The sequence below is a fragment of the Camelus dromedarius genome, chromosome 13 (genome assembly GCF_036321535.1).
Source record: "Camelus dromedarius isolate mCamDro1 chromosome 13, mCamDro1.pat, whole genome shotgun sequence".
Taxonomy (NCBI): domain Eukaryota; kingdom Metazoa; phylum Chordata; class Mammalia; order Artiodactyla; family Camelidae; genus Camelus; species Camelus dromedarius.
Genome location: NC_087448.1, coordinates 53366617 through 53510795, shown reverse-complemented (window position 1 = coordinate 53510795; position 144179 = coordinate 53366617). Strand labels below are relative to the sequence as shown.

The 144179-nt window shown below is 45.1% G+C and overlaps 1 protein-coding gene across 1 annotated transcript; it reads left to right on the top strand.

Annotated features, from left to right (window-relative positions):
- The first annotated feature begins 38701 nt into the window (after positions 1 to 38701).
- Positions 38702 to 100855, top strand: SIAH3 (siah E3 ubiquitin protein ligase family member 3). The gene is made up of 2 exons (XM_031466011.2): positions 38702 to 39044; positions 96203 to 100855. The coding sequence occupies exons 1-2, from the start codon at positions 38910 to 38912 to the stop codon at positions 96872 to 96874; spliced, it is 807 nt and encodes a 268-aa protein (XP_031321871.2). The 5' UTR covers positions 38702 to 38909; the 3' UTR covers positions 96875 to 100855.
- The last annotated feature ends 43324 nt before the right edge of the window (positions 100856 to 144179 follow it).

Genomic DNA, 144179 nt, shown 5'->3' with positions numbered 1-144179 from the left:
CCTAAGTGCTTTGAATAGACTATTCCGATCAGTCTCCGATGAATACAGAGGTAGAAGTTATTACTCATTTACAGGTGAGGAAACAGACAGGGAGAGTTTACTCAAAGGCACCCGGGAAGCGCCCACCACTAACTCCAAATTCCCTATAATCATGGTCTGTATATCATTATACTCTACCCCCTCCCCCAGTTAAACACCGTAGTGATTGCAAAGCTTAAGGCACTAGGAAGTTACTCCTTTGCATAGAAGTTTAGGGCTCCTACCAGATAACTTTATGCCATCCATACATCTTTAAATGTCTATTTCTTATCTTTACATCAGGGTGAGAGGTCCCCGGAGACCGCAACTATGGCTTATTCATCTTTGTACAACCTACAGTTCTCAGCAAGTTGTAGGTATTTTGTAAATACTGACTTGATAATCATATTATTCTTTGATTTATTAAGTGAAGTTATGATGGCGAATTTTCTGGAGTCGGGGCGGGAAGTATTTCTGAGCAGATGGCCCATTCCGGCACCCATCAAATTATACTAGATTGGTCATTTTCTAAGCACAGGGCCAGCCCTGGGGCTGTGGATAGAACAAATTTAAATTCATGATGAATTCATTAAAAAAAATTCCAGGGCAAGAAATCTTTCAGGAGCACTAATGACATCCCCATTTAAAACTAAATTAATTCTGTATGGTTTAAATGTTATTACAGTGAAATGCAAACGAACAGTCACGACGAGGCACTGCTGCTGAAAAAGAATCCGTTAAGTGAGTCAATCATCATAGCTTAGCTGTTCATTAATACTGCTTGACATCTTCTAGTGCACGTCTCTTCCCTCAGTGCATTTATTCCATACTTATTAATAGAGCGCCTGTTTAAACAATGCAGGGGACTGGGAGCTTGGGAAGTGGCAGCAGAAATGGAAGGCACGGTCCTTGCTCTGTAGGTCTGTGCTGCTCCAGGTGGGGTCTGAGGTCTGACATCCAGCATGTGGACAGTTCTGCTAAACTACTCCATGACATTGCTGCTTCAGATCCATCGTGTGGGGCCAAGTGACCCGCAGGGGCCTTACATTGACATTAGCCCCTCATACAAGTGCATGCCCCAGGTAACAGCCCATAGCATCACAAGGAAATGTAAGTTCCATATGACTTCCATCACCCTGTGATAAAAGTGTCTCTGCCTCCCACGGCCTTCCCCTTGTGCGCCCCTTAAATACGGCCCCCAAGAAGCTTTCCAAACTCCTGCTCTTTGGTTTGAACTCACCAATCTGGCCTTAGCCCTGGAACCCCAAAACACCCCACCCATCAACCCTAAAGAGGCCTATGCCCCACATCCTGCCCCTCTCTCTGTCTGCATCCTGCCTTGAATGCTCTGCTTGGCCCTGCAAGGCAGGCCGTGTACCTCCTCCAGGACCTCTGGGAAATAAATCTCTCCATTTCAACAGCCTTTGTGGTCTTTTGTTGAACCTCACCATCCCACACCCTGGGGCGCTCCTGAACACACGTTAATCCAATAAAGACACAACACAGCAGCAGCGTCTGTATCACCTGGGAGCTTGTTAGAAAGGCAGGATCTCAGACCCCACTCCAGACCCACTGGATCAGAATCTCCAGTTTAACAAGATCCCAGGTGATCAGATGGCCATTAAAGTTTGAGACGCACCAGAGAAATCACCAGCATCCTGTTGGCCATATAAGACTGTCAAATGAGATCGTTTCTTAATGACATAAAACCTTTCCATCAGGTCTACCCTATACATAGATCAAATCATTTTGTTGTGCACCTTAAACTTACACATTGTGATACGTCAATTATATCTCAGAAAAGCTGGAATGGGGGAAAGGCCTACCCTGCCTGCCTTATTTACTCCTATAATCTCAATTCCCACACCCCATCACCCTCATAATCTCCTTACCAGCTCTGGTTTTTCTTTTTTTCTCCATATTTATCACCTTCTAACATCTAATACAAATCTACTGTATATATAGTTTGCCCTCTGTCTCTTCCTGCTAGAATTTAAGTCCACAGGAGGAGGGATCCCTGTCTGCTTTGCCCCCCAGTACACCTCAAGCATTATGGATTTGAGCTCCCCAAGGGCAGGGACGCTTCCCATGTTCCTCCAGCGCCTGGCTCAGCCTGAGGCTTTCTAAGGTGCAAAACAAATGTTCCTTAATAATCAGATGAAGAACAGCTGGCTGCTTCCAGGGCCCAAAGGCCCTTCCCTAGTACAGGACTTCTAGCCTGTCTCCTTGTTCTGAATCAGGAAAGAGCAGCCCGGATTCCGCGTGCCTTGTGGGTAGCATGGCCATGTCATTTAAACTGGGATGCTTTTGAGATGGGGGGGAGGAGGGACTATTAATAATTCTGCAGATACAACAGGTATACATACAACTGTGACCTCACTTACGGGGCCCTCTCCGTCACAGCTACAGTCCAGTTCCAGGGAAGGGATCGTGTCACACATTTTTCTTTTAGTCTGGAATCACTGAGTCACAAGAAACAGAATCCAGTTCAAACGAGGTCAGGTTAAAAAGTCCCTTACTGAATGGTTGTAGGAACAGCTCATGGAACCAAGTACAGGAGTTCCAGCCAGGCCTCAGTGCAACGGGAAAGGGGCAAGGCCTGGCCACCCCGCCACCCCACTGAGGCCAGGTTCCCCTCATCATCGTTCCTGTCGCCTTTCTCTGCTGCAGCTTTCTCTCCATGTCTGTGCCCCCAACAATGGGGACACCCTGGAAGCCTGGGTAGGACGATTCTTTACTGAGCTGACTGTCCTCTGTGTAGCTGGACATTTAGCATCTCCGGCCCATAAAATGCCATAATATCTCCTTACCTACTCATTGTTACAACCTAAACTACCCCCATGAATTTCCAAATGACCCCAACTATGTGATAATATAGGCGCAGCATCCACTTCCAACAGAGTTAGTATCTTAGTTCAAACTCCCAGGATAGAAACTGATCAACCACTCTGCAGCCATCAAACCGGACCCTGGTTCATTCAGCCATGACTGACAGTGTGAATGGTCAATCACAATCACAGGATACACTCGAGGCGGCCAAACTTGCCCCTTCCATGGAAGCTAAGGACAAGGATAATTCTCAGAGGGGAACGTGACAAATCAGTAAAGACTGACTAAGGATGGGGCCAATGGAAGGCGTTCTCAGGGGTAATTACATCTGCTCATGAGGCCCCAATTACAGCGTTCAGTATCTTGCCACGTTTTTGGAATCAGCGACCCAAGGTCATCTATTTTCTCTTTTCTCCTTTGAATGCAAGCCCCGCCCACCCTTTTCTCTTTCCACTCTCTCTCATCTTGTAGCTGTCTATGCCTCCTCCAACCTTTTATGTCCATAAACATGTGAACTTAGCGGGTCTGCCTCCTCTTGCATACCAGATAACGTAACATTAATTTACTGAAACTTGAACGATTTCATAGCCGTAAGAACACAGGAAAATGCTCTAGTTTACCCCCAATTAATATTCTTTTTGCTTGTGTGCTTGCCTGGCACAGCTGTTCACTATTTGAAGAGACCATCACAGGCTCAGAAGATAATCAAAGACGCTACTTAAGAATAACACGCTGCCTTTTAAAAAAAACCAATGCCCAAGCTGAACCCAGAATAGTAACGAGCTGAGGCAGGAACCCAACTGAGACCTCCGCGGCCAGCCCACCCAGCTGGGACATTTGCATTTTATACAAACCATTTTATGATGCTATAAATTTCACATTTTTACAGTTACAGGTCTTAATCATCATGAATACCAATTCTGCACGTATCTTTGGTAAACGGAATTCAAATTTCCACATGATCTCGAAACGCTAAACCGTTAATAGCTTCTCTAGGGCCCTGTGGCTTGTTCTGACCTCTTTGATGATTTCGCCATTGTTTATGCATGTAAAAATCACAATTCAGGCTCATGAGCCTAACTTAAGTTTCCCAGGCATTTTTCAGTCCATTTTTGCTTTTTGATATTCTTCAAGATTGAGGACCAGGGGTTTGAAAAGCAGTGAGTACACTGGTTAAGGCTTATAAATCTCTTTCTTATACCAAGTTATTTTATAAACAATACAAAAATAGTACAAAATAATAATACCAATTTGTAAACCCAACATATATTACGAACACCACTGTATCCACTGTCACTCTAAAGCATTCATTTGTAACAGGCAATCACAAGGTCTGACCCATAATTTTTAGTTGTTTCATTCCATACTTGGCTCTTAAATCTGCTTTTCTATTTAGAATCTTTTTCTTACAGATTGCTTTAACCTCATTCATTTGAAATTTTGAAACTTCTCTTTCTGTATTGGCTTACTTTTAGGTCACAAAGCTTTCTGGAGCAGGCTCAAACAAATTTCTTGGATCTAAGCAAGCATTTGATTTAAAAGTTATCTTTGAGCCATTTCGTAACGACTTAGGAGCGTTGTATGCTACTCTACGGGAATGCGAACTTCTGAGTATTTCAGTACTTGTATTTTCTTTCTCAGTTCAGGAATATTTGGGGAAAAGAACACAGTAGGGGACGTGGTCACAGGACAGTAAACAAGCTGTTTTTGATTTAACCATGAAGCAAAAGCTTTTGCTTCCTCGAAAACCTCCTTTGCATGAAATAAAGGCATTGATTCTATCGTTATTACCTGCCAGAGTTGATCAACAAACGCGTGGCAAATACTGAGCAGACTGGCTCAGCGTCTGCGCCTCCATGCGTGCAGCCATCTTGAGGACCGCGGGCTTGAAAAGCAGTGATTGGCTGAGGTTTTTAAACCCCTTTCTGACACCAGGTGTGTGTAGTTGATGGCCCAATGGGGCTATAGAAAAAAAAAAGCACTAAGTTTCCATGGGAACACATGGAAACAGATGAACTTGGATACATCTGTAAAGGGTCTGAAGCGTCCTGCCTGGGTGTCTGATAAAGCCGTCTTATCCTCACAGTCTTGGGTCATAAGAAATGCTGGGTCTATCTTTTAAATTCATTTAAGAACTCCCTAGCTGAACTTGCCCGCTTCAGCCTCACAACGAGGCCCCTGGTTTATCCTTCTCAAATGTAAACGTGATTCTATTATATCTTCTTTGAAACTCTTTTCCTAGTTTTCCTATGGCTTGCAGGGAAAACACAGAAATGAATTGGCAAGACCTCTAAAGCTAGCATCCTTTGGCCCCGGCTATCCCCCTGGCCCTGCCTCAAAGCACTTCCCATTAGTCCACTCCATCCCAGCCATGTGGAGCTGCACGGAGCCCCTGCAATGAGCCATTTTTCCTTTCACATGTACATATCAACCTAAAAGGACTCTCACACCCCATCCTGCCTTCGCCTAGCAAACTCCTATTTATCCTTCAAGACCCAGTTCAAGCATTACCTCTATGAAGTTTTCTCTAACCACCAATCCCCTTCCAACAACTGAATTAGTAGTTCCCTTCTTGCTGGCACAACTCCGTGTTCATGCATCACATAGTGTTGTAACTATTTTTCTCCAATGGCCCAGCGGTTGTCTCCTTGATTACATAACAAAGTCACATGGGAAGATTATTTTCATAATACCTATTCTTAGGCTGCACCTTTGAAGATCCTAGTTTAGTAGGTCTGGGCTGCGGCCCAGGCTTCTTTTTTTAAGTGCTCCAGGTGATTCTGATGCGCACGAAGAGAACACTCATTGTTGAGGCTGCTGAGAATCATGCTACTGAACTGTGAGCTCCGGGCAGGCTGGGACTGGGCTTTGTTCATTTTTTACCCCCTGTCCATAGCAGAATGGCACTTAGTAGGCTGTCAGTTGATATGGAAGGAGAGAAAGAGAGAAGGAAGGGAAGGGAGGGAGGGAGAAAGGAAGGAAGGAAGGAAGGAAGGATGGGCAGACGGGGGGAAGGCTGAAGAGGGGAAGAGAGGGACAGAAGAAAGAAAGAAGGAAAGAAAAAAGAGAGGAAGAATGGGGAGAGAAAGAAATAGAGAGGGGAGGGGGCAAGAGAATGGAAAAAGCAGAGGAATTCTATGCTTATGGGAAGCACCTTACCCTCTGGGGGAAAATACCGCAAATTAATACAGGTTGTTTTATAAAAAGAAACCTCCTGATTTAGCCATGAGGACCAGATCTATCTCTCAGGAAGGTATGAGCCAGAAGATATACACACATAGAAAGGCTACATGTGGGCACAGACAAACCCTGGGAGTTCTTGTAAGCACCTTATAAGCACCAATCTGAACCGTCCATAGAAAACACATCAATCAGCCTCTTGAATTTGGTCTGCAGTACATCACTCTGGTAGCCTGACATCCAGCTTAAAATGATCTTCCGCTTCTGTGACTCACAAATTATTCCCAAGACCAGCCAAGTGTTTCCATTCTCAAACCAATATTCTGACAATCAGGTGGTCCTCATACCATTCTGCTGAATGCAGGATCAGCCTCCTGGTTCCCTTGGTCAGCCCCGCCCCAGCCCAGAACCACGGCCAGCCTGCTCTGTTCTGATGGCAAGATCTGCACTCAGCTGGCATCTTGTACAAGAGGACTGGACAGACAAGAGAAGTGGGGTTGGAAAGAAATCTTTCCCAACTCCCGAGGAGTTTTCCAGCCACAAGATGAGTGCATCAGTTTCCTCCATACTGAGTTCCAGGATTGGGGCTGAGCACCATGCAAAATCAGCAACCCCACCAGGGTTGCCAGACTGGTACAAAAGCAGATCTTTCCCAACTTCTGAGATAGCTCTTTCACACTCCTGGTTTGTTATTTTTTTCCAATTATTGCAAAACAGGCCTCAGGATTTTACCATCCAGATGCCCAGTGCAATAAGCCTGGTCAAGCTGAAGACTCGCTAATGACTGCGGGGTTTTGTTTTTAAATATATGCCCCGGTTAGGGAAGGAAAACTCATTGTGCAGGGTGAGGCATTTCGAGCACAGACATGATATGGGAAAGAGTTATGATTGCAGCAACCACCGCACGACTTCTTGGGGTTCTGCCAGAGTTCCCATAAAACCCTCCTTTTTCTGGCATCTACACCATGTGCTCTTATGTAATCAATTTAAGAAGCCTTTATGAGATGCCAGAGGATGTTACTTAAAGCATTCCCATTTATTTTGCCTTACTTTATGTATTTATTACATAGAATTTAAATTAAATCCATTTGGCCGTGTTTTACAGTGGAGGGAGGCGAGGTCCGTCAGGAAGAGAAAAGGAATTTGTCATGAGGGGAAAGCTCTTGTGGTCGGGCTGCCCAGACTCTGGTGGAGAAAAGAGAAAAGGTGCCTCCCCACTACTTGGTGAGATACAGACAGTTCTTTCAGCTTCCGGCTTAAGGCTTCCCTCTCTCCTACAGTCGGTGGTGATTTTTCCAAAGGCTAGCTCTGCCCACCGTTGTCCTGTTCAAAACCTTCCAGTGACATCATATTACCTTCAGAATCAAGCCCATATTCCACAGTGTGATGTTTTTCATCATCTGTGATCTGCCGTCAACCTGCTTCTACCATTCGGTTTGCGTTCTTTCCTTTTCTTGCTTCTCACTCTCCTGCTAAACATGTACTACTTCCTGTAGGTGCCTCCCACTCACCAGCCTTCAAATCCCACCTGACAGTCAAGGCCCAGACAGAACACTATCTCAGCCTCAGCATTTCACCTAATCCTTCGGGGAGGAAGTAGTTAGTTCCCGTAATCAGGCCAAGCTCCTTGTGAACGCACCTGGAGTCTGGATCTGGGGACCTTCCTCCTGCTGTCCCACCTCCCTCCTGCTGTCCCACCTCAGTCAGACACGGCCCGACACCTCACGCCTGATTCTCTCTGCTCAGCCACTGGCAGGCCCTCCACCTGGGCAAGGTCTCCGCATGTCCGACTCCACCGCGTGACCTTTCAGCTGGAGCTCTTGCAACCAGCTGGTGATGCACTGTCTCCATCTTTTTTAGTTTGAATTTCTGAGTAAAGGCATTTGACTGGTCTAGCGCATCTCTGTGAGACAGATGACTATGGCCCTAAGGTCAGGTGCCGTCCTGGGGTCCAGTCAGCAGAGACCCGGGCCCAGGGGCCTGCGTGCACCCGTGGGTGTGTGCAGTGGATGCTGTAAGGCAGGCACGCACCACAACACACCTGTGCAGGATCGATGCCCGCCCTCCACCATGACTTTGAGGCTAAGGGAACGCGAGGAAGGAAGGCCTCTGCTCCCTGTCTGAGCAGCAAGAGAAACACAGCGATCAGAAGATGTGACAGCTAATTTACCCAGATGTCCTGGCTTTGATGCACTGAAATGAGAGTTGGGAGTGGTGGTGTGGGAAGAATGAAATCACAAGTGATCCCAGACTTGCTGGGAAATAAAAACCCAAAGTACACACAGGGGAGAAAGAAAAAATTAAGTCAACACTATAATTGGCATCTGAAGCCACAGGACAATCTTCAGAACTGAGTGATAAACTCAACGCCTTATTTAGAACCTTAAATAGAGCTCATTTGGTCCTCCTGTATTTTAGATTCATATTCTATCCCAGGTCCTCGTTTTTAAGACATTTGAGTATGGCTGTTGGATATTTAAAAAGAAAAAAAAAATCATAAAAAACCCATTGCTTGATTAATTCCTAAGACACAGCTGTTTCTGATGCTCATTGCAAGTTTTGCCTCTAGAAGTGGCTGATGCTTGTTCAGTTTTTACCCAACAAGCTCTCCGTTCTCAGGTCTCTGTACTTCATAATCAGGGATGGAGAGCCATGATTAGCTGTTCAATCAGGTGACCACGAGCATGAGTTATTTCTTGTAGCAGATTCAGGCAATCGCCCTGATGTATCTCTCAGAAGAGTCTAAGATCTGATTACAGTTGGTCATGGGTGGCCTAATGGGACCTGTGTTTAATCAATGTGCTCCCCCACCTCCATATGGGTTTTTTGTTTTTTTTAAATCAAGCAGACCTGCCACCTCCTGCTCCCAATCCTGGCACATCCACAGGAGCTGGGAAGCCCCCACCTCCCTGCCCACGGGCATCCCTCCTGCATGGCTGGGCTCCATTTCTTACCCTCCATCATCACTCCTACATCACACCCAGGAACAAAACAGGGGACAGACAGACACCCTTTGTGTGGCTTGGAAGACAGATTTAGGAGTTAATCCAGCTTCAGCACCAAGACAACAGAAATACAGAATGATGATGGGGTACTTACTTGGTCAATTGACTTTTAACTTCATGTTACTTTTTACTTACTTTCTTGGGGACAGTTCTACATTCTCCTCTACCGCCCGGCACATGGATGCCTTGAGATCTCTCTCATATCCCTCTTATTATTTTCACGTCTATGTTTTTTTTCCCTTTTTTTAGATTGAAACATTGTATGCTTTTCTAAAAACCATTTTTCTCATTTTGTCACTCCCTGGGGGTGGCATTAAGTCCTACAGCCTCAAAGATCACCTCAGCAGCATTAAAATGGACACCTGAGTCCCACCCCTCACCTGACCTCTGCCGTGGGGTTTCCCATCTCCTTGCAGCCAGGGCTGGAAATGCCTCCTGGCTCTTCTCTTTCCCCAGCTCTGCTCACAGGAAGGCAAAAGCAGGGAGCCTGAGCCTCTCGAGTCTGGCTGCAGTCCGTGCACAGAGCGCAGCTTGGCTGGGATGAGTTCAACGATTGTGACTTTTAGACAGTTGAGCGCTCTTTAAACAAACACCTGAACAGTTATTTTCCCCACAAAAGAATTAAACTTTATCAAATTCACACTGTTTTTATTCTTCCAATAGAAAGATCCATAGGGGTTTAGCCCTGGGCATTTCAAGCTGAGGCTTGTTATGTTTTATACACAATCTCCTCAAAGATAGGAGACCCTCAGCCAATCAAATCTGGGGCTTCATCTGACCCCACCCCCTAGCACATTTACTATGTGAGCCATGACAGTGGGTGTGCTTTGCATTTTTTCTATAGTTAGGAAGGAAAAGCAGCAGCCTCCCACCCCAGAATCTTTGACTAATTCATTATACAACAGATAGTGAGTACCTACTCTGTGTCAGGCAGTGTGCTAGGCACCAGGCTAGAAAAGGGACCCTACGATGGTTCTGGGAAAGAAAGAAATCACACTCCCATTTCCATCCTCTGAGCTCATAACCAATGGAGAAATACATTCAAGAATCTGACAGGTGGTGTGTACACACACACACACACACACACACACACACACACACACAATGGAATACTACACAGCCATAAAAAGGAGTGAAATAAAAATAATATGAAAACTAATAATAGGTATATATATGTATGACTGAAACATTATGCTGTACACCAGAAATTGACACAATATTGTAAACTGACTATACTTCAGTTAAAAAGAATGCAAAAAATAAGAGTGAAATAATGCCATTTGCAGCAACATGGACAGACCTAGGGATTATACTAAGTGAAGTAAGTCAATGACGAACATCACGATATCACTTCTACATGGAATCTAAAAAATGATACAAATGAACTGATTTATGAAACAGAAACAGACTTACAGACATAGAAGACAAACTTACGGTTACCAAAGGGGAAAGGAGGTGGAGGGTTAAATTAGGAGTCTGGGATTTGCAGATACTGACTACTACATATGAAACAGATAACCAACAAGGACCTACTGTATAGCACAGGGAACTATATTCAATAGCTTGTAATAACCTATAATGGAAAAGAATATGAAAAAGAATATATATAGTAACTGAATCACTATGCTGTACACCAGAAACTAACACAACATCGTAAATCAACTATACTTCAATTAAAAAAAAAAGAACCTGACAGGCAAAGATTAAAATGTTAGCTCTATCACTGGAAAAAGCTGGATTGGAGGATGTGGCTTAGCTGTGCAACCTTTTCCTATTTCCCACACCTGCCCAACCCATTCCTGGAGAGCTGCCTCCCCAAAAGGGCAGAGCGTGCCCGGGACCTTGCCCCAGGCTAAGAGCAGACAAACTGGTTCCTCCACGGGGTCAGATCGAGAAGCGAAAGGAAGGTACCAGTACCAGGACCTTCTCTAGGTTCATGGGTTTTAAGCAGCAGTTACTCCTCTGAAAAGAAGGAATGGCGAGGGCAGGAGGAGGGCCAGGAATGTTCTGGCTGGAGCCCCTGCACCGGGAATTAGAGACACCCCCTAGCAAACCCGCTCCCTCCTCTCAGAGGAGAGGACAGCCCAGCAGGGGAAAAGGGACAGAATTATACAATGATGTGGTCATTGCTTTACAGAGTTGGGGGTGGGAGGGTTCTGGGCTAAGGCCAGAAGATTGGGCAGGGCCCTTGACAGCCGGGCAGGTTGCAGGACTTGGATGTGCCAAGCCTCAGAGCCTGATGGAAAGGGGGTAGGTGCAAGACAAGGGTGAATGTGCAGGAAGCAACTAAAGTGGATGTCCCCCTCCTGGCTCGCTGAGGACCAGTTTCCTCTGCCTCGATCTCTTTTGCACTCAAGAAATAAAGAATTGAGCACAGGACCCAGGAGGTAGCTGTTCCACAGGGCAAAGGCGGGCCTGCTCGTGTGCCTGCTTGGTGCCTGGTACATGCGGGTGTTCTGCAAATATTTGCTCTTTGAACTCACGTCACATCCCTCCGGCCCATCTTTGCCCTGTCTGGAACAGGCCACTTTTCCTTTAGCCTGCTTCTTTTTACTGCAGAGACCCCAGTCTGAGTCACCTTCTTACTTCCTAAGCCTCTCCTGTGAACATTCCAGAAGTGATGTTTGCACAAGCCTGATGCTCTCAGAAGCATGGCTTTCTGTAAATACAGTTTTATTATTAGAAGATGATGAATTTTTAAAACTCCAATTCTGGCCTTTTCATCGTGACAGAGTGTAACTCAAGTCTGCATAAGCTTTGTTCATCAGAAACCTTGCAGGTCTCAGCTCTGGGCTGAGGATGCAGCTTTGGGCAGCGGTCAAGGCCACAGATGCCCAGGGGAGCTAGGGAGGTCCTGTGAGTGATGGAGCCTGCCCAGCCAGAGCACGGTCGCCCATCCTGAGAATGTTCAGGAATACAGGTCTGGCAATTGCTTGTCAAAGAAAGCAAAAATCTGTGGCTTATGTGAAATCACCTAAACTTTAAATTGGACCTCAAATTCTAAAATTAAAAAAGAACACCGTGAGGGCTTAACGTGACACACCTCTTCTCACTTCCCCCGCCAGCTAGCTTCTGGTCTCTGCAGCTTCACGCCAATGCTGGGTTTAGTAGGGAGCCCGCGGTGTCACCAGTCTTGGTTCAAATCCTGATTCCACTGCTTATTGGCTATGTGATTTGGGCAACCTACAGGAGCTTGTTGCCAATGCGGGGATGCGATTTGGTCTTTAAAATTTACCAGGATGGGCAAGGGCTGGGGAGGGGAAGGCAAGGGACTGAAAACCAAACTTTGAGGAAGATGAAAAAATAGGTCCCAGGGACAAGGCTTTTTAAAGTTTAGATGATGCAATTATCAATTTGAAAATATTTGGGATGATCTATCACCGGGCAACACCTGAAGAAAGTGATTCTGGAGTAAAATATCTTCTTTACTTTTAATTTATTAGACAATGGTTACCGTCCAACATTCAAAAAGGAACTGATTTACAATAAAAATTCCTTATTCTCAATGGGAGAGAAAGCCCGTTAATCTGAGGTTGTAGCGGATGCTGTGGGCAGTGACCCTGGCCCTCAGGATTCCTGCAAGCAGACATCTCCACCTGCCACGGCTACAGCTTAGCTGGAGGGTGGGCTCAGCCTGCTGGAAAGGCTGGAAGGTATTGCCCCAGCCGCCCTGGGCCACTGACAGGAGAGAGTTGGAGGATACATACCCCAACTCAGGTGGGACATTCTATGTGGCTTCCAGAGCCCCAACAGCCCACAGGAGCATCGCGCTCATCAACGCCCTCCTGCACTGGCTTCCTTACTTCCCTTTCTCACTTCTCCACCTGTGCACCAGTGCTTCCTGGGATCACCTCCCAAATAAACTATTTGCATTCAAAACTCGATTCAGTCTGTTTCAGGAAGAACCCAGCTGTTGCAGGTTGAACTGTGTCTCCCCAGAAGACATGGTGAAGTTCTAACCTTCCCTCCCCCACCTGTGCACGTGACCTCATTTGGAAATAGAATCTTTGCAGATGAAATCAAGTTAGGATGAGGTCATCCTGGATGAGGGTGGGCTCTAATCCATTATGACTGAAGTCACTGTAAGAAGAGGAGAAGCGTTATAGACACAGGCAGGGAGAGCCATGCGAAGAAGGGGGCAGAGACTGAGGGTCTCCAGCAACCGCCAGAAGCCAAGAGAGATGCATGGAAAGGATTCTCTCTCTCAGAACCTCCAGAAGGGACCGATCCTGTGGACACCTGGATTTGGGACTTCTGACCTCAAGAACTGTGAGAGAATACACTCCTATCCCTTCAAGCCACCCAGTGTGGGGTCATTTTTTAGGGCTTCCCTAGGAAACGAATACACCAACCTATGACAAAAGTCAATGTTTCATTCTTCTGAATTTCCCAAGAGTCTAGGGCTCTTAGGCTGTGTGCTTCTGAGACCCTTACTGCAGGGGTCCACATCGTGCCTGCAGAGGGGTCAGACCGGGATGACGGGAGGGATCAGGCCGAAAGGATGAGAGGAGGCAAATGGACTCTCCTGGAGTCCTCCTGGGTGGTGAAAATAACAGTGTGGCCAGATTTAACAAACAGGAGGGAATGGAAATGCCTGACGCTTCGGTAACATTTACAGATCTTTTCTACACACACCCGCAAAACCCAGCACTTACGTGAAACTGAGCTTGCACAGCTTTTAAATGCTAAGGTGTGCTGTTCGCCATCTTTAGATGAATCATGGCACGAATTAAATAGTGACGGGGAGTTCATAGAACTTTAAAATCTGTTTATGTCAAACTATACATTCCAAATCTCTTGACTGTTTACATTTCTATTCTATTTCCAAGAAACAGAAGGAAGGAAGGAAGGGGAAAAGGAGAAAAATCATTGAGCTCTCTTGGAAATTATCTTAATCCCTTATCAAAACCCAATTCCAGTTTTCAAACCTTCAACTGTTTCTGTCTCCTTTTATCCACCTTTATTGAGCAGTTGCCTCTTCTCTAACTTGGGTTCAGTCTTTTTCTGTAAGAAATAAATCTGTTTTTAAGTGTTTGACCTTGAGCCCAGAAGACGGAGGAAGGACGGAGGGAAGTCAGCACAGCCTGATAAAGACGCTGCAAACTCACTCCTGTGGCCGGAGGGAGGCTTCATTCCTGTCTTGCCACCTCGGAGTTTCCCTCCTGGCTTTTCATCCCTTAGCCCAGAGTTGGCGGATAGGTACCCAAGACAAAAACCCATTGTGGGCCTGTGGCTGGAAGTGGCCACAGCAATTTGGAGTCTCTTTTAAGGATTCCCTCCCGCCATTCTGCAGACAAGCGTTGCCATGGTAACTCTCCAGGGGCATTTTCAACCCAACAGAGGCATTCCAACGCACCCACCAAGAAGGTTGGTTAAGAAAATCTATCTTGACAAATAGTTGGCGTTTTAATTTGAGGCAGAGTCAGAAACTCTGCCCACAGCACTGAGTGACCCTTTGAGCAGGAGAATGAAAGTGATCAAAGTAATCTGAAATGTCTGTAATCAGACTTCCAACTGGGGTGAGCAGGGCCCAGAAGCCCTTTTTTGGGAGGTCTCTCCATAAAAAAGAGGCCCAGTTAGCAAAAGACCCTGTGAGTGCGGTTAAGAGCAGAAGTCAATGGTGCTGATTCCTTCTGGAAAGGGAGACTAGCACTCTTTTCTTTTACTCTCTTACTCACGCATTGACCCTCCCCAAGTCCCTCCTAGAAGCTTCCTGCCTTTCCAGGTTCCATTTCCCTTAGGCCACACATCATATTGGATTTTGGATTCATTTGAACATGGAGTTCAATCCCTGCTGTGTGACCTTGTTCCTTAACCTCTCTGGGCCCCAGTTTCCTCATCTGTTAAATGGAGATAGTAGGGTGGAGGATAACTGGGAACAGTAAACGGGAGGATGTCCATCCCTGTCTCAGCACAAAAGGCGCACAGAGCTATCCAATAAACGTCGGTTCCTTCCCTTCTTATAACTTTCCTTTTTCTTTGTGGTCTTTGTGTGAAGAAGAATGACCACAAACTAGAAAGAGAGATGTCATCCCTCAGTTCTGTGGATGTTTGGCTGAAGTGAAAGCACTTGATGGGAGTTACTGTTTAAATGAGGGGAAGAGATCACAGGATAAAGGCATGATATCCCAAGAGAGTCAGAACAGGATGAACAGAAATCAACAAAATCTAGCTCAGCCACTTCTAGCGAGTCCAGACTGCTGAGGGTGGGGGCAGGAGGAAGTACAAAACTGTCCCCAGGAGCCCAATGTGAATGTACTTAATGCCACTAAATTGCACACTTAAAAAATATTTCATGTTATTGGATTTTACCATAATTAAAAAAAAAGTCATTAGTGATTTCCTGAGGATTTTATTCCAGATGGGAAAAAATTAATAATGCAATGAATGCATTAAACGAAGAAATAAATCCGTTTAGGTTTTTCGTTAATAATATGCATGGCACCCGTAACCAGGATGAACTCTGCAAAGAGAAAAGGCACTATACATTTTCAAGGGCCAGGGATAGAAAGAAGAGTTGTTACATCCGAAAGATCACAAACCACCTCTCAGATCCCCTTGAACTAGGATCTGAGGCACATACAACACTGGGAAGTCTTTAGGCTACCTTTAAAACACACATTTAGTTTTCTCTCCAAACAGCCCCATAGTCTACCCCTGAAGGTACACTGATCTGCGGAATTGCAGTCGTTAAACAGCTGTGTCTGTGATGTAGTTGGTTTTTGTCAGGGCTGGAAAACCTGAGGGCATCCGCTTCTTCTGCTACCCAGGCACCCAGTCCAGGGAACTCCCCCGCCACCCCCCCGCCCCAGAAGGCTGCTTCTTACCTACCGGATGGGCTCCAGTGAGGGGCTGGGAAAAGTTCTGCCGTAAAGGTGGCTTGAAGGATTGTATTAAATCACCACTTAGAAAGGCAAGTGCAGTCAATTATTTAATGAATCTTCCACGGCATGGTTTGGGCTTTAGTTTTCTTCAAATTAAAAATGAAAAAAAAAAAAAGCAATTTCAGGGAGACTCCGCTTGACAGTTTTTCAAGTCTGTGGAGTTTCATTTCCAGCTCTACCCCTAGAAAAAAGCCTGTCAATCATGGAACTCTGAGCTGAAAGGAAGAAAAGCTTTCCAGGGGAGCTCTGATCCGAGGTACCGTGACAGGCACCGCAATCACTGCCATCACGAAGGGGCTTCTGCTGTTCTGGGAGTGACCGTGGCTAGAGATGTGAGACCACTCATACCATAGAAAGGGACAGTGAACACTGGCCTTGCGGGGCAAGGACGAGCCTGCTCCGGCCTCAGACTCAAGGGCTCCTTTGAAGGGGGAAGGAAATGGTATCTCTCAAAGTCCTTATACATGACAAGTGCTTTATATACCTTATCTGAGTTCCTCACATCAAACCTGCAAGGTAGGTACAACCCTGGGCATCTCACACAAGTGGAAAAAGGCTCAGATGGAGTAAATAACTCACCAAAGTTAACCCAGATGGTAAATGGGGCTCCAGAAGGACTCCAGGGCCCTCCCTGCCTCCACCAAACCATGAGCTCCTCTCAGCACCCTCGGAGGAGAGACCACAGCTGCCCGGGAGGGAGGAGGTTTTCAGTTTGAGTGGAGTAAAGAGGGGCTGGAAAGAAGCTACAAAATGCTGTGCTGCTAAACAAACAAAAACAAAAACAAAAACAAAACACCAGCAAAAACCCAGTCATAGCCGAGTCCTAGGGGTGAGGCTCACTGCCTATGTTGAGTCTTTAAAAGGGAGCCATTGAGGATCTGTGAGGAAGGGCATGCCAACACCAGACCTTTAATAAGGTTCCTCCAGCTGCACTCGGGGGGACATGGGCAGTGATGCCGGCTTCAGGGTTAGACTTTCTCCCTTTCTGCGTACAACTCCACGTGGGAGGCGGCAGCAGAGCGAGCTGGTCAAGAGCTCTGCCAAGCTTTGCCTCTTTGTAGCTGTGTGTTTGGGGCAAAATACTTTCCCTCTCTGAGTTTCTATAAAATGGGTTAAGTATATGTACCTCAGAGGGTTATTGTGAAAGATACAGGAGAAAAAGGGTACTCACCACTCAGCAGAGTATTACATACCTGTAAGTGACAGCCATTATTACCAAGATTAGGAATTCATTCAAGTGCTGTACTTCCTCAGGACACATTGGCAAGCAGGTCTGACCAGAATCAAAGCTGTAAAGAAAGGGAAATTAATCTCTGGTCTCCTTTCACCTCTACCCACCATTCTTAGCTCCCAAACTCATGTGGCAGCAAAGCCTGCCTTGAAGTCAAGGGAGCCTAGTGATAGACTGTATCTTACTTAGTGTGAGACACACACGTTTTAGGGCTGCCGTGTCCGTGTGTTGGACGATGCGGGGCTTGGCCATGGTGCTCACTTGTTTGGGCAAACAGTAGTCTAGCACTTGCTGTGAGGGTATTTTTAAGATCTGCTATCAGCGGACTTTAAATAAAGAAGATTACCCTCAACTGTGGGTGGGTCTCCCTGTTAGTTTGTCCAGGATGCCATACAAAATACTGCAGACTGGGGGACTTAGACATTTATTTCTCATAGTTCTGGAGGCTGGAAGTCCAAGCTCAAGGGGCTATTAGGCTTGGGTTTTTTGGTGGTTGTTTTTTTTTTTTTTTTTTTTTGAGCTCTCTCTCCTTGGCTTGCAGACAGCTGCCTTCTCTCTGTGTCCTCACATGACTTCTCTGTGTGCCCCTCCCCGGTGTCACTTCCTCTTTTTATAAGGACCAGTCTTCTTGGATTAGGGCCCCACTCTGTGACCTCATTTAACCTTTGTGACCTCATTTGACCTCTTTAGAGACCCTATCTCCAAATATAATCTCATTGGAGATTAGGATTTTAACATATGCATTTGGGGAGGACATTATTCAGTCCATAACCATCTCATCCAATGAAATGAAGGCCTTAGGAGCCAAAACTGAGGTTTCCTGGGGGAGAAGAAATTTTGCCTCAAGACTGACACAGGAATCCTGCCTGAGTTCCCAGCCTTCTGTCCTGCCCTATTGATTTGGGGCTTGCCAGTCCTACAATCATGTAAAACAATCCCTTGAATCAAATCTCTTTTTTAAAAATGTTTTTAAATTTAATTAATTAATTATTTTTTGTGAGTGGGGGTTAATTAGTTTTTTTTTAAACAGAGAAAGTGCAGATTGAACCAGGACCAGGACCCTGTGCATGCCAAGCACCCACTCTACCACTAAGCTATACCCTCCCCCCAAATCAAATCTCTTTATACAGAGCATATATATGTGGTATGTAATATGTGGTCTGTAATAGGACACACAGATCATAGACGGTATATAAAGGATCAGCGCTGTGCTCTCCTGACTTCTGGCCTCTCCATCAGGGTTCTTCGGGCCATGCTGTGCAGCAGCAGAAGGTTCAGGACCTGAGGACTCAGGTCCTGAAGGTTCAGGACCTGAGGACTCAGGACACACTTCTGGAATGGAGTGGGATTGAAGAGAATATGGGGACAATGCCAGTTCTCCAGAGCAGTTCGCTGAATAGAAGGCCTTATTCAGTGGGGACTGGCCCTCTGAAAGTGAGTTCCATTTGATTAAGTGGAAACTCTTTTATTTTATTTCCCTAGATAACATGTTTTCTCAGTCTTTAGTGATGGCTCCCTCCTGCCACCTCATCTTGTCCATTTTCCTTATAAATGATCTCAGTTGTGACCCAGAGCTACTAATTAAGTCAGTTAAACACTGTGAGGTTTCTGCCTCCAGCAGTGCTATAGAAATCGAGGGTTTTGCTGGCAAGTGACTCATCCGTCTGAACATATTAATTACTGCATGAACTGTTAGAGCTTTGAGAACATCCTAAGAACATTCTAAGAATACCTTGATAATGAACCGTCTCCACCATGATTCACCTCTTCATGGTCAGGAGAACGTCTCATTCCAAAAGAAGCCTCCATTTGTGTTAAGTCACTCAACTAAGCTCTCAGAACAAGCACTCAAAAACAGACCACGTAAATGTGCTCACACATCCGTACCGGTGAGGACTGGCTAGGTTCCACTGCAGTGGAACAGCTCCCCAAACTCTGCAGCTTGAAACAACAAAAGTTTCTCTCTTGTTCACACTCTGTATCCCCAGGGGCTCTGTTCTGGGTCATCTGCAGATTGGGAGGAATTCACTGGACTGAATGGTGCTACCTCACAGTGGCATCAGGGTAGCTATAGGTCAAGGTCACATGCCAGTGAGGCAGAGGGGCCGGGACACCTGGAAGAGCAGCTAAGGTGGGGAAAGTGGTCGGGCTTTGGGGACAGACAGGCCTGGTTCAAGTTCCAGCTCCAGCACGTCCCTTGCATGTGACCTTGGATATATTCTTTATTTTCTCTGAACCTTAGCCCTTCTATCCAGTGTGATTAACCACATCTCCTAAAGCTGATGTGAAGATTTGGGACACGATACTTGGAAAGCGGAAAAGCATTGAGCTCTGGGCATGATAGGGAACAAGTGCTCAATAAATGTGAACAGTCTTTTATCCTCTCTGCTGCTCCAGTGTCCTCCAATCCCACACACACAGACACACACACACACAGGGCAATGAGAAAATCCTGAGTTTTATAAAAGTACCATTCTTTTCTTAGGAGTCTTTAGACTTGTGTTTCCAACTTTTTGGGTCACAACCCACAGTCAAGAAAAACATTTGAATAAAACCATGTGTGTGCTGGAGGGGACAATGGGTACAAGCACTGAACTGCACCTCACCAGGCAGAACGTGCAGGGATCACAAACCCAATATCCCTCTCCTGTGTGTCCAGAGAAACTCCTTTGCAGATGTGCCAAGGAGATGACCGAGAAGGTTTGTAGCAGCACTGTTTGCAAACACCCAGTCTGGAACCATCACCATGTCCGCCAGTCCTGGGGCAGAACATGTATCATGATGCAGTCATAGGAAGAAACATGTGCAGCAGTGAAAATGAATGAACTACGCCAACAGGAATAAATCTCACAAATATAACATTGAGTGGAAGAAGCAAATCCCAGAAGAACTGTCATGAGGACCTCAAAGACAGGTCACACTAAAATCTATTTTTTCCTGATGACAAATGGGTGGTGAAGTTATAGTGAATGCAAGGGAGTGAGTATCATAAATGTCAGGATAGTGGCTGCCCCGGGGCGGTGGGGGGTGGGGGAGGAAAAAAAGCGAGGGAGGTCATTCGGATGGTTTCTAAGAAGTACCAGCTCGGCCTTAGTTCTTAACCATGGTGATGGGGATTCAGGATTTTGCTTTATTAGTCTTTAAAATACATCAGTTATATACACTGCTGGGAGTTTAATATATTTCACAATAAAAATAAAGGTTAAAAAAAAAAACCAGAAATACATTTTAGGTCCTACCCCAGTGCACACATTTATAGATCCATGTGTGTGTATTTATACTGAAACAAAAATTTCACAAAGAAATCTGCCTTCATTATAAGAGGTGTATTCATATGTTTATTTTATTTTATTTGGTTCAGTTCTATTTTTTAATGCTAGTTGTAAACTACTCAACTGATTTCAGAACCCCCTAGTGGATCATGACCTATAGTTTAAGAACTCTGCCTTAGACTAAAGATAAATACCAACATCCCGCCTTGCTTAGATCAGAAAGGCTATTTGAAATACTTGAAAAAGCCCAATGTGGCAAAACCAGATCTTGTTCTTGCAAGGGATTTACTGCTTTTCATCAGCAATTTGCATTTCAACAGCAAGGCTTTTCCTCCGGGGAGCCAGTCCAGTAAGTGGTTGCTGCTTACTGTACTGCACAATCAGGCACCCTCATCATCTGATTCAAACAGCTGAGAAAAAAAGAAGGCTAGAAGCAACAGTTTGGGGGCTGTATTTCTAGGGTGGAACAACAATGTTTCCAAGAGACAAACCAAAGTGTATCATCAGGGAATAGGCAATGGAAGCAACTGACGGCTGCAGCAGGAGTGGGAATGGCAGCAGGTACATCTAAAGGATGAGGGGTGCTGAGATGAAAATGGCGCTCTGACACAGCCTCCCACGGAAGAGCGTTTTGTTCAGGCGCTGTCCTGTTGTGGTTGGCACATTATGTGGAGGGAGCGGCTTGGGGTGAAAGACTGCTGGCTGGCCAGGTAACAGAGCAACAGGAGGAAATCAATAGACAGCCAGCCAACACTCCTTTAGTGTCTAAATTACTCAGAACGTTCGTCTCCAGCGCTTCCAAGTTAGCACTGCTTTTACTGGTTGAACAGGACCCCAGGCAGAACAAGCCAATCCCACAACTCAGATCCATGTGAACTGCACATTCGCTCTAAGGCGCCCAGGTACCTGCTTGAGTGGTCTCCTGCCTTTCGGGATCCTGCCTTTCGGGATCCCTGTTGCCCTCTGGCTTTCCTGTAACTCCAAGTTCAGAAGTGGTGACTCCATCAAAAGCCAGAGGGGGAGCTTACGAAATGCTATCTCCAGGGACCCCAGCCCATCTAGCAAAACCCCATATGAACTATTTCAGATGGTCTCTCCCTCGAGCTGGTCCCTGGTCCTCCTCCAGAGAGTGACCAGAGGACAGCTGGCTATGGCTGCTTGTAAGTACTTCGGGACACGTTCTCTTCAAGCCATGAGAAGGTAAGTGGATGAAGCATCCAGGAGTCCCTGCCAGGAGAGGTCAGAGCTACCTGCTGCCCTGTTCCCACACGAAACCACAAGAAGATGGAGCACAGATTCTGATAGGTCAGGACCTTTGACATGAGGGGGCAAAAAACCATTCTGAGCTCCAGACAGTCCTGTAGTGATGCCAGGGCACCTGACCATAGAGGTGCCCCTCCTAATCGTTGGGGTGGGTTGGGCTAAGACAACAGCAGGAATGAGAGAAAATGAGAAAGAAGAAATGACAGAACTCTCACGTTCCCCTGTGTTCTTGATAATCACTGAAACTTCATAGCCAGCATAATAAAACTTGGGTTCCCAGATCCCTTTCATTCCAGCATTCCTCTTCCTAAGCAGGAAGGAGAAATGTTTGGCATTATTGGCACTCTACGAATCCGTTATCTTACGTGTAGAGGAGCAGACCCGCCACAGGTGCAGTCAGTCTATATTCTCAGGGTGTTCCTTTTGCACCAGAGTTTACAGCAAGGCAGAATACTAGGAACCTTCTGTCCTTGGAAAGAATCCACAAGGGAGGTCTGCTGCAATGACATGTTCCCTTCATCTCCAGGAACCTGTTAATGCTTCTTGTGTTGTGGACAGGAGGCTGCAATATTGCAGCGATGTGTGCGTGTGTCTGTGTGTGTGCTTGCGTGCATATGTGTTTGTCCACATACTGAAGACAGAGAACAAACTTCCAAGAAAGACCAGAAAGGTATGGAAACACAGTATGTGACGCAAATGTGCACATGGTCAGGAGCCGGGTACCACTTTCGGGGGCAGGTTTGAACTCACGAGGTCCTCTACCCTACAGCTGGGGCCCTTGGCTCTGAGTCCAGCCTCTTGCTCAGTAACGCCTACTTCTAACCTACTTTGTGTAAAAGATACATTGATACGTTTTAGGTAGCCCCTAAAAGGAAAATCAAAATTTGAGAAGATAAAGATGCCATAAAAGCTTTATGAAACAAAGACGATGTTTCACAGTGAATACACACTTCTTGGTAATAACAGAAATTAAGCTGCTGTGGGTTTTTCCTATCCTACTTGTAAATGTGCCCAGAGGGTAACAAGCCACGAGCACATCCAATCACTCTGATAATTGAATAATAAATAAGCATCGAGTCAAGACAGACTGTGCGAGGCAGCAATGCCAACAGGCTGGAGCAGCACCTCCCCAAGTGGCCCAAAGGCAGCCTGAGACAGATCAAAGAGGAAATACGAGGACAGCTCTCTATACATCTCCCGACCTTGGTGTTTGTCCAAGACATGTGGTGCAAACAAACTCCTGAATGCACACCTCCGCCCTCCCTGAAGCGCTAAGTGAGCTGCTGAAAACATGCTTGTCTCAGTGTGGGCTTCAGAGAGGCAGCAGCGGGCAACTGCCTGGATGGAGTACTCAGACCATCGGAAAATTGGATGGATTCTGACTTCAGCATCAATCAGCTGCTTCCCCAAGGGAAAAAAAAAAATGTGTGTGTGGTGGGGGGCAGGGAATTAGGTTACTGAGTTCGAAGAATTAACATAATGGAAGGAAATAAGGAGCTACAGAAAGTGTATGAATTCACTGCCATCTATAACTCACTCCTAGAAAATTTTTTTTTTGCTTTCTGATTCCTGGAGGATTTGGCCCAATGATTCAGGGCACTTGTGAGGCTCCATTTAAATCTGGGGTAAGGAGAGTGGAGCTCTTTCACTGAAGCCAGACCCAGAGTTGACATGTGAGTAAGGAAGCAACGGCTGGTACATGTTATCAAATTCATGGCTCTCACTTCTTGGGGGAGCTCAAGTAGGAGACGCTGCCTAATTACAGGGGCAGCCTCCCTCTCCCAAGGGCTCCTATCAGGGAGGCCACGACCACCTTTAACAGAAACACCCAGAGCTCACCTGTCATCATGCTCCTTTGGACCCTGGGAGACAGGCCGGGGCTTGGGGCCAGCAAACTGATGTACGTTCTACTAATGTTATTAGCATGTCCTTCAAAGCAGTGGCAAAGTGCTAGGATATCACTAGAAATAGAAGACATAGTCTCTGTTTCAGCCCACAATGTAAAACTACACCGTGAACAACAGTTCTGTGAATACGCACAGATTGATCCAATGGTTCTCGTACCCAATTTACGCATTTAGCACTGTACTCTGTACACGGAGCCTTCAGTAAAGGTTGTGGCTGATGAATGGAGGAGGAGAAGGAGGAGGAGGAGAAGATGATGATGATGACACTTTGGAATGACTTGGTGCAATCTTTTCTGTAAAAGGGATGGATTAAGTGATCAATACTACTCCTTGTAATCTATAAAAAACCACTTTACTTTCCTATTCAACCAAAAATTCTATAAATGTGACTATCGTACCTTTCAAGGTTGTGCATGTAATAGCTGAATAATAAATACCTATGGACTTGTAAATCGACTGTAAGTCAAAAAAAATAAAAATAAAATTTAAAAAAGCAAATACCTATGGACTGATTTTATGAATCCACTTCCTAGATTGTAGGCGGAAAGACTAAGCCTGTCCCACCATCAGACAGCTTGTCAACAGCGGAGGGCAAAGGGAAATTGGCCAGGCCTCGTCCCAGACAGAGGATAGGCCCTTAAATAATGAGCGCTTTGGGTTGCTTTGCTACATGCACCTTCCTGCTGGGAGGAGAAGCCTAAGGAAGCAGCAGAGCGGTGACGTCAGGGGTATCGGAGCCAGCTCCTTTCTTGAGAAGGGAGACTCACACATCCGTTGAACCATTAGGAGAGTGAAAAATCAGCTTTTGTTTTTCCTAAAGAGCTTCGACTTCCTGTTTCCTCTGTCAGTGAAAGTGAGTAAATTTCGAGGGCTACTGTTCATTCATTTATTCAGTTTCTTTTTTAACTGAACATCTGCTAGGTACAGCAGCACCACCAAGCCGATTTAGACACTGTCAGGGCCTCGGGGAGCTTGCAGTCTAGTAAGTCCAGGAAGTCTTCATATTTTACTACAACTCAAGGCAGGGTAAGGTAAATGCCCTCACAGAAATGCAAATAAAGGCTAGTAGGTGTTTGGAGGTGGCAGAGATAGAGAAAACTATCCTCTCCGTGGCTGCATGGGGACGGGGAGAGGCAAGAGGCCCGTCAGAACGCTGCTCGCCTGGGCTCCTGGCGCCCATGTGACACTGTGTATACGGGCAGTGTGTTGGCCTTCCTACTCGCAAACCCCTCTCCCTCCAGCGTGACTCACTATTTGCTGCCTCTTTAAGAAACAGAGTGACTTTTGGCCTTTCTGCTTGGTGTTTCAGGATCTAAAAGCCTGAAACCACTTCAAGTGGTCACAACGTACATGCAGTCAGGAGGCTAAATCTCTGATTACGGGTCAACGGTGCAAAAGGAGAACAGGGTGGCATGATTATATGCTGCATGTCTGCAGTGTCTAACCTGGAAAGTGCTGGTTCTTTTCTAGGTCATCTCCTTTGAACACTCATGGTGAAATGTCCCAGTGATATCAAGAAACAGCATCATTTCAAGCCCTGCCATTACACATGCTGAAAGTATCAGCTATCACGTTGGCCAAGAGCAAGAAAAACATCAGCCCTCCTCACAGAAACACACACGCATACAGACCTGGCGAGGTTTCTCAGTGTCACACCTTTGTGTACATTCCTGACTTCTGGTTTTTGCCATTAACCCCAGAACCTTCTTGATGAAATTTTGTTAACAAACCTCAAAGAACTGCCATCTTTACAGCAGTATGGGTGCCAGGGTCTCTTCCGGAATTAAACGGCTGCTTTACCTGACAATGGTTCATCACCTAGACTTGTTAGAAGGAGCTATCTGGTGTTGGATTTTCTTTTTTATAGGAGAGAGAAAATCAACCTGAAAGGTTACTATCACCATTGATGTTAAAATGCCAGTGGAGGGTGAAAAATAACAAACAATGCCAAGAACAATTTTCCTCCCCAGATGTCCTGATGAACCCCAAGAATACAGAGCACTCACCCTTCTAGTCAAGGATGGGCAGATCATATGGCGATAAATAATATCTAGGAGAGGCATTTTCTCCTTTATTTTCTTAATTATGTAAGTAATTAGATACTCAACGTAGAAAAATAGAAAATACAGATAGTGAAGAGTTAATCAACCAACCAAAAGTCAGACCCAGAGAAGATCACTGTAAATATTTTGGTGTATATCCATCTCTATGGACTGAATGTTTGTGTCCCCCCCAACCCCCACCAGTCATATGTTGAAACCCTAACCTCCAATGCGATGGTAATAAGACGTGGGGCCTTTGGGAAGTGATTAGGTTTTGAGGGCAGAGCCCTCAGATTAGTGCCCTTAGGAAAGAGAGAATCAGGAAGTGGGTTCTCACCAGACACCACACCTTGACCTTGGACTTTCCGGCCCCCAGAACAATGAGAAAGAAATTTCTATAATTATAAGTCACCATGTCTATGTTATTCTGTTACAGCAGCCCAAACGAACTGAGACATCATCAAAACTTTTTCACATATCTGTGTTTATTTTTAATGGAATTAAATCTATATTTAATATTGTGTGACCGCTCTTCCCCATAACATACCATGAATATCTTTATATATTTATATATGTGCATGCACACACATGCACATCATCATTTTGTTATTTTTAATGGTTAAATAATATTCCATTCTCAAGATGGATTGCACTTCATCTATTCAGCCCTGGATATCACTGGACATTTAGGCTGCTTACAGCTTTTCCCTATTGAAAAAAGACCCTAATGAGTATCCCTGTACATATAGTTGCATATTTGTCTGTTAATTTCTTAAAGATAAAGTCCTTAGAATGGAACTGCTAGGTACATGCACATTTTTGAGGCATTTGCTAAATATTTCCAAACTGTACTCCAGGATTTGTACTGATTTACACTTTTAGCAAGTGTCTAAGAGAGTCTTTTTCCCTAGATGCACAAGAGGCACCTTTTAAAATCCTGTGTATCATCTTTGCCCTTGAACTCCCAACCAGGACACACTCCTCTTCTGGCAGCAGCTTACAGAAAGAGCTCTGTACCACTCGTGGGCACCAAACAAAGAAAGATGGGCGGGCAGCCATAAGCTAGAGAACAGCTGAAATTGGCTGTCAGGACATAGTGAAATTTTGCTCAAGAGAAAGAGAGAAAAGAGGGAGCTGTCAGCCTCAGAGATATTTGGCTTGGTTCTTTTTCCTTCCTTTCTGCTTTAAAAGCAGCAATACTTCTGTTTATAAAGCAAGGTTTCAGCTTCCAACCTTTCTCCAGATTCAAAGATAATTGATATCTGTGCGTTTTCACATAGATGATCGGAGCAAGTCCTCCTCCCTACCTGATTTTGTGCAGATGTGATTATCCGCCTGGCTACGGATTAGGACACTTTCCTCAACAGCAAGGTAGAGTGTTGGACCTCTGATCCTCAGTCTCAAGCTCCCTTTAAATATTTCCCTCTTTCACTTAATATTTAAGAGATTGGAATAAATATGTATTAACCCCAGGACCTTTGGTAGAAATTGCCTTTTTGACATAATTCCTCCTATCAACTTTCGCTGTGCCTTGTTTGGTTTTCTCCTAAAGGAGGATGCAGCACAAATGAAAAAAAACTGAAATGTGGTCCCAGCTATTCTGCAGATGCCATGAAATTAGCTGCATTAACGGAACCATGTTTATTGTGTGAGTGACTCTGGGGTCACAGTTGCTGACTCGTGAGGAGGTACCGATGTTTGGATGGTACTCTACAGGGCTCTGTCATGGTCAATTTGATCTGTCAACTTGGCTAGGCCACGGTACTCAGATACTAGGTCAAACATAACTCTAGATATTTCTGTGAAAGTTTTTTTTTTAATAAGTTTACCATTTAAATCAGCAGACTTTGAGTAAAGCAAATTACCCTCTGTAATGCAGGCAGGACTCATCCAATTAGTTGAAGGCCTTAATAGAAAAACTGATCCCTGAAGAGGAAATTCTGCCTCCAGACTGCCTGCGGACTGCAGCATCGGCTCTTCCCTGAGTCTCCAGTCGGCTGGCCTGCTCTGCAGATTTTGAACTTGCCAACGTCCACAAATTGTGTGAGCCAATTCCTTAAAATAGCCCCCATCCAAAAATATACAGAGAGAAAGAGAGAATATAGAACACATAGAAGATTTTATACATATAAAACTTCCTGTTGGTTCTGTTTCTCTAGTGAACCCTCATGCAGGTCCATTGCCAGCTTGTGACAGACCTTTCTGGTCAGGGTTTCCACCTCTTCTGACATCACTCTCAGAGCCAAGAAGCAAGCACAGCTGAACACCATTCTCTCCCACTTGTCAAAGACATATTCAAAGACAAATGAGAATGCTAATAGCAGCAATGCCCCAGGTACTGTGCCAAGCTCACCGCCCAACACTAGGAGCTTGGCCTAAGGGCCCTCGTCGACAGAGAGGAGGCCGCGGCCCGGGGAGGCTGGGCCACCTGCCTCTCACCTGGTAAATGGGACTCCAACGAGCAGCTGTAAGTGGCAGGCCTGGGGGTGGGAGCCAGGCTCCCCTGACTTGCCTGATTCTCAAGTTCAGGAGGTCGTCTTGCCTTGTTGTAAAAGCAGTTTGGCATCTGAAAAAACATTGAGTCCCAACTGGGCATGAGCAGAGCTCTAAATTCTCTTTATTTCCGAGCAAGTGAAAACTACCCAGAGACCAAACACGCGGAATGAGATTCAGGTGGGAAAGAGAATCTCCCTGAGCCAGGGCATCAGAGCTGTGAGTTCCTCCAGTTCGAGGACAATTTTGATGCTCAACATCTCCCACAGATTGTCTCTGCAGCTGTCTTTATCTCCAGCTCCGATCCCTCTCTAAGGCCATTACTTGCCGAGCTGGGCTCCCGACCTGCTTAAATAGGCCCAGACTCAGCTCTTCCCAGGCTCCCAGTGTCCCTGTAGGGGTTGCACTGTGGCTGGGGAACCTGTTGTCTGTTCTGCCCCTTGGCTAAAGATATCTCTATTCTCCCCACTCCTGCTGCTCCCTTTCCCTCCTCACTGTCACAGTCTCCTGGCTTCATCCTCTCCTTTCCAGGTAAAAAGATGTGGAGACAGGAGCCAAGGTGAGGAGATTAGGAGGAGGAAGACCAAAGCTACTCCTTTCCTCTCTCCTTCCCTCGCAAGTCCAGACACAGTCAAAACATAACAGCATCTTTCAGCCACGTGAACAGATGCTGCAGTAACTGTCACAAGAAAGCATCAATGTGTTTTAACACTCATGGGGGAAGAGCTGTAATAAAGCCCTGTCCGCCGCTGTTCGGAGTCACAGAAGGGAAAATGACAATATGACAAGAGGCCCTGGGCTCCTACTGGATTTGAGGCAGATTATAATATGAAAAACACCATTGGCCTTTCACAGATGACACTCTAAGTGTTATGGAAGCATGTTCACCCAGAAAAATGGTCAATATTTTACAACATTCTTTCCTATTTTCCTAGGAGAGATGTACAGAATTATTCCGCCTCTTTTATTTCTACTGTTTCCCCCTCCCCCTACCTCCTGCGATGCCAGAAGCAGCTGCTGTTGCCTTGGCAACATTACAGAATAAACTTGTTGCTTTTGAACCATCTGTATCAACCTGGGCTATGGTGAGGCTGTTTGTTTCCTTTTCCTACTTGTCATTTACTGAAAGCCAGACTTTATCATTCAGACTCTGACCTTCCTGAACAGTTACATGAGGGCCAACTTTCATACTCATCTCAAAGTTAGGAGGGCTGACGCATTCTTTGGGAGTCAGGTCTTTCCCAAAGAACCCTTAATAAAATATACACCTGTTATTAGGGAGACGGGACCCACCAGCACACTACAATCCAACGGGATTAATCAGCGTTCTTGGAGAAAACAGAATCCCACGAAAAAACAAGTGTATTAAAGTAATATGCTTTTTCCCCTCACTATAGACATATTTTTATTATCTATTTGTCCTTATTCCAAAAGGGATACAATACAGTGATTATAAAAATAATATTTGCATCTTAAAACAGATTTGGCAAATACAAAGCAATATTTAAAAATTACCAATAACCCTGCTACCCACACACCGTTACTATTTTTGTACGTTTTTTTGTGTGTGTGCTATGTTATTTTAAAAAATAAGAAGGATTTGTTTTGTAAATACAATTCTACATTCTGATTTTCCTAATTTAATATACATTGGGCATTTTTGCATGTTACATAAATTATTTGAAATATGACCTCTCTCTCTCCCTCTTTCTCTCTCTCTCTTGCCTCTCCCCAGTCACTCTCTCTCTAAGCACTGTTTTATTTCTTTGTTAAAGAAACTGGTCATATTTCCTGTAGAGTTTCCTACAACCTGGATTTTGCTAATTGGTTCCTCAGGTTGTCATTTATCACATTCCTCTGGCCCCTATGTTTCCTAAGAATGGGTAGCTAAATCTCAAAGATTCTTGTTTGTTACTTTGATAAAGATGCTTTGTAAGCAGCGCTGTGACCTCCCAGGAGGCACCCAATACCTGGCTGTCTTTCTGTGATGTCAGCAGCCATTGATGATCACTGCCCAGATCCATTATTTCATTAGGAATTTCCAAGAGGTGATATTCTCATTTGACCATTATTTCTTCATTTGCTAATTGGAGTACTTCTCCAAAGAGAAACTTCTCCCCCTTGACTACTTAATTATACTGAGATATAGTTCATAGAAGAAAGGCAGGATAAATGCCTAATTTATTCCCTTTATTTGCCAGTTATCAAAATTATGAATTAAGTGCCAAACATCATCCAAAGGGAACTAATTAGTTTCTCTAGTATCATTATGAATGGACAGATTTAAACATATTTGATGTGTTTCAACCCACTGCAGTTATTATTCTTAATCACGCTCCAAGTGCCCCATCTTCAGCCAAAGGGCGCATCTTCACACTGCTTTCTGAATCCTTATGAAGATCCTAGCATTTGTTTCTAGCACTTTTTTTTAAAATGCATCCTTACTTTCTGTTGTGATGAGATGTTCCAGGTTCACGTTAAACATGTTCTGCTCCAGCTCTAGAACCAGTCATTTCTTCAAAGAGATCTAGTTTCTTTGCTTTTAAGTGGGGAAATTTATATAGAAACTACAATCTAGGTTTTAAGTTATTCAGTTTTCAGCGTCTTTTCTGTGGATAGAAATAAGAAACTGCTTTTGCTCTCCCCCTACCTTCCCATTCTGCTCCACCCACTCCTTAACATAATACCATTGCAATTGCTGCCATTTGAATTCAAGATTACAGTATTTTTATTTAACCTCATCAATCTTATACCTGTGGCTCCTTTCTCTTACACCAGTGACACCAATGTAGTTACTCATTTGCTTCATCAACAATATATACACATCGATGGCCAACAAGCACATGAAAAGATGCTGAACATCACTAATTGTCAGAGAAATGCAAATCAAAACTACAATGAGATATCACCTCACACCAGTCAGAATGGTCATCATTAAAAAGTCTTCAAACAATAAATGATGAAGACGGCATAGAAAAAATGGAACCCTGCTACATTGTTGGTGGGAATGTAAACTGGTGTAGCCACTATAGACGACAGTATAGAGGTTCCTTAAAAAACTAAAAATAGACTTACCATATGATCCAACAATTCCACTCCTGAGCATATATCCAGATTAAAATATAATTAAAAAAACACATGCACCCCAATGTTCACAGCGGCACTATTTACAATACCCAAGACATGGAAACAAACCAAATGTCCATTGACAGATGACTGGACAAAGAAGATGTGGTATATATACACAATGGAATACTACTCAGCCATAAAAAAGAATAAAATAATGCCATTTGCAGCAACATGGATGGACCTGGAGATTGTAATTCTAAGTGAAGTAAGCCAGAAAGAAAAAAAAATGCCGTATGATATCACTTATATGTGGAATCTAAAAAAAGGACACAAATGAACTTACCTACAGAACAGAAACAGACTCACAGACATAGAGATCAAACTTACAGTTACCAAGGGTTAAATGGGGTGGGAAGGGATAAATTGGGAATTTGAAAATTGCACCTTTTGGGAAGTGATAGAAATGTTAGCTATCTTGATTGTGGTAGTGGTTTCATTGGTATATACATCTATCAAAATTCATCACATTGTACAATTTGAAATATGTGTAGTTTACTGTATAGGGAACATATCACGATAAAGGTGTTTGAAAAAATACACACATCAAATTACCCCAAAATTTAACAGTTCAAAGCAACCATAAACACTAATTATTTCACAGTTTCTATGGATCAGCAAATCAGAAGCAGCTTAGCTGCACAATCTGGGTCTGAGTCTCTCATGAGTCTACAGACAGAACATTAGCCAGAGCTGCAGTCATCTGAAGGTATGAGTGGGGCTGGGAGATCTGCTTCTAAGGGGGCCTACTTACATGACTACCAAAGAGATGCTGGATTTGACAAGAGACTTCAGTGGCTCTCAGAGGGCTGCTGGAGGGTCCTGACAGCATGATTTCTGGCTTCCCCCAAAGTGAGTTATTCAAGAATGCAAGGTGTAAATGGCAATGCCTTTGGTAGTCTAGCCTCAAAAATCACACTTTGTTTTGTCTATCTCTGTTGTTGTAAGTGAATCACGGTTGTTATAAGTGAATCACTATGTCTGGTTCATATTCAAAGGGAGAAGACTTACTCTCTAGCCACTGAGAGGGGAATATCAAAGAATTTGCAGGCATATTTCTTTCCGCTCTCTGGTTGCAACTTACTTACATCATAAATGTAAAACATACTCACCCCTTCCAAAGACTCCTCAGATGTCTTATTCTTTTACAGCATCAGCTTGAAGTCCAGGATCCTGTTACTAAACCAAGTACAGGGGTGGGGGAGACATCTATGGTGTCCTAGAGTATAGCTCCTTGAGTACAGTTCTGCACAATCTGAAGATCTATGATCTAAAAAGAAACGTTAATTGCCATCTACACACACACACACACACACACACACACACACACATATACACAGAGACACAGCTCAGCTAGGCAGTTCTGTTGGGGAGTTTCTCATAAAGTTGCAGTAAAGAATTTGACCAGGTGGCAGTTATCTGAAGGCTAGACTAAGGCTGAGGGATCTGCTTCCAAGGTGTCTCATTGCATGGTTGGCAAGTTGCTACCAGCTGTTAGCAGGAGATGTTAGTTCCTTCCCATATGGGCCTTTCCAGAGGGCTAATGGAATGTCATCACGGCATGAAGTCTGGTCCCAGAGCAACTGATCCAAGAGAACAATGGGGGAACTGCAATTCCTTTGATGATCGAGCTTCAGAAATCCCATATCTTTATTTCCACGCTTTTCATCAGGAGAAAGTCATCAAATCTCGCTCACATTCAAGGGGAGAGAGTTTGGGTTTCACCTTCTGAAAGTAGTGATATATTTTTAAACCACAACAAACGCTACCACCAGCAATAAAATTGCTAAAAGGGCTTAAATATTTTGAACTTCTTTCTGCCTTTAGAGCATATTTAGTAATGATATATGGTCATTTTACTATGTTCCAAAGTCAGTTAAAATTGTCCTCTCTGTGTGCATATGCCACCAACTTGAAAAAGTTGATTTGTTTTTTGTTTTTTTACTTTGGGGGATTTTTTTTTTATTTCTGTTTTATAATTTTATAAAATAATTTCAAACTTTCAAAGTCCAACTACAGAACAAGGTATATTCAGAGAAGTCTAGCTTCTTTTCTGTCCCCACCACCCTCTTCCCTTCTGTCCCCTATAAGTAACTTATAGTTTTAAATTTATTCTTCCATTATTAAAACATAAACAAATAAATACATATCCCTCATTCTAAGATAAATATTTATATATTATACATGTGATTCTACATATTTCATTTTTTATCTACCAATATAACCTGAATTCATTTCTTAGCAGTTTTTGGAGATAACTGTCATTTCTTTTTATGGCTAATGGCCACCATTATATAAATATAGTTTATTCAATCAGTACCCTATGGAGAAATAATCTGGAAGTTTCTAGTCTTCTATTACTACAAATAGGCCTGCAATGAATAGCTTTATGCCTATGTCTTCCTATATTTTTTCCAGAAACATTTTTTTTACATTTTTCTCCAATTTTATTTATGAAACTAAAATTGGTGGTTTAAAATTTTAACTTTATTGAAGTGTGGTTTCTAAAACATGCTTTTTAAAATTGAAGTATAGTCAGTTTACAATGTTGTATCAATTTCTGATGTACAGCATAATGTTTCAGTCATACATATACATACATATATTCATTTTCTAGGAACGTATTTTTATACCTATAATTTATTCCATGTTGTGGATAGATGTACCTTAAATTATTTAAGGCTACTTCTACTGTGGACACATAGATTCTTTCTATTTTTCAGGTAGTGTATGTGATACAACAATGAACATCCTCACACTTAAATCTTTGATGACATTTCTGGTTATAAGATCTATATTCCTAGAAATTTAGTTAGTAGGTCAAAGTTTATGAATCTTTTTGGCAGTTGATGCGTATTGTCAAATTGTTTTCAAGAAAAGGGTACAACAATATAACTCTCAGAGGCAGGAAATCCCAGTATCTGGCACTGGAGAAATCTGGGTCAAATCCTACCTTTACTATTTACTAGTTGAGTGACCCTAGACAACTTAATTTTCCTGAGCCACAGCTTCTTTGTCTGGAAATGAGAACGAATATCTGATGAGGCTGCTGTATAGAGGAAAATAAGATCTTTGATTATAGATGAACTGGACTGCATAGGCCAAGTATTTAGCACAATGCCTGACATCCACCAAGCATTCACATGTGTGTTATTCTTCTTCTTATCACCAGCAGATGAGAATGTCAGTCTCAGTGAAGATTCAAGAGCCCTGGATAGTATTGTTCAAAAATAAAAATGTGCCAATTTGACATGTAAAAGATGCTGTCTTGTTTTAATGCCTGTCTTTGATTTCCAGTTCTGTTGAACATTTATCATTCATTTTTGAATTTTTAAATTCCTTCTTCTGTGTACTCTGTTTATATTCTTTGTCTATTTTTTCCTATATATCTTTAGTTTTTTAAAATGCATATCCAAAAGTTCTTTATTAGGAATACAAATCTTTTGTTGTCGTAATTCCTGCAAATATATCCATTAATATTTTGGGTTTTTCCAATGTCAGTTCTTAGACATTACTTTGACATAGAGTTTAACACTTTACGTAATCAAGTATTTTCCTTTTGAGATTACTTCAGTAGAGTTTTTAAATCTTTATGAATACTTCACTATTTCAAAATTCAATTGTGTGCTCATCCATGTCATTTTAGTATACTGGGGGCATATATCTTACAGATAGAAAAGTGCACTGATTGTAAGTTCACAGCTCGAAGAATTTCCACAAAATGGATATATGCACTGTATTGTTTGCTAGGGCTTCCATAACAAAGTACCACGAACTACACAGAAACCTATTGTCTGACTTCTAGAGATTTTTGAGAAGCCTAGTGTCAAAGCGTCAGCAGGGCTGGCTCCTGCTGGAGGCTGTGAGGGGGAATCCGTCTCCCTGGCTTCTGGTGGTTGCTGGTCATCTTTGGTCTTCCTGAGCCTGCAGATGTATTGCCTCATCTCTGCCTTCGTGTTCACATGGCATTCTCCCTGTGTGTATGTCTATATCAAAACTCTCCCTTTGTAAATGAACACTAGCCATGTTGGACTAGAGCTCACACTAATGACCTTGTTTTAACTTGATGACCTCTGTAATGACCCTATTTCCAAATAAGGTCACATTCAGAGGCACTGGCAGTTAGGGCTTCAACGTAACTGCTTCTAGGGAAACAATTCAACCAGCAACATTCATGAAACTAGAACACAGATCAGGAAACAATCCATCTACCTGACGTCCCCATTCGGCTATAACCCCTTGGCAAGGTTACCGCTCTTCTGATCTCACACACCATCGATAACCTTTTCTGTGTTCTTGAACTTCATGTAGATGGAATCACACAAGATGTATTCTCTTGTGTCTGGCTGCTCTACCTCAAAGCTGTATCAGTGAGATCCATCCACGGTCTTGCATTGTTGTACGTAGCATTAGTTCATTCTTTTTTATTTTCATGTAATATTTAACAAGAGGAAAAATCATGTAATTTTTCCACTTTATTGTTGATGGATACTCAGGTTGTTTCCAGTTTTTACCTATTGTGAGTACAGTTGCTATGAAACTATACTCTGAATATGTTGCAATGAACATCCTGGTGGGCACATGCACACCACCTCCTTTGAGCATATGGAGTGGACTTTCTGGGTCATAGGGTAGCCACATGTTTGGCTTTAGTAGATGCTTCCAAACAGTTTTCCAAAGCGGTTTCCAGCAGTGTATGAAAATTTTGGTTGTTCCATGTCCTCATCAGCACTTTGGGTTGACTTGGACAAAATTTTTGTTGATGAGATGATAATGATGATGATAACAGTTTCTCATTAAAGTCATTATGAAAAGCACTCATTGGGCTGGTTATTTTACTTATATTATCTCACTTAATCTTTAAACTACTTTTCTAGGGAGCTATTAGCTTCATTTGACAGACAAACACAATTAAGCATCAGTGAGAGTACATAATTTGCCCAGAGTAACTCTAAGTAGCAATGTAAGCTTTGAATCCAAATTGGTCTGATCACCCATGTTGGAGACTTTGTAGTCCAGATAAAACGTAAATCTGGTGGCTATGGAGGTGAAGGGAAGCCCTGGGCATCACATGCAGCAGGAGGGGATTGGCATGGCTACTGCAGAGGGGCACACTTAGCAGCAAGAGGCGAACACAGCCCTAAATCTCTACCTGAAGGTTAGTTGGTGCCACCCTATTTTGGGGACATTAAACTTGAGCATCTGTTACTAGGGTCAGCTTCAGACATTTCCCAATGGATGATTATTTTGAGGACTGATTCTGAGAAGAGATGGGTATGCTTAATATTTTTAAATAGAGTGATGTAAACCAGTTTTAGAATAGACAGTTAGAGCAAGAGATCAGGTCTGGGATTAAGGAAAAGCATCCCTAATAGCAGGTCTGTGGCACTGCTCTCACCACTGGTGACTCCTAAACCCTTCAGCCCTCATTCCCAGCCCAGTGTCCAGGTAATACCAGGGATACCTACCCTCAAGAACACAGTAGTCCACTATTATCTTGCTCTGCTTTGAGTCAAGCACTGTGCTGGTTTCTTCCAGATGTATCAGGTAGTCTTCACAGTTACCTTGAGAGAGAAATAAATTTCTATTATCCCCAAGTTACAGGTGTGGGAACTGAGCTCAGTGGGGTTTTAAGAAACCTGTCTGAGGTTACTCAAAGGGAGAAACAAACAGCACAGAAGTCCCATTCTAACAGAGGATGGAGAAAGGGGAAGTCTGGTCCCTCCTGAATTATGAATTGTGTCTTTAAGGAATCTATGGAAGTATATGCTCACTTGAAAAGAAAATGGCAATAAAAGAACACTGAATGTTTTCCTGCTGAACTGGTGAAAGCATGTTCTGGAAAATGAAAACTTTAGAAAGAAAACTCTGGTATTGTGGGCCAGCAATTCTTATCAATGAACCATACAATGAGTGGGTCCAGGGACTCATCTCCTATAAAAGTATCACATTTGTAAGGTTCTAATCAATTCCAATATTGCCATCTTCAAGTTTTGTGACTGTGCAATTATTTTAGAAAGTACAAAGTTTCCACTTTAATTGGCACTTGGCTTATCTGTTTCTTATTGGTTTGGTTTTAAACTCAAGTTAAAATAAACAGCTGGTTTAAATTCAAGGTAAAACTCTGTCCTGGTTTCAGGAAACCTGTGCATTTTTTCCCTCTATATTTTAATCGGTAGTTGGTTTAACTGACTGAGCAGGTACAGACACAGGTGTCCCAGGTGTGTGTATGCTTTGCCTACATTACAACCTAAGCACTGTAGCCAGAGCGGAGCGGGAGCCAATTAGGAAAGAGCAATGGGCTCACACTCTGGGCGTAATTCACACCCAAGGCTGATGCTCACCCAGATTCACTGGGTCTGGGCTGACTTCCCATCGGAGAAACAACCAAAGAGGACGGGAAACATAACACATGCAACTCCCTGCTTCCATTACAAGGACTCACTAAGCAATCAGAGCTCGTCCTCCAACACCCTAAGGCTCTTCAAGTACTACTACGCAGGGGCCAGTCTTCCAGAACCGGTGGGCGTGCTCAGCACCCACACCAGCCCATTCTGGAGAGAGAGGGAGTGCAGTCTGAGGACTGGAATGCCCTCTGCCTGCTCCAGCACAGAAATGTGCTGCTGGCATTCGCAGAGACAAGCAAATGATGTGGTATGTGTGTTCTTAATCTCTATTTTAATGTCTCCAACAATCTAGTGGTTAATTAGCAATTTGCTGCCCACCAATATGCAAATGAATGACAAGCATAAGCCCTCCGCATCTGTAATTATTTTGCTGATTTACAAGCCACTCTCCTCTCTGTGTAGGTTTTTCTGTGTGTGCATTCATGCATCAGGGATTTCATTATTTTTAGAAGCATACTCTGTACATTTTTATGCTTTAATATTTTCAGGCTTCAGTAATTACAGTATTATGGATATAGATACATGTTTTCCCCCCTCAGCTCCAAATGCATTTATTTGTCAGGAATTCTTTTTCTTTGATAAAGAGTGGAGAGTAAGATTTATCAAGGGGCTGAAATCCAAATTGCAAAGAGAGAGCACAAGATTGAAAGATGCATGTTTCTGCTGCTGCCAAATCCTTATCTGGAATCGGAGGAGTCTTGTAATATTTGATTTTCTCCCAAGCAGCTCTGATGAATCGAGCCACGATCTGCGTTATCCATCTGCCTACTTTGGAGCAGGGTATTTTACTATTTGGCAGTTTAAATGCTTTACGTTTTTGCCAGCGCATTAAGAAAGGCTCTCATGTTAAATTAAGTCAATTAATAAATGGAGACACATTAAGCAATCAATTTTGTCAGCCTATCTCCCCAGCATTATGTATGGTTGGCTGTAATCACAAGATAAATGCAATGTGCTGATCTATGGTAATGTTCAATAATACATTCTCCGCCAGGCTCAATTCATCAGGGAGTTTCGGTAGGGGAGGTATTTGTTATTGGCTGTCTCTGCACCTCAAGGATAACATTTCTGTCCTTTTGATTGGCCGCCTCACTGCTGCAAGATTCTAACCGTCTTATTTTGATGATGAATATGAAGGCACGCTAAGCCGGGCTGGAGCATAGTGTCTCAGATTCTGCGCTCCTTCCAGAGCCCAAGGACTTACAGCTTCCTCTGCTGCCTTCCTGTGCCAACAACCCCCCAAAAAGTTGTGATGCTTTTCTTCACCCAGTGCTTTGGGGCTGTGTTAGATCTCATTCACCTCCGCTTTCAGCACTACAAGGCTAAACGGGTGTTCTCCGCCGCTGGGCAACTGGTCTGCGTTGTAAACCCCACACACAACCTAAAGGTGAGTCGCTCTCTATCCTTTGATGTGCACGCGGCTGGGGATCAAGTCCTTCCTCCAGGGGCGTCAGTGACCCTGACCCTCCTGCAAGCGAGTGGAGCTCAGGGCAAAGGCTTGCTGGCAGGTGCCAGGACAGTAGGATACCCAGAGCCAGTGCCTTGCTCATTCTCTTGGTGGCTGGACGCTCTCGGTGACAGTGTGATGTTTCCCTGCCTGGCAACTAGAGTGAGGGTGTTGTTTCTTTTCCCTAAGCTGTCAGCCTAGCAGTGGGGTGGGGGTCAGAAGCGAGGGTGGTGGAGGGAGTAGGGATGTCCCCCTCTCTCTCCCAAATATTTGTGAGCAAGTGTTTAGGAGACAGGATTTGAAAAGTTACCCAAACTGCAGTCTGTCCATGTGCTGGAAAGGCAGGCAAGCACATGGATTTAGGACGCCCCTCTGGCTGCACTGAAGCAGCTGCGGTCGGTCGGGGTGGGGGGCCAGAAACCCCGAGGCAGGGATCTGGGAGGTGGGGAGGGGGCTTCTTCTGCAAAGTGTTTTTCCTTGTGCTCAGACTCCCAGTGAGTGTGGGGGTTGGGGATGGGTGAGGAGGAGTTTGTCTTCTTTCCTTCCTGCGAGCTAGATGCGCCCGGTGCTCTGAGGACAGGAGGAGGCAGAGCTGCTTCTATGGTATCATAATGAAACTGGCTCGGAGCGGCTGCTGCCTGAAACACTCACCGCGGGCGCTGCGGGTGCCTTGCTGCTGGGGCCACTGGGCTACGCGTCTGGCGCCACTGCCTCTGCGTTTGTGCCTTCAGGTCAATGCCCTTTCAGAGAACAGCCAAAACAGGGGATGGGGGACCACTGTACATCACAGCCAGGACTGAAGGGGAAGTGAATGAAGAGTCACTGGCTTGGGGTGGTGGAGAAGACGGGAAGGCAGGGTGGTAGAGGGAGGTGGGAAGGTGCAGCTGAAATCCCCCAATGTGAAAGTCTGAGCCGACTGGCTCTGTCCCAAAATAAAGGATGGACTCCTTGAGAGTTGCATTCCTGTCCTCATTATCCCCAAGGCTGAGTGACGGGGGAAGGGCACGTCTGCTGCTGAGCAACGGAACAGCCTCTGCAAGAATAGATTTTTCATTCTGACCACTGCTGTTGGGCAGGAAGTGTTGCTTGTTGGTCATCACTTTATAAACTCCTAGAGTCAGACTCTCTTCAGCTGGAGCCCTGCAGGCCAGTGCTGATGGGTGACTCCACCACCCCCTCAATTCCTGGAAGTCCCCAGGGGGGACAGCTGCCTGGAGCCCCTGGGGCCATTCACCAAGGCCAGTCCTGAGTGGAGGGCTGAGGGACGACCCGGGGATCACTATGGTGCTCCTGATCTAGGACCTGGCTTTCTGTGGTACCCAAGCTGTGATAACACCATCTCACTCAACCCCCCTCTCCCCCCCTCTCTTTCTCCCCTCATTCCCTCATTTCTTTTTCCTTTCATGGCTTAGTTTTATAAATGAGAATTCCCCTCCCCGCCCCAGTCATCCTTGGTAAAGCAAGTGTATGATGTACATATTAAAATACGATTCTGAATTCCATTTTATGGCCACTTTTGAAACCGCATTCAAACTCCCATTATTTTGTCACTTTACATTAGTTAGTTCCCTGTGGCAAGAAATTTTGTTTATTCCTGTTTTGCATTTTAAAACCTTTCCATGTTGTTTGTGAGGCTTAGCATTTTCAAAGTTTGAAAGTATATGGTTCATGGGCTGCAGCTGATGATGGCAGCGGAGACCGGGTGCTAAGATCTAGCTGTGGGGGGGAGTGAAAAGCATCTGTGTGCATGTTTCAGTGATGTCAGCCTGGATGCTGATAGGCAGTCCTGCCACCCAGACCCAGGAGTCCAAAGTCAGTGTTGGAGTCTTTGGGTCGGCACTGACCAGCTGCGTGACCTTGAATGACTCAGCCTCTCTGAGCCCTCCCTTCCTGACCTTCCAAATGGACGTATGAATCTCTATCCTGCCTCCTCCATGGCTCTGTGAGGCTGAAAAGAGATACTCGAGGTAGCTGTGCCTTTTAACAGCCTCCTTCAAAACAAATTATGTTATGCACAGAATTTGTAGGGTTCCAGTAGGAACTTCAAAAGTTATCACTTAAAGCCTTCAGCCAACTGAGAAACCATATAAGAAGTAACACAAAAATAAGTGACATATGTTCAAAGGGGCTATTTTCCATGGCTCACTTTTTCACACACATCCTCATTTGACTTTCCATTTCCCATAAAAAGCCACTTAGAGATTTTGCTCAGATGAGTGTCACTGCAGGTAAACAAATCAAATCGAGTGCTGCTATTATTACCAGCAGGACACTCAGGATTTACAGAGGCTGTGCCAGGCAGGGAGAGACCTCTGCAGCCCAGGTTGCCTCTGGAGGGCTCATCCAGTCTCCAAGTGGCCCATCAGGTGAGTCTGACCTGCTTCTCAAACCTGAGGGCCAACAGCCACTTGCAGAACTCTTAAAGGAACCATCCTATAGAGGCACTGCTGCCCCATTACTTACATGAAAAAGGGCATAAAACCTCAAAAGAAAAGCACTCCTTCTAAGCATTTCTTTCCATAGACAGATCACGGAAATATGCCTTGAATGTAATGAGCTGTGATCCACACAGGGAGAAAATGTCTTTTTTTAAAGGAAAAAAAAAAAAGAAAAGCCACGGCAATGTTAACCCAGAATAGCTATTGATCTGTGGTGCTTCCCCGCATCTTGTATGACAGGCTAGTACATGAAATGGTGACCGAGGACAGAGCGACTGCAACCTTACTTTCAATTTCCCAGGTTGCATGTAGCTACAAAGAAGGCTGGGAAGCCTGTATTTTCCTTTGTGGAAGCATTTTTGCACTTTGTCCTTTCCTGGGCTTTCCTGAGAATGCTAGCAGTACTTCAGGACCTGAGGCAAGTGCTGAGTTATAATCAAAATTCACTTACTGAGCAGAGAAAACCATGTATTTACCATGCTTCTGGAGGTCACCTTCATTCTCAATCTTATTATGGCGATTACCCAGTAACCTGGGATTCCTTCAAGCAAGCTGATGCCTGTCCTTCTAAATGGCAGGCAGGGGCTTTCCCGGGAATGCAGACACCCTGGGTAAAGCTGCCGCACTCCTTGAGCCCACCCTAATTAAACGGGGCATTTAGACTAGCTGGCCTGGAACAGGAGAGACTTCTGCTTCCCAGAGAGGAAGAATCTGTATCGGAGCCATCTCTGTGGATGTCAAGTGGCATGCTGTGTTGTCCTGTGTGTGTCTGTCTCTACCTGTAGGATGGCTCCTTGAAGGGATTAGGGTTCTACCCCCCTAATCTTCTGATGCCCCCCACTTCTTCTTCCCACCCTGCAAAAAGGGACCAGAAAGGAGCTGGTGATCTTGGCTGGCTGCCCTCTGCTTCCTCGTTCATGGAGGTCACTGAAGTGGGGCCCGTGGGTTTCAGGCTGGCACCAGGAGGGCTCCGGCTCCTGGTCCTGATTTAGCACTGCTTTCTCCCTCGTGTCTTTTGCTTGGTTCCAAACCAAGAAAGACTTTCTCTCCTGGCTTCTCTCCCATCGACACTAGCTACTTGTCCAATGCCCTGCCCCGGGCAGCCCTCTTTTTTTCTTCCCCATCTTTGAGGGTGGACTAGCCAGTCTCTGCACCCAGGCCTCTTGGGGAAAGGGTCTGCAGTGACAGCCAGAGCCCACATGGGGCCAGTCCTCAGCGCTTCCCAAGCAGACATCACTAAGATGAAATTGGCTGGGCCACTTCCTCCCTTAACCACAGCACTTGATAAACCAGTTTTTGAAAGAAGTCTAGCAAAACGCTTTCTGGCAAACTTCTGAAAGGCCCTTAGCAAGGCCAGCATCATTGCTGAGACTCCCAGTGCCCTCCCTCGCATCCAGACCTGAGAATGTAACCTCCCCACCTCTCCTGGGAGGCTATCCATGCCTCCATCCAGCCGGACCAATCCCCGGAGCTCTTTTCTATTGTAACCCATTAACCTTGAGTTGACAAACAGACAGACATGCGCATACACATCATGCACATACACACAGTGGGAGGGGCGTATGGGACAAACATGGCTTTAAGTGACTGACAGATCCTAAATCTAAAATTAGTGCATTTTAGTACCATTACTTGAAGCATCCACATGCCTGTCATTCTAAGACCAACCTGTGAGGATGAATGTGTTGAATGATGGTGGGGGTGGGGGTGGAACTGCATGGGGGAGGACGGAGATTATCAAAGGAGGGAACCCAGGAGAGACGGGTGGCAAAGGCAAACATCGCCTCTAGGTTCATGGGGTGATCTTTGGAAATCCTGTGCCCGCCAGGGCTTTCCTAACTCTGCTGGACACAGCGCAGCAGGCAGCTGAAGACCTGAAGGTTGTTCTTAGAGATTTAGAAGTGGCCTTGGAGTGTTCAGCCTGAATACCTATTTTAAGGCAGTTAAAGTCTTCAAGATTGTTGAATAGATCAGGTGTGGGTTACTCAGCTCTTCTCAGCACCGCCACCTCGGAGGGTCCCATCCCCAATCCTCTGGACATTTCACCATCTTCCTTCGCTGCACAGGCTGAAGGCTCCTCACAGCTAAATTAGCACCTCAGATGGAGCCAGGGAAAGAATGAGGGAGGGGCCGGAGCTGGTGGTGCTCCCTCTCCGAGTTCTAGTCTACAGGCTTCCCCTTGCCGCCTCCTTCAGCCCTTTGGTTTCCGTGAATACTGAATGATGCTTGACTCTGCAGGCACAGAGCAGTCATGCGGCTTTTCTGGTTAATGGTGATTGCAAATGAGGCTCCCGAGTCACATAACTCGGGGCAGAGTCCCAAGCAGTCATTTGGTGAGCGGTGTGCTGGTGATGGAATCACAGAGGAGGCTGAAGCTGGCGCGGAGACGAGGCGAGTCCATTACCTCCTGAATCCAGCGGCCCCAGAGCACATTTTGTGGAACTCCCTTCACCACTGTCCCTCCAGCTGAAGGGACTGATCCGAAGAAATGAGAAAACCGGGACTCAAAGCTTTCGTTGAAACCCACAGAGAGATCTGAGTTACTTGGACGGCTTCCCCAGGGGGAAGGCAGAATATTTTTCTAGCAATTAACAATAAGAAAAAAATTAACCGTCTGGGGTGGTATTTTACCCCTAGCAATTGATCTTGACTCACCCAGCTCTGTTCCCCAGAGGGGAACGCTAACCTGTTGAAACACTAAGAGTCACGTGGAAGGGGTCAGCCTGGAGAATGGAGCCCACCCTTCCTGGGGGTCGGCGACTCAGAGAGTGATGGGGAGAATGTCAGAGCTGGGGGGCTGAACCTTCTAAGTTCACAGTCGAGGAAACTGAGGCCAGAGATGGGGAGCAACTTGAACTCCTTTCCCGTGGCTGCTGTAACAGATTACCATAAAAGGGGTAGCTTAAAATCAGAGAACTCTATTCTGTCACAGTTCAAGAGGCTGGAAGTCCATACTCAAGGTGTTAGCAGGGCCAGGCTCCCTCCAAGGCTCCAGTCAAGAATCTGTTCCTTGCCTCATCTGGCTTCTGAGGGCTCCATGTGTTCTTTGGCTTGTGGCCCCATCCCTCCAATCTCTGCCTCTGTGGTCACGTTGCCACCTTCTCTTCTCTGTGTGTCTATCTTGTAAGGTGACTGCATTCAAGCCCTGCCTGGATAATCCAGGATAAGCTTCTCATTGCAAGATGCTTACTTTAATCACATCTTTAGTCATATAACATTCACTCCTTTGCTATTTAAGGTAATATTCACAGGTTCCAGGCATTACGATGTGAATGTATCTTTTCAACCCACTACTTGACTTTTGCAGAGTCAACCTACTTAGTGACAGAACTGGAACAAGAAGGTAGGTCTCCTAATGTCAGACCTACAGCCCCTGCACCGCCCCAGGCTGCCTGTCAATTTGCCCAAACTAAATATCCGTTGCTTGGGTGCAAGCTAGGAGTGTGAAAATTGCAGGGGCCCCCTTCCTGGGCCAGCAGCATGACCCCAAGGGCTGCACCACACACCCTACCATCTCCCCCTCACCAGACCCACAGTCCCTTAGATGGAGCCTCTTCATCCTCCTCCTCCCTTATTCTGCTATCCTCTCCATAAATCTTCTTTCCTCTTCCTTTTTGAATTCTTTTAAAATAACATAATTAACACAGAGGCATATGCATCATATTTAAAAAAATCAAACGATAGAGATACATCATCGAAGGCATTGAGCGTTATATTTTGCCCTTGATGCTGATTTTGTAAACCCACCAGATCGACATGGGGAGAGACCATGGGTGTAGGGAAAAATCACGGGCTTTGGCGGAGACGGGCCCGAATGCAAATCCCGGCGGTGCCATTTGCTGATGCGTGACTTTGAAGAAATGACTTAGCCTCTCAGAGGCTCCATTTTCTCCTCTATAAAAAGGGGAGAAAAACACCCACCTTCCATGGTGGCTGTGAGGAGTGAAGGAGCTCACAGAAGGAAACTGTCTGCCCTGGAGGAGACGGTCGGTAGTCGGTAAACAGCGGCAGTCATTGTCCACAAGGTCATTACGATAAAACCTAAAAGCAGCTCCTTCGAAGCTGGAGTCCACTCCCCACAAGCCCGCCTTCTGTCTTTCTCCACCGTCCCTCCCTCCCTGCAGGCCTTGCTGTTCCTTAGTATTCGGCAATTGCCCTTGGCCTTGAAGAGAATTTTGAATAGAACAAAATTCTTGCCTTCTGTAAAACTCAGATTTGTCCTGAATGCCTAACTTCAAAGAAAGCCTTGAACCCCGCTTGGGTTCTGAGCCCCAAAGTCCAGTGGGAGAGGGGCCAGGTCTCGGGAGGACATGGGCCCTTGGTGGGACAGGGGCTGAAGAGCTGGTGCCCCTCATTGGTGGAGCCGTGTGGATAAGGCCCCTTCCCCACCCACCCGAGGCTGCCCCTCATGACTTATGCGTGCCTTCTTTTCATGAGCAGCAGCTGAGTAAGCTATCTGTGAGGGACACCTGATGCAGAAGAGGGGGTGGGTCTGAGGTGAGTGACAGCACCGAGAGATGCAGCGGGGCAGGCAGAGGTAGGGGGCAGAGACTGCACGCTCCCTGGGAGATCGGACACTTTCTCTCTGCCCTTTGGTTCATCCTACCTTGAGGAAGCGGCTTCCCCCTGAGCGGGGCGTGGATGAAGCGGTCTGATGCTGAAGGGAGGCTGCAGCCCCTGGAATTAAGGGAGGGCCAGGGATGCTCTGATCTTTCTGAGCCAAGAAAGAATGTCTGGATCCCACTGTCATCAGACAATTTAAAAAAAAACACCAAGCTAGGCCATGGGGCTAAGCCCCCTTTACTCCAATCTACACACACACACACGCACACACACACACACAAAAGAGATGGCAATTCTGAGATGCCAACCTGTTTGGACTCTGAGTGGTCTCTGAATATCCACGCAAGATCACAGGATGCAAAGCCCGGTGGATGGGTGAAACCTGGTCCCCAGCACTGGTGGTGAAAGAATGGAGATGAACAAGATCTTTCTCCCCATCCAACCAGCCTCAGGAAAGAGGTAAAGGGAGAAAGTAGTGATGGGAAAGAAAAGAGTAACATTCCAGTTGAGGTTCTAGAGTATGGGCTTTGGAGTCAGATTAATCTGGGTATGAATCCAATGCTGTCACTTTCCTTGAGTAATCTCCCTGACCTCCCTGAGACTGCATTTCCTCAACTACAAAATGACTATAAAATATTATGATGTACACAGCACCCAGCACCTAACACACATTCCACAAATCACTGCTAATAAATGGAGTCCCTTAGAGATGTTACCTGATGAGCAGATTCTTTTGCTCAACTTGTAAGAGTGATCAAACTTCTCCTACTCAAACTGGATGCTGGCGGAAAGATGGGGAAGGGTCAACAGTAAAAGGACCTGTCTGCTGAGTGACCAAGATTTTGAAGCATGGTAGGTTCAAGCTAAGAGAACCAGAGCGGTGCTCCAGTTCCAGGTCCTGTTCTAAAAGATGAGGCCCAAATGGGTGATACCCAAGGTAACAGCCGATGAGGGGCACAGTCCACTGTTCTATCTGTGCCACCACACTACTGGGGGACCAGGGCGTTGGATAAGGACACTGCCTCTGTAATATGACTGGCCGCCAACACACACACACACACACACACACACACACACACTAGGCATCTTCCCAGGGAGCCCTTATCCTCAGGACCTTGCCAGGGTGTAAACCAGCCAGGCAACAGTGGGGCATTAAAAAGGCAATGATCCTCATATCGCTAGTGCTGGCACAAATACACAGCGAGGGACCCGAGTGAAATCACCTAAGCCAAGAAGCCATAAACCCAGACTTTCAAATAGCAGGGTGGATCAAGTTCTGCACAAAGGGCTACATTTTCATCTTGACCGTGGGCCCAGGATAAAAGCACCATCAGAAAACAGATCTGACACCAACGTAGTATTTTTAGCAGAAGAACAGGGTCCTTATGGATACTTTAGAATTGAGGTCTAACAGGAAATGTCAGTTTACTTGCAAGATGCTGTGTCTCTTAATAATTTCTTGGTCTTTTAATGTATTTTTAATCATGAACCGGTGATCACGAGGGAGCTGTGGTTGCATGGCTGTCTCCACGCAGCACCGGGAATTCCAGCCAGGAGAGAGGCCTGCAGAAGGGGCAGAGCCAGGCCCCCCACCCCCTCCAGGACAAAACTGGAGAGGGTCCTCTACGGAGGGGAAAGGCCATTACAGACCACGTTGGGAGTGGGAAGACAGGGTTAGCTTGGCACTAGGAAGGCTCCACAGAGATGGAACCAAATCCAGATCAATACCAGATTTGACAAAAGACTAGCCAGCAAGTCTAGCCATCTACTCAGCTTTGTAGCCAGACGCCATGGTCCCTCAGATCTAACTTCTACAACTTGGCCAAGGATGTGCCAGGAAGTCTGAGGCAAGTAGCCACTCAGAACCTCGGGTTCCTTTTCTATAAATTAGAGGTATATTGTGACTTAGGCTAAGCTGGCTACATATCCTGAAACCCTCAGATGGTAGTTTTTTTCCGTCTCAGTGATCCACAATAATAACAGTAATGATAAGAACAAGCACAAAATAGCTACCATTTACTGATAGCACACTCCGCCCAGGAACTGTGTTAAATTAAATGCCATGCATTTAATTCTCCCTAGGAAGTACTAGACTATTATCAGCCTCCATTATACAGAATATCAAAGCAGAGGAAAATGAAAGAGTTTGCTCAACATTACACGACTTTCTGTGGTGGAACCCTTTAAAATTAAAATCCTGTGCTTTTAAGCGCTTCTTGATATGTCATCCCTCAGTGTTCTCTTTTCACAACAAACAACTGGCCATAGGACTAATGTTGAGTATATTATGTTTCTTTTTTGTTTGTTTTTTGTTTTTTTAATAGAGGTACTGGGGATTGAACCCAGGACCTTGTGCTTGCTAAGCACACACTCTACCACTGAGCTATTACCCCCCCACCCAAGTATATTATATTTCATTTAAAAATACTGAGCTGGGATCCTGCCTCATTCACCCTGTGTGTGCATACATCAAACACACACAGATGCTCCAGCTCTTGGTGGATGATCCTGTGAAGTATGTTCTAGGCTTCTCTGTGCTGCCCAGAGTCACCTCATCCAGCAGCCCTGACATCTGGGGAAAGTCCCAGAGGCTGCAGAGGGCTCACAGGGGACACTGAAGTGAAGGAACTAAAGGAATTCTGTGAGCAAAGTGCCTTAGACTTGAGGAATGTGTCATCACCACCATTCCCAGCCCCCAGGACTCCTGATGCTCCCAGGGCCCCTCAGGGTGTTGGCGTGGAGGACCAGGGAAGGGGCGCTGACATTGCAGGTACCTCTACCACCCCCAGCCCTGCTTGGTCTCCCCGTAAGCAGGAGGGCTGACGAGTACGTTAAGAAGCTGCCTCATTGAAAAGACAGTCTCTTCAGCAAGTAGTGTTGGGAAAGCTGGACAGCTGCATATAAATTACTGCATGTAAATTACTCCCTCACATCATGCACAAAATACACAAAAATAAACTCAAAATGGCTTAAAGGATTAAATATAAGACAGGACACCATAAAACTCCTGGAAGAGAACATAGGCAAAACTTTCTTTGATATAAATCATGGCAATATTTTCTTAGATCAGTCTCCCAAGGCAAAAGAAATAAAAGCAAAAATAAACAAATGGGACCTAATCAAACTTAAAAGCTTTTGCACAGCAAAGGAAACCAGAAACAAAATGAAAAGACATGATGGACTAGGATAAAATATTTGCATACTATGTAACCAACAAGAGGTTAATTTCCAAAATATACAAATAGTGTATATAACTCAATAGCAAAAAACAACCCAATCAAAAAATGGACAGAAGACCTAAATAGACATTTCTCAAAGAAGACATACAGATGGCCAACAGGCACATGAAAAGATGCTCAGCACCACTAGTCATTAGAGAAATGCAAATCAAAACTAAAATGAGGTACCACCTCACACCAGTCAGAATGGCCATCATCAAAAAGTCAACAAATAATAAATGCTGGAGAGAATGTGGAGAAAAGGGAACCCCCTTACACTGTTGGTGGGAATGTGAATTGGTGCAGCCACTGTGGAAAACAGTATAGAGGTTCCTTAAAAAACTAAAAATAGAACTAACTACCTTATGATCCAGCAATCCCACTCCTGAGCATACATTCAGAAAAGATGAAAACTCGAATTTGAAAAGATACGTGCACCTCAATGTTCATAGCAGCATGATTTACAATAGCCAAGACATGAGAACAACCTAAGTGTCCATTAACTGATGAACAGATAAAGAAGATGTGGTATATACAGACAATGGACTATTACTCAGCCATAAAAAAGAGTGAGATACTATCATTGGCAGCAACATGGATGGACTTCACTTCATACTAAGTGAAGTAAGTCAGACAAAGACAAATATTATATGATATCACATATATGTGGAACCTAAAAAATAATACAAATGAACTTATTTATAAAACAAAAACAGACTCACAGACATAGAAAACAAACTATGGTTACCAAAGGGGAAAACAGGAAGAGGAGGGAAAAATTAGGAGTATGGGATTAACAGATACACACCTCTTTGTATAAAATAGAAAAACAACAAGGTCCTACTGTACAGCACAGGGAATTATAGTCAATATCTTGTAATAACCTATAATGGAAAAGAATCTAAAAAAGAATATATGTATATAACTGAATCACTTTGCTGTGCATCAGAAACTAACACAATATTGTAAATCAACTATAGTTCAATTAAATTAATATGTAAAAAACAAAAGACCAAAAAAACAAGAAAAAAAGTGGCCTCATTGAAGCCCAAGTAATATATCTGTTTGTCGTAATTAAATAAATGCCAGTTGGACCCTTCTCAGCGTGCTTACTGAAGCAAGTGCCAGACACATGAGGCTCTCCAAGAACCTGAGAGAAATTAGAGCGGAAAGGTGAGCTCCCAGGCACTTATCACCGCTCCAGGAAAACACCCAGCGGAGGTTTCCTTAGAACCAAGAGGCTGAGCTTCTATCTGCAGTCTGGCTCCGTTCCCGTGGGGCCTTGAGCAAGTCATTTAACCTTGGCTTCTCCATCTGTCAGGTGAGAGGTGACACTTGCTCTGTGCCTCCCTCCAAGGTGACCTTGGTGTGCACAGACGGCTCTTCATTGCTGACCTCATCCACATGCAGCCTCTTTTCAAAAGGGGTTTGAGACAATTCCCGCCAAATGGTGGAATGAACAGGTGAATAAAATGGAAGTAAATGCACATAGTTAATTGTACAAGCTTAACCCACTTATCCTGGGTGACAGAAACTTCGTAGAAAAGTGAAATTCTACAGATGTATTTTAAACACTTCTTGGTGTACTGGAAAGATCGTGGCCTTTGGACTCAGACGTGACTTCAAGTTTAGTTCCCATATTCATAGCTGTATGACCCTTGGCAAATGACTTAACCCCTCTGAGCTTCATTTTCCTTGTCTATAATGAGATAAACAGTGTGAAGCTGGTGGAGGAATAAATATGACAAATACATGCAAAAGCACCTAGATTGGTGCCCAGCAAAAAGCAGTGCCCTCATAAATGTTGATTTCTTTTTGCCTTCCTTCCTTCCTTCTTCTTTTCATTTTTTCCACGTTAAATGAGGAAGTCTCCAGGAAACACTTCTGACATTATTTGATTAGTGGGTTAGAGGGGGCTCTCTGGGAATGAGAAAGAGCTTGATATTTTGAGAGGAAGAGAGCCTCGTCAGGCAGGGAAGGGGCAAATTTTCAAGATGAGTGACTCAGTTAACTTATCCAAAGTTACCAGATGAGTCTTTTGCATTCTCTGTGTCCTGTTTTTGTTATCTGGGTGTGGAATCAATAAGAGGGGTTCTCTCTCTACCTCAGATCCCCCGAGGGCATCTGGGAGTAGAACAGAGAATGCTAGGAGGATGTTTTCTCCACGTGAAGCTGGGAAGAGCAGGGGCAGCGCCAGGGGCACAACTCCGGACAGCCACGACGCTTCGCAACACTAGGATCAGGGGACGCTAGGACCTGCCGTTCCCCTGTTCCCAGAGCAGGTGCTGGGACAGCAGATGTCTTAGAAAATAAAGATGACAAATGCAATTCCTTCTTACTCTCTGAGCTCATGTGAGTGTGTCCAGGCCAGCAAAGAGACAGCCAGCAAAATTCCAGGTAACTGGTTGGCACCAGCATCAGGGACATGCGGCAGCAGGAAGCAGCCCGTACCGCCTCCTCTGTGAAGCCTTTCCTGATAACCCCTCTCCCCAGGGCGAATCAATTCTGCCTTTCCGCCTCACTGATCTCTGAATTGATGCCATCACAGCTCTCAGACTTTTTCAGTCTACACAACCATTTGCACATCTGTTTCCCTGTCACACAGTGAGTCCCCCAAGGGCTCTGTATCCCCAGGTCTAGCATAAATGACCAGCACGCAGTAGGTGCTAGTGAATGTTGGTCTAATTAATAAACAAAAGGCTCGGAACTATAAGAACATGGCAAAGCAGAACTGAGCAGGTTAGCAAGACGGAGCCTCAAGAGCAGGGGAAGAGACAGAGTCTCTCTCCCGAAGCCTACACTAAGCTCGAAACTCATATGAGTGGCACAGCCAGGTTATAAGGCCACAGCTAGACCAGCAGTGACACTTGGCTGAGTCCCCCAGATCCCTCCCACTTCAGGACAGTGTTGGGTTTCTGAGCCCGGACGGGGCCTGGGTTCATAGTTGGGGTCAAAGATACAAGCAAATGTAGTATGATGCTGAGTGACAGACTTTGGGGCCACGCTGCCTGGGTTCAGCTACTGCTTCTGCAGCTATAAGCCATGCAACTTCGGACTTGCAACTTAGCTTTTTTATGCCTCAGTTTCTCCATCTGTAAAATGGGAATACTAATAGTAGTACTTGCATCCTAGGGTTGTTGTAAGGACTAAATGAGTTAATATGGTAAAGTGCTTGCCACAGAGTAAATGCTGCATGGGTGTTAACTACTACTACTGCTGCTGCTTGCTATTGTCATCACTCCCAGATGTTAGTCCATGGGTCCTGACGGTGATGCAGTGTAAGGAGAAAGAGGAACCCGGTGGGCTCTGGCTTCCATCCACACTATTATAACTGCTCTAACTTCAACTGGCTGGTTGATCGTCTGAAGGTCAGGGCCCTACATGCCGTAGAGAAGTGTTTTAAGTTCCACTTCATGAGAGCCGAGGACTCACTATTATGAATGTGCCACAGGTGCTTTTAAAAGAACACGGACTTGGGGTTGGTTTGCTGGTATACGCAAATGAACCAGAGGCCTTTGAGGTTTAGGCTTTCTGTCTTTATAGTCTATCTAAAGGTAACAAAAGAACATTAAAGTGCTCCTTTAGATGTTAAAGGGAAGTTCCTTTTTGTTTTTAAATACACCCTGAAAAATCATTTACTATGAGCCAGGCACACTTCTGATTATAAATATTAACTCACTTAATCCTCAAAATAACCCTATGAAATAGGGCGATAATTATCACTACCTTATAGATGAGGAATGAGGCACAGAGATGGTAAGCAATGTGCCCACAGCCACACAGCAGTGAGGGGTGGAGCCAGGATCATGAACTCAGGAGCCTGGCCCCTAAGCTGTTTCTGTGTCTCCTGTTACACCACTCTTCAGAAGACCTAAGTTTGCGTAAATGCACACGAAGGTAAGCGGGCCTCTCCCAGCCCAGGGTGGGCTGAGCCACCTGCTGGTCCCAGAGTCTCTCATCCAGAGAGTCCTGGCTTCCCTGCTGGAAGGAAAGACCCAGACTCCATCAGACTCCCCGGGCTGACTCCGGACTGCCCAGCTTGGGAAGGGAGGTTTCATGGTCCCCAGAAAATGAGCTGAGAACCCAAGGGACAGACCCCACAAGGTCAAGGACACTGTCTACCAGCTACGGGCTCTCGGCTCCCAGGGACCACAGCCCTGGAACCTGAGACTGCAGAGGTGGATCGCCTCTTCCCCTTGGTTTTCTGTTACCTCTCAGATGGTCCCAACTCAGACACAGGGCTTGGGGCCTGGGGGAACGTCCTCCCTCTTCTCAGCAAGTGGAGGAGCCCCAGGGAGCCCCACAGATGCCAGATACCAGTAAACAGGTCTATGTGATCACCAGGCCTTCACAACTGGACAGCCTTTCCCTTCCCCAGATAGAGATAAATGTTGATAACTCAATGATGATGAAAACATTGTAAAGCGCCAAGCACAGCATGTTTAGTTACAAACGCCAGGAATAATTGCTTCAGCCTTGCTGCTAAGAGAACCAGTTGTTGAGTCCAGGATAATTCTAGACAGAAATTGGAATTCGGGGATTAATTGTTTAGAATGTAATGACCGCTACAACCCAAACTAATGAGAACAGAAGGCCGTTTCTAATTTGAATCTCATGAATGAAGCAGGCTTTGCCAGGCTGGCTGGTGCAGAAAAAGAGAATGGAGGGGCTTTTTTTTTTTTTTTTTTAAACACCTCACTACTGATTGGGCGAAAAATCAGAAAGCATTTTGCAATAACAGCTTCTGAGAAGACTAGCCAGAAGTCTGTACAGATGCCTCAGGAAAACTCTTGATTGATGATTAAAAGCCTGGCTGAGCTCTTCCTAGAAGCCCTGAGCAAGTTTGGGGGCAGCAAGGTGGCAGGTGGTGGGGGGTGGGGGAGGTCATCACCACGCCGAGGGGAGGGGAGGCGGTGAGGCATGGAGTCAGACCCGCCCCTGACACTCCAGCTTGACCTTCAGCAGATCACCTCTCCTTTCTCAATCTGTCCCTTCCTGCAAAACTGGGATGGACTGCAGCACATACCCTGACAACCTCAATGGCTTGTTGTGGGGATCAAACGAGAAAACATCTGGCAAAGTGCTTTGTGATCTTTAAATCGCACTGTGAGGGGAGAGTGTTATTTGGATAAATTACCCCCTGTCTCATGCTTTTATTTGTTTGCTTAGCCCTCCTTGTTCTAAAAGGGACTCAAGGCAACCTGCCTATTATTTTCTATTTTCTTGCAGAGCTCTAAGCACCCTGTAGAATGACTGCCATGGTGAGCAGTGTTTAGTACCAGAAAAGACCTAGGATGGTTTGCTGGGTCCACTGGACAGGAGCCTGAGGGCCCCGGTGGGAGCTGAACTTTTGTCTGGTCTTCAGAGCATGAAACTATAGATAATGGGTGAGGGGGAAAGAGATGGGGTAACCCATTTGTTCATGTGTCTATTAACTGAGCTAATGCTATGAGCGTAGGTTTTTATTAAGCATCTCTATGGGAAGCAGCTCTATCATGGAGAGAGTAAAAAGACTCTTATAAGATACCCTACTTCACAAATACCTCTTGGGAGAAGTCCCAAATTCTTCCCCATTTCCCAATTCTTATCCATTTTCCCCCCATCTCCATCCCGGCTTTTAACTGACATTGGTAATAGAGATGATGGACAGAATTCCTCCGAATTCTTTCAACTCCCTGGAAGACACGCTCAAAGGCCCACCACACATGAGGACTCCCCAGATTGCCTGCCAGACTTGAGTGGTCAGAGTAGGTTCTAGGAGAGGGTGTAGACCTGACGTTCTTAGGATAAAGACAAAGTCAACAGAAAATCACAAGTGCCAGTCGAGGACGTGGAGAAACTGGAAACCTTGTGCACAATGGTGAGCATATGCAATGGTACAGCTGCTGTAAAAAAACAGTATGGAGGGTTCTCAAAAATTTTAGCATAGAATTACCATCTGACCCAGCAATCGCACTCCTGGGTATATACCACTAAGAACTGGAAATGGACTCAGGTATTTGTACACCAATGTTCATGGCAGCATTTCACAACAGCCAAGAGGTAGAAACAACCCAAGTGTCCATCAACAGATGAATGGATTAGCAAAATGTGGTCTATCCATGTAGCAGAATATTGTTTAGCCATAAAAAGGAATGAAATTCTGATACATGCCGCAATATGGATGAAGCTTGAAAATGTGAGGCTCAGTGAAATAAGCCAGTCACAGAAGGACAGATACTGTATGATTCTACTTATATGAAATATCTCAAATAGGCAAGCTCACAGAGACAAGTAGATTGGAGGTTACCAGGGGCTGAGGGGAAGGGGAAAGGGAGACATTGCTTAATGGCCACAGTTTCTGCTTGGGGTGGTTTTTTAAAAGTTCTGCAAAGAGACAGTGGTGGGTGTACACGGTTGCACAACAGTGTGGGTGTAATTAATGTCACTGGATTGCACACTTAGAAATACTAAACATGGCAAATTCTGTGCTATATATTTTTAACCATATCAAAAGATATACTTCACTTAAAAAAAAAAAAAAAGGACAAGTCCCTGAACTTGCTGGTCATGGTCATGGTCATGGCCATGGCAGGCCCCTTACCTGGGTAGCTTCACTCCCTGCCTCTCATCCCCTCACTCTCCAGCCTCCTGGGGCTGGTTCAGGCTTCCTGTTCATCTCACTCCCTCCCACCACTGGGCCACCGGTGCAAAACACGACATTTCAGACACCAGGCTAGGTCAGGCTCCTTGGTTAGATGCTCTCAGCGCCCATGCTCCTTCTCTTCAAGGTACCACCTCCAGCGGTGGGATATCTGAATAATGTCTGACTCCCTCTGACTCCTCCGGGGACTGTTTAGTGTTTGTTTAGTCTCTGAACCGTAGCACCATTGCCCATAGCAGGCCCTCGGTAAATAAATACATGCTGGATGAAGAAGCACATGAACAAGTGAGATATTCCACCTTGTTCTCCCCACCTCCTCCATCATTGCTGTCCCATTCGTCATTATCCATATCACCTATGTCTGTCTCATATCATCTGAATAATTTATTTATGTGCCTATGGTGTCCCTGCCTTCTCATCAGAATGTAAACCCCTCGAGAGCCTTGTCCACTGCAGTACCCCCAATATGGAACCATGCCTGCCATCCTGTAGGGCTCAATAGACATCAATTCAGTCAAGGAATAAGCAGACTTTTCATTACCTCCTGCCTGGATTATCTTCTATTCATTTCATGGCCTCTGTACCAGTGCCAGAGTCACACATCTACAGACATTGATTTGTCCCTGTCCCACTTCTGCTTTAAGCCTTCAGTATGTGCCCAGGGCCCGGAGGTAAGGTCCCCATTCCTGTTAGGCCAGACAGTGGCCTCTCCCGACAGTCCTCATATCACTGCTCAAATCCTCCCATGCTGGACAGCTCTGAGCTCACTGCCTAGACGGTTCTTAACTCATGCTGTGCTCTCTCCCCAGAATACCCTTCCCTGCTTCTTTGTCTGGTTAGTACTTTATCATCCATCAAGATTGCTCAGATGTCATCTCCTTCCAGGAGCCCTCCCTCAGACCTCCTGTGTGTATTCCTAACATGATACAAAATTATTACCCTTTGGGCTCTCCCACTAGACTTGAGGCCTGGAGAGCTGGGAGCAAGTTGCGTTCATCTGGGTCCATGGCTCACTACCTGGCATCTGGCGAGCCCTCAGCAAAGAAGGGCTTCACCAAACCCTATTCTTCAGAGTGAACTTGAGAATGATAAGAACTGTCTCTTGATTGAGATAGATGACCTCCATTCTGTCGAACCACCTTTGGACCAGGTAAAAGGACATCTGAAGCCCTGAGTTCTGCAGGTCCCCCCGGCCCTCCTCAGGCTGTGCCCCAACATGTGGGGTGAGAAACCTGCAGCCCCAAGTGCATGTTCCTGCCTGGAGCTCGCACCTTCTTGTCCAGGCCTCTCTCTGGATATCCAGAGCTTGTCTTTTGCACCTTCCAAGGGGGCCCCGTGCCACCAGCGAGCATGGTTCTAGGCCAGGTGGTTGGCCAAAGCTTCCTTTTCATGGAGACTGTGGATGTACTTAGATGTACAGGTTGGGGGGGGGGGCACAAACATACATTGGGAATGGGATGGACCCCAAAACGGGAACAAAAGTCGGGGCAGGCTGCCCAGTCTAGAGCCAACTCTCTCTCTGTCACCATGTTCCAGAATTCCAAGGAGTCTGAGAGCTCTCAGTTTCAGCTTTGTCTTCTAATGTGTTATGAAGACAGGAGAAAAACAGAAGTACTTCATTTAACAGTCTATTGGCTCAGCTGTAACCCTGAAACATCTAGGCAAATGGTCGGTGGGCCTCTATCTGACCCTTGGCGGGGGTCTCTCTAGTGTTAAGGACAGGCCTGCACCTCAGCCAGACAGGAGGGAAGTCCTCACCACCAGGAGGGGGACATCATGGGGTATAGGTCCCGTGTCTTAAACACAGAAGCCTCAAGAAATGCAAGGTAATTTTTACTCGAAATAGAAATCTGATACACAAATGAATACATACGATGCACCTAGGATTTACTAGCAGGCCTGAACGAGAGAAGCAGCTCTTGGTCGTCTCTGAGGAAAAAGCATGCAGGAAGGGAAACAAGCAAGATTGTTCTGCCTCAAACTGACTGATGTCAGAAGAGGAATTACCTGGGGGAGGCAGGAGGGAAGGGAGCGGGGGGCTGCCCGGAAAGGGCCTGAGAGAAGCTTCTAGAATGCTGGAAGTGTTCCACATTTTGACCTGAGTGGCAGTTACTGGGTCACACGCATGTTAAAATTCACCAAGCTGCACACTTGAGATTAATGCGCTTTACAAACCAGCAGTTTTTGGAGTCAGTCAGCTGGGGCTGGCCAGCTCCATGCCCTCAAGCAAGTTACTTCTCTTGTTAAAGCTCAGTTTACTCCCGGCCCCGCAGTGGGTGAGACCAGCTCCCCACCTCACAGAGCTGCGGGAGAGGCAGAAGGAGCAAGGGCTTCATCACCCTGGCTCTGCACTCTGTTCTATCAGCTACATGAACTCCTAGTGTATTCACTCTGCAAGCTGGTGCTTACTAACACGCTCGAAACTTTGAAAGGTATGGATTTGTTTAAGGGACAGTTTTTCTGAACACAACAAAATGAGTTAGTTCTGGCCAGAACTCCCCTCCATCTAACTATTTTGTCAGTACCACTCATTTTCACTGACTGATTTCTTTGAAACCACACTTGGGTCTAGATGTCTTTTCTGCACAGTAAGCAGGTTTCCCTTCGGCCATCAGGCGTTGCCACGTGACTGGAATTCAATCCAGGGAAAGTCAAGCACGCCGCGCACACTGGCTTATTGAAAAAGACCTTTATTGCTCTTGGGGTGGACTTCACCTTGGGCCCCCCAAAGAGGCCTGGTCCTGGCTGCTTTTGACTCCCTACGGTAATGTCTCAGCTCTAATCTAATTCATCAGGAAGCTCAGAGGAGGTGGAGAGATTTTTGTGACAGTCTCAGGTAAGCTGGGTTAGTGGTTTTCGGGTCTCACAAAATAGTGACCATGCCTTCTTTGTTACACTGCTGCTAAATTATGCTGTCCTCTGACTTCAACTTCTAAAGGAGAAGTGGGCTTCTCCTAGAGTCCAGAAGACTCAAGAGCAGCATCCATATACACCAACTTTACGTGACGCCACCAATTACAAGGGACCATCCCAGGTACCAGGCGAGGACATAAAGAGGGTACCGGCCCTCGAAGGGCTTTACCAGCAATCGACGCCCTAAGTGAAGTATCAGGAGTGTGAGTTTCAGCCACGGAGATGGACTTGCTGCACCTAACTGCAGCAGGAGTCAGGCCGGACACTTACTCAAGAGAAGGGAGGGGGAAGGAACCCGAGCAGGGCACACCCTCGGCCCAGGCATGGGGGCACTGCTTCGCTTTACGTCTCATTCAGTGCCCCCTACAGTTGAGCAAAGCTGTTAGGATTAGTCTCACTTTACAGATGAAGAAGCTGAGGTTCAGAGAAACTAAGACATGGACAAAAGTCAAAGTCTGTAAGCAGAGGCACGACCAACTACATCATTTGTGAGACACAAAGTGAAAATATAGGGCCCTCTCTTTAAAAATTAAGAATGTTACAGCAGTGGCAGTGGCGCACAGGAGCATTCTAAGTGCAGCGTCCTGCACAGCGTGTGCCCGTGAAGCCAGCCTTGAGTGGAGCCACTAGAAAGAATTACGGAAGGAAGGAGGGACTAATCTTGGTTGGAAAGATTGATAAAATGAAAAGCTTTATTGGTAGAGATGGCAATGAACTGGAAGGGGAATGTCACTTTGGTTTCATACAGTCAGACACAAGTCTACCCTGGTGGTGCTTTTTAACCAGAGCAAGATGTAGCCAGGAGCTTAAGTAACTCCTGGAGGCAATGAGACTTATGAGTCTGTCCTGGGAGCAAGCTGCCAGTTTTTGGTTTCATTCTTTGCTGTCTGGAACATTCCCAATTCCTCTGAGAATTCTGTGACCTTCTAGACCAGCTCCAGGTTTGGACAGGACATGTCTGCCTAGTTCCCTATTAGTTAAAAATAAGGTAAGTTGCAAATAACAGAATAATCAAGCATCAATGGCTTGAACAAGTGAAGTTTTATTTTTCTCACAAAACAAAGTCTAAGAGTAGACAGTTTCCAGCATTAGTTCAGGTTCTCAAAATGTCAGTATTGGCCTCTCTGAGTCTCTTGCCCTTTTACTTCAGGGCATCACCTCATAGTTGCAATATGTTTGCTGTAGCTCCAGCCATCCTGACTGCATTCAAGATAAATAGAAGGGGAAAGGGTGACTATATGCCCAGAAGGGAAAGCAAAACCTTTCTCAGAATTCCACCTCCAAACTGTGGCCCTTGAGTTTCACTGATCAAAGCTGGGTCACACAGCCACCCAGAATTTCCAAGAAGGGCAGGGAAACAAAGAACAGAGATGGAAATGGCCACTAAGCTGCCATGAACAAAACCAAAGTATTATTAACCATGAAAAAAGAGAGCTGGTGTTGAGCAGGACTGAAGACGACCGGTTACTCTATGGACTAATCTAGTGCCCTGAGTTCATCCCAGTCCACACGCATGTCTCCCAGAAACAGCCCAAAGGAATCCAGAAGTCGTGATTGGCCTGGGTATCAATCTAGGGGTGCCTGTTACCCCAGAACTGTGGGGAGCTAGGCAGCCTTCGCAACCTGGGCCTGCGGCCCCATGTCACCTCACCTCTCATCTTTACAACTCACATAGAGGGTTTCAGTCTTCCTGAGCATGCCCTGCCTTTCCTGTGGGACAGTGAACTCCTAGAGGGCAAGTCCATGTTCAGTTTGAAGAAATGTATTTAAGGATGTCAACTGTCAGAAGCAGTGATTTTGCTGCAATCTACTAATGCTTACTAAAGGCTGCAACACAGACATGAGGAAAGTGATAAGAAAAAGCACAGCATTCCTGTAATAAGGTAACTTGGAGAGTCAGGGGCTTGCAGAGAAGGCTGTTGATTGATTCATCCATCCATCCATCCATCCATCTATCCATTTCTGCCAAGCACTGTCCTAGGCTCTGGGAATATATTAATAAAATAAACAGGTCCCTGATCTCATGGGGCTGATCTCAATCTAGTGCAGGGATGAAGAAAAAAAAAAACTTAAGCAAATACACAAATATACAGGTAATATTAAATAGTTTACAGAGTGTTACAACAGGCTTCTATGGATTGGGTCATTCAGAAGTCTTCTCTTAACAAATGGCACCTGAGCTCAAATCTGAATGGAGGGGATGTTTCCAGAACCAGCCCTGCAAGGCGCAGGGGAAAAAAACATTTCAGGCAGAGCCTAAGGAGAAATCAAGAAACAAAGCTTCAGGGCTGGGGTGTTGGGGGCCAGAGGGAGGAAGACAGGGACCTTTGAGTGCTGAGGGGCCCTGGCTCTGTCTGTGTGTGTGTGTGGGAGGGAACCTCTGGAGGAAAGCTGAGTCTCAGAGGATGAGTCCAGAGAGCGAGGAGGGAGCAGGGGGAAGGGCCATCCTATGGACAAAGCAGGATAAGGACAAAGCCCAGAGACTGTGGGTGGCTAAAGCGGTGTGATGCGGGAGGAGGGGAAGGTCCTCTGAGACACAAGGGGTCTTTGACAAGGGTCCCTACCCTATACCCTTGGGAACTCCCTGGCTGGGGAGTGAGTGGGGAGAGGTGTCTTCCACCTGGGGGAGAGACTGCCAGCCAGAGACCCTCTAGAGGCGTCAAAATACCCAGAAATGACAAGGACACACATCACTGAGGGGTCTGGGTGGCGGGAAACACAGAGTCAATCTGGGAAGTAGAAACATGGCCAGGCTTTCGTCTCTGGTACTTTACCTATTACAGGTGTGCACTGACGGCAGTGGAATGAATGAACAGATGGTGAGAGGCTCTGAAGCTCAGGAAAAGTAGCAAGAGGGAATTTCGTTGCAGTCACTTTTTGTTCACCAAGATGTTTCATAAAAAGACACTGACTTTTTAATTTTCCCCTACCATGACCTTCAGCAGGAGAAGTTGTCTGGAGCACTAATTTACAAAGGTGTGAAAAGGTCAATTCAGATTTGACACCCTCCACCACAAGGTGATGCTGAGCACATCACCCTGACTTGGCTGGGAGTGGGGCTTCTGGCTTTGGTGAAATCTATTTCCCTTCCCGGGTTTTACAGTGAGCAGTGTTGGGGGAAGCTCTAGAGCGGAGGCTGCAATCCCTTCTCTGCCTTTTCTCCATCGTCTCCCTTCCCATTTATTAATGCAATACTCTCGGAGTCGAGATAATGATTTAAAAGCTCTAATTTTGTTGTTCTGCAGCCTGTCTGCCATCAAGGCTGATTGTAATGAGATTTGGGAAGGAGCTGGGCTCTTAGCTGGGGTCAATTCATCTCTGGGAGAAAGTGCTACCATCAAAACACCCAGGAATTATTAGCACTTAGAGGACAGCTGAAGAGCCCTATTAATGCGAGATGCCTGGGGAGTCCTGAAGTGTGAGGTGCAATTATATTTCTTATTTATTTCCCCTGGCTTCATATTTAAGGGTGAAGAAAAGATGGGTAGGTAAAATCGCATGAAAATCACTAAATATTTAGTAAGCCCCTGCGATGCTGTCCTAGTGCCTTGCCCGGGCACCTCAAGCTGGCACTTGGGGACTCGTGCCCATCAGCACACGCTGGGTCTCACGTTCACTTCTCAGCCCAGCCCTGCAGACAGGAGAGGACAGCCTGTTTTAATAAGGAATCTGAAGTTCTGAGAAAATCAGTCCCTTTCTCTAATAAGTGGCAGCAGGGGGTTGAAAGCTGGATCTTCCAATCCTGTTTTTGCTGTTTTTACAAGGCTATCACACCACTTTCTTTATAAGCCAGGCTCTGGGTGACGCAGTCTGGGGGTCTGGAGAGATTTTAGCACACGGTCTCTTTCCTAGCAGTGCTTCCCAACCCTGCCTGCACGTTAGACTGAGCTAGGAAGCTTTAAAGGAAGAAAAAATGCCAAAACCTGGGTGTCACCCTGAGAGATTCTGCTTTAATAAGATGAGGTCAAGCCCAGACCCTTTGAGTTTATGGGGATGAGAGAGAAGGAAGACTATGGGAGAGGCAGTGAGTGGTACGAGGGCCGTGGTTACTGTTACTGTTTTTATTAATAACAATGCTTTAGTGACAGCAATAACAGGCAGATGCCCTGCCGGCCACCAGGCCTTACCACACGCAATCCCACTACACGAGGTAGAGAACACTACTGACACTTTTAGGGAACTTAATACGGCAGAGTGAGACGAATTAAGGGCTTGGAACTAATAGGAATTGACTTCAAAACCAGGTTCTGCCAGTTTCTATTTGTGTGATTTTGAACAAGTCACTTAAACCTCTTGAAATCAAATTTGCCTGGTGTGTAAAAGGGGATGTAAAAATTGCCCTAAGTTATAGGGTGTGTAGATCAAACGGAAGAAAGCATGTCTTTGAACTTTGTAGGATTGACTATGTAGCCATCAAAACAACATCCTGATGATGCTACAGAGACAAAAACTGAGGCTCAGAGCAGGAAGGAATTTGCCCAAGGTCACAGGTGGGACAGACACACGCCTGCTACAAATCAGCGTCACCCCCTCTACTGTGGGCCTAGAGGATTAAACCACCAGATGAATATTTTCACGGCACCTGCTTGCCCTGAAAGCATTTGCATCTTTGGACCTCTGTCTTAAAGGAGGGGTAAGATAATGTGTGTGGAGAGGAGTAGGAAGGGGTTCCTAATGCTTTTGGATAGTGAAGGTCCGAGACCAAAATGTTCCCAGTGCTGGGGGAAATCACAGAATAGACCACGCTCTCTAGGGCTGAGAGTTTACATTCAGATAATTGGAGAAGTTTAAAGCTGGAAGGCATAGCAACTGCAGGTTTCACGAGAGAAAAGAAAATTGGAAAACCTCCAGAGGTAGAATGAGACTTAAGGTTTCTAAAATAGTGGCTATAAAAAGACTTTGCTCAGAATCTGGGGCAGACTCGCCTTGCCTGTAGCGGTTCTGAGGATCAGCTGAAACAGTGGACGAGTGCTTTAAAAACTCGGAAGCAGCGGCTCTCAGCGCTGGCTGCATATCAGAATCGCCTGGGGAGCTTTCAGAAGACTGGAGAAGTGGGGGCCCCACCCCTGACCAATTAAGTCAGCAAGCTGGGGTGGGCCGTGCAGTAAAAGCTCCCCAGGCAAATCAATTGTGCAGTTAGACCTGAGAAACCAAGACTCTGAAGCATCATGCAAATATGAGTTGTAATTATGTTTAGAGCTGGGACTATTATGGAATATGGTGCCCACCTTCTACTGAGGTTCACATAGCAGCTAACAGCTTTAATCTACAACAGAAGGGACCAGTTACACCTAAGGAGAGGCTGTCAGTCCTGAGGGGGGATTAAAAGCATCCCTCGTGCTTCTCTCTCTAGAGTGACACAAGCAGAGCTGTCCATGGAAGACCACATGGCCTCCAGCCTTCATTTGCTCTTTAATAAAGGAAGTAAACAGAAACACATATAATATTTAAGGCTGGGCTGGACCATAGGGGAGCAGGAGGTGGAGCTCAAGAACACAGCAGCTTTAAAACCAGCTCCTCCTGTTTCAGAATGAGGATGAGTTTCTATCTCCCAGGTCTGCACACATCTAGCTCTCCCACAATAAATATTTGTCATCTGTACTGAGGATATTGACACTTTCAAAAGTAACATTTTTCTGATTGTATAAAAAAATACATGTTCATTTTCAAAATTTGGAAATTAATATAAAAAAATTGAAGTCGCCCATAAATCCCACAGCCCAGAGGCAACCCTTATTAACATTAATTAATACTATTTTTGCCTTTTTTCCCATTCTCTGTCTGTCTGTCTATCTGTGTCTCTCTCTATATATATATACACACATACTTAGTAATGAAAACTTCAGCTCACTTTTTCATGGCATTGGTCACTCTTCAGTAATAATTCAGACCTGAAGCTCAGATCAGAAAAGATTCAAATTCAAATGCTGTTTCATTTAATTACAAAATAAATCCTTTTAGCGCAGTGTGTTTTCACATGATCCAATATGCTGCCTACTCTACAGGCATACCTCGTTTTATTGTGTTTCACAAATATCGCATTGTTTACAAATTGAAGGTTTGAAGGCTTGTGGCAACCCTGCGTTGTCAGATGATGGTTAGCATTTTTTTTAGCAATAAATTATTTTTAAATTAAGATATGTACATTGTTTTTTAGGACATAAAGATATTGCATACTTAATAGGCTATATTATAGTGTAAAGATAACTTTTATATGTACTGGGAAACCAAAAAATTCATGTGACTTGCTTTATTGCAGTGGTCTGGAACCGACACTGCAATCTCTCTGAGGTCTGCCTGTACTTTGAAAAAATGAGTGATTACTGAGGAAATATATTCACCTCTAAGAAATCAATACTAGAGTTGAAGGACAAACTCTCAAATCACATTCCAGAAAGAATGCAATTTTTCTGCTCATTTTCTCAAATTATAGGAGCAGGATAGCAGACAGGTCTGAGTTGAGACCCCAGTGTCTTCAGAAAGGGCCCTGTGAGTAGCTGAACTGGTCTCAGGGCTAACCCTGGGAGCTTGGACCGGGAGCTTCTTGGGTCCCACATGTCATTTGCAGTGGGAGACACATGCCCCAAGAGCAAAAGCATGTAATCCAAGCTAGGAACACACAGGTATGATGCATTCCCTGTCCCTGCTGCTGGTGGCCCTCATAAATCACTCCCAGCTCTTCCCCAGCCCTCCGCCCTGCTTCCCGGAAGGAGTGCTGAAAGATAAGAACCAGAAATCAATTTGGCACCTGAAGAAGACCTTCCATGTATCTCCTAGGGCACATGTGTTCTGTTGCCTCTTCCTACCCAGCTAGCTGAGCTGCAAATGCCCCCTTCACTGCCTTTCTGCCCCACTTCATTGATGATCAGCCCAATAATTGAGAAGAGGTATTTCCTGGGGCCCTATCTAGGTGATGATATAATGAAGAGGGCCCAAGAGCCCTGTAAATAATGCTTGTTTGTAATCTGCATCTCTGTAAAGTTAATTAGGACAACAGTTAAAATTCTCTCTAGCAGTTCTCCACCTTGAAGTCTAATTATTCTTAGAGCACCGACCTTTTCTGACTGCCTACTAGGTGTCAGGCACTATGCTAGGCCCTGGAGGGAATATGGTCTGGGCCCTCAAGGAGCTGAGGTTTAGCTGGGGACACAAGAAGTCAAAAGGAACAGGCTGTGATTGGGCTATTAGTACCTGCGTTAGTTTCCAAAGGCTGCTATGACGACTTAGGGGGCTCCAACAACAGAAATTGTCTCCCAGTTCTGGAAGCTTGAAGTTCAAAATCAAGGTAACAAGCAGGCTGGGAGGGAGAATTTGTCCCACACCTCACTCTGGGGCCTCAGGAGTTCTTTGGCCGGTAGATGGCGCTCTCCCTGTGCCTCCACGTCCTCCTTCCTCTGTATGTGTCTCTGTGCCTATAAGTCCCTTTTGATAAGGACGCCAGTCATACTAGGTTAGGGCCCACCCTAACAACCTCATTTTAAGTCCCTAATCATCTACAAAGACCCTGTTTCCAAATAAGGTCACATTGACAGGTACTGGGGGTTAGGACCTCCACATTTTTGGGGGGGACACAATTCAACCCATAATGGTCCCCATATCTATGTACGAAGCACACAGGGGAGCACAGAGGAGGACCAACAGAGCCTGGTGAGGTCTGGGGATGAGAGGACTTTCCAGGGAGGCAGGTTATTATGTGCCAAGGCCCAGGGGCAGGGATAAGCCTCCTACAAAACAGTACCTGCGGTAGCAGGACAGGAACAACTCCCACAGCTGAGCTGTTCCCTGGTGAGGCCGCTCCAAGGACCCCAGGGTCTGGGGGAGGAAGGGAAAGAGAAGCCCCAGGAACTCAGAGACTCTCACAGCAGCAGCCCTGTGGGAGAGTCCATTCTCCCCAGGAGATGACTCAGGATGTCAAGGAAGGGAAGTTGCTGAGAAGAGGGGCAGTGGCTGCCCAGAAAGACCCTAGAATCCCAGGCACCGTCACCTTGAGTAGACCCACCCCTGATATTTGTGCGGCCTGGGGCAAGTGGAAGCCCCCATCGCATACGTCTGTACACTTTGAAGAGAACAGCCCCACGAGCCTTCAGCATCTCGGTGAGGCGAGGCAGGCAAGTCAGCAGTGTGCCCCGTTACTGCCTCAAGCAAGTGTAATTATGGGGTGCGCCCAAGGGGGATGTTTCCTACGGGTTCTGTTGACATTTACATCCGGAGGAATGCCGTTCCTAAAGGGTTTTATAACTCAACTCTTCTAATCTATAACAACACTTTTAAAAATAGATGCAGACACGTAATTTTCCACTCTACATGTTAGTGGAAATAAATGGCTGTAAACACCTCTCTTCTTTTGCTGGGTTGTGAACACTAGATAAGCCTCACTTCGTCATCCTTATTCCAGTCTGGTCACCAGGATCCTAAGTTGAAGAAGCCAGCAAAGGCAGACAGGGCCAGCAGGTTGCCAGACCGTGGGGCACCATTCCCGTGGCCTTTCCCCTGGAGACGTGGGATGTGACAGAACAGAACACAAATCAGAGGAAGCTTCAACCTCCGCTCCTCTGTCTCAATCCATGTCTAGTGGGGCAGCTGCCTGGGCTTCGTTCCTGCCTGCAACCACATGTGTGAACCTGGGTGATGCAACAAAGTTTCTCTGCGCCTCAGTTTCCTCATCTCCACAGCGGGGTTGGTGATGATTCCTAACAAATGGCTTTGCTGTGAGAATGAATTAGATGATGCATCTATGTGCATGATGTGAGGCCTGGCTCCTGCAGAACGTGGCATCAGTGGTATCTGTTGTCATTTCTATGATGAGGGTCCCTAAACTGCCTTAACAGCTGCTGTTGGTTGCGTGACAGAGGAAGAAACTGACTCCCAGGAAGTTAACTGACATGTCTAAACTCTAGAGACTCATCAGCCTGGGGCACGAATGGAATTCGGGGTTGCTTTTTTTCTACCAATCCCTCTGAGATCATAGAGTGAACACCTGTAATCAGCAGGAAAAGGCCAGAAAGCATGGTCTTTCCTGGTGGAAAAGATGTAACACCTTCAAATGAATCAGGCAACCAACCTAAAGGTGTAAGGGTATATCCAGTATATTGGTCAAGGTTCTCCAGAGAAAAGGACCAACAGGATCTATCAATCTATTGATCTATCCATCTATGTATCTATCCATCCATCTATCAAAAGAGATTCATTTTAAGCAACTGGCTCACACAATTGTAGGGGCTGGCAAGTGCAGAACCTGCAGGGCAGGTGGCAGGTAGAGACCCAGGGGAGGGTGGATGTTGCAGCTTGAGTCTGAGGGCAGACTGCAGGCAGAATTCCTGCTTCCTCAGGGGATGTCAGTCTGTTCTCTCTCAAGGCCTTCAACTGATCAGATGAGGCCCACCCACACTGTGGAGACTCTACTCAGAGTCTACTAGTTTAAATGTTAATCTAATCCCCAAAATAGCTTCATAGCAACATCTGCATTGGTGTTTGACCAGATATCTGGTTACCGTAGCCTAGCTAAGCTGACACATAAAATTAACTACCACATCCAGAAAAATGAAATACAGCAGTACAGCCCCTCTCCAGAAAGCTCCCAGAGTGATTGATTTTTATTTCTGCCGGATCTTCACAGGCAAACAAACTTATGACTTCCCCCAGAGGTCCAGAAGGATCTGAGCAGCATGGGGTTGTGGTGAGGAGCCAAGATGAGAATGAAGCCTATAGACTGCATGTGCTGCTCTGTGCCAGCAAGCCTGCTCCCGTTTCTCTTTGCTTGCCTAGTTCTTACTCATTCCCTGAGAGGTCCTTTCTTCTGAGGAGCCTTCCCTGATACCCCGAGATGGTGCTGGTTTCCCTCTTAAATATCCCCCGACACCCAGTGACTACACCATGTCAGGGCACTTCTCCCGTGTAATGTCATGGCTGGTTACTTGTCAGTTTCTCCCACTCAACTGTCAGTGCCTTGGGGACAAGGCTTCAAAAACACTTCTTGAGTGGATGGATGAGTGCTATGGACTTCATGTGCATGTTCCCCCCCCCCCCCCCAAATTCCTATATGGAAACCTTAGCCTCCAATGGGAAGATATTAAGAGGTGGAGCCTTTGGGGTAATTAGGTTTAGATGAGGGTATGAGGGTGGATCCCCCATGATGGGATTAATGTCTTCCTTCTAAGAAGAGGAAGAGCTAGAGCTCCGGCAAGAAGACGGTCATCTGCAAACCAGGAAGACGGCTCTCACCAGACACTGGAGCTGCCTGCACCTCCATCTTGGATTCCCAGCCTCCAGAACTGTAAGAAAGAAAGTGTCCCGTAAGCCACCCCATCCATAATATTCTGCTACAGCCTCCTGAACCTTTAGTTCAGACAGATGAGAGAATGAAGGAGTGACTGCAAGGCTGGGCAGAGGGCTTGTCATCACCAAGCTGGCTAAAGCGGCCTTGGACACAGGACCCCAAGAACAACCATCTCTGGTGTCTTAGTCCATTTGGGCTGCGGACACGAAGTACCACACACCAGGCATTTTCTAAACAACAGGAGTGTATGGCTCATGCCTGTGGAGGCTGGAAGCCTGAGATCAGGGTGACAGCATGATCATGTGAGGGCCCTCTTCTGGGTCACGTGTCCTCACATGGCTGAAGGAGCAAGGGAGCTCTTTGGAGCCTCTTTTTTTTTTTTTTAACATTTTTTATTGATTTATAATCATTTTACAATGTTGTGTCAAATTCCAGTGTTCAGCACAATTTTTCAGTCATTCATGGACATATACACACTCATTGTCACATTTTTTTCTCTCTGAGCTACCATAACATTTTGTGTATATTTCCCTGTGCTATACAGTGTAATCTTGTTTATCTATTCTACAATTTTGAAATCCCAGTCTATCCCTTCCCACCCTCCACCCCCCTGGTAACCACAAGTCTGTATTCTCTGTCTGTAAGTCTATTTCTGTCCTGTATTTATGCTTTGTTTTTGTTTGTTTGTTTGTTTGTTTTTGTTTTTGTTTTTTAGATTCCACATATGAGCGATCTCATATGGTATTTTTCTTTCTCTTTCTGGCTTACTTCACTTAGAATGACATTCTCCAGGAGCATCCATGTTGCTGCAAATGGCATTATGTTGTCGGTTTTTAAGGCTGAGTAGTATTCCATTGTATAAATATACCACTTCTTCTTTATCCAGTCACCTGTTGACAGACATTTAGGCTGTTTCCATGTTTTGGCTATTGTAAATAGTGCTGCTATGAACATTGGGGTGCAGGTGTCATCCTGAAGTAGATTTCCTTCTGGATACAAGCCCAGGAGTGGGATTCCTGGGTCATATGGTAAGTCTATTCCTAGTCTTTTGAGGAATCTCCACACTGTTTTCCATAGTGGCTGCACCAAACTGCATTCCCACCAGCAGTGTAGGAGGGTTCCCCTTTCTCCACAGCCTCTCTAGCATTTGTCATTTGTGGATTTTTGAATGATGGCCATTCTGACTGGTGTGAGGTGATACCTCATTGTAGTTTTGATTTGCATTTCTCTGATAATTAGTGATATTGAGCATTTTTTCATGTGCTTTTTAGATCATTTGTATGTCTTCCTTGGAGAATTGCTTGTTTAGGTCTTCTGCCCATTTTTGGATTGGGTTGTTTATTTTTTTCTTATTGAGTCGTATGAGCTGCTTATATATTCTGGAGATCAAGCCTTTGTCGGTTTCACTTGCAAAAATTTTCTCCCATTCCGTAGGTTTTCTTCTTGTTTTACTTCTGGTTTCCTTTGCTGTGCAGAAGCTTGTAAGTTTCATTAGGTCCCATTTGTTTATTCTTGCTTTTATTTCTTCTAGGAGAAAATTTTTGAAATGTATGTCACATAATGTTTTGCCTATATTTTCCTCTAGGAGGTTTATTGTATCTTGTCTTATGTTTAAGTCTTTGATCCATTTTGAGTTGATTTTTGTATATGGTGTAAGGGAGTGTTCTAGCTTCATTGTTTTACATGCTGCTGTCCAGTTTTCCCAACACCATTTTGGAGCCTCTTTTAGAAGAGCACTAATCCCACTCATGTCGGTTCCATTCTTATGAGCACCTCCCAAAGGCCCCACCTACTAGTATCATCACACTGGGCTTTAGGATTCTGACATATGAATTTGAGGGGGACACAAACATTCAGATCATAGCATCCAGGTTCCCCAGCACTGGGGTTTTCTTCTTGCTCCTTCCGCCGTGGAAGCCAAACAGCTTCCTTCCCACCCTCGGCCTCTCCCCTTCTCAGCTGCATGAGAGCCTCACATAGTAAAGAGCTGAGGCCAGCAGTGAACCAGGAGCTGGTCCTGGGGCAGACTCACCACCCTCCTGCTCAGTCTGGCCAACCTGCTTCCGAGCGTGGACGGTGCCAAGAGCAAGGGCTGGGTACCCCCTCACTTCCCAGCTGCCCCCGTGGGAGCCTGGAAGGCCTGGGTGGGCCTCGGCATGCTGGCTGCCTGCCTTCTGCTCCCGAAGCAGCCTGGCCTCATATCTCTGGCCAAAAGGGGCCCAGCACCCTTATTTGCGCCTGTAATTGAGCCTGTGAAGACACCCACAGCTTTCTCTAATTGTCTTAACTCCCTGTGCAGGTCATCCACAAAGGCTTTTGTGCCTCTAGATCATCAGAAAATCGTAGGGAATTCTGCTTACAAGTGCGGGGACTTCTGGCCACAGTCTCAGCTGTCAGCGAAAGCTGCCTCACCTGGACACTCGTGGGTATGGGGAGGTCTGATCTATCTATCAATCTACACACCCACACGTGTCACAGAAAAGCATGACTTAAAGGAAGCTGTGCCTCAGGCTTCCGGTGACTCTATGTCATGATAACGATCATCATAATCATTATAATATTAGCCACCCGCTGCTCCAGAATGACTGTGAGGATTAATGGGAGGCTGTTAAAAAAAGTCTTTGGGGAAGGCTCTTTAGCAGGCATTGTTTTTAACCTCTTTCAGGTGGAAAAGAAAAAAAGGCTGAACTAGGAGCAGGACTACATCTTATTCCTACATCCTGGCCATCACCCGGCCACATCCTAGCTGTGAGGATTTTGTCCAGTTGTGTCCCCTCTCTGACTCTGTTTCCTCATGCATCAAATGGGCTCATAGGGCTGGTCCATTCTCTCTCCTGGGGTTTGGGCGAGGACAAAAAGAGAACACCCTGGGAGATTAACGCCCTGCGTTATCAACCCTCAGGCCACGTTTCTGCATCAAACAGCGTGGGCAGCCACTGGCACTCCTCCTCAGAAGTCCCTGGTCTGCTGGAGCCTAACTCATTTGTTTCCTCTCCATCTCCACCTGTGCTGGGAGGTGTCCTTTGGATGAATGGCTCTAGGCTAAAAGGAGGGCACAGGGAGGGCCTGGCTCCTGTGCTCTGAGTCCAGGCCTGGGAGATCCACCCCTCCTCAGTCGACAGCTGAGGAATCTGGAAGTTTGAGTGGAGGTTTCCCACAGGATTCCAGTGCGGAGTCCCTGAGCCCTCCTCACGTCACGACGACCAGGCTGAAAGCTCTCTGGTTCCCCCGTGACACCTGGCACCTCTCCTCTGGGGACTCCTTCCCCAAAACGACCTCTGAGGCCTAGGTCAGCAGAGGCTGCTGCACTCGAGGAGCACAAGGTAAATCAAGAGGCGCAAACTCCAGGATAGGACAGCCCTGGGCACCCTTGGAAGAAGCAACCGGAGCAGGTGACAACAAAATTGGTTGTCTCCTGTCTGCAAGAAACTTCAGGACAGGAAGTGTGCCAGGACCACAGTTTCATAGCCCTAAGACCCTAAAGTGGTTTCCTGAAATTAAAAAAAAAAAAAAAAGTCACCCATAAGAGGTGGCATTTAGAGGGCATTAAAAGTGCTTTTCAAGAACATCTATTTGTCCTATCAACAAAGCCTAATTACAGAATTTTCAAAATCTAGTTAGGCTGAAGACATCCATTTCCCTTAGGAAATGTTCATTGCCTCCCTCATGGGCAGAGTACCAACTACCACCACCCTTCACCCCCTCTGACTAGTCCTGCCCCGAAAATCATCATCATCATCATCATCATCATCATCATCATCATCATCATCATCATCACTGTCATCACTACCACCAACAGCGATTAGCAGTTCCTCTGTCCCAGACAATGGGCTAAGGTGTGTGAATCTCTCTTTTAATTCTTAAAATTATCCTAGGACAGAACTTTTCTTATTGTCCTAATTTTACATATGAAGCTCAGAGAGGTTAAGTTACTTTCCCCAGGTTGCACAGTGAATGAACAGCTGAATCAGGACTCAAATCCAGGTCTCCAAAATTCATGCTCTTAACTTCTTCCCTATTTTACCCCTCCTGGGCATAACAGAATATTTCCTCCACCATACTCCCATAGAAGCCAGCCAGAAAGATATGTGCATGCAAGCTATGCAGTTTCTTTCTTTCTGACTCTATGCCTGATTTCTGGAAAGTCTGTCCCAGGCCCTTTCAGGCACTGTACATGCAGACCCTCATTCTAATTAAAGACAATGAACCAGAGGACCCAGGGGAAGTTGTACAGTTTGTTGCTTTGTATCTCCGGAGCTGCTTGTAACTGAATCGGAAGTGACAATGCATAGTTAAATTTTAGCAGCAGAATTTGTTCGAAATAATCGTTTTGGTAGAGTATCAATTTCAAACTCCTGTCAGTCACATGACTATAGCAGCACATTGTTTCTCAAAGGGTTTGAAGTGGAGAAACTGACTAGCTCCAGACAAACACTGAGCTAAAATTCCAGTCCTACATCGGTCCCTGTAGCAGCATTTTTCTATTTCCTGCGAGTGATTTGCTCCAATTCCAGGACACATCACTACCCCATGTCTAAGCCACCAAATACCAGCCACTGGTAGCAGAGTTTGAAAAATGCCTCCTGGATTTTAAGTATACAGAGTGGTTTGCAGTAGCACTACATCAGCCTGACAACATGTGCAAAAGTTGAGATATATGTGAGCTCCTGGTGAAAGCCATTCCTCACCCAGTACCCTGTGTGCAAGCTGACCCCATGGCGAAGCAGAAAAGCATCCATCCATTGAGCCAGCTAGCCACTGCGGAGCATCCCCCATGCACTCGGGACAGGGCTGGACCTGCTTGTCTGAGTTTGGGTTGAGCAGCGGGAGGACCCTGGCACCTCCTAGGGGAGGACTGTGATCTAAGCTGACAGCTTTCAGTAACCCTTGCTGGACTGTGCCTTCAGCTCGCTGCCCCAGGACTTTGTACTGGTTTAGGAACTTCACGCACTGTGGGTCAGGACTAGCTCAAATGGGGGCCGTTGGCTGAGCGACAGCCCTGGGCTTGGGCTGCTGACAGGAGGAAGTGTCCTTTTTTCTGTTTTTGCTTTGTTTGTTCCTCTCCTTCCCTTCGTCTTTCTTTCTCTCCTCTCCCCTCTACACACATTATTTTTAAAATAACATTTATTTTTCTAATGACCAAACCAGCACATGCTCTGTAAGGATGCTTATAAAATATAGAAAGCCACTAAGAAAAAATTGCCTATAATCAATCCCACCCAGAGATAATCACAACTAATATTCTGGTGTTTGCACTTCTAGTAGATTTTTAACACAATATGTTTGATTGTATTTTTTGTAAGAAGAGCATTAAATGGCATTATGCATATACAGTCTTCTCTTGCCTTTTAAAAAGCAATTTTACATTTTAACATTTTAAAAGGTCAGTATGAAGCTAGGACCTTCTTGGGTAAGCACTCTGGACACTTTTGAGCCCAGTGTTCCCTGACTTGAGTCTCAGCCCGACTAGAGGAAGACAGTCCAAATTACTGATACTCTTGGCTGAAACTTTCCTTGCAGTCACAAAGCAGCTGATTCTGCCCACGATCAGGAGTCAAGCCTAACAATTTCTCCATGAGACACAGCTCTCCATCTCCAGTGGGCACATGTGATTTATCTGGGGCATTCGTTATGACATCCAGAGATTCTCATTCCAATGATCTGCAGGCAAAAAAACATGTCTAGTACTTGTAATGATTTCCAAACCACAGTCTATAAATTTCCAGTGTAGCCTTAAGTGTGGAATGGAAATTATGGAGTCCATTTAAAGGGCTCAGTTCTATGGAGTCCCCAACATCCCCAATTCCCTCCACCCTAACTCCTTACAACTCAGCCAATTACCTGAAGGCAGAGGCTGCGGAAAGGTCAAAGGTGATGCAGGGCAGCCTTAGGATTTATGCCCGCTTCAGGACTCATTGACCCTCATCGACTTCTTTTATGTATCAGGACCGGGAAGGGACCATCAATATTGTTACAACAGGGTTGGAAGCCCAGTCATTCACCATGTGGGACATGATGCTGAAGGTGTAAACAGGGGGCACTCTGGTTTCAGAAGCTTCTTACTCAACTAAGCTCCTTCAGATGAGAAATTTTAAACATGTTCATAATCTGAGGAATGCAATAAATGCAACAATCTTTTCCCTATAACTGAATTTAATATATATTTTGGATTCCCTTTCCATCAAGAGTGGAAACTTAATCTTAGCCAAGCGGAAGATTCCCCACTTTTGCTCAGAGTTGTGTCCAAGCTTTGAGGGATCTGTGAAGTCATGTTCTGGTAGATGTTTAACAATCAGCTCTCTGGGGAGGTGGGTAGTATGTACATTCATGCGCACAAAAGTTTATTATAAATTTTACTGCTATAAGGGATGTGCAACACAATTTTTTCAAATAATAAAATATACAGTATTCTTAATTTTAAACTCCAAATAGCTACACAGAATGCCTTCATTGGTTTTGCTGAATTCTTGTACCCAGAGTCAACCTACAGGTGCAATTCAAAATCATTTAACAAAATCAGATTGCAATGAGAAGTCACCACAACATTGATGAATGTGTGGGATTTCCCAGCTTGATTGTTTTAGGTTAACAAGATAAAAGTGAAACAGCAAAGGTAAATGTCAGAATATCACTCCTCAGTGATGTCAATGTCCCCTTGGCTGAATCAGGTAATAATTTTAGAATACTAAAAAAAAATGTCCTCAGTTTTTTGCACTATTTAACACAAAGTTACAGCTATATCCATTACACACTTTTAAATTTAATTTGCCTTATTAACATTTTCTCCATTACTTTCCTCAATCTACTCTATATAAAAAAAAAAAAACCAAACCCAGGAAATTAAGCCCTGATTTCCAGCATTTGCCAATTCCCTCAATACTCTCACCATGGCTAATTTCAAGCTACCTACATGACACTGTACATAAAGTTGGGGAGAGATGTTTACCATTATTTAGTATCTCTAACCACATACAGAAAGTTATAAACACAGATTTATAGATATATAAATAACCTTAAGAACACATATAATAGTAAAATGATTAGGAAGTGATGAATTTTGAGTATTTACTACCTTTGTTTTGAATGTAATTTATCTGTCAGTTTACATGATTTACTTTTAGTAATGGCTGGGTTTAACAATCAGTTCAAAAAATTCCTAAAACTTTTGACACTTAGCACGTGAGCTGATAGACACTGTCCTATGTGCTCTCAGTGGTTGAATTTGGTCATTCTTCCTAACCACTATCTGACTTTTCCATTTTAGCCATCCTAGTGGGTGTGAAGTGGTATCTCATTATGGTTTTGAATTGAATTTCCCTAAAAGCTGATGACATTGAACATGTTTTTCGTGTGCTTATTGGCTATGTATCTTCTTCTGAGAATTGCACATTCAAATCCTTAACCCATTTCTTAATTGGGTTATTTGTCTTTTTGTTGTTGAGTTGTAAGAGTTCTTTATATATTCTGGATACAAGCCGCTGATTGGATACATGATCTGCAGATAGTTTCTCTCATTTTTGCGCTTTATCAAACATCTTTTCAACATCTAAGAAGATGATTATGTAATTCTTTTTGATCTATTGATATGATAAGTCATATTAATAGCTTTCTAAATAGTGAATCATAACTGCATTCCTAATATGAACCCTTCTTAGCCAAGGCATACTATTCTCTCAACATGCTGCTGCCACACTCTGTACCATTTTATTTAGAATTTTACATTCAGGATTCATAAGTGAGATCAGTCTAACTTCTCTTTTTATGTTATTTCCATTAAATTTTATTGTTAATATTTTGATGATTTTCTAAAAATCAGACTTCCTTTTGGTCTGCTTAACAATTTAAATAAGGTAAGGATCATCTGTTTGGTGAAGATGGAATTCCTCTGTGGAACCATCTGGGCCTGGTGGTTGCATCCTGGGAGGGTGTGAGTGAGGAGCAACAGCTATTGCTTCTTAGCAGTGAATCTGTTCAGATTTTCCATCTCTTCTGAGATGACTTTTGATAACTTATCTCTTCTAGGGAAAGTGTACATACATTTGCATAGGCTGACGTAAAAGAGTGTTTTATGATTTCTACGAATTTCCTCTCTGAGCTTATTCTCATTTCATACTTGTACACTGCCCTTTAATAATGACTCAAGTTGTTCTCTGGGGGAAAGGAGAACCCTCTGTGTGTTCCACCTTGGCACACTAGCCCCGGTGGATCAATTCAAATGTGAAACAAGAAGTTAGATTCTGCTCACTCAACCCACGTTCTGCATACAGGACACTTGGTGTACGTTCCACCAAGGCAATGGCCATTTTCTTCTTAGTCTTGTCATGCTCCAGCTGAGTGATTCCCTGAATGAACATACAGTAATCAAGAATCAAGCTACTCAGGAAGTAGCTTATTTCTAAATTTGAAGAAGATCTGTAATTAGTTAAGAGCATTGTACCAATTTTATTTTCCTGATTTTGATCATTGCAAGATGGTTGTATAAGATGTTAGCATTAGATGAAGTGAGATTCACAGTACATGGGAAATCTCTGTATGTACTCTTTTTTGCAATTTTTCTCTAACATGAGTTCAAAAATATAATTTTTTAAAAATCTGACATTGTACACAAAACTTGAATGTATGACTTTACAGTAAAAGATAAGAGTATTTGAAATGTAAAAGGACTCTTTGCTTTTTAAAAATAGATTTGTTTTAATTCATATGTATTTATATCTATGTATTAACAATAGGAACAGTAATAATGAACTCACCTAAATAACATATAAAATGATTATGATTCTGTTTTTTTAATGTAATGTGTAAAAGCATTCTATTTGTAAAACTTCCAACCACAATTTATTTTTTAGCAATCAGTCTGTTTTCAGCATACAACATAACGCATCTCTAAAAAGGGGTAAATGTAATTGAGTAAAAATATACATTTTAACTGCTACTAATTTTACATCCCACCACAGTTACCTGGCAAATTTTTAGTAAGAAATTTGTTTACATCAACCTCTTTCCCCTCCCACCTAAAATCCTTTAGTGGCCCCACCAGAGCCTCCACCACAAGACCCAAACTCCTTATCTAGGGCATCCTTAGCTCAGTGGCCTCCTCTGTGTCACTTCTCATCATTCTCACTTCGACCTTGACCAACTTGACCTCCCAGGCTGGCTGAACCATTTGTAGCTTTCAACTCTGTTGACATGTCCTTGCTTTTTGTCTACCTAAATGTCCTTTCCTTCTCCCCACAACCTGCCCTTTGCCAAAATAGTCCCCCCTAGTTCTTCAAGGCTCAGCTCAGCTACCACCTCCATCCTGAGCCTTTCCTGCGGCAGGTTTATCTCTTTGTCTCTCCTCTGCTCCCACTGCACCCTGGGCTAATTTCTACCATAGCACTGACCACACCTGTATGACAGTTGTCTGTTTTTCAGCGTGTCCCACCATCAGACTGTCCTCTCTTTAGGGGGCAGATCCTAGGTCTTATTTATCATTTTATCATCAGAATATATCACAGTTTCTGGCACAAGGAAGATCACTGATAAAATGTGATAAGTGAATGAAAGAATGAATGAATGGGGGGAGGGTATAGCTCAAGTGGTAGAGCATATGCCTAGCATGCACGAGGCCCTGGGTTCAATCCCCAGTACCTCCTCCAAAAATAAATAAACCTAATTAATAAAAATTTAAAAATAAAAAAGAATGAATGAATGAATAAAACGAAACTCATGCATCCCAGCTTTAGGCAAATCAACAGACACTACTCAATCACCTCTACACACCCACCACTGACCCGAGCAGGTCAGAGTTGGATACAGTGCAGCTCCCACTTTCAAACTACTTAGACAGTAAGTCACTCCTGCCCGCACTCTACTGAGCAGGCTTTATGGTCCATGGTGGCTTCAACCTAGAACCCCTGGTTCTGCCTTCTTTAGCTCACCTAGTGCATATTAATTAGGGATGGCAACCTGCTGAATGCAGAACTGGAGCTAGCTGGGCACTTTCACAAAGCTCACCCAGGCCTCTGATCTCTGCTTTAAAATTCTGCATCACCCCAGAGCATCCCCAGTCCCTACACATGAACTGTGGCTCATAGTGACAGCAAGTGTGACTCCCCCGTCTAGTGGATGAGTATCTTGGTGGACAATTATGCTCATCATCCAGAAGCTCTTCCCACTCTCCCTTCTGCTCAGGACCTTCCTCCAAGATGCAAAAGACGGATTAACTCAACAGTTCCTTCCCTGGCTCACCCTCCTTCACGCTAGAACCTCGCCACCCTGATCATCAGGTCAGGGCTCAGTGGTTGGGAAAAAACTGGATTCCTGTCATTCTGCCACTTTATTGAATTTTAAACTCTTTTTACCAATTTTCTGGTTGATTCTATTACATAATGTCCCAGTCTCCATGAAAAGCATTTTCCCCTCCTGCTACCCATGTCTTCCAGAGTCAGCATGGACAGGTGAAACCGCCACAAAAACTCAGCCTCCCTGCCACTCAGTGTCTTTTTCTCCAGGCCTCGACCAATGCCTGGATTGGGGCTATCAGCAAATGTCATCGACTGGGTGACAAGGGCACCTGACCTTCCCTATATTTGGGATTACATGAGACACTGGGTATGAAAACACTTTTAAAAATGCTAAAGTGATGGTTCAGGGACTGAAAAGATGGCAAAATAATGAATAATGTAACATGTTATTCAATATCGGTTGAGCCCCAGGCTGTGCGAAAAGCTCTACAGACATTTATTTCCATTACAATTTTTAGTCACTAGTATTAGAAGGCATGTCATATTCAATACACCCTGTGTATCATGATCATATAGCTAGTATATGGAGCAATCAATCCAAAGTGAACCCCCGTGCCATCCCCCCCCACCCCTCATCTTCCTTTCAAAGCTCTTGGGCACACGGTCGCACCTTTCCAACCCGGAGCCATGCGCAACCTGTCCCCCATCCTCTGGGAGCACTCTCTTCGCCCTTCCACCACCCAGCTTTCATCCACTGTTTCTGGCCTGTTTCAAGGGTTACCTCCTGTACAAGCCTTTTCCTACAACTCAAGACATTTGATACTGAATAGAACGCAGCCTGAATCACTCCACACACCCTTACACCACAGAAGCATATGGCTTCACATATGGCCTGTGTTGGCGAAACCTCTGATGGCCAAAATAGCAATGCCTATGACCACACTCCCTCCAACGCATCACGAAGAGGCCAGCATATTTTAGTTGCTCCTCAGGCATATGCTCGTTGATAAGAACCCTGGGGGGAAATGGCCCTGAGCCTACAATCAAAAGCGGACACAGGCAGAGCCGGCCCTTCTCGTGGGATAGTCGTGGCAGTGCGGCCCCCTCCCCCTCCCCCTCCCCGCCGTGAACATGGTACCAGCAGAGGTCACCCACAAAGACAATGTTCTACCTCATTACCAATTCAGTCCCTGTGGAAACCCTTCCCAGGGCCCTTAATTTCTTGTGTTAAAACAACAAACGAGGTGACCCCAGCACAATCTCTAATAGGTAGCATGGGTCAACAATTATTCATTTGTACTAGAGCTTTTCGCATGACGGGCTGAGATGAAAATTTGTCCTCTTCCTGGCAAGAGCTATAAATTAGTTTTATGCTACTGTTAAACCCAGAGGCAAAAAAAAAAAAAGGAAGGGATTGGAAGTGGGGGAGGGTCTGTGAATAAGGCCTGGCTGCTCCCAGTGACAAAGCTACGTCTTGGACGATGAGGATGAGGGAGGAGGGGGCCACGGAGGACAATGAGATTGTGCCACAAAAGAAATTGATGCAGAGTCTCTGAAACAAGACACAGAACTCTTTGAAGATCTGAACTGAATCTTAGTTTTCTTTTTATGCCCAATATCTGGCAGGTCTGCTGAAGGAAGGAACTAATAAATGATCGGATGCATGTGGTGACAGTGTCTCTCCTAGTCAGATCTGAATGAAACCAATTATGTCAGTTCCATATGAGTTCTCCCTGAGTTCTCCGAGGCCAATGGAGCCAATAAAAATGATGGTGTTAATCAACATTTTTTACATGTATTGTTCCATAAGCTATTAAACGGAAAAAACAGCTTAAAAGACAATGTATATAATATTTAGATATTCATCTGTAAAAGGCATTGAAGAAAGTATACATCAAAACATCACTAGTTGGTATGGACAGGACAGTGGCCTTCTGAGTTTTCTGTTTCTTTCTTTAGGATATGCAGAATTTCTGAAATTTCTTTGACCAGAATACATTCCCTTCTGGTCAGAAAAAAAAAAAAAATGTTTAAAACAAACTCCTCCATCAACCCACAGTTATCTGTGCTAGAAAAAGAGAACAGTCGTGCAGATCATCTCAAAGACGGGAAAAATCACCCATGCTTGACTTTGGAATATGTTACATATGTTTTTCCCCCAGAAGATTTATCTTCCTAATTATGCTTTGCTCTTTACTTAATATTAGGATTAGTTCTAAGTCCATGAGCTCCCCTTGCAACTAATGAGCTGAACTGGATGGCAGGAAAAAGTCAGCTCGGAATGAAATGAAAAATGAGGTGCAGATAATCCACAGGCAGATAACTGAGCTTTGGCGGCACACAGAGAGGGGGCAGGGAGTCCTGGGGGCCTCGGTTCCTGTGCTTAGAAGCCAGACTCCTGAGGATGGAAACCGAGCTTCACTACTGCTAACCCTGGAGTCTTGGGAAATACCCTCTCCTTTCTGTGCTCTAGTTTCCCTGGATGCAAATTGCTAGAGATAATGGTCCCCACCTCCTGCAGCACAGAGGAGGATTAGATGAGATGATGCATGTAATGCACTTAGCACAGGTCCTCAGCAGGCGTCAGCCATGAACGACAAGGATGTTGGGGGCACACCCTTCCATGATTTGCATCTATATAATACTTTCTTCCAAATACATTTCACCATTTAAAACACATTTTAACATCTCCTTCATATCCTCTGGTTGAGGGGTGGGCACTATCGTTCTCATCTTACAGCCATGGAAATAAAGGCCTAGAAAAGTGAAAAGAGCTGCTTTTGGTTTTGTAAGGAGCGGAAGAATTGGGACCACATCTCATCTCCTCATGAGCCTTCACTGCCAGGTGCCCTGGCCCACTCCCCATCACACACGGTGGTGGGGAAGGGGGTTTGACTCAACGCCTCAGTTTCTTTCTTAGCCAACACAAGGAAATTTAAGTTTCACCCTGTGGCCGGTCCATAAAGACGTGAGAAGATTAGTCAGGAAATTACCGTTAAAGTGCTTGGCCGAGATCAAATGCTGTAGAAATGCCGAGTTACAGTAACATTAGGGGAGAAACTAAGAGACTTCTGTTCTCTGACTCTGTCGTGTGCCTGGCACTTTAGCAGGGCCAGGATCGAGGACTTGCCATTTCTGTGTTTTACAGAGGAAGGCTTTTGTGCCATTATCAACTTATCTTCCTTTCGAAATATCCCTCAATATTAGGTTCGCGGAAGAATTTTTTGGCCGCGGTGGAATGGGGGATGGGACCTGGGCAGGGGTGGTAGAGGATAAGGTCCTTACAAACTCTACTTCTTTGGAAAGCAGTTCACACAGAGATCAGACCTTTAGATTCTAGAGTGGTTTCCAGCTCTTTCCTCACCTCCCATCCAAGGTACTTTCTCCTCCCTCTTAACTTCCCTCCCCTCCTGTTGGGTTCAACATTAAGAGAGAAGAAAGCAGAAAAGGACAGGATAGTTTGCACCCAGACCTCTCTCTGCAAGACCTTGACAAGGCACAGCCTTGATCATTCTCCTACAAAGCCCTCCCTGACCCCTGCGAGCATCTGCCTCCCCTGCTAGGAAGGTCGGCTCCATGAAGACAGAGACCACATTTGTCCTGTTCACCATTTTATCCCCGGCATCTCTCATGGCACATGGTAACTGAACAAATGAGTGAGTGAGTGAATGAATGAATGAATGAATGGATCACTATGTGGCAGCAAAAGGGCATGGAAGTCAATGGACACTGCTAAAGCGGGTGATGTTTATTTATGTTTTACTACTGAAAACTCAGAGAAGGAAGCTGCTTCTAAATTCCAAACATGAAAACCCAATTAGACTAAATAGTAGGAAATTGTAGGCAACCGTAATAAAATGAAGAATTTATTAATTAAAGCTAAGTTCTGTCCTTAAAAAATGATTTTAAATACTATGAAAAGAAAGACAATAAACCAACTTTCACCCTGTGTGTAAAAATTCCCTCAGAGCTGTGCTTTTCCCCTGCCCCTCCTGTGAAACGGATCTGTGTTTCCAGGCACTGCCTGGGCACCGGGGACCCTGTATGACTGAAAAATCAAGCTGTGAGTCTGTGAATAGGGTAGACCTGTTGCCTCCATCATGAAAATACCCTCGAATGTTGTCAAAGAATCAGAGTTGAGAGGACTATCTGAGGTCATTAAGAATCATCTATTTCATTCCAAAAGGGATGCCCAGCAGGATACAAGCAGGCGAGGAAGAGTGGGTCTAGCCCCTTGCTCCTCTCCAAGTGTGCTCTGTGACCCAGCAGCTCTGGCACCCGGGAGCTGGTTAGGAACGCAGAACCTCAGCCCGGCGCACACCTGCTGATTCAGAGTCTGTTTTCACAAGGGGCCCAGTGATTCGCACGCACACCATGGTGTCTGAGGATGAGGGGCTATCCCACTTGGAGCAGAGTAGTGAGAGTTTCGCTGCTTGTGAAACTGCAATGGATGCTGTGGGAGATCCACACAAGTGTAGGTCCTGTGACTTCCCCTCTACATCTCCTGAGAGCAAGGGAATAGCAGCGAGAGAGGAAGCCAGCCTCCCCCCACCCCCAAAGTGACCCTAGAGGCAGCTGAGCTAGAGCCTGGGGACCTGCCCTCCTTCCTCTGGGGCCAGCTGGAGAGTTAAGGGCTCTTGTAGAAAGTGAAATGGGGGAAATGGGAACAAAACAGGACCAATGCTGAAACGCAGCCATGGTGAATCCTGGAAATAAATACACTGACGGGGACAATTTCAATTGCCTTGAAGTATGTTGGACTAATTATCTTAGCGGACACTAATAAACGTGTACCTTAGAGACACTCAGTGACTGTAATAACTCAAAGATGAATATTGGATGAATGCGTTATTAGGGACTGGCCAGACTGCTAACCTCCCAAGCCCAGGGGGCAGCAATTCTCCATTCTGCCTCCCTGTGTCTTCCCCCTTAAGCCTAAGATTTTTATTAGATACGTACCCAGCTACTGGGAAATCTTTCAAGTCAATAAAACACCTGCCCCCACCTCGCTTATGGGGATTTACCTGGAGCCGTTAGCAGCTTTCCCTAGCGGTCATCTCCCCGCCTGGGGTGTGGACAGCCTCGCTGTGCTGCCGAGAGGAGATGTCGATTCGGCCAGGCCTTGACCCAAAGCCGGGGATTAGTCTCCTCTAATCCTTGCTCACACTGTGGTACCAGCTTCAGTCCTTACCCCTAATCCAGTCTGAGGGAGAAGCCTTCTGCCCACAGGACCAAAGGGCTGGGCCTGCCCCACTCCAGGCACAGCTGCGCGTAATTTCAGCCCTTCCCTCGGGTTTCCAGTCTCCCTGAGAGTGTTGGCCACAACCCCACCTTCTATGTCCAAGGGATGCTCACTCTCCCTGGATACCCAGGGCTGGTCCCAGCTGTGACTCCCATCCTCATCCTCCAGTCCCCCTAGTTATTAGCATCACAGGCAGCCAGAGCAACAGAGGGTCAAATGAACACATGGGAAGATGAAAGAAAAGGTTTTCTGGCTTCTGCCGTAAGCCCTGTACAATATGCCCTTTAACAGTGACCTGGAGACAATGGCCACCCACACCCATCTCTCCCCACCCCCTGCTACCCCATGCTCTCTTCCTTTCTTCTTTTTTGTTTGTTGTTTGTTTTTGTTTTCATGTATAGCATGCAGTGAATTACACAAATCTTTCGTATATAGCCCAACGGATGTTTATCTATATATGCAATCATCTAACCATCACCTACATCATGAGTTAAAGTATTTCCAGCCCCCCCAGAGGTGCCCTCATGTCCCTTCCCAGTCAATGTGCCCCCACACAAGGTAACTGGTGTTCAAGCTTCTGTCATCATAGGTTAGTGTTGCATGTTTTTGAACTTTACACGCGTAGAATCATCAAGTATGTCCTCTTCTCTGTCTAGCTTCTCTTTATTCAACAAGTTTCTGAAATGCATCCATATGTGTAGCAGTCTTTCATCGTCTTGTGATAGCTGGGTAGCGTTCCATTTGGGAATACACCACAGTGCATCCATTGAAAGGACATTCCAGTGGATTTTAGATTTGGGGCTATTACGAATCAATCCTTCTATAAATACCCATGCGTCTGTTTTTCTGATCACATAATGTTCATTTCTGTCAGGTGTTGAATGTAACCATAAAGGATCTGAGATTTTACTCAACTTGCAGGCTCACAAAGTAGCCTGCCCATTTCATGGATGCTGGTGGAAGACACAACACTCCTGGGTCAGAGATAAAGGGAGTGTTGTCTCACCCTTTGCAATAGCAGTAGCCAGAGTGCATTTTTGCACCAGTTCCTTGAGACCTAATTCCCACAGGGTAATTAAAGTAGAGAGGGGCAGAGGATGCCTACACACACAGTAGGACACATTGTAAATGCTTGGGGAAACCAGGTTTTTTTAATAAGAGATGGTCAGCCTGCCTGCCCTTAGCTCTGGAGGGAGATACAAGCTCTATGTCCCCAGGCTGTAAACAAATCTGCTTTTTGCTCCAGAGGGAGACACTATCTCTGTATCTCAAGGCTGTTCAGTACACAGACATCCTTGAGAACATAGACTGGAGCAAAGGACAGTCAATGCCTTGCTTGCAAGATGTGCAGAAATGCAAAGGGCCAACGGAGAATTGTTTCCTAACAGGTAAATGCCCAGGAGTGGAACTGCTGAGTCAAAGGGGCTGATCTATCTTTAGCTTTAGCAGATGCTGCCAAAAATGTGTCCCAAAGTGATTGTACCAGTTTATACTCCCATTAGCAGTGTCTGAGGTTTCAACTGTTCCACATCCTTGCCAAGACTTGGTATTTTTGATCTGTTTCATTTAAGCCATCCTGGTATGACCAATACCTTTGTTTTTGTTTTTGTTTTTTTCAGGAATCCTTCCACATGGCAGAGTATTTAGATGTTATTTATCATGATGGCTCAGAGCCACATGAATATTATTGCCTTTACCAAATTTTCATTTGTCAACTATGTTTTAAGAGCCATATGCCAGCTGAGCAGGGGGCAGTGCAGATGTGAGGCTCTGGGGAAGCAGAAGGACACACAGGGCAACTTTCTCTCAGGGGACACATTTTAAAGACACAGAAAGTAGGAGGTGGATCCCAAGCAACGAGAGCTGATCTTAAGGGTAGGCATTGCCCAGGCAATGCCGTTCAGGCCCAGCCACCGTGTGTGAGGGGCCTGAGGAGGGATGCTCGCTCAGTGGAAGAGAAAGGGGTGCACTGGGGGGAGGGCAGGAGGACCAGTGACCAGATCTGCTTTCAGGATCACCTGAACTTTCTAGCAGGGCTGCACTGACCAAAACGCCAGTAGTGATGATGACAATGATGATGACGAAGATGATAGTGATCAGTTACTGAGTATCTCCTATGTTCCAGGCACTACGCTAGGCCCTTTACATGTATTAAATTACCCTCTACACTGCAGCCATTGGCCAATGATGAGACGAAAATATTTAGTAAAAGGCTTGTTGCTGGTGAGAACATTGGTCTTGGGTGAGAGCTGTCAGAGAGGTTTAAGGGAGATTTGGAAGGGCTTTGATGTTTTTGTGATTCCATCCAATTCAGTTATGAGTCTAGAAATTATGGAGGGTGAATTTCCTTAGCTTACATCTCAAGCAGCTAGCTCTTCAATAATAACAATAATAGTAGTGCTGGTGGGGATAATGACAACAATAGTATCTTCTTACTCTGGGCCGTGCACTATACAATGTACTTTGTATCTCATTCAATCCTCACTTCCACCCAATGAGATATTACAATTCCCACTGTATAGAGGGAGAAACTGAAGTATGGAGAGGGTAATTAATGAGCCCATGGTCTCGCAGCTTTTAGTAGCCAAGCCAGGATTCATCCCCCAGTGGGTCTGACTTCAATAATGTTTTCTTTCTACTCTGTAGCACTGTCTTTCCATCTTCTCTTGGTCAAATGACACACTTCCTATCTTAGGGATGGGCTTATAAGAAGGCCTAATTTGCTAAAGATGATTGTTGGGAATTAAGCCTGCTGTTGGAAGTGTTTGTGTGTGTGTAGTGACCTGGTTCTCTGCTCTGGATTTGTGCAGCTCTGGTATTAGCACATGGGTACTGAGTTGACATCGTCCTGGGTGTAGACCGGGTGTTTCCTGACCATGAGGCCGTTCCCCGTCCCAATCCTCCAGGCCAGAGGCAAGTCCTCAGGAAGGAAACCAGAATTCTGAGCAGAAGTCCTAGGCAGACAGAGAGGGACCCCCTGCTTCTTCCACAGCCTTGCTGTCTTGGGCCTAGAAGATTTAGAGGAATACAGGTGTGTAGGCAGGAATTCATCAGTGCAGGGAGATTTGAAGACAGCCAGGAAGGGGAAGGACTGAAAGTCCTAGACGGCAGGCCTGATATTTACCCAGTAAGCCAGGCCTGAGCCTAAGCACTGGCCCCGGGTTCAAGTCTGGCCAGGATTGCTTCTGCTGCATCTTACTCTGAATCTGCAAATGATAAGGTCAAAGATACACCCAGGATCAGGGACACACATGAGTGAACACTGTTCTCCAGTGCCGCCCTGGTTCCCCACGGACACCAGAAGTTCCTGGTCTCAGCAACCACAGGCCATGAGAAATCAGCCAGGTCAGAATTGGACAAAACTCTGATGGGAAGACATAGGGGCAGGTGGTGGAGGAAGGGGGAATGGGAAGACTCATAGTCACATCAACATCCAACATGGCATGTGCACTTTATCCAGGTCCTCTAAGATGGAAAAGTTTAAGACCCTAAAGGAATTTATCCACTCACTCAAAAAAACCGAACCAAAAAGACAGCCTCTTCAATAAGTGGTGCTGGCAAAACTGGACAGCTACCTGTAAAAGACTGAAACTGGAACATTCGCTAACACCATATACAAAAATAAACTCAAAGTGAATTAAAGACTTAAATGTAAAACCAGATACCATAAAACTCCTCGAGGAAAACATAGGCAGAATGCTCTTGGACATAAATCACAGCAATATATTTTTTGAACCAGCTCCTGGAGTAATGGAAATAAAAGCAAAAATAAACAAATGGGATCTAATTAAACTTAAGAGCTTTTGCACAGCTAAGGATATCATCAACAAAACAAAAAGACAACCTACAGAATAGGAGAAAATATTTGCAAATGATGCGACTGACAAGGGATTAATTTCCAAAATATACAAACAGCTCATACATCTTAATATAAAAAAAAACCAACAAGCAACCCAATTAAAAAATGGGCAGAAGACCTAAACAGATATCTCTCCAAAGAAGACATACAGGTAGCCAACAAGCACATGAAAAGATGCTCAGCATCACTAACTGTTAGAAAAATGCAAATCAAAACTACAATGAGGTATCACCTCACACCAGTCAGAATGGCCATCATTAAAAAGTCTTCAAACAATAAATGCTAGCGAGGGTGTGGAGAAAGGGAATGTAAATGTTGGTGCAGCCACTATGGAGGACAGTATGGAGGTTCCTTTAAAAACTAAAGATAGACTTACCATAGGATCCAGCAATCCCACTCCTGAGCATATATCCAGAGAAAAATATAATTAAAAAAGATACATGCACCCCAATGATCATAGCAGCACTATTTACAATAGCCAAGACATAGAAACAACCCAAACATCCATCAACAGACAGAGATGTAGCTAGGGACCAGAGTATGTTGGTTCTTGAAGTTTGTGTTTCATTCTGTTATCGATGGAAACCATGAAAATATTTTTTGAAAAAAGTTATAGTCCGTATGAGGCCAAGAATGGATGCAGAAGGACTTGTGTATTCATTTCCTAGGGCCACCATACAAATGACCACAAAGTTAATGGCTCCAAATAACAGAAATCTATTTTCATGCAGTTCTGGAGGCCGAAATTCTAAAATCAAGTTGTTGGCAGGGCCATGCTCCTCTGAAGGCTCTAGGAGAGAAAACTTCCTTACTTCTGGTTCTGGTGGTTCCAGGCACTCCTTGACTTGGGGCTGTATCATTCCAATCTCCACCTCCATCTTCACATGGCCTCCTCTCCTGTGTCTGTGTCTTCTCCTCTGGCTCTTCTAAGAACACTTGTCATTGGACTGAGGGCCTATCTGGATAATCCAGGGTGATCTCATCTTGAAATCCTTAGTTTATTTATATCTGTAAAGAGCCTTTCCTCAAAGTGACAGTCGCAGTTCCAAGGGTTGGGATGTGGACATACCTTTTGGAAGCCACCTTTCAACCCACCACAACTAGTTGGAAGGCTATCGCACTAGTCCTGAAAGGCAGTGAGGGTGTCTTGCCCTAGAATGGTGGCAGCCAGATGGTGAGAAGTGGTTGGACTGTGTTAGGGCAGCAGCTCAGTGGGAAGGAGCCATCCACTCACCATTTCCACAAACATTTCCTGGGTACCTACCATGTTCCAAGCACTGCTGGAGCTGGGGATACAGCAGGGAAGAAACAGATGCAACGCTCACCCACCTGAGCTCACATCACAGTCCAACAGCAAAACTGGACATTGAATAAGTATTTGTGTATTTTAAAGGAACATGCAACAGACAGACCTGCCCTAGTCAGTACGAAATACCAGAAGGAAGAATACAATTAGCCCAGGCAAAGGGTGCCCTGAGGGGGAGGGGATGGGGAAGGTGAAGAGTTCTGGTAGAGAGAGCTGAATTTATGGAGTTCCCGGTCATGATGTCTTTAAAGAACCAGACAGACAACGGTGCTGTGTGGCCTTGGGACAGCCTGGCCATCAGGATGTCTCAGACCACCCAGGACACACCTCTGCCAACTCATAGCTGGCAGCCAGAAGCCCATCTGCTTCTGAAGTTTGCCTTTGCACATGTAACTAGTTTTAGCAATCCACGCCCTGCCCAAGGTTACGACACTCGATCCTACCGTAGCAACACTAGGTACAGGAGCAAAACTGTTGCCCACAAACTGAGGTTCCAGATTGGCTGAGACTGTGCTCCCTGCAAGCCAGACACACCGCCCTGCAGCCACCCCCACCCACTGTGGCCCTGAAGTCATCCTATGGAGATGTTTGTAGTTAAGGGGTCTTGAGGTAATTAAATTTTAACCTTTAAACTGCTCACACAGGCCCTGGGTTTCCCTTGCCCATTGCAGACAGAAGAGTCTGACTATACAAAGGGTTGCTTTTTAAGGAAAGGCCTTTCATCTACAAGATTCATAAAACTCATTAGCCTGCTCCAAACCTTGCAGATGAAAGGCGGAGCCAAAGAATAAATGGGTTGGAGGAGTCCTCTGACTGTGTGGTTGGACTGCAGGCCCACCCCTAACGTTTGCGGGGCTCAAGGCAAAAGTGCAGATGGAGGCCCACACACTGTAAGTCTGAATACTCAAAAGTAAAGATCAAGGCAAGGGACTCTTAAAACACGTTCTGCCCTCCGACTTTAATCGTTATTCCTTCATAATGATCTGAATGGCCAGAGCCCCCAGCTGGCAACCTGTCTCACTTTCTTTCTAATGAGGCTTAATCCTGCACCATAATGAGTCTCAGGCAAAGGCAAGGAGACACCCAGCCCACACATCCAAGATCCAAATAGTCCCACACTGGCCACACCTCACGTCTAATGGTCCACTTTCTGGATAATGGATCCCAGAAATAGCACAGGCTCCTGGAAGCTGACCCAGAGCCATGGGGAGGGAATTCCAGGATCCCAGATATCCAAGTGGGGTCTAGAAGGGCCAGTCCGGGGCTCTGGGTGGGCACAACCCAGCAGCACCTCACCTTATGGGGAAGTGTAAAGCTGGGGGAGGGCCAATAATCTCTGGCTAGACTGAAGTTACTTCCTGGTGACAGTCAACAGAAACTGGAAGTATGGGGACATCCAGGCTTTTGTTAGGTCACTGTTCCTGCTGACGTGCTGGAGGGGAAAGTGGGTCTAGATTTATCTAGGAGGTGGGCTGCTCTCCTTGGTTGACAGGAGACCATCCCTCCCAAACAGACTGTAAGAAACAGTCTGCTATAGATAAAGGGAATGCCTGAGGCTCTGAGGAATCTCTGTAAAAAGTAAAAGCAAGGAAAGTACCTCACTGGCATGAGAAGTTTCTCCTTCACAGTTGTTATTTTACTTCCCATGATAGCAGCTGGGCACATCTCAGTGCTCTGCTCCTGGTCAGGTCCCATTGCAGATTCTGTGTCCCATCACCATCCAGTTCTGAGTGAGGAGCCACCAGGAGGCCTACCTGATGAGCCCACAGCTATGGACTCACGTGGACACACACACACACACACACACACACACACACACACACACACACACACACACTACATATTGCTACAGCAAGGAAGGGTAGAGGACAGAGCCTCTGACTGAAGACAAACAGCATTCCCATGGACATGGTCCAGTACAGGATTCCATTTATGAATCATTCATTCGTTCATTCATTCAAGCAACAAATACTGAGTCCCCTAGACGCCACACACTGCAAAGTGCTCGCTTTGCCCATCACTGGACTAGGCATCAGGCAAACTAAACACAGTCCCTGCTCTCTCTGCCATCCAACCTAGCTGAGGAGAGAAAGACAAGCACTAGTGATTTTCAAAACAAGTTGAAATGAGTAGTGAATTGTATAGACAGATCTTAACCACTGTTTGACTTCACAGGTCAGGGAGAGAAGCAGCACCCCCATCTTATGGGGGCTGATGATTTCAAACAGACAACACCAGTTAGGACCCTGATTGACACACCTGAACGATATGAGGGACTAGAACCAGTGAGATCCTCACATATGAAGCTGTCACTAACGCATCAATGATGCTACAGCCCTGTGTCAAGCATCCATCACATGCTGGGCACCGTGCTAGCAGTGAGGACCTGTGAACATGAGTCCCCATCCTGCAGGCAGGAAACCATTCACGTATAAATCAGCTAACACTGGGCGGCCACGGGCCAGGATCTGGGAACTAAAGAAGGGCCCTAAGAGCTTGAGGACTGAATCACATTTTTTTGTTTTCACAATGTTGGCTGTGTGAGAGGCTGCGAAGAAATATATGGATGATGTGAAAACAAAAAACTTGACATATATAGCTCAGGACTGAAGGCTTCTGAGTGTTTGCTACTCAACGTCTCCTTTCTCAATCTGCATAATTTTATCACCAGTGAAGAAAGTTTGTACGCAGTGATATATCAGAAGCAAGATTCTGATAGTCCTAGAGATGGCATCAGACCTCTGTAAGTCCGTGACTCAGTGGCCAGATACAGAAATAGTTAGGGAACAAGCTTCCGGGCTCAAATCGAAAGTGAAGAATCTCTCTGAAATATCCTAAACAATCTTCATAGATTGAAAATGACAAATTTCATCAAGGAGAGTCCGTTTCTAGCATCTATTACGCTGATGAAAAAATTACTAATTTCACCAAAGAAAACCTCTGTGGAAATGTTAATTAGCAGCATCTGGTGTGGATCACAAATACAGATACTAATTGAGGGAACTGCAGTCCTTATCTCTGGAGTGTGGCCTTTCCGATAAAATGCTAGATGATCACCTCAAAGTGTGAATTCCTGATTAGGGAACTGACAGCCCCTAGAGTGTAGGTTAAAAACGGACACATATCTATCACATTCTCTCTACTAAAGCATTTTAAAGAAAATTACAGACATTATCATGCTGCCCACATGAAGATCTCGTTCATCTGTGTTCTAAGTATAGCTAAGCCGGGGGGAAAAGGAACATGAAATACATTTTCTAAGGAAGACATTCTATCCCAGGCGGTAAAAACCCCGTTGTTGTTTTCTATCTCGGTGTAACTTATTTCGTAACTGTTTTGGTGGCAGCTTTCCAGAGTCCTCCCGGGTTTTGTGTGCACAGCACAGTCATGCTAGGTTTTGAGGAAGAAGGGTGGAGAGCCAGGGTGCCCCAGGAAAACAGAACAGGTGACACTAAATCTTCAGCCTTGACCATCCTTCCCAGAAACAGAGGGGATTTTTTAAACACCACAGAGTGGGACTTGGGAGCGGGTCCAGTTACTCTCCCTTCTTTGCAGACCTGATTCCCAACTAGGTTCCGGCTTTAACTTTATCCCACTGCTCTGCAACCTGCCCTGAAATGTTAACCCCCGCCCCTGCTCCTCTCTCCAGTGTGTGAAATACATTGATAGCATCACTGCCTTTCCTCCTCCACCCAGTACTGAAAACTTCACTTCATTAATCTCACAAATAAAGGTATAAGCAAACTCAAAGCACATGCCTATCATTTGAAATTGGGTGCAAAACCCTCCTTCAGATGAAATGCATTAATTAGCTGGGCACTGTTCCTGGAATCAAGCAGAAACACAAAGCAGTCCCCCAAGGGAGCTTGCCAACCACGGGAAGCAGACGCTGGAGAAGGGGTCACATGATTTTTCCAGGGGGAGGGTTCCTCTTTGAAGGCCAGGATTTGGAGAGATAGCCATTACCAACCAGGGGAGTGTGGCTGATGAAATTAAGGAAGGCGGTTTTTAAATTCAATTACACCCTCAGTGGAAATGGTCTCACTAATGCTTGGGGAAAGAATTATACCCAGTCCATAAAGCCTAACATTTCTAAACCCAATTTTGAGAATTATTCTAAAGGTTAATTCAAGATCCTTCTTCCAAATGAGAAGTCAAATATAGCCAATGGAAGGAAGGCATCTGCTGACTGACTGAGGGGTTTATCAGTTTGTAAGAGTTCATTAGTTTTAATTAGTGTAATCACTAATGTTGCATTAACAGTTTAGTGAAGGAAAGTAATTACTCACACATCCACTGTATCAGATGGGAAGATTAGAATTCATTTTCCAAAACGATTAGCATTTTGCCAATTAAAAGAATCCCTTCTCCCTGCCAGCAGCCCTGTGACCTCGCTCACCCGAAGATTGTTTAAATGAAAGGTATTTTGCATCAGTAGATGGAGCAGGAAGAAATGAAGAATTAAGGCTGTGTTTATTCTTGGCGCCTTCTTGGGGCACAGCAAGCACAGGAGTCTCGAGGAGTTTATAATGTCTCGCTTTATTTGAATATCATTCACTTGTCACTTGGGATTAAACTGCTGGCTGCTCTGTTACCCTGTAGCAATTAAAAAACAGAAAGACCAGTGGAAGATGAGGCCAAAAGGAAGCAAGGAGGAGAGTCTGGGTGGAATGACCATGAAGAGGGTCCAAAGTACCACAACTTTCGACAAGTGCCAGGACTCACTGTGGCCCCATCCTGAGTGCCAGCTGGAATCAGCTCCCCTGGTGGGCTTGGGGCATCGCGCTGCCCACAGGAGCCCCTAAAGTATGAAGCTGTGTCTCTTAGGCCCTCTTACTGATTGCCCCTGGTTGCTGGGGTCACCTCCCTGCCTCAGCTGGGCTTCTGAGACTGGCAATAGGGTCCGACTGCTCTCCAGCACCACGGCCAGCTCCTGCCACCTCTGCCAGGTTCTTTAGCAACAGCCACTTGGAACGTCTCATTTCTTAAGCATCTCATGTTCTTCCAGACCCAGCTCCTTTGAACCCTAAATTCACCCCACTGGCAAGCCTTTCGCCTATTTCGTTAGAACACTGACCCTTCCTGCTTCACCCAGTGTAAATGTCACTTCACGCTGACTAGAATAACTCCCGCCCCCACTGGATTCACAGAGCCCCTACTGCATACTGCGTGCTTGCATCGTGTTATATCATCCACAATCATGGCGAGGTACTGAGACAGGAACAGGGATCGTACGTACGTACTCTGTTCACGCTGAGGCAGTGCACGTGTCAGGTTGTGTATACATTTTTCTCGAATGGCTTAATGATCGTGGGCATAGATCAGCCCTCCCTGCCTCTCCATCAGCCTCATCAGAGCTCAGGCTAGGAGGCCCAGCCTGGTCAGATCGGTGAACATCACAAAGGAGGAAACAGATGTCTCCACACAGGTGCATCTCCTGGGCTTCCTTCTAGTACATCTCTGATTGGGTTTAGCCTGGTGGTGAGCGCCTGGCAAGGGGTTCTGGAACAGTGAGCCTAAAACAGGACAGACGTGTGCCTGGTGGGGCAAAGTCCTAGGAGTCACAGGTGCGGCTCCCTCCCTGGGGACTGTGGTCCAGCTGCACACAATCAGCTCTGTGTCCCATGGTGCCAGGAGAAGGGCACCCCAGAGAGCACAGCCCCTGGCAGGGCTGAGAGGACAAATGGGGATTTCCCGAAATTATATTTGTTCTAAAAATAATAGAAATGATAACATAGGGGGGAAATCCATTGACCTCCAGTGCCTGCACAAAAATATCAACGTTATCAAAAAAGCAAAAAAATTGATTTTTTTGTTCTTTATGACTAATGGCCATCATAATGCATGTTATTAGAAGAGGAAAATTGCCTATTTGTTTGAGTATCTCATTAAAGAATCAGAAAGGCATAAAAAGTGCATTTTCGTGGACAGTTTTCAGAATCTCAACCACCCAAGGATCCACTATGTCCTTTATTTTTTATTTTGGTACTAATATATTTGGAAAATCTCTTCTTTCAGGATGAATCTTTTGAAGGAGCTTCTATTTTTAATTGGGTAAATTTAGATCCTACACTAAAATGAAATGACATGGAGAAGACAGAATGTTTCAGCATCTAAATTTGGCAAAACATTCAAAACAAGGAATTCTGTCTCATAAAAATATTTGTCAAAACAGATAATAGCAAGTGTTGGCAAGGATGTGGAGAAATCGGAACTCTCTTACGTGGCTGATGGGAATATAAAATGGTGCTGCCATTTTGGAAAACAGTCTGGAAGTTCTAATTTTTTTTTTTTTTTAAGAAATAAAGCTTTCTCTGCCTATAGTGGAGAGTCTGCTTCCCACACTCTGAACACTGGAGGAGTCTCAGCCAGGCTGATCGCAGGGCCACTAACATTCTTCTCTTTCTCCTACAGTATGTGTCCAGCCGACGCGCCATCACTCAGAGCGCCCCAGAGCCGGGCAGCTTTCCCCCTCACCACGGCCCCCACCACCACTGCCATCACCGCCCCCACCACCACCTCCGCCACCACGCCCGCCCCCACCACCTCCACCACCAGGAGGCAGGGCTGCATGCCGCCCGGGTGATGCCCTGCATGTGCCCCTTGTTCTCCTGCCAGTGGGAAGGCCACCTGGAGGTGGTGGTGCCCCATCTGCGGCAGATGCACAGAGTGGACATACTTCAGGGAGCCGAGATCGTCTTCCTGGCCACAGACATGCACCTCCCGGCACCAGCCGACTGGATCATCATGCACTCCTGCCTTGGCCACCACTTTCTGCTGGTGCTTAGGAAACAGGAGAGGCATGCAGGGCACCCCCAGTTCTTTGCCACCATGATGCTGATTGGGACACCCACCCAGGCCGACTGCTTCACCTATCGCTTGGAGCTCAACAGAAATCATAGGCGTCTCAAATGGGAGGCCACCCCCCGGTCTGTCCTGGAGTGCGTGGACTCGGTGATCACCGACGGGGACTGCCTGGTCCTCAACACCTCGCTGGCCCAGCTCTTCTCCGACAACGGCAGCCTTGCCATCGGAATCGCTATCACTGCGGCAACCGAGGTCTGCTCCTCGGAAGCTGAGATGTGAAGCAAGGGGCCACCGGACGCTCACATGCAGCCACCCCTCCACCAAGAGACTGCCTGTGCCCCTCGGATCTCCAAATGCCAGGACTACAGGCTCCTTTTTATTCTCCTCCCACCTCCCCTCCTTTCTTCCTTTCTTTTTTGTCTCAGGTACTTTGTGGTATTTAGTATTTGTCTGCCATGGGCATTATATTATGTAAACATCCTGTGATTCAAGATCTTGGTGTGGTGTTTGTCCTGATCTGTTGGTACAGTTTTTTAGAACATTTTAAATCAGACTCAATCGGAATGGTTCTTTCTGGCCACCCCCAATTCCCTCCTCCGCTGCTTTTAAATTGAACAAAAGTCACCAAGGTCACGAAGCAGACTCTTAGGGTTGAAAGGAGACTTAGTGTCCAAATCATTTTTTCCTTCCCTTTTCAACCTGTTTCAGAGTTCGCTAATTCTGAAATACATGCAGATAGCAGATCAGGGCAGGGGACCCCACCAACTCAGAGATAAATATTTCAGACCAACTAGACACAACTCTGCCACCTTCCTAGGAACCTCAGGGGGCCACACCGCTTGGACAGGAGGAGATGGCATCTCCTTCGAAGGCCAGGGCACTGGGCTGGAGGCGCGATGCATCCTCTGGGTTGATCCCGGGGGCTCCAGGGAGCGGGCAGATGTTGAACCCTCCTTTGGTGGACTGCCGTGAGCTGGTGCTCAGCCAGGGCCATCTTTTCCTGCTCTGAAATCAAAGACTTCAAGGGTTTGGTGCTTCCCTGAAAAAATCCTTGCCCTCCACTGAGCAAGTCATAGAAACGGATGAGCAAGAGGCAGGGGACGAGAAGCAGCTGAAAACGCAACAGGTAAAATTCATCTCCCGCCCCTGGGAGGGCGTTCTCTCCTGAGACAGTTTTATTATCAAGTTATAAAATCCATCAATCCTTTCTCTAGGGTGGAGCACTTGTGTATCATGCAAAGAACCCTCTGTGCTCTTGATAGTTCATAAACCAGAACCAGGATTCAGCAGCATCAAACACAAGCAACTCGGAGGGTGCGCCCAGGTCCTCTAACCAGGAGGGCGTGGCCCCATCCCTCATACACCTGGGGGGGTCCTCTCGCCTTTCCTTGCTTCTAAAATGCTCCGTGGGCCTCATTCAGCACACAAACACTGTCACTGTTCAAGTAGGCATCCAGCACCCTGCTGCAGCAGGAATGAAAAGTCCACGAAAATCCATCTCGCCTTTAGGTAGACAGCTCTCTTCTCCTCAGCTGTCAGAACAATCCGCCAACCTCTTCTTGTGGAAGTCTCTTGTGGTTTTGAATCAAGGAAGCACGTTTAGTCAACTTTATCTCTTCTGATGGGAGCTGAGTACATGGAAGACTCCCCAGGAGGCCCTCTCCTCCCTTCTTTTTGTCGTTTTTGTTATCCCCTGGCCTCTCTCCAGTCGCAGCACAAGCACAGCACCTAGACCCCACACAATGCTCGCTGGCGGGCTTCTCGCCAAGCAGACATCACTCACAGCCCCGTCCCCTCACCTCAGCCATCTTGGTCGGATCCTGGCAGGCCTCCCGATGAGTACTTAGTTTCAGGCAGCTTGCCCTGGCTGGCCATTAGCAATCTTTTCTCTGCCAAAAATAATTCATCCTGGAATGCAACACCCCTCCCCCCGCAACCAACCAGATAATCCTGTAGCCGCCTGTGTGGTCAACCTCCAGCTCAGGCTCCAGAAGGGCAATGCCTGGCAATAGATTTCATACCACAGTCCCCTCAAGTTCCACAGTAATTGCTGGGACCCTGGGGCTGAGGTTTTGTTTTGTTAGAGCCTTAAGCAGGCCAATAACCATCCTATCACTGATTGAGGTTAATACCAGGTTCGTGGTCCCAAGAAAAGAACTGTAACCTCCTTTCTCTTAGCACTGTCAGAACATCTTACCAGGGCACCAACTCCCCTTGCCTTGAACCACACGGACAGTCCAGGAAGAAGCTGAGGCTGGCTGGCAAGTTTAGGGAGAGACTGGCTCACGGGGCTCCTTACTTTCCCCACAGGCCCTTCCCCAGAACCTAAGACTCCCCTTGGCTGCAAGTCTGATACCTCCGGATGCCGCATCCTTCCCCTGATTCCTGACACTTAATCACTTTGAAAACGTTTGTGTAGCATCACAGGTGCCCAGATAAACAAACAAAACCTCAGTAAGAATACAGTTACTGTCCTCCGGGCCTCAGTGCCTCCGCAAACATCACCCCTGCCTTCTTGTCGTGCCAAGTTATGTAAGCCAAACTGAGAATAACTTCAGGTTATTATTAGTGCCCATGAGGCTGCATTATGTATGTGATCTCAGATAGGAAATGACATCTCTGGTTCCTAGAACCCTTCAGAGAAAAGAGTAAAGACGCGTTATTTTCATCCATCTCTGATGCTCCCAAGAAGGCCTTCCTCTCTATAGCCGCATGTGAGGAAGAAAGAGCAAACTAAAATCAATGAACAGAGACTAGAAAATGGTACCAACCAAGCGTGCTGTGTTGAGCTCTATGGCCACAAAAGGCTCCCTCATTTGAGCCTTGGGGGAATCCTCATCAGCATCCTCAATATTCTAAAAAAAGAGAAGTTCAGAGACATGAAATGACCTTCCCAACATCACAGCCAAGGGGCTGCAACCACGACATGGACCTGGCCCACCGACTGCAAACGTGCTGTTCTTGCCATGGGAAGACGGACCCAAGCATGTTCCCACTTCATCAGAAGGCCTCAGGGTCCACTGGCCTCAGGGTCCACTGGGTCTTGGTTCGGAGACATCACAGGAGCAGGGAGAGAGTCTGAGGTGGCTTTGCTTTTAAAGGCATCTCGGCTTGAAGAACTGATCAAACTGGAAGCAGGGGTTGGGCTGTGGGGGAACGACGGAGCTGGGTCTTCAGTGGCCCATGGCCAGTTTCTCATTCTCAGATTCCCAGGAGCCCGCTCAATGCAGAGTCCTGGGATCCGACTGCCTCATGCATACCCAGGTGCTGATTTAATGCTCTCCTCTAAGGAGCACAGTCAGCCCTCAGTATCAGCAGGGGGTTGGGTCCAGGATACCACCACCTGCTCACTGAGGATACCAAAATCCGAAGGTGCTCAAAGTCCTTATATAAAATAGCATAGTACAGTCAGAACCCAAGGATGTGAAAGGTCAACTGTATTTGCATTTTAAAAGCAGGCCAGGGGAGACAGCAGCCCTTCACAGCAAGAAATGAGTTACCAGCATGGGAACTTCAGGCAGGAGAGAAGGCACAAACTAAAAACAATTAACAATGGAGAGAAGGGCATTCCTGCCCCTGAGGCTGAGCCTGCAGAAATGGTCAAGGCGGAAGTGGAGGACGGCCATACAGAGAAGACTGCCGTTAATAATCCTTCTCTCTGCAGGAACTTGCATCTGGGATAGATTCCATCACTGCCTGTGGCTATTGCAGATGCTTTAGAAGTGGACCAGGTTAATAATAATAATAGTACTCATGGCTTCCACTTACTGAGTTGACTATGTGACCCAGTGGGCTAAGTGCTTTGAGTATATCATCTCTTTTAATCCCCATAACAACCTTATGAAAAGGTACCATTATTTCACCCATGAGAAACTGAAGCTAAGAGGGGTTAGACACCGTTCAAAGTCACACAGCTAGCGAATGGTAGAGCTGGGTCTGGAATTCAGTGTGTCTTGCTCCAAAGTCCAGGCTTACAACCAAAATCAACTATGTCACTTCTAGGAATTCATGGACCCAAGGCTTAGAAGGACCCGTCAATAAGTCTGAATGACATAGAGGCCTTTTAGTGCTTCAGTATTAAATGTGCCCTTTCATTTCTCCTTTTTTCTCCCTCTTTTCCCAGCCCAAGACAGAGTGGTGTGCTAGAGCTAGCTTGTGTAACGGCTGTTAAATTTTTTAGGAATTTTACAAAGTGATTGTTAAGCACGGCCACTATCAAAAATTAAATTATATAAATTTTACAATCAAATGTTATATTAAAAACAAAGGTAATAAATACTCAAAACTCGTCATTTCCTAATTATTTCACTGCTCTTTCATTTTCTATGCTCTTGAGATTATTCACCTCTCTCTAACCTATGTGTGTGGTGAACATACTGTATAATGATGTGCTACCAACTCCGTGTTTGGTGACTTCATGGTGATAGTTTAGAACTGGTCACGGAGGCAGTGTTCACACCATGGAAACTGGTAGTGCTCTAAGCCAGGGTGTTTCCCACTTGGAGAACTAGTTGTTCACCATTTACCAGTACACCACTGCCTGGACAGTTCAGATGCACACAGTAGGGTGGGGAGAGGGGACTTTGGAAGGAGAAACAAGCTCCTGGTGGCCACACTGATAGAGATAGAGATGACAGCCAAGCCAGACAAACAGCAAATTACTGGGGAAATGCAAACTGTTCTGGAGAAGGAAGTCTGAGGCTTCTAAGCATCTTCAAGGACATTCCCTGTCCTGATTCAGATCCTTCCCTATTGCTGTTAGTGTGGGAAATTCTATCTGACAACTTTCATAGAAAAATTATGGCTCCCCAAAACCAGCCTCTTGGTAATCCCAACCCAAAAAGTAAGACCAAACTCTACAAAATGAGACTCTCCTATTGCTTGTTCCTTAGGTCATCTTTCTTTCCTCTACCTGTAGACCAAAACCTAACCTAAAGAAATATTTTACTTTGAAATTAGAGATTGGAAATATCCAACATCTGAGAGTGACACAATGGGCAGTGTCATCAAATTAAATAAATAACAAAAATAAGACCCTTACATAGCACGAAGTTGAGGGACAGAAAAGGGAATAAGTCAGGGGACATTGTGTGAAGAATGGAGTCCAGTGCCTTCCTTTCCTAATCTGGTTACTTCACTGCATCTCAACAAGGACCCTGTTCATAATCCATAGCCTACCCAGACCAATACTCTCTCTAAATTAAGGGCATGGTTCCCACTCGGATAAAAGTCACAGGAAACTCCATGCTGAGTGCCTCGAAGGAGGCAGAACCACCAAGGTCATGAGTGAATCGGTTACTCAAGGTCAAGAGTGAAATCAGTGACTTCAATGTAAGGGAAAGAGGTGAGGCTTATTGAAACTTCTGCTTGGATGCAATTTCTGGTAGAAGGGAAAGGAATTGTGGACTGGACATCAAAGAATTATGCTTTGATTAAAGTTTGGCTACAAACAGCATCAAGAGTAGAGTCCCCTAGTAGATTGTTGAACCTTCAGGTTATTTGTTCTGGAGATATCCTTTCAGAGTTGGTGAGATCTCCATTGCGTTAACCTGGAGAATGCTTAGCCAAGAAAAACTTCACTGAAAAGAGGTCCAAGAAATCTGTTGTAGATAAGCATTGATTTCCTTATCCCCCAAATTGGATTATCACATGGGTTACCTACATGGGTTAGAGTTTGTTTCTCCCAATAGTGTATGAAAATATTTTACCTTGAGTACTACACTATAAACACTCTTACCCCTTTTTAATCTTTTTTTAGGGTATTGAGACCAGACAGAAAGGAAATCAAGAATCATTTCACTTAACCTGAATTGATGTATTTACAATTTTCTAGGTTTTCTTATGCTATTAAAGACCACGAGAAGACGCAGACTTAGAATGCTACTTTATCTCTACCTTGTCTCCCATGAAAAATGTCATTAAATTGCATTTGATATTGTTTCCTTGAACCCTTCGGAATTGTTTGTTCTTGTTGTTCTTGGGTTTTTTTTTTCTCCCCACAGGCTACTATGCAACATGAGGGAAAAGAAATGAAACGCTATAAGGGAAAGTGCAATTATCAGAAACTCACCAGCTGCCACATTTGACTTATGTTTCCTTATCTTCCTCCCCTTTTCGTTTTTGCCACCATTTTAAAGTCATAATTGGATGTAAGGAGGAAAGTACTGCTGAAGGAGAACAGAAGCCCTGGCAACTAATTTGCCCCTAGTCCTATTTCAGCATCCGGTGCTGTCCCGAGCAAAAGGACCAAAGCCTCCTGCACTGAATTGCAAAGAGATGGGCTTTGACTGCCCCCCCCTTCCCCCAGTGCCCCCATCTCAGCCCTCCCCTGCCTCTGCCTGACAACAGTGTCCCTGAAATTTACTTCTGGGCCTATCAGATCAGTTGTCAAGGGAGCCTTCACGGTTTAATTCTCTAATTTCAGGCCACCGTTAGTTACTCGCAAGATCAGGATTGACCAAGAGTTTTAATCCTATTGCCTGTCAATTCATTTTAACCTCTATCTTCTTCCCTACCTCCTTATTCCCAGAACCTGCTTCCTGCTCTCACAAAGGCCTAAAGAGAGTGCCTTGAACTGATCTGAGTGATCAAAACTGACCACAGGGCCAGCATGAATATTCATGAGCCAGTTTACTTTTCAGGCCACAGCCTCTCTTGGGAAAGCCGTGCACTCTGTGGTGTCCCGGATATTTGCCCTTTCCCTCAAAATACGCCCAAAGATGTGCTGTATGGCTGCTGAGTGCTGGAGAGAGACTTCACTAGAAGGGAGAAACCGACCCACCTGAAATTCAGCGGGGAGGGACCCCCAGCCCTGGGCCCACTTGTCATGCCGGGCTCCAGTTCCCAGACTTTAGTGTGCGTAAGAATGATCAACAGAACTTGATTTCTGGGCCCCAGAAACCATAGACGCTGATTCGGGAGGGCCAGAGTGGAGCCATGGATTCTGATTTTGGACACCCGCCCCCTTCCACACACACACACAGGGTTCTCCTGGGGGCAGGTGGCTGATGACTGCATTCTCAAATCCAGAGCTGAGCACACTGGTGGTCACAGGCCACAGAAAACAAGAAGAGCAGGGCCTTCTGCAAGAGGAGGAAGGTGGGAAAGGAGGTGATGGGAAGTGACCAGTTACATTCAGATGGAGAAGCAGGAAACACTTAAATGGAGCCCAAAAAGGAGAGCAGAGGGGCATTAGGTAGGAGTTCACTGCAAGTAAGTGGTAGAGGGAACACTAGTCTCCTGTCACTTAGGGGAGGAGGTGGAGGGTGGAGGGGACAGAGGGGTGAGAGAAGGCTGGGCAGGCAGGAGGCCGGAGCCACGACGCACGACCCACGACCAGGGCTGGCAGACAAAAGCCAGTGTGGAAGGGTCCCCGGTGCTGAGTGTCACGCAGTGACAGCCCTGGCAGACTGGTGCTGATGAAAGGACTGTGTAAATCTTCCCTGTGAGCACAGAAGGGGCTCATCTTGTAAATCCCTGCCAAGTTGGGATGGTAATTCATATTTAAATCTCTACCCCCAGCCCTGACAGGGAGTTACCTCGCAAATCCCCAGGGAGGATTTATTTATCCTGCAAATCTCCCCAGGATGCCTGAACAGGGGTCACCATCTCAGGGCCCTCCGTGGGGGATGTGAATTATCAGGCTGCTTTCTGCAGCAGCTCAGAGCTAAGCCCCATGTAAGCCTTGCCTATGGGGCGAGAGAAAAGGAAATCACTGAACTAGTTTCTTACTAGCCTGGAGGTAGACAAGATATATTCTGTACACCTTGTGTAAGGGGGCCAGTGGGAAAAACATCTATTAAGGATCAAAGTTGGGGGCATGAATTACCACCCATCCAGGGGGTAACTGAATCTTCCTTTTGCCTCTTCCTAGATTCCAAATCAACTTTCGTTAATACACAGAGATAGACATTTCTTGATGTTTATATCTGACTTGACACATAATCCTGCGCAATGACAGATTTAAAAACAAAACACAAACAGGAAATCAAGCACCCCAGTATGTCAAAATGCTTCCAGATCATTCAAAAGGCGAGCCCGCCACCTACCTTACAGTCCTGCTTCCTGCAAACAATGACAGAAGGTTGAGGCCAGCCAGCAAAACTCAAGGAAGGTCTCCTGAAAGTCTGGGTCCATTCCCTAAACATTCAGATCTGCATCTTCATCAACCCAGCAAAGGTGCCCTATAAAAAATGAGAATTAGGAAAACCATGATCACCAGGCTGGTTTAGTGCTGCGGCTACGCCCTGAGTGTGGAGAATGGGCTCTAGAAAGCAGAGGGCAGAGAACAGGCCTGCTTAGTAAAATTAAGACAATTTTTATTTGCTAAATCTGGCAAACCCAGGAGGAAAGAGTTCATAACGTCTATTTGTTTTACTGTGAGTGCAAGTTACTATTCGCAGCAAGCCTTCAAGGAGAGTGTGTCCCCTTCTTGCTAATTTGGCCCCTAATCTGAGGAGCCAAGAGTGTGGCCAGTTTCCTCTGGCCACAGGACAGGTGGGGCTGTTTTCCTGAGGCCCTGCTGCCACGTCCACAGTGGGCCTGTTCTCTGGGTGGGCACTGGGGGGCTGGAACTTGCCTCTGCTTCTTAACAAGGCCAGGATGGCTCAGATCCCAGAGTCTCAGGAGCACCTGGGCAGAGGGTAGCCATGGCAATTTAGAAGTAGTCCCATGTCTTCATGCGCCGTTGAGAAGAGCAGTTCAGAGTGGGATGTATGAGTGCCTTTAGCCTGAGCAACAAACTATTACTGAATGCCTGCTGTATGTTGGGCTTGCTGGAGGAGACAAAGGGAAGAGGTCTGGTCCCTGCCCTCAGGAATTTGGTAGTGTACTCAATGAGGCAAAATAAATGCATTTAAATGTGCATCAAGCAACTGTCAAATGGTCCAGCCGTTCCTTAGCAGCAGCTAAGCAGCAGTGGTTGGGCTGGACTACACGCATCCACAGACTTGGCCAGTAGGAGATGGAGAGCCCAAATGGATTTAGACAACTTATTATTTACAGCAATAAGAACACTTTAGCCCAGGTTCCTTGAGCCCCAGTAGGATGATGAACAGGTGTCCCCTGTGCACAGAGTGGAGGTACACTAGGGAGAGGAACCCTGAGATTAGGAGACTCTGATTTCATACGGGGTTGCTACCAAACCTGTCGATCCTCCTTTCTGGGGAGAAAGATTATTTTTATTAGTGTGGAATATAAGCAAATCTCTCTGCAGAGGGAACAGCTCTATTTTGACTACCCAGGAATGTAAATAAATTTGTTCTAGCACAGTCGCTGTCTCCATGCTCACATTAACATTCTTAAAAAGATGGTTCTAGAGCAGATTGGCTCTTCATGTCTAGACGTGTAGAAACATGAGCGACTCACGGACAACTGTTTCTCAACAGCAACACACAGCCTTATATAATAAAGAGTTAATGAAATGATCAAGATTTTAACTGGCATGGTTTGAGGAGGAACATGACAGAAGCTAATATGATTTTAAAATGTTTCATGAAGGAAGAACTTGAGGTTGTCCCTCAAGAACTTGTAAATAATGTCCAAGACTCCAGCCCATTCTATCTGCTAGGATAGGAGCTGGCCAGATAATAAATATTTTAGGTTTTGCAGACCACATGCCCTCCATGGCAACCATGTAATTCTGCTGCTGGGGCATGAGAGCAGTCACAGACAACCCATGAGTGGATGAGCATGGCTGTGCTCCAAAAAAACTTTATTTACAAAAGCAGGCAGCAGACTGGATTTGTCCAGTGGACTATAGTTCATCAACTCCCACACTAGCACACAACAATTGACTTTCACACAGATGCAACAGGAAATGGCAGAAGGGATGCATTCAACAAGAAGGGAGTTGGATGAAGAAGCAGTGAACAATGAAGAGAGTAATAGAGGAAATATCTAGACTAGTTAATTCCTAGGGTCCTCTGTCACTCTGAAATTTGTAATTATTTAGAGACTTGGTAGAGCAACTATAAACTATACAGGTATTTTGAGCTTTCTTCCAGATATAAGAAAGAAGAGAGTCCTGTTAGAATCTTAATCTATGTATTTGCCTTCAAAATTCTAGAAGGGTGAGGAGGGTATAGCTCCAATGGTAGAGTGCATGCTCAGCATATATGAGGTCCTGGGTTCAATTCCTAGTACCTCCTCTAAGAATAAATAAATAAACCTAATTACCTCCCCCTACAAAAAAAAAAAAAAAACTAGAAGAGCAGGGGATTCTAGAAGGCTACAGAGACCCATACTCATCATAGCTCCTAGGTTCTCTGAAATAAATGCTGTAGGGGACTTTGAGTCTAATGGTCAGTGACCTGTCCATAACACCAGGGTCATGGTTTCATTATAACAATGAGGGGCAGTGCATTGATGGGGAATTCTCCCAGTAACTTCCCTGAGGCAGAAGACAGTCAAAACACAAAGAGTTCTGTCTTGGGAAATATAGTTCATCATAAGAGATAAAGACTTTGGAATATGATACCATGTGGTGCTGCTCAAATACCTTCTTTCCCACCGTTTAAAGATACATCCAGGATTTGTTTTAATCAGATATGGTAAGATGACAGATTCAGAGACAACTATCTTTGAAAGAAAAGTTTATTATTTATAATTCCCAAGAGGAGGGGGTCCACCATGCCACACAGAGCCACACAAGGAAGCACCGGGGCTGATGAGGAGGCAGAAGGTGGGGAAAGCATCATGGGCAAAAGCCCTTATTGTAGTTTTCATGGAAAGGAATGGGTGAGGCAGAGTAAACAGCTGAGCAGGCTTAGGACTGGGTATTCGAATCATCTCAGCAGCCTCTTGTGTTCAAGGATGGTCTCTTAATTGTTGGACACTTGGCCCTGGGTGACTTGGGGCAGGGGGTAGGGTTCCGGACTACAGGAGCCTGATAAAAGGAGGAGGGTAGGGGTGTGGATTCAGGGTTGGTTGGTCTGCATATCAAAGGTGTGCTCTGAGGCAAGTTGTTTGCTATCTCTGAGAATGGCCTGTGAAACAAGAGCCTAAAAGAGTTTTAATCCCTCGGAGAAGGTCACGTGGGCTGAAAGAGTTGTCAATTTCGTAGAAAATTCTCCCTTCACACTTGAGTGGCTATTGTACTAGCTGTGGAATGAGGCCCAAACTAAGGCAGTAGGAGCAGCAGAGCTTAGAAACCAACAACAGCCTTGCAAGCAGGCAGCAGTTCAAAAGGAAGAGCTGTTCAGCCCATGTGAACGGTGTCCCTTGGCATTGTGCAGTGCACCACCTGCACAGCTGTACACTGTAGCCCTGAGTGTGAACCATCCAGGGAACATGGGAATGGGTGAGTATGTCAGTCAAAATTTTTAGTTGTGGACAATAAAATCTACTGTAGCTAGTTTAAACAGAAAATATATGAGGTAGTTCATAGGAGGACCACAGAGTCACACAGCCAGGGACAGAACCAGCAGAGAAAATACTCAGCTACAGCACAAAATTCTTCTAGCAGAAATACCACTGTATGGACTTCTGCTTCTTGCCACCTTGATGCTAGGGGACGTGATACCAGGGTCAGAAATTCTGCCATAACTGCTTCAGAAGAGTAAAGGATAGCAGAATATGGCACCCCAAAATGTTACTGTAGGACTTCAGGACGTGCCACCCCCAAAATATGCCCTAAGCACTTGGGAAATAGCAAATACAAGGAGAGACTTTCTCTGAACCCCCCTTATCTGCCTACAGACAGATCCTGCAGAAGGAACTCAATTGTCATAAATCCCTTCCTGGGGGTTTCATCAACCAGGGAAGATGGACTCAGCACACGAGAGGAGATTAGAAGTCGGCACCACATTCAGACAAATTATGTCACAAACTGTCATACCTCCCATCTGTTCTTCTCAGGGCCCATTCATCTTTCCTAAAGGTCAATTTCTCCCCTCTAAGAGGCCTACATCCTCCACCCCTTTTCCTATAAAGACGGTACATAGGCCTGAATTCTTAGCCACCTCTTTGAGTTACTCATTTTTCCTGGGTATCTCCTGGGTATACATGAAGTGTACATGTTAATAAACTCCTGTTTGTGCTTCTCTTGTCAATCTGAGTTTTGTCACAGGGCTCTCAGTAAGAACTCAGAAGGGTGGAGGGAAGGTATTTTTCCTCCCCTATGAGAGTCAGATATCCCTGCCACTGTGCTTGTCTGAAGATCAAATCCTTAAATCACATGAAGAGTCCTAAATGCTAGGGACACTGGGCAGAATAGGTCTTAGTTTCAGCCTCTATAGCTCTGGAAAGCAAACTGGAAAGCATTGGACTCTGTACCATATGAGCCAGCTTAGACTCTCTGTCACAATAAAGAATGAGAGACTTAGAGTTCCAGGAACAAAACTGGGGATCAGAAGCAGCTACCACTGGGATTGTCGCCTGACTTCTGGATTGTCCCTGTGCTGGTGTGGACTGGGAAACAAGGGGTGAATAATCCCAAGTGAGAAGCCCTCAGATCCTCTAAGTAAATTGCATTTTGCCAAAGGACCTATTCCTGAAACAATGAACTAAATCACATGCTAAGTGCCACAGATAGTATTTATTACTTAAAGAATCCCACTGTGAATCCTTTTGCAAAGTGAATAACCGTCCTTTATTTCTTTCACGTGAAGCTGGATTTAATATATTGAGCTTTCTTGAATCAAGGTATACTATTCCCTTGGAGCCTTTAAAAGAACGAAACGTCACAAATCTCATGAAAGGAGGCCATAAAAAGTCACAGTTTTGACATATAACGGGCATGACAGAACTGCAAATGAAAACCAGCAACTGGCGATGCCGTCGTTAAGCTCCCTGCCTTCCAAATTAAGAGCAGGAACTCATCAGCTTGGACATGGAGGGAAAGATCTGTGCGATCCTCATACCTGGCTGTGTCCACTTAGTAGCTAAAGTCCTCAGAGTATCAACTTGAACGTGGATCCCAGGTTCCACGTTCACATGCGTGCTATAAATACTCAGGTGCTGGGTGAGAGGCACAGGTACTTAACACTCTCATAAAAAGCAGCACGCAGATGGTAATTAACGCCTCACGTGCAAAGCAGATATGCTACAGTGGTGACAACTCTGATTTCTGATTTCTTTTTCTTTTTAAATTTTTGCCCAGAGAGCCAGAGGCCAAAAGCTGTACATTATGAAAGATTTCTCTGCCAGTTCACTCAAATATCAACGTATAATGGAGATTGGTTCTCCTTAATAGATTCATGTACTCTTTCCCTGGTGCCTTGTCAAATAACAGCACAGTCAAAGCAATAAGAGGAGTCCACACTCACACCCAGCTCACCAGTCCAACAGTGGGGAGGGGGTTTGTTTATTACCCTGTCTGGAGCAGAATCAAATTATTTATGGACCATTTAGATGCAAATGTATCATTCATTTAGCAAACACGCTGCATATGCAGACAATTTAGCCAAACAATGGATCTATAAGACATCCCCACTAATCTTTGAATATCAACTGTGCCTTTTCAAAGGGGATTTGGATTTTCTCTGAATTGATCAAACTTGACAAGTAATTTCTGTCTAATGTTCTGGCTAGCCTCTTCTCTCTTCTACCATCTGTAGGTGAGAAATCCTATTTTCTGCTAGTGATGAGCTAATGCAAAAGGCTACAGATGCAGGTTAAAGAAGAGGGGGAGATTTTGTGCCCAGGACTAAGTCGTTGCAGAAAGTAAAACCATTCTGAAGGATTTATTTTGTTTGAAAGTACAAAACGTTTCCATTCGACACCCGCCCCATCCCCCAATCCATTTTTGCTTCCTGAGCTGTTGCAGGAGAAGAAGCCGTGAAGAAATCTCAGCCATCTTAGTACAAAGAGAGAGAATATTCCCGCACACCGGCTCCCAAGAACTTCCCAGTCCCTTTCCCGGGGACTGTCAAACAGCCACCACTGTTCCAACAACTCTAGGAATCAATGAAAACCATATGAGGGAAAAAGATGCTAAATTTGAAAACTTGCCTCGTCCTGGAGTTTATTACCAAAATGTCAGCTTGATTCAGTTGTAGCAAAGAATTGGGTGAATAGGAGAAAAGTAAGGTAATAAACCCAGCAGGTCAGAGATGCAAAAAGGAATTAGACGAATTTTTCTATCCAGGGCTCAAAGGGCGGGGCGGAGGGTCTGTGTTGCCTTTGAGTGACCGCAAAGATCAGCCCCTGCATATTCTAATCCCATGACTAAATTCTACATGACACAACATTATACACTGATTATACTTCAATCTAAAAACAAAAACAAACCAAAACAAAAAAGAAAACCTACATGGGTTTCTGTCCCAGTACCAGACAGGTGATCTTTAAAAGAAAATTGCATTTTTCTTTGTCCATGTCCACATGGAAAAAGTACCTGGGATCTGCCCACTGCCTCCTCAAGGAGCCTTAGCCAAACAGAATCTTCTACCAATTCCAGGAGATCCTTTGGCCTGGTCATTAGAAAACAATAGTTAAATTGCCAAGTTGCCCTTTAACTAGATTACCCCCCTTTACTGGAAGGCCAGTCAACACCTAGATGCCTTTTAAATTTATTAAGAAAAAAAAACTTTTTTTTAATTAATTCAACAAATTTCATAAAATGTTGGTTAAGGTATAAATCTCCAAGTTCTGAATAGAATCCATGCCCAGTGAATTGTAATTCACCTTACTTATGCCTACCTCCATGTCCCTATCCACCTGTAGACTACACACACAGACACACACACAAACACACACACTCTGTATCCACACTCGTTTCCCACTCCCCACTCCTTATAACAATCTAGACTCCTGAAACCTGTGGCTTCTACTTCCATAACCTCTAATGTTTTCCTTTATCTGTGTTCCAGCTTTATCCCTCACAGCTGTACTATATAATTGGCTCTCTCATGTCACAAACTACTGCTTTACTGCCAAATTCAGTGGCCTCTTGTTTTACTCAAACTCTCTGCCACATTTGGCATCGTGATGCTCAGAGATTTCTGGGAAATTCCTGAGCCCTACACTGAGAGGTCCACTCTGCCTCTCAAACCCAGTTTTAGACACAGTCAATGCTGACCTGCTTCCTCTACCTGCACGGGAGCATCCCCACTGAACCTTCCATCCCGAGTTCCCAGCCTCTGGCAAGGCAGCACTCTCCTCTCCATCTCCAGGACTAGACACCTAGAGGCATCTGAACACCTTCCCTTATCCTCCCCTGGCTTTTTTGGTCCACCATGGCATCCTCTTGTTTCTCCCCTACATCACTGGCTTTCCAAGAATCGTCCTGCATTTCAGAAAATCATATCACAAAAGGCAGTATCACTCAAGGTATTCAAATTGCCAGCCTGCTTTCCCTTCCATCTCAGTCAGCTTTGTTCCCCTGGCCCCTCTGCTTTCTCCATCACCCTCATTTCACCCATCCCCTCCTCATTCTGTTCCCCTGTGGTTCTGACCGTCTTTCAGGCTCTGGGACTTGCATGGTGCCACCTCTCTTCAAGAATTCACACTGTTGCCTCTGCCTGGAATGCTCTATCTCCTGCCCACTAGTCTCCATTTATCTGGATAATTCTCCCTCCTCCTTGAGCCACAGGGAGGCCTTTCCTGACACCTCCGATTTGACAGAAGGCCCACATTATGTAAAATTCCTCAGCTAGAGATCCCTGCATCCTGTGCTCCGTAACGCTCATCACGCTTGTAGTATTTTGTTTTGTATTTGTCTTCCCAGATCTGTATCTGTTCACCATAATGTCCCCAGGGCCCAAAACAAGGTCTGGCACACAACAGAAAGTCAATAACTGTTTGCTGAATTCAAGTGTGTTGCCTGACTGTGTGAGTCTGCAGATTTCACGTGGATGTCTACCACGTGCCAGACGTTGTTCTCGAAGTGTTGGAGAACAGCCCTGCACAAGGCAGGCAGAATCTCTGCTGTCAAGGGTCTTACACTGCAATGGAAGAAGACAGATTCTTAAAAGACATAAACAAATGAAAAAGAGGTAAGATGATTTCCAACAGTGTTGTTTTTGAAAAACTAAAATCCTCCCTTTCTCTACTCACTTGTTCAGGTTGCCAAAGTTACATAAGTTCCAACTCCCTTGAAGGCCTGAACAATATTAGGGTGATGTTACTGGGGAAGAAGTAAGACTGATGGTCATGGGGTTGACAGCCAGGCTGTGGGCCACCTTCCCCCATGCTGGCCTCATTCCCTTCTGTCCTCTCTGTGTCTGTATCACAGGCTCCATCTCAGGTCCAGTTATTCACAAACGTCTCTGTCTCCATTTGTGAACAGGAAGGCAGGAACCATCACTTCTCCAGCCCTGCACACGGCCCAGTATATAGTAAGAGTTCAATTCAACATTTGCTACTTTTGATAAAGCTGAATTTGAAGGCTAGCATGCAAAAGGTTAAGTATGAAGAAATAGAGCAAAGAGCAACCTGACTTTTGCAAACTCTGAAAAAAATAACTCTACACAATTCACCTCTTGGCCTTGCTGATACTATCTCCTGGGTCCCTGTCTGCAGATTTGAGGATCGGCTGGTGCAGTCTGGCTGTCACTTAGTTTTCCTAGCTGTTTTGGTTCACCATGCTCCCTCTCCACGCATATCCCTAGACCCACCACCTGTGTCGACAGTATGTCCCCCAGGGCTCACCAGGGACACGTTCCCTACCCCGTGCGGGTTTGGGAATGCTGCCGTCACTGCAGACGCTGGAGACTGCTTCCACACAACCTGTCACCATTCCTATACGAGTCAGAGCCAAGTCTGGTGGACTGGGGACCTCGAGAATGTGAGGCAAGGAAGGAGCATCTCGAGAGCCTAGATTAGCAGGCAAGCAACTTATTAAGCATGTGGCATCAAGCCGTCATGTTTCTCTGCCCCATGTGGGAGGAGGGCATTGGAGGGAAAGGAAAGGGAGAAAGTGTCCCCACGGTTAACCCTCAAAGCAGATAGGGGTGTGATGGAGAGATGGGAGAAGTGGGGGGTGGGGGAGGGAGAGGCAGAGCTGAGAATTAGACTAGATCTGGGCTTCTCAAGCTTTAGGATCCCCGGAATCACCCCGGGGAACTTGTGAAAATGCAGGTTCTGATTCCACAGAATCTCAGATTTTGACAAGCCTGTGGGTAATGGCTGCACTGCTGGGCTTCAGACCACGTACTGTGTAATACAGACTGAGATGATTCTTCAGGCCCCGTCTGTGCTGGGATTGAGCTTATAATTCTCTGAAAGGTTGGAATTAGGGTGACCACACTCTCTCAGGGGTGCTGGGAAGAGGAATCTCTATTTGGTACAGCCATATATGCCCAGTAAAAATGGGAGGTTCTGATCTAGTACTATACAAAAAGAGGGGAACAGACTTTGGGGAATCACCCTGTCTCTGCCACACTGACACTGAGTCATCACGTACCATGTGCCAAGCACTGGCCGTGGTACTTCATTGACAAGCATGATCTGTAAGACGGACACTTGTTATTCCCATTTAATAGCTGAGGAAACTGAGACTTACTTAAGGAGGCTTAAGTTATTTACCAAAAGTCACGCAGCTTGAAAATGGCCAAATTAGATTTTGAGCCCCTTAGGGCTGAGTCCAGAGCCATAGTCAGTAATCACTTTGCCATGGCCAGGTGACTTGCATTTAAATGAGGACTCCTTCTCCTCCTGGCTGTGTTCTCTTGAGCATGCAGTAAGTGCTTGACAAATTATTAGCATTATTAAATTATTGAGACCATGGGGAAGGATGCCTGTGGGATTTAGAAGGCTGGGGGAGGAAGGGAGGATCACTGGGAGGCTTCTGAACCTCCAACCAGAACTAAACCTCTGCTCATGGAAAGCCCTGAACCAAGAAGTATGGCCCCGTTCTCTTGCCCTGAATTAGTCATTCCCTTTCCTGAAGCAGAAGACACCAGTAGGGAAGCAACACGTCGGGCAAAGATGACCTCAACCCTGAGCCATCATTTTCATCACTTGCATCTACAAGGAATAGGACACACATACAGTTGCAGAAAGAGGACCAGAGAGACAGCTGACTGCTCTGCTGCTGGTCACTCAGGCAGGACAACACATTCCAGTCCCTACACTGCAGCTGGCAGTCGACTGGAGAAGACCTTGAAACCTGGCACAGGGTAGGAATAGAGTGGGGAAAATGAGGCATTCACTTCAGGAGTAAAATTTAAGGGGGTGCCAGAAATCAGTAATCAAGACAAATACTATTTTAATGAAGTATTTTTTAAAATAGAAATTGATGCCCAAAAATCCATGATAAGAAAAAAATCAGTATTATAAATAAAGGCCAGATCTGACTCTATACTTTGCTCAACCCTGAGAATAAGTTCTTCACCTGGTCCAGCTTGATTAGCTGAACATGGACAGGAGACCTAGTCCCTGATATTTGGTGGAGGGACAAAAGGAGGAGGTGTGGTCCCCACCCTTCAGGAACTTACAGGTTTATCCTGGTGAACCTAGGGAGCCGTCATAATAATACAACTGCTTGCTGAGCCAAAGGAAGTCGGAGCAATATTTATGGAGGATAAAAATGTCAGTATTGGTCAAAACCCTTCAAAATACACATGCACTTTAACTCAGCAATCCTGCTTCTAAGAATTTATCTTAAGGAAATAACAACAGATTCATGCAGACATTCATCACAGCACAGTTTATATGAGGAAATCTTAGAGGCTTCTTAAGTGGTCCAAAATAAAAAGATGGACTTTAAAACAATAACAAGATATCCATATAATAAAATACCGCTCTGCCATTTAAAACAATGCTATAGAAAAATTGTTAATGACATGAGAAAAAGCTCCTGGCCCACTGTCAGGTGAAGAAAATAACTGAATATGTATATATGAAAATCATCATTAAAGAGCCAAAATGATTACCTCTGGGGGCAGCAGGATATGTGGTGGTTTATATGATACTCTGTATTATCAACATTTTTCTAAAATGAATTGCTCTTATAATCAGAGCTCAGCATACTTTTTTTTTTTTTTTTTAAAGAAGCAAGTATCTGTTTACAGATTAGTAGAAAGGACGGAGACGCATCATTCCAGGGAAGTCAACGGGCACAGGGGCTGGCGGTAGCCAGGCTGGCTGGAGCAGGGGAGGTACCTGGCTGAGTTTGCTATCCTCAGCCACACCCATGGAGGGACAGTGGGGCACAGAGCCTGGAGCAGAGAAAAGGTTCACTGGACTCAGAGCAGGAAACAGCTGACCACACAGCTGCCAATACCAGAAAGCCCTGATAATCCTAGATCTTGTGCACAAAGGATCCAGAGACCTATTTCATCAGAGAAGGAAGGAGGCATAATTCAGAGACCATGATGAAAGTTTCAGAAGCGTCTCTGATTAAAAGTGCAAATCCACAACTCTCCACCTAATCCCTTGGTGAAAAGAGAAGATTAGCACAAGTCGCAGCCCTGATAACTCCTTCTATCCCTTTAAATTGCACGTAAAATTTCAGGCATGTCCTTGGAGACCCCAAGCTGGGCTATTGCCATTGCTTTCGCACTAATTGGAAAACTATAATAAGAAAGTAAACATTGCTGATTCCATAATAACCTGATATAATAGAGCAGCCTGCCTTGTGCTCCCTGATTACTCTATTCGTTTACTAAACAGACTTGCAGGGCTTGAAAGGATGAATGATGGGGGCTATTGTAAGCCCTTGATGTCCCTGCATTTTTCATTATATTAAAACAATAACATCTATACTGGGGGAGATGTTTGGTCCAGAAAATCTTCGGACTCCTGCAGGCTGGGATGAAGAATTTGCAAATTTGAATGACTCCCTTTGGGGACATAAAGACATGCAGCTTTCTTTGCCCACAACTGAATCATTAAACCCCAGTGGGAGGAGGAGGCAGCGTGAGCACAGGTGCCTCGGTGAGGCTGTCGCTACTTCTTCTCTTTTTGTTCCAAACAACTTCACAGCTGGTGTCTGCAGTGTCTTAAGAGGCTGTAACTATGAGCAGAGAAGGCCGGGGGAGTCCATAGGGCAGGCAGGGGTTGCAGTAGACAATGCCACCATGGCTCCCAACTTGGTCACAAGATCCAGAGAGCCGTGCGGGGGCTGTAGCCCACCTGCTCTTGAGGAAGACCCAGCCACCACCACCATGTCATCAAAGAAACTGCATTCCCAGCACTGGGTGGCTCTTATCAGTCAAAAGCCAACTCAGGGGCCCAAGGACCGCCAATGCAGAATCTGCCAACTAAATTCCCAGCATTATCTCTAAGGCTGCCCTGCTTTTATTATTGAGTTCTATAGAGTTAGAGTTGGAGTGGGACAGGGCACTGCAAAATACAAGGATGTTTACTCTTGTTCAGTTATTCGACATTGCTTCTTCTTGCCTTCACTGCACAAAGACATTAAAACATTCCAGGGCTATTAAAATAGTGGACAAAATTAATGGAAATATAATAGTGATATGCTTTTTAAAGTATCCAACTTAACACACTCAGGAAAGGCATTAATGTAGTTTTAATGAGAAGTCAGCTTGCAGCAATTTCACAAGTAATGATCACCTTCATTCCAAAAAACAGTATGAATGAACCATCTCCACAGTGATGCAGGGAGTTGGAGAGGTATGTATTACTAAAAGAACCAGTCCACAAACAGGCCACAATTGTTATTTTCGCATAAGAGTAGCAGAGGTGTTAACTGTCAGGCTGTCTAAGGCTTTACACCAAGGAGTACATTTTTTAATGGGTTGCTGGCTCGAGATAAAAGTACAGATGCACTTACAGTTGTAACAAAGGAAGATGCCTCTGACAAACGTAATGTAAGTTTCCACGGAATAGGATACCGCAGACGATACCATTTCCCTTTACCTGGAACACGTACTGGACAATGAACCATACCTGACCTGCAGAAAGAGATCAGGCCCAGGAATAAACCAGGAGCCACGTGGCAAGGCGTGTGTTAGCCTGAAAGCGAGAAGAGACGAAAGGCTGGAGGAGCATGGAGGATAGCGGGACAGGAGCAAGGGGGCGGGCAGGAAGACGATGCTGCAGGACAAGTGTGTGGCGGCCAATAGCACTGTCCTTCATTTGGCCTAATCTCCAAGGGCCATCTCATTTTGTAAAACCCTGCACAAAATTTTTAGGAAGATGTTTTCCCCGTGCAGGACAATTCTCTTCCACACCGTAATAACAGCTAAGGTTTATCAAAGCAGTCTTTCTCAAGTTTTAATCAGCTTATGAATCACCTGGGGATCTTGTTAAAAGGCAGATTCTGATTTGATCAGTTTGGGTTGGAACCCAAAATTCCTGCATTTCTAACAGGTTCATAGGTTGTGGTCCACAGACCACACGCTGAGAAGCAACATCACCGTGTTAATGTGAACCAGGCACTGTTACAGGTGGTTTATGCATAGTGTGCGCTCATCACAACAAACCTCTTAGGCAGGTACCGTTGATGGTCTCCCCTTTTGTAGACGGAGAAATGTCAGCACAGAGAGGCTACACACAACTTGGCTAAGGTCACACAGCCCACAGGGGACAGAGCCACGATTTGATCCCGGGCAGTCCAGTGATTGACTTTTAAATACCAGTTTTAATTCTTAGAGCTGTAATTCCCACACATTCCCTATCCCACAATGAAGCCATATATACAGGTTCTGCTTTCGGCCTGTAAACAGTCCTTCAACACATTTATCTGGCAATGTTTATCAAGTGAGTATTTTGAGACAGGCCCTGGGCTAAGCTCTAAGTTTGCAGGCAGTGGGTCCTGCCTAAAGGAGCTGGGGGAGGTAGTCGGACCAGCGAGCCGACGGCTCTGGTGCAGAGTGACCCACCTGCGATGACAACACGCATTGGGCGTACTCGCATCCAACACGGGCACAGCTAGGTTACGTTGTTTTCTTCTTCCCAGGTAGAAGGGAAGGGAAGAAAAGGGAAACGAAGATTTTTTTTTTCAAAAGCCTAATAATACATGATAGGCCTGGTACATGTTATTACCTCATTTCATCCTCTCATCAACCTGAAACATATTTGATATTTTCCCCACTTTAAATCTGTATCAGACCCTGTCCAAGGTCCAGCCAAGAGCTAGCCAAGCAGGAGTTGGCACTTGAACTTATCTATAACTCACTCCAAAGTCGCTATTTCCCCACATGCCATCATTCCTGTTACGTGTGTATTAACAAAAAACTATCCCCAAAACCTAGCAGCATGAAAGAACATCCATGTGATTGTGCTCAAGGATTCTGTAGGATAAGAATTCAGAAAGGGCACAGCAGGGAAGGTTCTCTGCACCCTGGTGTCTTGAGGACCCACCTCCAAGGGGGTTTCTCAGCTCACAGGTCTGCTGCCAGGGACCGGAAGGCTTAAGGATGTTCAGGTGGGACTGTCGCTGGGAGTGCTTCCATGTGACTTCTCCAGCACGGCAGTCTCAAGATAGTCAGACTCTACACAGTGGCTGGGGGCTCCAAAAGTGAGTGTGTCCACAAACAAGGTGGACGCTGCATGACATTTAATGACCTAACCTTAATGCAACCCACGTGGCATCACTTCACCTTTCTCCACTGGAACACCGTGGTCATAGAGCCCACCCAGATTCAAGAGCGGGGACATAGACCCCAGTTCTTGATGGAGGAAGGTGTCAAAGAACTTGTGACCATGGATTAAAACCACTACCATCACTTTCAGCCAGGAGAATCACCCTCATTGGTAGCCCTTGCCTTTTTGAACCACATAGAAGATTTTTAATAACTTAACCCAACAGGTCTACTTGGACCCTACCCAAAAGAGTGAGTTACCGATGGCTGGAAGATATCAATGGGAGGAGCTCACCTTTCATGCTCCCTGTGGGAGTGCTCTAAGGACAGTATTTATGGGGAATCGTGGACCTGGCAATGGCCACAGACTGTCCCCCGTTAACACCCAGCACCACTGTTGGAAGCTAATACAGAGGGTACCACTGATGAGCAGTAATAGCTTCCCACCCATCCGCATCTTTTTTGGACCAGCCTCCCCACCACAGGCAGCAGAGGCTCCCAGGTCAGGTGTGATGGGACAAAAGCTCCCACATCAGGTTCACATAATCCACTAACCCCAAGAAGGCCTTGGCTTCCAGGGGACACTTACAGTGCAGACCCTTGGCCACCAATAAGGAGATTTTCTCTCAACCTCTCTTAGGGTATGGTCTCCTTCCACCCTCCTTGGAACTTCACAAAGCCCACAGCTCTGCAAGCCAGACAAGGAGCCAGACGGAGCTATTCACCATTCAACACAGCTGACAGGTGAGACCATAGCAAGTAACTGATGGGGAGCTGATTAGGCAGGAAGCCATTTAGTCAATCTCAGCAGGCACTGCAGACCACTCATACAGAGTTCAATCAGAAATAATCGGTGCGTGAGAAATACCTCTGTTACTAATAATTCGGTCCTTTTCTCCTATGCAACATGGACTTATATTGATTTTGGCGTAACAACCTCGATCTAATATTTAGGGCTTCTAACAAGATAGAGTCCTTTCCTTCCTTCCTCCCTCTCTTCTTTCCTTCCTTCCTTATTTCCTCCCCTCCTTCCTCCCCTCCTTCCTTAACAATTGACTGGATAATCCAGGCACTAGGAAAAGATTAGTGACCAAAACAGACAAAATTCCCTGCGCAGCTTTCAGTCTGGCTGGGAAAAGATAAGACCAGTAAGTAAAGTAAACAATTTATCCGTTATGCTAAAATGTGGTAAATGCTAGGGGGAAATTAAGATTACAGTACTGGTGGGATGAAGTGTTAGATTGAGAGGCGAGGGAGGGGATCACTGTGAAGACAGTGTCTGAGCAAGAATGTGAAGGAAGCAGGGGAGTGATCCATGGGGCACACTAAGGAAAAAGCATTCCAGGCAGAGAGAATGGCCACAACTTGGGGGCGGAGGGTGCCTGGCTTGACTGTGGAACAAGGGAGCCAGTGTCACTGGGGCAGATACAGCGAGAAGTAGTCGAAAATGAGGTCACAGAGGTATAGAAGGACCCAACTATGGATTTGGACTTTTATTTTGGGAGATATAGGAAAAGAAGGAATTGTACGGTTTTAGCAGCAGAGTCACATAATCTAACCTAAGTTTTCAGAGGATTGTATTGAGAATGGACTAGAGGGGTATGAGGGTGGAATCGAGGAGACCACGGATGAGGCCATTACAGAAATGCAGGAGAGAGGTGATGGCAGCCAAGACCAGAGTGGTATCCCTGCAGGAGCCGAGATGTGGGCAGATTCGGGATGCATTCTGTTGCATGAACAGAATTTACTGCAGATGGAGATGGGACACAAGAAGAAGAATGGTACAGAAGATGACGCTGAAGTTTTGGATCTGAGCATCTAGAAACATGTGGTTTTCATAACCCATGATGGGAAGAATGGGAACGGAGCAGAATGGAGAGGAGAAAATGAGGAGGTCTGTTAGGGGCATGTTGAGTTAGAGATGTCCACTGGACATCCAAGAGGAGATGTTGGGTAGGCAGTTAGATGGTAGTAGCATTCACTTTTGGAAGAACCACCCAGGAAACAGACATTTCTAAAGTAATGCCTGAATGTTTACAGGTGGATGCCAGCAAGAGCAGCTTTTCTTAAAGATATGAAGGCATTGCCCAAAATAAGATAGCAAGTCTAAAGTCAATCAGTCAATCAGCATGCACTTTGTGGGCACCTGCCACATGGCAGCACTGTTCCAGGCACACGAGGGATGGAGCAGGAGACTCAGACATGGATATCTCCATCAAGGTATCTTTAACCCCTTCACTGAACTGACACTTGAGTTGCACCCATATCAACGCATTCATAGATCTCCATAGAGTGCAGATTGTATGTTGGGCACTAGAGGAAACACAAAGTGTCAAGACACAGCCAAGAGAGTCATCTCTAATTAGAAAGGAAAGACATAAGCTTACAAAAATGTAAGAAGAAACAGATGAAAAGTCACAAGTCAATGAACTAATGTAAAATAAAGGTAGAAAATCCCCAGCAAATGACCCCTTATTCTGGATGCTTATTGGGGGCTGAAGTATACAAATGGGGGATGCGGGTACCTGCTTGAATTTCAGGAAGCTCTCTGCCCATGGTCAAGCTCCACAACACTCCACCTCCTGTTTTCATAAGCCTTCAAAAGTGTGATGCTTCTCCCTGCTGATAATGGAGTTTAGGAATGATTTCACATGTGGACTCTGAGTCAATGGTTTTCAAACATCAGTGCTTGGGGAACTTACAAAAATTCAGAGTCCTGGACCACATCGCCAGGGATTTTGATTCATTAAGTTATCTTCAGTCAGGTGATCCCAGGCTCTAATAACCCACCACTGTAGCCATAGATGGAAATGATCAGGAAGACTGCCAGGTTCCCCAGTTTTCCCTGGGGAGGGAGCAGTCAACAGATTTTACAGGACCTTTGCCTTGATATCAGTCTGTGATTCCAGTAATTTACTGATTTACTCAGAACTCCTCAGAACTCATGAGTCTATTTCAACCATGTATTGTTATACTTTTCACTCTAATGAAACAGAAAATAAGAAATACGGTTTAAATCCATTTTCGGGAAAATGCAATGGAGTATATTCATCCAGCACTGCTGTGTGTTTCTTTTCAATAATGAAATAAAAGCAGCCACTTTGGTTGGACTTTTCTTCTTTTGATGCATTTGGCTGTTGTAGTTTTTCAAATCAGTCTGCTTACACTCAATAACATGAGGATATCATGCCCCTGAACCTCGGACTATTTTTACATCTCTCTCCTTGAAAGGCCTTTTCTCTAGTGATCTCTATTTTTTTGACCCCTAAATATGAACCACACATTGAAATATTTTAACTATAGTTCTTTGAAGGGGCGGGGGTGACAGGTTCATGTAAACTTGTGTCTCCTGGGCTCCATGTATTGGACCTAGGCAGAACCCAGTGGGTTCATTGCTGTGATAAGCCTGCTACAGTTCCTAACGCATCCGAATCAAAGACAAGGGCATGGCTACCTAGTGCTTTCCTTATCTTATGTCCGTTTAAAGAGATCAGTTGAATCTGAGGCTTTTAAGGATGAAGAAACAGATCTGCCCAAGATCACGGACTAAATAGGTGGCACCACTACTATTTCAACGCAGGTCCAAAATCAGCTCCCTTTCCTCTTTTTCCTTGTGTAGAACACACCCAGATCAACCACGTCTGCATTTCAGCCGTTCCCCACAATCATTAACTGAGACGTAGTGGCAGGTCTCTCACCTCCTCTGCTCTAGGTCAATCCAGAATCAAATTTGATGGCAAGTTTCTGTGTGCTGAAGAGCTGTTATCTCACAGACACCAAAAATAGTACAGACGAAATTAAATGACTGTCCCATGAGGGGTAGGGAAAGAGTCCCACAGAGCCCCCTCTGGTGAACACATAATCAGTGGATGGTACAAAAAATGTTTACAACTACATTCTTGTTCTTCACCCTTCGTAATCAAAGTTTCATTCAACCTTTTAAATCACTATGAATAAAATTTGCCCCCCTCCCCAAAGCCTTACCTTGGGCCAACTTAACAGCATCACTAGTACAATCTTAGAACCTGACAGGTGGATGGGGGAGGAGGGAAGGAGGGAGGCAGAGGAAAATGGATGGAGCAGACACTGAAATTAGGAAAGCAACCAGCTAAACTGAGTGCTTTCTAATCTAATGTACTTAAGTCAGACTCAATAAAGCTTGGCACTGATCCCTGTTCACTATGCTACCAAGATCTCAGCAGTTTCTGATCAGAATACTGGGCGCTTTCTGAAATCCCCTTTCCCCTGGCGGTTCAGACTGAGCCACGTGTGGAGGTCGTTAATACTATCTGCCAACAACTGTTTGTTCTCCCCTTTGGGCACCTGTAGGGATTGCACTTCCTGATCTCCTGTGGTTGAGGTCGGGGCGGGAGGCCATGAGCCTAGTTTTGGCCCATAAATTGTGTTTCTTCTAGGCAGAACCTTTAACTGCAGGTGCAAGAACTTCCAGAGCATTCTTTTTCTCTGGTGTGGCAACTGCCAGCTCCAAGATGGTGGCTGCTCTGTCATCCTGGGTTCTTGAATAATTGGCAACTTGGGTTACGCATGTAACATTCGAGTATCTGGCTCCACGCCCATGACCTGTGGGCATGCATCATGCATAAAAAATACACCTTTATTGTTTCAAGCCACTGAGACTTGGGAGTTTTGTTACTGCAGCATACTCTAGCTTATCTTGATTAACTCAGCAACCAAGCTTTTGAACCAGGAACAAGCAAGCAAACTGGAAGCTTTGAGATTGTAGGAAGTCTTTGTTGGCATCACCTTCAAGGAATTATGGACCCTTAAGATGTCTGGTGTTCCAGGAAAACCTCTATTTCTGGAGAGCAGAAATATGATGATCTTAAAGCCCTACTGAAGCCTGCTGGAGTTACAAACCCTCTCATGATACTAGAGGGTAGGGCTTTCAATATGTGACATATACCACAGCCCTCAGTAGAGATTACTCAATAGACATGAATATGGACTGAAAAGGAAGTAACTAGCTGGGGCAAAGAGAGGCCTGCCCTCCAGTCTGTGCTCCCCACTTTAACACAGCGTCGGGATTGTAGAAATGCACTCAGGCTGAAATCCCAGCCCCATCATTTACTAGCTGCATAACCTGTGGGCAAATTGCTTAATCTCAGTTGTTGTCTTCTGCCAAGAGAAAATATTACGACTACCTACTTCATAGGGTTGTCGTAAGTAATTCATGCATCAGTGTAAGGGCTTGGAAGAACGCCGGGCACACAGTTAGCACTATATAAGTACCAGTTATTAATACTGTCAATTTATTATTATCCTTAGTCCATTTTTTCCAGCCAAATAGTCAGTGATTTTTTATTAGACAGGTAAATCTGAAAAGCACATAAAATTTTTCCTGGCTGTAAAAAAATATTTTAAAGTGAAAATACAGATTTGAAGAATTTTTTTTCAGTCCCAAAGAATTTGCTAGCCATCAGCTGAAATCATTCAGATGGCCATGCCTTGGCAGGCCTCACTGTAAGCACTGTGCCACCATCAGTGGTGCACAAGCATCAGCTCGGGGGTTTCTACAATTCACAATGCCAACGTTCACTTATTGGCTTTTGGCCATAAGAGGCTATTCTTCTTGGCTCCGGATACCATCATTTTAAGAGTTCTCCTTGCTATACAGTATCCGCAGGTCCCCATGAATATTGGGACATATTGAAACATTCAGACCTTTTGAGATGGAGGCTTAATGTTTAACTTCTGATTGGACCAGTGTTCCATTTCGTTGAATGGCCATGGGTTTAAGAGGTGTAGGGAAGGAAGCTCAAGGGATAGCCAAATGGGGCACTGACATTTTTCAGGTAACATTCAGTCCCACCTGACTTTCTGAGTATCTGTCACCAAAGCATATAATACACTTGGAGGAACTCCCAGAGCTCAGCGAGCTCACAAACACGGGCACTCAGAGAACATCAAGCTTCCCTTGCTGGCCTCCAGCCGCTCTCCGAGGTGCTAGGGACCCAGCACATGGCGATCAGAACACGGAGACCTGGCAGCCCATTCCCGCCAAGGAAATTTTGGCAGATAATCATGACTGCATCCTTAGTCCCACTCAACTCCTCCAGTTCTGGTCTCTCACTCAAATGTGAGTCTGCTCAGTGGGTTATAGTCAAAAAGAAGAAAATAAATTAACCCTTATTTTGTCCCTGAAAAGTCTAGGAGAGCTCTGTTTACTTATTTACTTTTTAAAGTCAGATGGATTGAGGTAAAACTCACATCCAGTACCCTTTACCCTATCCAGGGGTACACAGTTCTGTTGTTTTTAATCCAAAGATTCAGAATCTTCTCCTCCAGGCTCCTCCTGGGGATGCCAGGGAATCCGCTGCAGTAGCTCAGATACACAAATACAGTTTGGGATTCTCACTTCTAGACTTGCATTCTCACCCTTCAATCCCCCAGTCAAGTGATAAAAACCACTTCTGAAGACTTCCAAGCAAAGGGCATAGAAGCTCCAGTGTTCTATTAGGCCCTGGGAGACCTTTCAACTCCACAGAGTCATTTATCTGTGTATTAATCATGCCTTTTTATTTTCTGTATCTCTGATGCTTTGACATCTGGGGTCTTGCTAACCCTGGAAGAACTGCCCTTTCCAGGGCTGGCGGTTCCTAGAGACAGTGAATGACTTGCCTGCAAGTGTGCCTTTTATATGCAAACTCGTCAATCCAAAGCCCACACCCCCACCATCTCCTCTGCTGGGCTCTCACACACTGAGCCAAATCCCCTAGGACCAGGTACCAGACAACTAAAGACAGAACCTGCACCCCAGAATGCAATGAAATCATCCAAACTAGCCAACCCTAACCTGCTTACCCTGCCTTGCATTTCCTGCAAAAACCCCAATAAAGGCTTCTTGCCCACATTTTCCCCTCACACGTTCTGCTCCTAACCTACCACCTACCAGGTGCTCTCCCCCATGGCCCTGCATGGCAGGGCTTGCCCCGTCCTCCTGAGAGCTGTGGGTAGCAAGCTATCTTTTCAATGGTAATTACCCCCTGATCTGCTAGCCTCACCATATCTGAATAATAATAAAATCTACATTTAAAACAATATACATCTACATATTGCAGACATTTTACAAAGTACATATCTGACTACTGGAGGGGCTCTGACAAGAGGCAAGTCAATGACTATCTGGATGCTCTTCGATAATACCTGCACGGCTGGCACATGGGCCAATTCTAAGTCTCAGTTACAGCGGCATTAAAAATATAAGCAGCTCAGGAAATGGTTTTGTAAAAGTTAATGTAAAATGCATTCATTCAGATATGCACCAAGCATCTATAATGTACCAGGTAGTTCCAGAGATTCAGTAAGTTGTTGTCTAGACTGCCAAGAGCCTAGTATAAAAAAATTGGTACCCATAGGTCATCTTATACTCTACAGAGTACAGGAGACAGTCAATGTGCTCCTGGCCTCCTAGCTGTGGTGTCATGATTGGTGGGGGAGGGCTGCTCCAGGGCACCAGCAACAAGGCAGCCAGAAAGCAAGCTAAAGGTATTGGTAAATGGAAAGCATGAATAAAATCCATGAAACCTTCCCTTGCTTCCTGAAACTCTGGCCTTTGACCTGTCCAGTTACATCAATCTTTAATATTTGCCTCAAACTTCCAAGAATCTCTTTTTTTTTTTTTAATGTGAGCCTAGTAATGTCTTCTGGGTTACAGATGAAGATATGGCATATCTGCCTTCCACTCCTTAGCCAAGCAAGAAAGGAAGTCAAGCCAAAACAGACTGCTGGCCCAGAAGACTTTCATACCAGAGGAGGTACCACCGGATGGGATATCCCAACAAAGGGCAGTGATGGCCAAGGAGGGCTTGTTGGTCATAACCGCTGTGTATCAAACATTCCCACCTCTGTGTTAAGGCATAGGGAAGGATTGCCCTTGCTGGCTCCCTGTGGTTGGATGGAGCCATGGGACAAGTTTTACCCAATGAGTTGTAAGCAGAAGAGGTATGTGTTAATCACTTCTAGACCGAGTAATTATTGCAGGGAGGCCCTGGAGCTGCACTGCCCAATATGGCAGCGACTAGTCACGTGTGGTTACCGCACACTTGAAATGAGGCTGCTCCAAACTGAGATGTGCTACAAGCATAAAGTACACTCACATGAAAATTATAACACTGGGCTAAATAAAATACATTATCAGAATTAATTTCACTTCAATCACCTTCATTTTGCCTTTTTCATGTGGCTACTAGAAAATCTGAACTTGTATATGTAGCTTGTATTGTATTTCTATTGGACAGCGCTGCCCCAGAGCTTTTCTCCCCTCTTCTACAGTGATTGGGAATGTGCCAGATAAGGTTATTTCTGATGACCAGGGACCTGGGGTGGGAATGACAGTGATGTGGAGAGAGCCCTCCAGCTACCCTCAAAGGGCATGCAGCATAAGCAAGAAATAAACCTGTTATTGGTCTAAGCAACAAAGACTGGGTTTGTTTGTTACCCCATCATGACCCAGGCTATTGTAACCAATACAAGAAGGATGAAGATAATCAGAGCCAGTCTGGGTGGAGGTAGGGCAAGACATACAGTAGGAAAGGGACACAGAGGAGATGCTTCTCATGTCATAGTCTTGCCTATAATCATCTCTGCACTTGCATGAACACACACACATACACACACACACACACACACACACACACACACACCTGTTTGTTTCCTATGGAAGAAGAGCCAGTGACACTTCAGACTCACCAGTGTCAGACAAGGCTCATGGGTCTGATAAAGAAGTTGGCTCGTAGCGATGGTTGACACTGGGGTTTTTAGCTTGGCTGTGTAGCACCTACCTGTGCTGACATGTTTTTACCTCATTCCTGCTCATGGAACCACTTCTGATATTTTACTCCTAGGGCTAACGAACACCATAATACCTCATTCAACCTGCCTCCTTGATTCATTCAGGACCCACAGTGATAGTGTAGAAAAAAAAATAATACTGGGATGAACAACTCAAGAGAATTCTGAAAAGGGCACCATACCAAGGGGAGACTTAGACATGTGGCCTTCAGTGACCACTGAGGAAAAGGGATCATAAAGTCCTGTTGTAAAGGAGGTGTGAGTGGTGTTTCTGAAGATGAGCTTGCCAAGAATCAGAAATCCAGATTCCTCTACCATTCACCTATCTGCTACCTCCCTCATTCCCTGCATCCATTCCAGGTATTTTGGCTATAATGGAGTATTTAATTAACAGTGGTTCAAAACAGGAAATTTCTTTCTCACATAACAAGAAGTTCAAGGATAGTCAGTCCGGAAGTCAAGGGATAGTCAGTCCAGGGCTCGTGTAGCAATTCAACAATAGCATTTAGGACCCAGACTCCACCCATCTTTCCTTTTGCCTTCCTAAGCTGGTTGGCACATTGCCTCATGGTTGTGAGATGGCTGCTTTAAGCTCCAGCATCACATCTATCTTCAAGACAGGAAGAAGAAAAGAGGAGGAACTAGCTTCAGTCCCATCCCTGTGGTATAAAAGGTGGGGCAGATGCCCAGGCCTCACACTTGGGGAAGGGGCATACTTTAGAGAGGTGGATACAGGGGATATGTACCTTCTCCTGAATCTATGGGCCTTAAGGGCACTTTTTGGAAATTTTTCTGCTCATATGGGCCTCCTTTTTGCAATATGCACAAAAGCACTATTTATGCTGGTGAACTTGAACCTAGGAGCCTTGTTTGAAGAGCCTCTGCTTCACACCCTCCAAGGATGCCCCTAACCAGCTGTCACGGTCACTTTTCCTATAAAAGTGACCAACAGTTTGGCAACAGTTCCTTGGGGTTGGGTCATCCCTGAAATATCTCCAGTCTCATGCCAGTCCTAACCCCCACCTCTTTCCTGTACCATCACCACCACCACCACCACCACCAGCAGCATCCAGACACAAAACAGGTTCTTACCTGTCCTTATGGCAATTCATTCTCACCAAAATCTTAGCAGGTAATCACCAGGCATTATGTCTCTGGGAGCCCCTGATACTAACAGGCTATCATGGAAGTAGCAAAGCTTTTCCTAGAGCTCGAGGGCCAAGGGCAGTTATGGGGCTGGGAGAAGAGGGCAGCTCTCTGGAGGCAGGCTGTCTCACTCCCTGCAATCCTACTGCTGGCTCCAGGTCCAGTTGTAGTTCCCGTTCCGGTTCCAAAGACGGGGAGGATTTTCCTCCACCCCTGGCTCTGAGAGGGAAGCTGCACCCATTCTGCAAAGACAACTCTTAGAAGTAGCATTTCTGGCTGGGAAAATTGCCCTGCAGCAAAAAGAGCTGCTGCTAATTTAGTGCTTCACTTCTCACCGGCTGAAATGTTTTTATTTTTGGAGAGAATTGGCGAGCCATAATTATTATTGATCTCTGGGACAGCAATCAGAGAAAGCTTTCGTGTACCCTCAAAAGAGCAGGACCAGAAATAGATGCAATGTTTCTCTCGGCCAATCAGAGCTGCTTCTTGCTCTAAATTGATTTTATAGCTGACTTGCCATTTAAAGAAAAATAATCATAATAAAGTTCTACACAGTGAATCTGGATGTCGTAATCCCTCCCCTGTCAGTATTTATGGAGCATTCACTGAGGTCCTAGCCATACAGTCGTGGAACTGTCTTACCTGACTTTCAACAGATGGATGTTAATGGGATATTTATTTACAGAGTAAAATTAAATTGGAGCTGCATCTTAATGCACAATTTACATAATCGGCTTTGTTCTGAACTGATGAGCTGTTTTCAATAGCACTTGGGACCCTTCAGTCACAGCTGCCTCAAAGCCACAGCCATGGAGGACGGAGATTAAACAATTTCTTAAAGCCAGAAGTCTTGATGAGGATCTCTTATCCCATCCTGGAGACCTCATAGTTTCTCCAGACACTGGCAAAGGATCAAAGATCCACGTTCACTCCTTGCCACCGTTCAGGATCAAAAGAAAGACGTTCAATTTGCATTTGGAAACCATTACAGTCATGGATAATCTCCATGCTCACCCTCACTTTGATAAAGTTTATGGCATTTCCATTCCTTAATGCCTCACACTCCAAACAACACACATAATTACCAACATGCTACACCATGTGCCTGGGGAGCCTGAAGGGAATCTTTCTAATGATGAATTTCATTGTAATACCTGTGTACATAAAGCTGGTTTCCAGGGAAAGTTGATCATAGGGAAGACAGGTTCAGAGCCTGGAGGGGTACAGGGAGTAAATACTCAAGGGGAGAGCCAGGTTGGCAAAACTGAGTCCTTAATAAAGAACAGTTATCTCCTTAACCTAACCCCAGCCCAGAGGGCAGTGCACTGACCAAATACTTCCTGCCCTTCCAGCCCATCTGATCTTGGACAGCTCCCTGGTGAACAGCATTGCTCCTTAGAGAAGTCACAATAAGGAACACTTCCTGAAAACTCAAGCTCTTTAAGTTTGCTTTGTTTGATCTTCCCGACAGCCTTAAAAGATAACAACTGTCACTGGCCCCCACCACCCTTTATAGATGAGAAAACTGGGTCCTTCAGGAGTCAAGTAATTAGCCCCAAATCCCCCAGCATATTAAATGGAGTAACCAGAATTTGAACCCATTCTGCCTGGCTCCAGAACACAGAGTGCCCACCCACTCTGCTCTACAAGGTCTCACGGTGCAAACAGCACCAAGAGTTCTATTAGCAGACCTGAGGTTCCCATGTATTAATAGAAATAAGAAGAGGCTTAAAATGAGACTTCCATTACCCAGGGCTATATTTGCTAACCTTGGTTCTTACAGTGGGCAAATATAAAATCATGAAAGGGAAGGTTGACTTAAATTATTTATTCACCATTCATTCATTTATTCATTACAATGTGGCTTGTAAGCTATAGTTAAGATATCAGAGAAAGGTCAAAGCCATACCCCCTGGGGAGTAAGCAGCGGACACCTCTGGGATCTCTACAAATTTGGAATTTTGTAATGTCAACTGATTATCTAAATAAACGCCAATTCTACCAGAAAGGTTTGTATATATGAAACATACTCCTAAAATCCACTGAGCTCATTAGAGACAACCAAATTTTGTAGGGGAAGCACTCACCTGAAGTGGGGGTATCTACTGATTCCTTCACTCACTAGGCATGTGACCCTCAGTTCGTGGACCTGTATTTCATGACGGGGTAAGGGGTTATCGCCATTCTGTTCATGCTTGAACAGCTAACTCATTCCCACTGCAGACGCCACACTTGCTCTGGGATGATCCAGGAACAAACAGATGAGAGCAGGAAGGTGGCCAGTTTCCCTATGACGTCCAGAAAGGTGAGCCCAGCATATATAAGAAGCAAAATGAGGAATGGTCAAACTCTGACTTCTCACTCGGGGTGACCTGTCATGGGTTCAGTCGGCCAAGGGTCCAAGGTCTTCAACTAAACATAATCCAGTCCTCCCCCTGTAGTGCTCCATGTACCAGATCATTCCTGCCTTTTATTGCTTTACTAAAAGTGGCCTCATCTGTCCCCTTCCCCCAGGATCCCGCTCTCTCTCCCTTGCTAATGAGCACTAAGCGTTCAGATGGCCTTTTACTTTTGAATCGGAGCCCTCTAGAGGTACAGTACTTAGATTTCAGTTGTGTTTCTAAATGGTGGTGATTTCAGGCCAAGGCAGCAAGGTGAGACAGAGAGAGAGAGAGAAAGAGAGAGAGAGGTGACCACTGTAGTAGGTTGAATGGTGGCCCCAAAATATATGTCCATGTTCTAACCCTGAGAAACTGTGAAAGTGGCATTATTTGGAAAAAGGGTCTTTGTAAATGTAATTAAGTTAGCATCCCAGGGTAAGATCGTCCTGGATGACCCAGTTGGGCTTTACATCCAATAAGTCCTTATAAGAAACAGAAGAGGAGACACAGACACAGAGAAGAACACCACGTGAAGATGAAGGCAGAGATAGGAGTGATAAAGCCACAAGCCAAGAAGCACTCAGAGCCACTAGAAGCTGGAAGAGGCAAGGAAGGATGCCCCCTCTTAAGCCTTCAGAGTTTAGACATGCTCTTGGAGAGCTGTCTCCCAGGTTGCAGCCAGTAATCTTCGTGGCATGCTGCCCCATCAACCCTACATGCCTACACTGGGGAGAAGGCGGGGAGCAAACGCCAGCATTCTTGAGACCCCAGGTTGGGAGGGTAGACAAGGAGGAATAAAATCTATAGCACCAGAACATGCTTAAGAGAGAATTTTACGATTTCCTAAAATTTTGGAGAAAGCTTCAACATAAAAAAGGGGAGTGATGGAATAAAGAAAATAATGGAATTAAAATAAGAAAAGAAATACTTAGACAAGCTCATGACTGCAAGAACTAAAATTAGACTGCAAAGTGATTTCTATAGGTAGATGATGGAAGACTTGTCACTCAGAACACTTAAAACTAAATCAGTCTGCAGGAGACAAAGAGGAGAAGTGAGATGCATCACCCCCGCCACTATTCAAACGATTCAGAAAGAAAAAGAAAACTGCTCTTCAGGAGTAAAACTGTTCTCTCATCTGAAAAAAATCTGCATTTGATCTTCATGCAGATCAAAATTACCTGGAAACTGCTTGTCTCCTTGTTTGTATAAGCCCAGATTTTTAAATCCATTTGACTTTCTTAGGAGTACCTAGTTGAGGTTAGGAAAACATCGTCAGCCAGCAAGACAATCAAGTTACTGTAAAGACAATTTCAACAGATTCCAAGATCTCACTACCAGAGACCAAAGGTCTCCATCTAGGTGCTCTGAGAGGTGAAACGCAAGGGGAGTTTGTGGGCAGGTCCTGTGGCTCCCCTGCAGCCCCATTGCTAGCCTGAAGCTTCCTCTCCCTCCATGCTCCTCACCCACACAACAGGGCACATTATTCTGAGGGCGGTGATGTCATTGCTTGATGGAGCCCATCCCTGTGCAGTCACCTAAGCAACCTCTTGGGGCCACAGCGGGCTCCTCTGTATGGTTGGGGAGAGGCAGGAGAGGGTGCTCTCTGTGCTCCCAGAACTCAATCCCAGTTACCCTGGCAGATAATGCTTACTTAGCCAGGGAACACACTTTGCCTTCCTCAAAAACTAGATTTTACCCAAGCTTTGTGTAAGCTCCTTTACTAGAGTGAGAGATTCCCATCAGCAATGAGTCCTCTTCCATTCTGCTTGTTCAGGTCATATGTTAGCATGCCAGGAGACCATGCAAAAATGAAATGACGTGGGAATTTCTACTGTAAATTTTATATCTCTATAGTGTGTGTAGAAGCAATCAGGAGTGTGCCATTTCATCTTTTTTTGCTTATATTCCCAAGACAAATAAGTTTCCATTTACAAAGTAAGACCTTCCAGTCTTCCCACGTGGCCTTGCAGCTCCCCCATGATCTACCCCTGCCTCCATCCTGAACCCGCTTCCTCTCACCTTCTGCCTTGATGCTCAGTTCAGCCATACTGGCCTCCACACCAGGTTGGTCCTGCCTCAGGGCCTTTGAATGTGCCATTCCCCCTTCCTGGAAAAGTTCCTCCACCCCCATTCCTCACTCAGCAGCTCCTTCTCTCCATTCAGATCTTAGCTGAGACGTCTCAAAGGGGCCTTTCACCTCTGATGGCCCTCCAGCATGCCAGGACATTGGAAGTCATTCCTGTCCATTCTCACAAGAAAAACTTTACAAACTGAAAATCAGAAATTCCTCTTAGATCTGTCAGAGAACTGAGGTCACAGGGAAAACCACTGCCCCCGAAACTGGAGAGACAACAAAAGGATACCAGAGAATCACAACTTACTGGAGCAGAAACTTCCGTAAGAATGAGCGCTGAGGTAGGAAAATCTGAACTGTAACTGATGAATCGCTGGAGGCTCTGAGTGGACAACTCTGAGAAGGACCCCGCCACGGGGGAACACTCATGCTCTTGTGAGTTTCAAGAGCCCAGCAGATTCTCCTAGGGAAGATCAGAGACAAATCCCCTCATGCCTCCAGCAGGGGGAGGGGAAAGCAGCCACTGTGAAATACACCAGAGCACCAGGTTCTTCCTGACAAAGCCCACCCGCAGGAGAAGCTGTCTCACCAGAACCTAACCTGCTGGGATTGCATCAGAGCCCAGCCTACCTTGGGGAAGGGAGATACCCAACTCCAGCCCCCTCTAACCATCCTGTCCCACCAAAAGAGGGGGAAGACTGAGAAGCACCTGTGAATCACCAAAAGGCTGGCACTATAGGACAATTGAATGCTTCCCTTCCCCTATACCTTCACATCATATCATAGCTTCACCCATCACATCACATCACATATCACATCACATCTTCACCCATCACATCACACATCACATCACACATCACATCACATCTTCCCAACACATCAGTACACATTCCGTATAATAACAGTGGAATACAATAAAGAACTTCACATCTCAGACCTTATTTAAGAAGTCTCAAAGAGGCCTTTCTGACAATGCTGTCTCAAACCATACATACCTTCCAGTCCAGTAGCTCATTTCCCATGTCTGTCTTCACAGCATTTAGCATTACCTAAGATCATCTTGCTTATATGATTACTTGTTTATTATTTGCTTCTCCTACTGGAATATAAAATCCATGTCTGCCCTCCTCCTCAATGAAACTCCAGTTCCTTTAACAAAGCTGGAACAGAGTTAGGTGTTCAGAAAATATCTGATAAATTACTGAATTAACTGAATAAACACAAGCTTATTGGTATATGTCTCATTAGCATGCCTTTCTCACTCATAATAAATATTTTGCTCCATTCCTCTTCTTTGTTTTGGATATTCTTTTTTTTTAAACATTTTTTATTGATTTATAATCATTTTACAATGTTGTGTCAAATTCCAGTGTTCAGCACAATTTTTCAGTCATTCATGGACATATACACACTCATTGTCACATTTTTTTCTCTCTGAGCTACCATAACATTTTGTGTATATTTCCCTGTGCTATACAGTGTAATCTTGTTTATCTATTCTACAATTTTGAAATCCCAGTCTATCCCTTCCCACCCTCCACCCCCCTGGTAACCACAAGTCTGTATTCTCTGTCTGTGAGTCTATTTCTGTCCTGTATTTATGCTTTGTTTTTGTTTGTTTGTTTGTTTTTGTTTTTGTTTTTTAGATTCCACATATGAGCGATCTCATATGGTATTTTTCTTTCTCTTTCTGGCTTACTTCACTTAGAATGACATTCTCCAGGAGCATCCATGTTGCTGCAAATGGCATTATGTTGTCAGTTTTTATGGCTGAGTAGTATTCCATTGTATAAATATACCACCTCTTCTTTATCCAGTCACCTGTTGACAGACATTTAGGCTGTTTCCATGTTTTGGCTATTGTAAATAGTGCTGCTATGAACATTGGGGTGCAGGTGTCATCCTGAAGTAGATTTCCTTCTGGATACAAGCCCAGGAGTGGGATTCCTGGGTCATATGGTAAGTCTATTCCTAGTCTTTTGAGGAATCTCCACACTGTTTTCCATAGTGGCTGCACCAAACTGCATTCCCACCAGCAGTGTAGGAGGGTTCCCCTTTCTCCACAGCCTCTCCAGCATTTGTCATTTGTGGATTTTTGAATGACGGCCATTCTGACTGGTGTGAGGTGATACCTCATTGTAGTTTTGATTTGCATTTCTCTGATAATTACTGATATTGAGCATTTTTTCATGTGCTTTTTGATCATTTGTATGTCTTCCTTGGAGAATTGCTTGTTTAGGTCTTCTGCCCATTTTTGGATTGGGTTGTTTATTTTTTTCTTATTGAGTCGTATGAGCTGCTTATATATTCTGGAGATCAAGCCTTTGTCGGTTTCACTTGCAAAAATTTTCTCCCATTCCGTAGGTTTTCTTCTTGTTTTATTTCTGGTTTCCTTTGCTGTGCAGAAGCTTGTAAGTTTCATTAGGTCCCATTTGTTTATTCTTGCTTTTATTTCTTCTAGGAGAAAATTTTTTAAATGTATGTCAGATAATGTTTTGCCTATGTTTTCCTCTAGGAGGTTTATTGTATCTTGTCTTATGTTTAAGTCTTTAATCCATTTTGAGTTGATTTTTGTATATGGTGTAAGGGAGTGTTCTAGCTTCATTGTTTTACATGCTGCTGTCCAGTTTTCCCAACACCATTTGCTGAAGAGACTGTCTTTATTCCAATGTATATTCTTGCCTCCTTTGTCAAAGATGAGTTGACCAAAAGTTTGTGGGTTCATTTCTGGGCTCTCTATTCTGTTCCATTGGTCTATATGTCTGTTTTGGTACCAATACCATGCTGTCTTGATGACTGCAGCTCTATAGTATTGTCTGAAGTCTGGGAGAGTTATTCCTCCAGCCTCTTTCTTTCTCTTCAGTAATGCTTTGGCAATTCTAGGTCTTTGATGGTTCCATATGAATTTTATTATGATTTTTTCTAGTTCTGTGAAATATGTCCTGGGTAACTGGATAGGGATTGCATGTTTTGGATATTCTTAAGATGCTTTTTATTTGCCTTGAAAAAATACATATACACACCTACATATATATATATGTATATTTATATACATATAATGTGTGCATATATGTATATATTTTATGTATACACTGTAGTCCAGCTCTTTATGATGAATGATAACTTAATACAACTATGAGTACACATATCATCAAAACTGTCTCCATATTGAAAGATGTAAGCCAGGGCCATTGAGCAGTCTCTGTCTGTTTCACAGACATGTAGAAAGCAGAATGTTGGCAGCTTGGGGTAAGATTTAGGGTTAGAATGGGATTTCAGGTCATTTTCCCCCTCAAATCCATAATAATATTTTCTGTCACAGTGCCACTTGCTCTATTTAAGACAGTTTTTTCTTCACTACATTATAGTATATTAGTTCTTGGATAATAAAATTTGTTAATGTTGGAGAATGCCTAGCTAGTTTAAACATTAGCAAACCCCTAGGGCCCCCAAGATGAAGAAAATGAGTTAGGCTGTGACGATCACATCTTCCCTTGCTGACACTGTAAGGATCTGCTGAACCTAGCAGACGGTGTAGACATGCCCCCTGATTATACCCTTGCCTAGTATGTAACACTCATCGAGGCACAGCTAATTCCTCCATACCAAGAGGGCCCTTTTATCAAAAATTATTGCTGTACCATCTCTGTCCTCTTTCTTACTCAAAGATGCAGAAACATCACTGCCTCCCTCCCTGACCGTTGCTCCACCAAGAATGATCAGGGAGGTGAAGAGGCCACTGTGACCTAACCATGGTGTTCTATTAAGGACACCAATGGAGGACACCGCCATTTTGAAGACCTCGGGACATAGAGCCCTGGGTGAACACTTCTGCAGCTCTCCAGCTCCACACATCAGATCTCTAGAGGGAGCACATCCTCCAAACTCATGTGTGTGTTTGTGTGTGTGTGTTTTCATGATCAAGATGTGATATTTTTACAAACTTTCGGCCTCTCCAGCTAGCAGCATCATTCTCTAATCTTGACTCTGTACCAGGAAGTGCTTATTTTCTATCAACCAATAGTCTACAAACCCTAGCAACTAAAATGACACTAAATCCTCAGGGCTGCAGAGGTGATGACATACACCACGGTGCATCTCAGTATGGGCCAATTTCCTTCTAACATAGCAGTTCTCACTTCTCTGTCTCCCCACTTGGGGTGACTTGTTTCTCCTCATCTGCTGCTGTTAAAACACATACGACTGCTAGGATTAGAGAGCAGTGTTCAAATATATGTTTTCGATGACACTGACTTCAGCATTACGATATTTTTGACTTAACTCCCCATAATCCAGGGCTGGTGGACAATTTAAATCAGACTTCATTATCAAAGGACAGGAAAGCATTGTTTTTTTAGCTAAACTGTCAGCAGATGAATGAGTGTTGTAGCTCTCCTCCACATTTTTTGTTGACTTTCTTATTTACTGAGCACCTACTACATGCCACGCACTGAGCCAGGCAGTAGGAATTTCTAGATGATTAACTGTGTCTTGAAGGAACTCTCAGGCTGGGAGGAGGGAGAGATACAAAACCAAACTACTTCTGGGTAGTATGAGGGTGACCTAGTAAACGGACACCCATGGTCAGGGGTTGGTGGAAAAGACACAAAAGAGGGGAACTTGGCCTAACCTTGAGTTTCCGGGAAGCCTTCCTGAAACAGATGATTCTTGAACTGAGTCTTGGAGGATGAATAAGAATCTCAAGACACAAAAGGGTTCAAAGAATGTTTCAGACACAGAGAACTGCATGGGCAAAGAATGATACCACGAGGGCTGAAGACAGTTCCGTATTGTAAATGCACGAGGCGGGGAGTAGCAGGAGGTAGAGCCGGGAAGCAGAGGGTGGTCTGAAAGCTTGGATTTTATTCTATAAGCCTTTTTGCATCATGGTATATGTAGTAAATGATACCTGCGTGGACAGAATACAGGGGTAAATAAATGAGGCTACTCACAACTGGGCTACTCTTTGAGCCAAAGGCATCACTACTTCTGCACACCTGTAATGCAACTCAGCACACTGGGGGAAGGCCCACTAAAAGAAATAAGGACCCATTAAAAGCTCTGAAGGAGGGATATGATATAGTCAGAATTGTATTTTAAATGGCTCCCTCTGGCTGCAGCACAGAAACTGGATTTACTTAGGATTTGACCCCAATAGATTAGGCAAAGGCTGATGAGGACTGGAACTGGGTTAGTGGTTGTGTGGATAAAGAGAAAGGGACAAGTTCAAGAAACCCTGAGGAAGAAAAATTGGCCCAATTTGGTGATTTATTACATGGAGGAAGTAAGGGAGGAAACATAGTCTAGAGCAGCTTTTCTGGTTTCTAGCCTGGATATTGAATGAATGTATAAACACATAAATCTATTCTGTCCAAAAGATTAAGATCTTTCCCCATTAATCACACCATACACAGAGAACTAGAGGGTTTGCTTATTTGTTTTTTAAGACTTCCTACTTCAGACAAGCAAAGAAAACACTGAGGGCTTTTGACATCCTCTCTTCTTTCCCCAAGTCCTATCTGACTACGGGAGCCAAAACCCCTAAAGGGATACAATCTTTTTTTAATTTTTAAAGAAATCCAGTTTCCTGTGTGACAGCCTGATATTAAATTCTCTTTAGCTTGGGGCCACCTTGTCATCTGTCAGATCTTAGAACACTGCAAAGGGCCTTCCTCAATATAAACAGCACTTTTGCTTCCGTTCTTCCCAAGACTTCAGGTCTCAGGATAATGGTGTGGGTCTCAAATCTTTCAGATGACCTGGAGATTAATAAAACTAGCCATTGGGCATTACTGGTTCATCACATTATAGCTCTAGGGAGCACATTTCTTAAGAGTTCTAAAGCAGTGTGACTTTAAACACACCAAACAGCAACAACAATGTTTCCTGGGAGATTCAGAAGAAAGTTCAGAAAATCACGTTGGTACCTCTACCCTGAGCCTCAGGCCTGTCTCTTGTCCCTGGCAGGCTGGACCTCAAATAACACTAGCCAATTCTGGATGCCCTGAGAACTGCACAAAATTCTCCTCCTATAAAACAAATTTGTTTCTTACATAACAATAAATGCAATGTATGGATCTTGTTTGGATCAGACAGACAATGGGAGAAATTTTATTATGGACTGGGTATTAGTTGATGTTCAGTTAATTTGGGTAGGTGTGACAATACGGTGGTTATATTTAAAAACAATTCTATCAGTGATACACCCTGAAACATTTGTGTGATATCTGGAATTTGCTTTAAAAACTCTACCCACAGCCCACCAAAACTGAATCAAGAAGAAAGAGATCATTTCTATTAAAATTTAAAAACTGATCATTAGAAGTGAAATCGAATCTGCAATTTAAAAAAAAAACCTGCAAAGAAAAGTCCAGGACCAGAAGGCTTTACTGGGGAATTCTACCAAACATACAAAGAAGAACTCATATCAGTTCTTCTCAAACTCTTCCAAAAAACTGAAGAAGGAACACTCCCAAAGTCATTCTATGAAGCCATCATCACCCTGATACCAAAACCAGACAAAGACACCACCAACAAAAAAAACTACAGGTCAGTATCTTTGACGAATATAGATGCAAAATTTCTCAACAAAATATTAGCAAACTGAATCCAATAACACATAAGAAAAGATCATACACCACGATCAAGCTGGATTCATCCCAGGGTCACAAGGATGGTTCAACATATACAAATCAATCAACATGATACACCCCATCAACAAAAGAAAAGACAAAAACCATGATCATCTCAATAGATGCAGTAAAAGCATTTGATAAAATTCAATATCCATTCATGATTAAAAAAAAAAAAAAAACTCTTACTAAAGAGGGTATAGAGGAGTGGGGGGAGGGTATAGTTCAGTGGTAGAACACGTGCTTAGCATGCACAAGGTCCTGGGTTCAATTTCCAATACCACCAATAAATAAATAAATACCTAATTACCTACAAAAAAACCAAGTGGATATAGAGGGAACACATCTCTACGTAATAAAGGCTATTTATGACAAACCCACAGCCAACGTAACACTCAACAGTGAAAGGCTGAAAGCCTTCCTGGCTAAAAGCTGGCATAAGACAAGGATGCCCACTCTCACCACTTCTGCTTGACATAGTATTGGAAGGCCCAGCCACAGCAATCAGAAAAGAAAAAGAAATAAAAGGGATTCACATTGGAAGAGAAGAGATAAAATTATCATTATACGCAGATGACATACTACATATACAAAACCCTAAAGACTCCACACAAAAGCTACTAGAACTGATAAATGAATTCAGTAAGGTAGCAGGATACAAGATTAACATACAGAAATCTGTTGCATTTCTTTACACTAACAATGAAATATCAGAAAGGGAAAGTTTTAAAAATCCCTTTTTAAATTGCATTAAAAAATAAAATACTTAGGAATAAACTTGACCAAGGAGGTGAAAGAATTATTTGCTGAGAACTATGAGACACTGATAAAGGAAACTGAAAATTATTCAAAGAAATGGAAAGATGTCTCATGCTCTTGGATTGAAAGAATTAATATCATTTAAAATGGACATACTACCTAAAGCAATCTACATATTTAATGTGATCCCTATCAAGTTACCTCTAACATTTGTCACAGAACTAGAAAAATCCTAAAATTTACATGGAACCATAAGAGACCCAGAATTGCCAAAGCAATTTCCTATCCATTGAATCTGGGCTGGCCTTGTGACTTGCTTTCGTCTACAATATGTGGTCGCATAAGTAAGGGTGGACCAGTTCCAAGCTTAGATCTCAAGAGGTCTTGCACAAGGCTGCTTTCTCTCTCTTGGGCCTCTGCTGTGAGACGATGCTTGGGGTAACGCTGGAGGATGAGGGACCACATGGAGGAGAGCCAGAGGACCCTAACTGACCATCGGAAGCAGAACTACCTAGCAACCTGCCAGCCGACCATGGGTGCATGAGTGGGCCCAGCTGCAGCCAGAAATGCCTAGCTGAAGCCAGACTACTAAGCAGTTCAGAAGCCACTACATTTTGGAATGGGTTTATGATGCAACAAGAGTTAACTCATATAGCGGGTGTCACTGTTTTCTCTAGAAGAAGAAACTACAGAGAGGTTAAGTGGTTTGCCCAAAATCACACACTACGTGGGGGAGCTGAGACAGATACCCAGACGTCTGACTCTGAAGTCCTTGGTGCACAGCTGTTCAGAGCAGATGATCTTCACTAAAGACAAGGAGCAAAGTGAAGGGGTGATTGTGCTTTGACACCCACTGGCCCAATCATGACCAGGAAAGATTCATTAAAACCACCTAGCAACACAGTGTCTCCATCCTTCCTCAATACTCCAAGTACATCTTCCCTACAGCTCTGCCTGCTTTTCCCAGAAGAAGGCATCTCTCCTTTCTGTATGTAACCTCCCAAAGACAAGGAGGACATTTGATTAAATTATGTTGAATTCTGAAGGAGCCCAGTGGGGATCCTGAGAAGCAGTGATGTGTTCACTGAATTCAGAATATTCAGAAGAATATAAAGTAGCATCCACACTGAAGCTAGGGACCCAAGGTAAAGTTTATCGTATCCTAGAGACCATGGAAAGCTAGTGATGAATGTTAAATAAGGAAATATGATGACATTCACATACATAAGAAAATCAGTAGCTGCAACATGGAGGATGGGCTGAAAGTAACCTTGGCGTTATGGAGACCAACTCAAGAGCTGGAGCAGTCACCCAGGAGATGACAACGACCAGGACTAGGGTTACACCCCTGGGAACAGAGAGAAGTAGGATTCCAAGGGCTATTTAGGAGACAGCATCAAGAGGACCTGGTGATTGGCTGGATGAGTGAAGGAAAGGGACAAGGTGAAGGCAACCCAAACATAGGTCCACGAAATGTAACTGACAACCAGGAAGTTCTATTCCATCCCACACAGTGACAACTGACCGACTTCTTAAAAGTTTAGGACTTAGTGTTCCCATGGCTCAAGCATTTCTGATGGAGAGCTCTGAGTCACTCTATCTGCAAAGAATAAAGGCAGGCTCGGAGAGAAAGAACGGTCATAAATTAAACAGCCATTTTTCTTGACAGCGTTAAAAATAATCCGTCACCTGCTCCTAACTTTGTTCTTGGTTACAAAGGCCATTATTGGAATGAACAAAGAGGGTAAGGGATCTGGGAAGAACTGTTTACCCAGAGAAACTTTTAAGAGCTCAAGCTGGAGAAGACTGGCATGTGTATGAGGAGGGCGGTGGGCAGCTCCCAGCACACACATTCTGTCTGCTGCAAACTCCCCAGGGGCTCAAAATTATGAATGGAAAGAATGCAGTTTCCAGCAGCTGCTCTTGGAATAGCCAGAATATTCTAAACTTGATCTGGTTTCTCAGTGGAAGCCATTTCCCATCTAATGAATCAGAAATTCAACTCAGAGGACAGTATAATGATGGTTATTGATAAGGGTCTCCAACTTCCTCCATCAGACACCTTGTCCCAACATACCCAGCTCCCGGCTGCTTCCCCTGCTACCCAGCCAACACGGGACTCCCGCAAGCAGTCCCAACATGTGGGTGGAGGGCACTCCATTTTAGGAAAAGTCTTTAGAAAAGGGAAGAGTTCAGGAACAGAATCTGAGCCTACAAAAGCCTACCAGATTTTCATCAGAATTGTTTGGGTTCTGGTTCCTATTGTTGGCACTCTGCTCAACTCAAGATGACTATTCTTCCATAGATGATTTTCCTATTGCAAAAATTAGTTCTAATTCTTTAGTTTCCATTAACTAATTAGTGGTTTTAGGTTGAGTGTTCTCTAGTTGACCTGACCCTCAACTAATGGGCACCAGATAGGCCTATGGCCAGGATTTGGGCAATTCAGTAGGAGGATTACAGTTGACTCCAGCAACCCAGAGTGCCAGCCAGTGAGCCAAGGACCACATGGGAAAGGCTAGGAAAGGTAGACCACTTGACTCTCTAAAGGCAAACCCTAGAGGCTTGGAGCCAAGACTTGACCTGCAAAGAGAAAATAGCCTTGGCCATTAGAGAAAGACGTAAGGTTGGACCAGGAGGCAGACACAGAAAAACAGAAAAAGTTGAATAAGGAGCAGAGATGCTTCAAGGAAGCTCTCCACAAAGACTGAAATTTCACTTTGTTCTACAAGATGCTGGCTGCCACTGAACGTTAGCTAACCTATGACAGATTGCACTACACAATGAAACATTGTTTTGATGTAAATCTCCCGGCCCCATAAAATCGACATTTTATGGTTTGTCTTGCTAATTTTTCACCCATTTAGAGTCTGTATGACATGGGAATGTTGACAGTGTTAAATAGCATTAAGTCCTCCGAGCTTCCTCAGCTTATAAGAAAGCTTCCAACTGCCGTTACGTAGCTTAATCCAAGTTAAATATTTGTAACACAGATATGGCGAGCGTGTGCCTTTTGCCTTCCAGTTGTCCAGAATCACAGAAAACAATTTGGTTTAATCAGAAAAGCGAAACTGAAAAAGGCCCCACACCCTGGGGTTAGTACATTGACGTAAACAAAGTACGGTATTTCATGATGTCCTGCATGATGCATTTACCAAATTCAGAAGGAAAAAACTGCAAAGGGCCAGAGGCCCATTAGCAACAACTTCCTATTTATCAGATTTTAGTGGCAACAGGTAATAAATTACTCAGCCTCTGCATGCCCATCAGTCACCTTCCACCCTTGTGTACAGATCAGACGTGTTGTCACCGCCCAGAGAGAGGAAGTAATCTCAGTGTTCTTCCTCA

Bases quoted from the DNA above. Each gene is read 5' to 3' on its own strand.
- SIAH3 (XM_031466011.2), top strand. From the start codon at position 38,910: ATGCTTTTCTTCACCCAGTGCTTTGGGGCTGTGTTAGATCTCATTCAC. The intron at 39,045-96,202 runs GTGAGTCGCTCT...TTTCTCCTACAG, and splicing joins ACCCCACACACAACCTAAAG to TATGTGTCCAGCCGACGCGC.